The 144179-nt window shown below is 40.6% G+C and overlaps 1 long non-coding RNA gene across 15 annotated transcripts; it reads right to left on the bottom strand.

Annotated features, from left to right (window-relative positions):
* Window positions 1-82113: 82113 nt before the first annotated feature.
* LOC131255445 (uncharacterized) lies at window positions 82114-119470 on the bottom strand. Of its 15 annotated transcripts, none has more exons than XR_009176037.1 (5): window positions 119456-119470; window positions 118322-118433; window positions 118002-118253; window positions 82643-82891; window positions 82114-82368 (listed from the first exon to the last, which is right to left on the bottom strand). It is a non-coding gene; the product is annotated as an uncharacterized LOC131255445 (long non-coding RNA). The 15 variants fall into 15 exon arrangements; XR_009176034.1 differs by lacking the exon at window positions 119456-119470 and adding an exon at window positions 118816-118945; XR_009176038.1 differs by lacking the exon at window positions 119456-119470 and adding an exon at window positions 118816-118944 and having other exon boundaries at window positions 118002-118236.
* Window positions 119471-144179: the final 24709 nt, after the last annotated feature.

The raw sequence follows: 144179 nt of genomic DNA, 5'->3' as shown, positions 1-144179 counted from the left end.
GTTTGGCCCTATGAGTGCCACTCCTTGGGAGTAATGTTGGTTGAATGTCCACATTGATAGCAATGATGGTTAAATATCCACATTATGACCTTCCCTTAGGCCTTGCTAGGCCCATCCTTGATATGAGGAGAGTACATCATTAGCATATAACATGCTTAGTATGACTCCATGATCCATGTCATGCACATTATTTGATATGTATGCTTGATATGAGGAGTGATTGATCATAGCACATGCCATTGGGCAGATTATTATGAGACTCCCTGATAGGAGGAGTTGCCCACATGAGCGCACAGTATGCGCAGGATTGCTGCATAACTAGATGGTATGACTCATGCATCTCACATTTTGTGATATGACCACTGTACGCCCTAGAGACATCAGGGTCATGGCCTCCACAGACATGTCGTGGATGGCCAGTTAGGACATAAAAAATGTTTGGTTCTAGCATACGGGTGCCATAGATGTCCCTTGGTGAAAATTCCTACACCTCCATGGCCAGGAGATGCCCCAACATCTAGACTGAGTGGATATATATGAGCGCATGAGGGCTGTATACCAGTAGGCCGCATCTCCTACTGTGTCGTGGTTAGTTGGGAGGGGGTGTGACCTTACCCGCCTAAGTGAGGGGGTAATAACTAGGTTGAATTTGACCAACTTAAGGAATGAGTCCACTATCGATGAGCCAGGCCTGATATTGGCAGGCGGATAGTGAGGTCTTTTCCACTTACCCAATTGTGCGCTCGGATAGGGGCGGCAAGCCGACGTAGAGTGTACTAAACCTCGATGATATCCCAGAGATATATGGTATTGATATGTGGACTTATTGAGCAGGAGTTGCATACTCAACATTTTACTCATTCATTGGTGCATTCACTATCCACTAGAGCTAGTGGTGCACAACTAATTTGATGTGTGTACCTTCGCAATGGCTAGGATTTTGGTTGGGGCGCGCGACCAACCTAAGATCAGGAGTTTACCACATTGAGTCTATCTATCCAAATTTACTTATGGGACTGGTTTGGATAGAAGTCCCATGTGATGGACCCCATAGCCTGCGATACTACGTACTATCATCCCGACTCACACTCCAGCCTGGTCATTTCATTAGCACCACATATTGCATTACATCCTCAGCATATAACATTTAGTTTACTATGCTTCTATATTTTATATGGCTTAAATGAGGTTAACAGTATTCGTGGACTCGTCAGGATTTGTATATTGCATTTGTATCCTTAGTATATGATACTTGGCCTACATGTCTCCGCATTGCATAGCTAATCTACATTGCTTCCTCAGTATATGATATTGGCTCATTATATTTTTGCATCTCATAGCCTAGATAGGCTGATGGTATTTATGGACTTACCAGCATGTTTCCGCATTGCTCTGATATTGCATACTTGACACTTATCTTGCGCACACACTTACACCACCCTCTAAGCTTTCTATAAGCTTATGCACGATAGATGTGTGCAAGTGGTGTTAGGTCGTAGCAGCGTTGAGCTTGGAGCGTGCAACTGTCTTCTAGAGCTTTGATTTTCGATATATGTATTTTCCCTTTCAGCATTGTATTCAACTGTTTATATTAGTGGATATGTGAGATGATGTTGCCTTTCTGATTTGGGTAAACTTGTGGTTATGATTCTTATGAGATAAATGTAAGTTGGAAAATCCTCCTTGTAGGATCCCAGGATCAGAATTTGGTGCATGGGCTCTGAGAGCCGAGAATGGGGTACTATGGAGGCTGTCGGCACTGGATTTGACGATTGGGAATCCTATGAGCCCAGTTTTCGAGTTTGGGGCGTAAGACTAACTGTGGATAATGTCTTCAAATGGGTCGAGGCAATTCCATGCCAAAATAATGACCATCACATGGTTATTAGGTTCTTTAAAGAAAACATCTTATCCCGGTTTGGAACCCCTTGAGTCATCATAAGTGATGGATGATCTCACTTTTACAATAGGTCATTCGAAACTTTGATGAAGAAATATGGCATTTCACATAAAGTGAGTACCCCCTATCATCCTTATAATAGTGGTCAAGCTAAAATTTCAAATAGGGAAATCAAACAAATTTAGGAGAAAACGGTTAACCCGGATCGTAAGGATTGGTCATTTCGATTGACCAATGCTTTATGGGCTTACCATATTACATATTGTTCGCTTGTCACCCCAAGTACAGGGTTGTGATGTAGTAATAACTCGGTGAGACCGAGGTCATACCCACATGTACTTGTTTTTTGTATGATTTCTAAAATATGTTAGAACTAGAACTAGAATCTAAACTAAATACTGAATTTGTTGTAGAGAGTAATCATGAAGTAAAACTATCTAGAATAAAATACTAAAGCACTAAGGATACACTTATAGCCATATTAATGTTATCTTACTTGATTTAATCAATATAATTTCAATTGGAATCGAAGTCCTAATCTATCCAGTCGGATGATAAAGCGGTTGAAACATCATGCATATATGAAAACAAATTCTGAACTTTCATCGGATTGGTTCCCTCATTAAGCATCAATTTAATGATCATAGGGAATTCAAAGAATTTACCATACTCGGAGTCAATGATAGATCAATGGATTTTATAGATAAGATAATTGCAAAAAAAGGTAAGAACATATCAAAAGTCTTCCTAAGGATCGAAAGTTCTCGAAGTCGACAATGGATTAAAGTAAAACTGAAAATACTTCTTCATTCAAACCAAAATCCATGAATTGTTCAACATATAAACCAAATAACTTAAATTAAAGTAAAATAAATATCAAAATAAACTACAAGCTTCACCTCTTAGCTCTAGCTAAGAGATTAGCCAACCATAGACATTAATGAACTAGAACTCTTAAAGAAAAACATAAAAATTAACTAGAACTAAAGGATTGAAGAGGAGGGAGGACTCATTGAAGCACCATGACTCCTTACTCTACTATTACCTTAAGTCGTGCCTAGAAGAACTCCAAACACCCCTTTATATAGGTTTTAATCGGACCGACTTTAGAACCGCCTCAAACTTATGCTGTTATCGTAGCTTTAATGCCACCTTTAATGGCATAGAGCTCCCATCGAAGAGTTCGAGTCGAATTAGGAAACTGTCTAGCAACCATCTTTTGAATCTGTGTATCATCTTGATGTTATCACACATCCTTTGATGGCATTGAACTTGGCTTTGATGTCATCGAACACCTCATCGGTGGCATCGAAGAATGCTATAAAGTGTCTAGTAACCAACTCTAGAAATTCATGATTTTATGATGAAATCGAACTGGCTTCAATGTCATCAAACACTCGTTCGATGTCATCAATCATGGCTTCATTGGAATTGAAGTGGTCCCAAATATTTCCAGTAAAGAATTAGATTTTTCTTGATTTTTTGTGATGGGATCGAAGTGGCTTCGATGACATCGAATTGTCGATTTCAGCTCATCCGATTTTCTACACTTTACAACTTTGATTTTCTTTCTTTTTCACTTGGTTTTCTTGGATCTTAGACTCCTAAAATCTTTAATCTTGACCTCCACAGATCTAATCTTTACTTTGGTAATCTTTTGAGCATCAAATCCATGCTTTAAGCATCATTTTCTCCTTTGCTCTTAAAATCACCTCGCAAGAGAAAACATGTGTAATTAGATCACTCAACACACCCCTAGCTAGCATTTTGCTAGTCCTAAGTGAAACATGCGAAGAATCAAAGTTTCAAGCATTCAATTTCAAACCTTTTCCTAAAAATAACATTCTGTGCAATCCCATATATGTGAGTAGAATTCAAAGATATGAGGATAGAATTCATTAATCTAGAACCCAATGTCACTAGTAAATACTTGAACTAAGTTTTCCATCATCAATTTAATCAATAGAATGCATTCAAACATCAAGTTTTTAGTGTACTTAGTGTTTCCCAACTCATAATTCAAAAAAATGAACTTTCATTTCATAATGTTAGCTATGCTCATTACTTCCAAGTGAACAGATAAACACAAATAACTGATTTCGAACCTATCTCCTTTTTCATTTATTTTCCAGCATTCAATTTTATATTGACGACTTTCACACTATTTCCATTCTTTTCTTTCATTGAATTTTTCATTGAAACACATATAATAGATAGTTATTTTTTATCTTACTATTTTTATAGTTGATTCTTTTCTTCTTATTTTTAAACTTAAGGTAGATAAGGATCTCCAGACTTGGTTCTTATGCATTTTTAAGTAATGATCAAGCTAAAGTTAGAATTTCAAGTACACTTCATAGAATATGACTTAGATGTGAATTGTGAACAAGACTCAATTGATGTTTAAACTTTCTATTAATCAAGTTATTCAAAGCACTTATTCAAAAATCTACTGGTTTAATTAAACTCTGGATTTTCAAAATGTATTCTCTCTTCTCCTAATACTCACCATATATTCAGATTCACAACATAACTATCTTCAAAAAAGAATTTTGAAACTGATTTTTTATTTTTTTTCTCAACACTAAACAATAACCTAAAATATACATTGTCCTCAATGTAAGAAATATACAATAAACACAACATGAGACAATGGAAATAAAAGAAGAATGAGTTAGAGAGAGTACCTAAGGAAGAAAAATTGAATGGTATAAAGTCTTCAATGTCTAAACGGATTAGTATTAAATAAAAAAAGTAAACTAAACTAAAGCAATCGTAATCCTAAGAAAGTAGTAAATCTACATGGACGTCCATCAGATTAGAAGGTCAATCCTGATAGACACGATCAATCAGAGGGATGGACATATCCTCTAAATCAAAATTCTTAACAAATGGTTTAAGACAATGATCGTTCACTTTGAAGATGTTACCATTTATTGGATTCTCAATCTTGACAGCCTCATGGGAATAGATCATTTTAACTATGAAGGGGCTAGTCCAACGAGATCTCAATTTTCTGGAGAAAAAGGTGAAGTCTAGAATTGTATAGAAAGACTTTTTAATTTGGTATGAATGATTTTCGAAGAATGCTCCAATCATAAAACACCTTCATCCTGTCCTCGTAAATCCTAGAATTCTCGTATGCATCGTTCCAGATTTCTTCGAGTTCATTTAATTATAATTTATATAGTATGCTCACATTGTTAAGATTAAAATTAAAATTCTTAATTGCCCAGTAGGCCTTATGCTTCATCTCCACAGGTAAGTGGCAAGCTTTCCCGTATACAAGTCTAAAGGGAGAAATTCGAATAAGGGTCTTATAAGTTGTACGATAAGCCCATAATCCATCGGTCAATCGAATTGACCAATCCTTATGATCGGGGTTAACCGTTTTCTCTTTGAATGACCTATTGTAAAGATGAGATCCTCCATCACTTATGATGACTCGAGGAGTTTTGAACCATAATAGGATGTTTTCTTTTAAGAATTTAATTACCTTGCGATGGTCATTATTCCATCACAGAGTAGCCTCAACCCATTTTGTGACATAATCTACCGCAAACAATATATAAATGTTTCCAAACGATTGGGGGAATGGTCCCATGAAATCGATGCCCCAGTAATCAAATACTTCAATAATGAGAATTGGGTTTAGTGGAATCATGTTTCTACGAAATAATCCTCCCAACGTTTAATAATGCTCACACACTTTGTAAAATTCTTGTGAGTCTTTAAACATAGTGGGCCCCAATAAAAGCCACACTGCTAAATTTTCGATGTCTTCTTCTTAGCCAAGAAGTGGCCACCACGGGCATGAGAGTGACAAAAGGAGATGACACTATGTTGTTCATTATCATGAACACATCTCCTAATTATTTGATCTGGGCATTATTTAAACAAATATAGATCATCCCAGATAAACTTCGAACCTTAGTGTAATATTTCTTTTTATCTTGCGTAGTCCAATGAATTGGCGTGATACTTGTAGCAAGATAATTCGCGATGTCAACATACTAAGGTAATTAGGTGACCTTAAAGAGTTGTTCGTCATGGAACATGTCATTTATCGATGTTGGCTCAATGGAATCTGATAAGACAACCCTATAGAGATGGTCAGCCCCTGTGTTCTTTACTCCTTTCTTGTCCCTTATCTTAATGTCAAATTCGTGGAGTAGAAGGATATATCTTAACAGGCGAGGCTTGGCATCCTTCTTATAAAGAAGGTGTTTATACCCTATTTGACCGGATCTTGTTTCGGTCAGACTCATGTGGATCACACATGTATGAGGTTGATGGTTGAAGGATTATTTCAAGAATATGAGATTGAATCTCAGAAGAATGCAATCACGTGTCATGTGCATTGGAAGTAGTCATTGTGGCACGACCGAGTTCAAATGACCAAAAAATCAGTTAGCCAGTGGTCAAGTCCATGTGGATGTTGAACATATGTCAAGAATCCAGGGAATGAAATATTGTGGGAAGGATCTGGAAGCTAAGTGAGGGTAGAAGCGGTTATGATAACCATCAAATTATGGGAAGGATCCAGAATGGCTAGATCAAAGCTATAAATAAAAGAGGATTTCAACAGGAAAAGTCATCTCACACCAACATAAACACATTAACAAATCAATTATCTTCAATTATCTTTCAATCATCCTGTCAGATTTACATTCTATAGTGTAATCACAGCTTTTATTATAATGCCCCAGTTTTCAGAACCCGAGTACACAACTCGTTCCCTGAAAACTTGAGAGTTAATAATTCAATAAGTGGCAATCAAAATAGAATCAAAGTGTAATAGCGAAATCAAGCGTAGCATAAGCCACAAACCAAATAATAACATCCTGGTCCACTCAGCTGGGGACCCAAATACAAATTTCTCAATTTCAAATGTACTAAATAAATAACAGCATCTATTTCTACTGATTCAATCCAAAGTATTCCACCGCTTCCTGTTGCGGCTCCTCATCATAAAACTCCTCATCGCTCTAGCTGCATCAGCCTTGAGATCCATGCCATAGTCACTCATGCCTGCATTTGCGCTCTTTGTATGGTTGAACATTGGATGAATGAGTGGCCAGCTTAGTGTGAATTACCCTCAAGATTACACACTGTCGCCTTAGACAATTATAGCGTAAAAACAACAAGGCATACAAAACATAACAGGATACAATCTTATTACATGCATGGATGTATGAGTGCACATCAACTGGGGATGCTCATCTAGTTAGCTTTTGGGTAAAACCCATGCATGTGGCTAGTCACCAACGAAAGTACATAGTACATGTGTAGTGTTAAACTCATCGAAGGTGGGTCAATAGTCAATGGTCTGGGAGCTAGCGAAATGATACCACAACTAAGGGTAGGTGCTACAGCATCCAGAATTATCCATCCGTCATCGCCCAAATGCTATGTATACATGATTAGCCCAACCGTTATTAATCTATTTACAATCAGAAAGTTTAATGAAGCTCAAGTCACCACGGGAAGCTCATCGCCCAGCGTAGGCCGACGGCTCGGGCATAGTGTCCCATTCCACCATCCCTGGCCCATGAGTCTTTCGACTTAGGGTGTTGATAGAACCCGTCAACAGGTAGCCAATCAATTCTCAATGTATGGGACATCTACCAACATATGGCTGAGTGAGGATGTAATATCGAGATCACAAGAGTAAATCAACCGATTAAAAATGAGTTGACATGTATGCATCAAATACAATAAAACACAAGTAATTTAAAATGTTTAATGGTTCATCTCGACGTCAACGCGTAAGTGGTAAGTCCCATGAATCTTCTACCACTAGCATAACCTCCGTGTTGAGGGTCTATCTTGAACACAACCGTCTTGTTACACCCCAAGCACGGACTCTCTTTCATAGGTAATGATTCTCCTATTTATTTAGAGATATTTCAATTCTATGTGTGTCTTGCAAACATTCCAATAACATATTCAAATGGCATGGAGATCAAGTATTTAACTAGGATACCATTCTAATAAGGTAAAACTCAATGCAAGCACAATTTAAGAAGTATTAAATGATTAAAGGTCTAGCATATGCATTTGATATTCATGATCAATTCTCAAACATATATCCAACTAAGCAAATCATGTGACTAATCAAGTTCTGAGGTACTTATAATCACTATAAAAGCTATTCTAAATCTAATTTAGAGATGGAAAGCCTAAGGGGAAAATCATCACCTGTAGGGCCATACTCCTGTCCTCGATTTTGAAAGTACCCTGGTTTGTCAATTAATGTGAGTGTTGAGTTAGACAGACTGCAGAGCCTCATAGGAAGATCAATTCAAGCGTTTGCCTCAACTAAGATGTGTGTAAACTCGCCTCAGTTAAATCTAAGCCTCACATTCCATGTCCCAAAACACCAGGTATATAAACCCTTAAAACAAACTAGAACATCATAGGGTTTTAAAGTTGAGAAAACTTTTTTAAAACTCAAAAAATTCTCTAAGTTTTCTTACTTTGTCAATTTTATCGATACACATCTCGATATGATCGACCTGTGCTATCGATGTCCTCGATACTTAAATGATATCATCAAAATGAAGACAAAATAAGTCCAGCAATCGCATATATCTCTGGACGGATTTATCGATGTATTGTTATACCTATCGATATAATCGATATTTAAATCTCGAGCCCATCGATGGTGACTCGATAATATCGATAGACAGATCTCCGACACCCCTATTTTTACTTAAGAAAATCACATGTGATCGATATATCGAAGTCGTTATCGATATCATCGAAGTTCAAATCACGATGACATCGGAGGGCTCTCGATATTATCGGTCATGGGCGCCTAATCTTCCAGCAAATATTTCAGGATGTTTTATCTTTGATCGAGGGTCCCTCGATAGAATCGATATTCAAATATCGATGATATCGATGCTGAATTGATTGCGTCGATCATGGACATAAATTGTCCAGCAAGATTAATTAAAAATCCTTTGGATTTTTGATGCCTCGACATAGCTATCAATATCATCGACATTCAAATTCCGATGATCTCGAAGGTCACTCGATCATTCTTATAAACCTGAAATATTTCATAGCAAGTCTCTCTCATTTTAAGTGTCAATGAATCGAACCTCTCATCGATGATATTGGAGTTCGAAATCCGATGACATCAACACGTGCTTCGATTCCCTCGACTAGCTGGCATTAGGTTTCAAAAGCATATGACATTTGAGTTTGTATCATTGAGCGGACAGTCAATACAATCGAGAGTATAAGCTCGATGATATAGACCCCGCTCGATGATATCGAACTCTGTCATAATGTGACCGTTTTATATCCGTTGGAACCTTTTGCCTATATAAAGAGGACTTGTCTATTATTGCTAGCAGAGAAAGAAGAGAGTGCTTTTGAGTGTTTTACCTTAGATCATATACCCAAAGCCCTTTCTCTCAAGGTAGTTCATCCTCCAATCCACCCTCATCATTGATATTCAATAAAGTGGATTAGGGAATGAACTTCTGCATTCAAGAATCCTCCAGCTACTACCTTAATGGCAAATCATTAAGCTGGGATGCCTTGAATGCATAGATGATTGGAATCGCTCTATCTTCTTAATAGGAAAACATTTAGAGAGTAGGATTCCATCATAACCTTGACCCAACCCATCGCCATATATTGGTACATCATTTGAGTTGCGGATCAAGGAAGTAAAAGACTCTTCATCAACAAAGGAGGAGATCTTCATCAATGAGCTAAATGGGACTCATCCACTTATCTGTAAGTAACTAGAGTCCAGAGGACCCTTTGATCATTCCTCTGTAGGATTGGGTCTAAGGTGTTTCTCACCCTTACAAGCCCTTGTAGGAGGCCTCCGGCGGGAGTGTACGTGGTGGGTGCATTGCGTGGACCCTTACTTTGTGAAGAGCATAAACATCCAGTTGAAGGTTAACCTGTCTAAAACCTTATGTTAGAGGTGAACCGTATGAAACCTCAATTAGGGTCTTATGGAAGATCCTTGGCCAGTGTGCCTAAAAGTGGGTGCGTTATGTTGACCCTTGCTCGTGAGAGCATAAACAGTCAGCCTCAGTGTAGGTTGTAAAGGTTGAAGGTGAACCTAATTTAAAACCTTAGGTTTGAGGTGAACCATTGTGAAACCTCCTTAGTGAAATCCGGTACACTCAAGGGTTGAGTGCGGTTACTAGGAGTGGAGTAGACAAGTAGTCGAACTACTATAAAAATGACTATGTTTGAGATTTCTATTCTTTTCTTTGTGTGATTTGCTTTAATATTTTTATATCTGAATATCTGAGATCACACCTCACACACATAAGTAGTCATATTCATCATAAACTAGTTTGCATATTGTTCACTTATTAAATAGTTTGTGATTAGATCTCTACCGGGCTTGGAAGCTAGTAGAGTTACTTTTGAGTAATCCTAATATGCGCTTGTTGTTAGGATTAGTGCAATAGGATTTTAAATAAACCATAAAAACTTTAAAAGTCTTATTCACCCCCCTCTAGGACATATTGACATATTCCTACTTCAACTAAAGCAGTCTTTACCGTAATTTCAATTGGTATCAGAGAGCGTCTCTCTTTAAGGGCTTCACCGCCTAGAGAGTGATCTTAACCGAAGTTGGGAATTTGTCCAAAGGAGAGGGCTCATCGGTCACTAGACCTCCAGTGTTTGATGGATCAAATTATGTATACTGGAAGGCTAGGATGCACTACTTTCTGTGATCTTTAGATCATGATGTTTGGGATATAGTTGAAAGTGGATATGTGCCACCATCTGAACAAGTTGTAATTGAAGTGGCACTACCATCACAAAACCCAAACCGAAAGAAAAGTGGACAACGTTCGATAAAGAAAAACAGACTGCTGAAGTTAAAGCTATGAACGCCATCTACTGTGCCATGTCCCAAGATATTTTCAATCAAATAAGTATGTGTTGGACATCCAAAGAAGCATGGGATCTATTGAAAACAACCCATGAAGGTACAAGCACTGTGAAGAGATCTAAACTTCAACTCCTAACTTCACAGTTCGAAAGTCTCAGAATGGAAGAGCATAAGACCTTTATGGAGTTTTTCACAAAGTTAAATATCATTTGCAACTCCATGGGTGGATTAGGAGAGAAAGTTCCAGTACCAAAATCTGTAGGAGAATTCTAAGATCCCTACCGGAACAATTCAATCCTAAAGTAACAACCATTGAAGAGTATAGGAACATAGACGAAATGAAAGTAGAAGAACTGGTAGGTTCCCTACAAACTTTTGAAATACACTTCAAACAGATCCCAAAATCTAAAACAACTGTCCTAAAAACTTCAAAGAAAATAAAAAATGAGGACAGTGGAAATGAAAAAGATGATGAAGATAAGGAAGTGGCTTTGCTGGCACAACGATTCAGGAAATTCTTTCTGAATAATCGTGGCCGTCCCTCCAAAGGTAGAAAGGTGGACAACAAACCCTCTGTAGGCAAATTTGGTAGAAAGACCAAAGAACCACGATGTTATGCTTATCAGAAGTATGGACACCTATCTACTGAATGCCCAAATAGAAAAACTAAGGGCAAGGCGATGGCTGCCACATGGGATGATACAGAAGAGTCAAACTCAGAATCTAGTGACTCAGAGAGTGATGAAGATCGAAAATCCTTGAAAATTCTTATGGTCTCCACTACTCCAATCATTCCCAGTGAATCTGAAAATGAGAAAGAACAACAAACCACTGAATCATTTCCATCAGATAATGAGGAAACTGAAAAGGAAGAAGAAGAAGAATAAAACAAGTTATAAGATGCTTACAATCAACTATACATTCAGAGCATCAAAGTTATTAAAAGACTTGGAATATCTGAGAAAAAGAAGGAATTGCTGCAAAAAGATTTAGATAAAACTCTGAAAATAAATACACACCTAATCAATGACTTACAACAATATCACTTAGATAATGACAGAGTTAAGAGAATTAACACTTTCCTTAAATTAGAATCTGAAAAACTAAACAGACAGGTTGAGCAATTAAAAGATAAAAATATGCTCCTTCAAAATGAAAATCATACACTTCTGTTTGATCTAGAAGAGTCCAGAAAAATTGCCAAGCTAAACTGTAAGTTTTTCCAGAGTGGTGGAAAGATAGAAAAACTTTTAGGTATGGAAAAATCTAGAAATAACAAAAATGGCTTATGATATGAACAAGTTAAAGCAAAAACTGGATATGAAGCACAAATAGAAAAACCTGGTGCTTCCAATAGTAATACAAGAACTAACAGGATGAAGGAACCATTAAATCAAGGGGGTGAATCAAATAAAAAAGCTAAAACTACCACAACAAAAAATTCTATTACAAAATTGGTAATTAAAGAAAAGAAAAATTGCTTTGCTACTCACACAAAACTTTCTATAGGCAAAAATACTAAGTGGTATTTAGACAGTAGTTGCTCAAGACATGTCACAGGTGACAAATCCCTTCTTTCAAACTATACAGATCTTTATAATGGGATAGTCACCTACGGAGACGGAACCATCGCCAAAGTAATTGGACAAAGAATCATAAGAGGAATTAATTCACTCAAAAATGAGAATGCTTTCTACATAAAAGGATTGGCACATAATTTACTAAGCATATCTCAAATCTGTGATAATAAGCATGTGGTTACATTCAACAAAGACAAATGCGAAATCTTAGACCTATCAGGAAAAACAGTTATGAAGGGTTGTCGCACAAATAACCATTGCTATGTCATCAAAGGCAAAGGTAGGGCTGATTCCTATGCCTAGCAATATCAAGCATGAAAAGACAAGTCCAGGTCACGCATCTAGATCTAGATATTTACTGAAATGATGCAATTTTTTTGCTGAGCTCTAAATGATATATATAAGGTTCCTCACCTCAATTTTTTGTATATAAACATTCAACTGTTTATAATTTTGATGTGTGCATTGATTGTACAAATTTTTGCTATGTATACTGTTGATACGTAGATATACTAATAGTATACATGGAAGATTGTCTAAATGCTAAAAACTGAAAACATTCACCTTCAAGACACCTATCGATAACTCGAGTGAACAGTTCGATTGCATCGACCTAGAATTGATACCATCGATGATCTCTCGAGAAGCTCAATCGTCGGGACGGTTGAACTTCCTTCTGATCTTCATTAAAAATATCAATAAAGTACCTCGATGTCATCGAAACAATGCTCGATGATATCGATGGCTACTGAAAAATTAAAGACGAAAGAACAAAAAAAGAGACTCACTGGTTGATCTTGGAATGGGATTACATTTCTCAGACCAGGTTGCTTTTCAAACAAAAATGTCTAAAAATCTGGTTCTTCCACAACAACCCTCAATGAAGATCAAGAATGGAAAGAATAAAGCAACTGGCTCATCCCCACTTTTCAACTTGAATCTTGTGGCAGAACGGTCAGTTCAGAGGAAGAGCATTATACCTTTTGGGATCATCAATCTCTTAGAACTGATTGGATGGGGGAATATCATGAATCTTGGTGGTGGATTTCAGTATAATATGGTGCATCAGTTTTTAAGTCTAATCTACAATGTTGAAAATAATCCTTCAATTGTTTCAGTAGCTGTCACAAATCTGATCGAGCACATCACTCCTAGACTGATAAGCCGATTGATTGGGGTAGAGGTCACTAGAATACCTGTATCAGAATGAAATATGAATGGTCTTGGTGTATGGGGTGAAGTTACTCGATCGTTGTGTAATGATGCTACTATACCGAGAAATGCAAAGAATATCCTTCATGTTAAATATCTCAATCTTGTATACAAAATTCTTCACAGCATTTTCAGCACAAATGTCTATCCCTGTGAAGTTTCTGACAACATGCTTTCTCTATACATGCTAAATGTCTTGTATGATGTTCATCTCAGTATTCACATCTACCTACCCACTCTTATTCTACAACAATTAATTCGGGTGTCTTCAGATGAATCCATCACTGTACTTTCATTCTCATGTCTTATATCCAAGCTATCTTGACAATTTGGGCTGTCTACTACTAACGATCTCCCATGCCTGTGTGCCTGGTTTAATCATGAAGACATTTGCAATATCATTGTCAATGTGTCTCATAAGGGAAAAATCAATTTAAGCTCAGACAAAGGGTATCCTATGCACAGCCCCATCTCTGTTGAGAACATTCAGGCTGTCCCCGAACAAGATACTATCCAGGATCTGCTTGAGAGACAGTCCTACATCATAAAGTGGCTGGATGACTGTGAAGCCTGTCTATTGGAGATTAAAACCATGCTGGTAGCTCAGCAACATGCTACTCAACAAATTCTTGATGCCTTACTAGCACAGTAAAGGTTTTTTATTGTCTAACGTATGACCAATGTATCACATACCTGGAGTCTCCCTGAAATGGTAAGGGCATAAAATGTCTTTTTGAATGCTCTTCGCTCATATATATGTGTGTTATGCATTACTAATCCACCAAGTATGAATAGTTTTTGATGATATCCTCTAAGTAAAGAATATACTTCAGTGTTGGGGGCCTGTAAAATTTACTGCTGTCCGTGGCAATATGTGTTTTGGATATTTGGATATGGATGTTATAATTCACTATTTTTATTGCCATGCTTATGTCTCATAGGTCCCCTGGTTTATTTAGTTTCTGACATATAGCATGCATGTGATGTTTTTTATCATGAGTTTATCTGCTTCTATCATTGCTCTATGTGATCTGCTATGCATACATAGTTACTACAAATGATGTTTGATTAATTAACTGTTTGACCATTATACATCTATCTGATATTTGCATATTCCATGAATATTGGTTCTCCCACATGTGTTTAAACTTCAGTCAATATCAACTGCTATACCTTTGCCAATGACTAACAAAAAGGGGGAGAGTAGTTAAACACCCCGAACGGGAAATTATATATCTGCTTGAATGGTGTTGCAAGTGTTAGGGGGAACAACTGCACCAAGATAGGGGGAGTTTGCAGTTAGGGGGAGTAGATACCGGGTTATGTACATTGTTTCACTAGAAATTGTAAAATTGTGTAAAATGCATGTACACACAATTTAGGATGTGGTTGTCAAGATACTGGTCTAGGATGTTTTGGTATTTTGTCACGTAATTGACAAAGGGGGAGATTGAAAGTGCCCTGGTTTGTCAATTAATGTGAGTGTTGAGTCAGATAGACTGCAAAGCCTCATAGGAAGATCAATTCAAGCATCTGCCCCAACCGGGATGTGTGCAAGCTCGCCTCAGGTAAATCTAAGCTTCACATTCCATGTCCCAAAACACCAGGTATATAAACCCTTAAAATAAATTAGAACATCATAAGGTTTTAAAGTTCAGAAAACTTTTTCAAAAGTCAAAAAATTCTCTATGTTTTCTTGCTTTGTCGATTTTATCGATACACATCTCGATATGATCGACCTGTGCTGTCAATGTCCTCGATACTTAAATGATATCATCGAAATGAGGACAAAATACATCCAGAAATCATATATATCTCTGGAAAGATTTATTGATGTATCGATATACCTATCGATATCATCGATATTTGAATCTCGAGTCAATCGATGGTGACTCGATAATATCGATAGACAGATCTCCGGCGCCCCTGTTTTTACTTAAGAAAATCACATGTGCATTGACATATCGAAGCTGTTATCGATACTATTGAAGTTTAAATCTCAATGACATCGGAGGGCTCTCGATATTATCGGTCAAGGACACCTAGTCTTCTAGTAAATATTTCAGGATGTTTTATCTTTGATCGAGGGTCCCTCGATAGAATCGATATTCAAATATCGATGATATCGATGCTGAATTGATTGCATGATTATGGACATAAACTGTCCAGCAAGCTTAATGAAAAATCCTTTGAATTTTTCGATGCCTTCACATAGCTATTGATATCATCAATGTTCAAATTCCGATGATCTCGAAGGTCCCTCGATCATTCTTGTAAACCTGAAATATTTCATAGCAAGTCTCTCTCATTTTCAAGTGTCGATGAATCAAACCTCTCATCGATGATATCGGAGTCCGAAATCTGATGACATCGACACGTGCTTCGATTCCCTCAACCAGCTGGCATTAGGTTTCAAAAGCATATGACATTTGAGTTTGTGTCATCGAGCAGACAGTCGATGCAATCGAGAGTATACACTCGATGATATCAACCCCGTTCAATGATATCAAATTCTGTCATAAATGTGACCGTTTTATATCTGTTGGAAGCTTTTGCCTATATAAAGAGAACTTGTCTATTGTTGCTGGTAGAGAAAGAAGAGAGTGCTTCTGAGTATTTTACCTTAGATCATATACCCAAATCCCTTTCTCTCAAGGGAGTTCATCCTCCAATCCACCCTCATCATTGATATTCAATAGAGTGGATTGGGGAATGAACTTTCGCATTCAAGAATCCTCTAGCTACTACCTTAATGGCAAATCATTAAGCTGGGATTCCTTGAATGCATAGATGATTGGAATCACTCTATCTTCCTAATAGGAAAACATTTAAAGAGTAGGATTCCATCATAACTTTGACCCAACCCGTCGCCATATATTGGTGCATCATTTGAGTTACGAATTAAGGAAGCAAAAAACTCTTCATCAACAAAGGAGGAGATCTTCATCAACGAGCTGAATGGGACTCATCCACTTATCTGTAAGTAACTAGAGTCCAGATGGCCCTTTGATCATTCCTCTGTAGGATTAGGTCTAAGGTGTTTCTCACCCTTGCAAGCCCTCGTAGGAGGCCTTCTGTGGGAATGTACATGGTGGGTGTGTTGTGTGGACCCTTGCTCTATGGAGAGCATAAACATCTGGTTGAAGGTGAACCTGTCTAAAACCTTAGGTTAGAGGTGAACCGTGTGAAACCTCAGTTAGGGTCTTATGGAAGATCCTTGGCCAGTGTGCCTAAAAGTGGGTGCGTTGTGTTGACCCTTGCTCATGAGAGCATAAACAGTCAGCCTCAGTGTAGGTTGTAAAGGTTGAAGGTGAACCTGATTTAAAACCTTAAGTTTGAGGTGAACTGCTGTGAAACCTCCTTAGTGAAATCCGGTACACTCAAGGGTTGCGTGCAGTTACCGGGAGTGGAGTAGACAAGTAGTCGAACCACTATAAAAATGACTGTGTTTGAGATCGCTATTCTTTTATTTGTGTGATTTGCTTTAATATTTTCATATCTGAATATCTAAGATCACACCTCACACACATACATAGTCATATCCATCATAAACTAGTTTGCGTATTGTTCACTTATTAAATAGTTTGTGATTGGATCCTCTACCATGCTTGGAAGCTAGTAGAGTTACTTTTGAGTAATCCTAATATGAGCTTGTTGTTAGGATTAGTGCAATTGGATTTTAAATAAAGCATAAAAACTTTAAAAGTCCTATTCATCCCCATTTAGGACATATTGGCATATTCCTACTTCAACTAAAGCGGTCTTTACCGTAGTTTTAGATTTAAGTTCCTATAAGTATCTTGCGGCCCAAAATCACGCAAGTAATTTCCTAAAGTCACAGTTTGTATTAATCAAGTGTTCCCAAGGTTTTTATCTAACTAACAAATTAAAATTGTGTGGGGGTTTGAAAGGACCCATTAACAAGGGCATTTGGGCCTGCATTAGAGTGACCAGGCCCACCAACCATAAACTAATCAATGTGGCCTAGACTGGGCCTGAAACTGTCCATAACTAAGGCTCGAACTGGGCCTAGTTTGGCCTAGCTCATGTCGTCCGAACAAAGCTCAAAAACCAGGTGGGCTAATAGGTTTTCGGCCCACCAGTGCTACCATTACAAAGCCCAACGGGTAGCTGGGTTGGGCTCGTCCTGGCCCACCGCCCATGCATCCTCACAGCCCTATGTACTACTGGCCGCTGGTCAGCCAAGCTGGCTGGGCCATTGCTGGCCCAGCAATTTATTCACAGGAGGACTGGGTTGGGCACATCCTAGCCCAGCACCTGATACATCCTACAACCTGAATAGCGACTGTTGGGCTAGGCTCGTCCTAGCCCAACAACTGTATATAACGCCCCATGGGCTGGGCAGCCCATTGCTGGCCCAACCATAGGCCATACATATGACCCTAACATGAGCTGCTAAGCTGACTACGGCCAGCAGCAACATCGACTATCAACCATGACTAGCTGGACCCACACTGCCCAAGGATGGCTAGCTGGGCAGACTCATTTCGGGCCAGCAATTAGCCTACTACGGTAGGACAACTAGGCTGAATTTATTTTCGGCCCAACTACAATACGAGCCATGGGAAGGATTGGCTGGGCTGTTTCTAGCCCAGCAGTAGTCATCTTATGCCAGCCCAAGGACTGGGTTGGATTCATTGACCCAACAAGGTGTACATAGTCTAGGGCCTGGCCAATTTGTTTGGCCCATTTTTAGCTTAATCTTAGCCTAGATGCATGGTTTCAAAGGGGCTAGGCCCACAACACCCATCGGCTGGTTCTTTCCATCTGCCCATTTCAGGTTTTAAGTGTAGCCCACCTGCATCATGTAGGGTTTGGTCCACTGAGCCTCCTTTATGTACATGATGCAGCCCACTGAGCTGTTTGGCTCAGGTGTGGCCCATCTAGCACATGATGTGGGAGAGCAACAAGGGTCGCACTGGGCTTGAAATCGGCCCATTACTAGGTCTAAGTCTACCCTGGGCTCAACCCCACTCATCCAACTCGGCCCAGCTTCATCAGTCGAGTCTGGTCCTACCCAACTCAGTGTCTTCTTCCCTGGTTTGGGTTTGCACTAGGCGAACTAGCCACTCAATGTTGAGTGGAGCCGGGCTTGTAACCATTTTGATTTTCAGTCCTTGTTGGTGATATCTCTAACAGTTGTGTGCTATTGGATGAAAAATGGAAGGAGATTGAGTGTTACCTGGTCTGTTCTACGTTTGTTGAGTCGAAGCAAGCCTAGCATAGCTACAAAAATTTGGATAACACCGCACCTGCAACATTCATTCCTGGTTAGTAGGATTTCATAATAGTTAGGAAGCTAACCGAGTCAACTAGAGTCCATACCTGATAGCAGCAATCACGTCTTCCTTGAACCCTCGTGAGAGATCCTAATCCCAGGACTCAGTGGAGCAGCGACTCATCCTACCTGAGTGGTTGGGAACAGATCGAGTCGAGCTGACTCATAACTTGGTGTAGCACCCACAGCTGCCTCTCTTTCTCTCTCTCCTATTTTCTCTCCCTCTCTCCAATTTTCTCTCCTTTCCTTTCTCTAGCATGGATCCCAAGGCGAGCTAACAACTCTTATAGCCAAGGGAACTTACGTGCACGATTCAGCCAATGACTGAGATAAAAACGGCCTTTACCATGGCCACTCTCGAGAAACTAACGTGCATGGGGTCCATCTGACCCTAGGGATGGATTCTCGCTGTAATGGCCCACCAGAAAAGTAAACTTTCATCCATGGTGGGGCCCATCTCGTAATCATTATTTAGACATTCTAACGGAGAAGGTGAGAGTGTCATTAATGGCTAATCATCATTCATGGTGTTTTAACAAGATCTGGTCCGTTTGAACTGACTAGATGGAACTTTTGATCACCGCGGGGCCCACTTTTTGGACCATTCATGCGGGTTTTAGATTTTCTCACGAGATAATCCATATCTCCTACTATCTTGTGAGATGAGATGTCTCCTGCTTCTAACTCGTGCCGCCCTAGAAAGGATGGTCGGAATTCGTCCACGTGGCTCAGTGAGGGCTTGGATCGAGCCAGTTGCCCCTGCTATAAGTGGTAATGTCCCCTCTCTATTTTCTTGGTGCAGGTGGCTGCTTGTTCATTTTTGGCAATGGGAGATAGAACACGATTTGAAAGGGTAAACGGACGGTTGGGATGGACGATCCGGACGATCGTGGATCGGCCACGTGGCAACGGGTTGGCCTACCATCTTCGGACTTAGCCAAGCATGTGGCTTTGATCAGTGTCATCCTGAATTCGTAAGTCGTTGCATGGGTCCAGATAGACCACTATGGTTTGGTCGTCCGGGGCCCACACGGCCGATGAATGGTTTAGATTGGCCGGATAGTGGCCGAGGTGGGCCACCATGGGATCGAACGATCATCAGTTTAAAAGAGAATTTTGGCGGGAGGTTTTCCACTTTTTTGAAGATATTTGGGTCAGTGCTGGTCAAACCAACATGCGATTGTGGTGCACTCGCATCCTGTGTGGGGTCCACCATGATGCTTGTGATAAATCCACTCCGTCCATTCTTCTTGGAGGCTTTAGTCAGGGTCCCAGACCAAGTATGGGGTGGATGTGAGGCCCAAGTGGGCTGTTTGCACATCCCAAGCCCTATTCAGTCACTGCACATTGATCCAGTGGCTGGATTGGTTTGATAATTCATTTTGACAATTAAATGGGGTTTTAGGAGGTAGTGATTGCTTGGTTGGCTCTCACTAGTCCTCGAAGGTCGATCATAAGTGCATTGCCCTGTTACTCTTCGACCAAATGATTTGGAAACTATCCTAACTTGAGGTGGTCAGTTAGGCTTACCCTCATGGCTAGTGTAGGGTCCTTCTTAGCTCCTAGAGTCTTTGATAGACGGCTTCAATGATGATTGAAAGCCCTTTCCTGTAGGAGTTGAATTAGAATCGTTTGTTAATTAAGTTTGAAATTCCATTGATACGGGTTTAAATGGTAACACCTGCGTACCAGAGGTGTGGGGGGTTACATTTATCAAGTAATTCATTTCCTTTAGAGTAATCATTTATTTACCAAATTTACTTACTTTCTTTAGCATAATTCATAGTATAAACACAGTAATCGATAACTATAGTTGTAATCTAAGCACTCTCTAATGGTCTATTTCAATTTCTCTTTTTACATTCCACTCTTCATGCATTAAGGAAGTCCTTTCGTATGGAAGGTAATGAGAAACCCATCATCAGAGGATGAACCCCACCCTCTAATTATTGCCTGATCCATTTATACTTTGAGCGAGTGGCTGAATTGGTGACCTATCTCCTAAAATCTCGGTCATACTCAGCACCTGCCTACTTTGGCTCTTGGAGTCATTGTAGTTCAGTTTGAATTGGAACTGCAATCCCAATTCTGACAAGCCCACGCACCGGTCACCCATGCTGGAGAAATGATCATCAAAACAACGATGAACAATTTTCTAGCACGTCCGGTGGGACCCTATTATAAGTCACCGATTTAGTTATTGCCAGAATGCAATGGAGAAGTGGCAGAACTGCCGGGAACGAACCCACAACGCTGACCGCACCACCCCTGGTGGATGACGTGCAGGTTCAGGCACCTCCAAATGAAATTAATTTGAATGTTAACCTGACCAGAAACCAAGCAGGGCTGTTGATGACTCACCTTATTCTTTCGGACGAGGTATCAATGGTACTAAGGGGTGTACATAAAAGCATCCAGATGGTGCAGGAAAATTTGAGAATTCAAGCGGATCAACTCCGTCAGTAGGCAGAAAGCACTAACCGTTATATAGCCAGTCAGACCGAGGCCATGCAATGACTATTATCCATTATGACAGAACGAATGCAACCTATGTAGTAAAATAATGGTAGTTCAGTTGGTAATGCTATTCCTTTTCCACCGCCATTACAGCGTAATATGCCACACACTCCTCAAGTGGTTAGAAACATGCCACCTCATGCAGAGGTCAAATGAGCGAAGCAGGAAGTTAGAAATTATGATAATATAAATCAAGGACCACCAATGGGATTCGACCCCCTACAAGGTCCTAGGTTTCAAGAGAATTTTAATAGATTTGGTCAAGATTATCCGCCAGTCATAGAACCTCCACGGATTGATCGTGACCAGATATTGAAACTCGTGCAAGAGGTTGTGGGCCAGGTGTTGGGCTGCAATTCCATTCCTACTTATCATAAATCATACCTAAAATGGGTGGATCGGCAACACCCGTCGCTGAGAAATTATCGACCAGATTTCGTCCTGTTCTCAGGAGAACATGGTCAATTGACTATAAACATGGCGGCCGATTCACCATGAGATGTGGTGAACTAGCCAATAATGATTATTGTAAATTGCATTTATTCGGTCACTCGCTATCCGCCAAGGCCCTTATATGGTATTCCAATTTGTTACCGAATTCAATACATACCTGGCAAGAATTGGAAGAGAGGTTTCATGCTCAATTCTTTTCTAGAAATAGAGACATCACTATGGCCGATCTCGCATGATTCCAGTAGTTGCCCGGCGAATCATGTGAAAGCTATATCATGCGATTTAAGCGAGCAAAGAGCCACTATAAGGTGGTCATGACCGAAGATGAATTTGTTCAACTTGCACAAGATGGTTTGTAATAAAAACTCTACAAAAAGTTTGAAGTACGGAGTTTGCCGATTTATACGACCTCACTAAGGTCTCTCAATATAAAGAATTGCTTCAAGAAGGGGCTAAGTAAGAAAATTCATCAATTGGAACGTATTACAATAATCCTAACTACGAAATTGCAATCACTGAAGAAGTGGATAAGAAACCACTAGCCTGCTCGGCGTTGGTCAAGGCATAGTTAACCACCCCAATGACCTAAAAGATTCAGAAAGTATACACATTTGATATTACTTAAGTTGAGGAGATTTTTGACTTTATGTTAGAAACAAAGTTCATGAAAAATCTTATTAATCACAAGATACCTTTAGCCGAAGAACTCAAAAAAGTTGATTATTGTAAATGGCATGGATCTCGTTTCCATTCCACTAACAAATGCGTTATTTTCAGGAATCTAATCAAGGAATAGATAGACTGTGGATTAATAAAGATTTCAAAAAAGGATAAGGAAGCCATGCCGATTGATACCGAGCCGTTTCCGGCTAGCATGGAGATGATCGCAACCGACTTGAGGGATTGACCTCAACTGAAAATAGAATTCGGTTTAGGAAGTCTATTTAGGAGGAGCAGCTAATACGTCCCCAAACAGCAGTGGACACCTCAGTATTGGGATGCATACGGGCATAAGAACCATTGGTTATGTGACCATTATGCCCAAAAGATTCCTTAGCGTCTTATAGACCATCCCGAAAATCACAACCGTGGCAATAGTCAAGATCACCAGCGGCCAGAGTAGTTTACGTCTAATCACTTGTCGCATTGGAGATTGCCCTCGACTAGGATGGTCAAACCACATGGTACCAAAAAAGCTGACCAGAACTTAAAAACGCCGTTGATAGAGAAATAGGGCTACAATGAGAATGGAGAGAAAGGAGAATGAAGATTTACTTTGACTAGAACCCAAGTTACCATATTCATTGTGAAAAATTCCTCAGCCAAAGGAACAAATAACAGTAAACACGGTCAACGTGATTCCTCTGCCTGTTGATCAGGACAATGTTCATAACCCCAAGTGTGGGGTCGCGATGTAGTAATAATCTCGGTGAGTTTGAGGTCATATCCACAAGGACTAATCTTGTGTTTATTCTAAAAGTAACTAGAACTAGAACTAGAAGAAGATGTGAATCTAATTCTGAAGTAATGGAGAGAGTAATTGTGATTAAAGTAATTAAAACTTAAGAATTCAAAGGTAGGAACTAGGGTTTCTAAGGATCCACTTATAGCAATCAGGGTGATACTATGCTTGATTCAAGGACACAACTAGAATCGGTGTCCTATCTTATCCAGTTATAAGATATAACAATTAAGATCAAAACTGAACTTCCATTAACCTAATTCTCAACGAATTAGAGTCGTGAGAACTGGATGTTATTCCATCACCTAGATGTGCCCAGGAGACAATAGCAAACAACAAGATATACCAATTCCACAACCAATTATAAAAGAATTATGAAGATTAGAAGGGTTTCCATCATCCACCCATGCCCAAGGGACGATGGAGAACAACAGGATTCCCTAATTTCACAATCTCAAAGCATTAAAAGAAAATACTCAAAGCTATTGCAGATCTATTGTAATTTATCACAACAAACCATTAAAAACTAAAAATATTCGTTATAATCAAACTAGAATCAAAGAGAGTTCAACATAAACATGAATCAAAGCAATAAAAACATCCCATCACGCTACAAGCTTCACCTCTTAGCCCTAGCTAAGAGGTTTAGCCAACCATAGACATGATTGAACTAAAGACTCTTAAATAAAACATGATAACAACTAAGGAAGAAGAAGAAAAACTCTTGGTGATGGCTTCTCCACCCTTTTTCTCCACTCCTCAAACCATAGAAGATGCTTAGGAACATCCTAAGGACTCCTATTTATAGTTATACAATTCTAACTTTCGCACCGAGTTGGAAAAATTCAGAAACCACATCAAATTTACGCAGTCCGCGCAAAATTTGTGTAACCTTAGACTGGTCGAGGGTCACCTTTGACTGGTCCAGGATGATAAAAATTTAGAGGATTTTGATCGTTGGAATTCGAGTCGAAGTTCCTTCGACTGGTTGATGGTTACCTTTGACTGGTCGAGGATGACGAGAATTTAAAGGATTTTGATTGCTGGAATTCAAGTCGAAGTTCCTTCAGCTAGTTGAGGATGATGGGAATTTAGAGGATTTTGATCACTAGAATTTAAGTCGAAGTTCCTTCAACTAGTCGAGGAAGAGCTTAAACTAGTTGAAGCAGGGCTTAGACTAGTCGAAGCAGGGCATAAACTAGTCGAAGCATGTGGATTTTTAGGGTTCTTTTTCTTCACTTCAAGTCTTTAATTCTCTTCATTCCTCACTTGGTTTTCTTGTAACTTTGACATGTGATTTCTTCATTCTTGGTCTCATAAAATCCATCCTTGGCTTTGGTGATTCTTGAGCATTAAATCCATGCTTTTAACATCCTTTTCAATCCAAGCTCTTAAATTCACCTTGCAACACAAACATGATTAAAACAAAACATTAAGCATTATCATGTTCATAAAACAAAGTAATAAATGAGGGATAATATGCAATATTTTACCCTCAACACAATCCCCAACCAGCATTTTGTTAGTTCTGAGCAAAGTATGCGTGAAATAGATCTCAATGCTTTAATGTTCAATCTTCTTTAGGAAAACAATCTTTTGTTCACTCAAGTATGAATGGGTAGAAATGAGATACGAAAATGAGATTTTGAAAACCTAGAGCCGAATCACATAAGCAACCAATCAAGTAAATTCATTATCCATTAAATCAAAGCATATCTTGCATATCAAGTTTTTCAATGTGGTAAGTGAAAATCAACTTACTTCTTGTACAAATACTATCAATTCATCATGTTAGCCATGCTCATCACTTCAAGACTAGTTTAAAATTCAAGTACTGATTCTGAACTTATCCCATTCTCCTTCTTTTTCCAATTTTTGATTTTATATCGACAGTCAATTTTTATTCATCCTTTTTATTTATACATTTCTTTCCAGATTTTTCATTCTTTTCATTCTTTTCATGACCTCTTTGTCGATCTCTAATTTTTTTTAATTGGTTCTTTTATTCTTTTAAGGTGAATAAAATTCTTCAGACTTGATTTTCACCATCTATCAATGATTCATATACTAAAAATTGGAAATTCTAACATGTCTTACAGAAGACAAATTAAATGTGTCTTGTGATTTAGATTAACATGATATTCAAGCTACCTCTTAATAATTGAGCGTAAGAACTTAGGTGATAGATTACTTTAGATGATCAAACTCCAACAATCTAAATTTCGATCTCTATCTTATCATACTCAAAGCATTCTTAGGTACACAATTCATCGCTTCCCAAACAGATTTAAACTTGAAACATTAAAATTTTTCAAAAATTTTGCTTACAACTGAGAAAACACTGATTAGTTTGCCTAATCCCTCAATGGAAAAGAAATAAGCATGCAATGCAAAAGAGGCAATAAAAAGAAAAAGGGAAGTGATGGAAAGGTGATACCTGAAGAAGGAATTTTGAGGCTTTTCCAATGATCTTAGTGTGAAGATGGGTTAGCATAAGAATTAAACCAACAGAAAGTAAACTATCCTAAACAGTGAAAAATAAACTACCCTAAACAATAGGAAGCAAACTATCCTAAACACCAAAAAGCAAATTATCTTAAACACAACATATATGAAAGCCATAAACCTAGCTATAACTCTGTCAGACTAGGAGGTCAATCCTGGTAAACAGGATCGATCTGAGGTATGGACATGTCCTCTGAATCAAATTTCTCAACAAATGGCTTTAATTGATGTCCATTTACTTTGAAGTCATTGCCATTATTTAGATTCTAAATCTCGACGGCCCCATGAGGATAGACATTTGTAATAGTGAAAGGGTTGGTCTAATGATATTGGAGTTTACCCGAAAAAAGATATAACTGAGAATTATACAAAAGGACATTTTGACCTCATGTGAATGATTTTCGAAGAATGTGTTGATCATGAAATACCTGTATCCTGTCCTTGTAAAATTTTGAGTTCTCATATGCATCATTCCGGATCTCTTCAAGTTCATTCAACTGAAGTTTACATAGCGAGCCAGCGTTGTCTAAATTAAAATTCAAAATTTTAATAGCCCAGAAGGCCTTATGTTCCAACTTCATAGGAAAGTGGCAAGCCTTCTCATAAACAAGTCTAAAGGGAGACATTCCAATAGGAGTCTTAAATGCAGTACGGTAAGCCCATAAAGCATTGACCAATCCTTACAGTCAGGGTTAACCATTTTTTTTTTCAAAATATATTTAATTTCTCTATTGGAAATATCAGCTTGCCCACTTGTTTGTGAGTGGTATAGAGTGCTCACATTATGGGAAATGCTATATTTCTTCATTAAGTTTGCATATGACTTATTATAAAAATGTGAACCTCCATCGCTAATGATAGCTCGAGACGTTTCAAATTGAGAAAGGATGTTCTCTTTTAAGAATTTAATCACTGTTTGATGATCATTGTTCCGGCACGGGATTGCTTCGACCCACTTAGTGACATAATCTACTGCTAGAAAAATATACAAATTTTTAAAAGATTGGGGGAATGGTCCTATGAAATCAATTCCCTAACAATAAAATGCTTTAATGATCAGAATGGGGTTCAAAGGCATCATATTTCGATAGGACAATGCTCCCAATTTCTGACAATGCTCATAAGCTTTGTAAAACTTATGAGTGTCCTTAAACATAGTGGGCCAGTAAAAGCCGCACTGTAGAATTTTGACTATGGTCTTTTTGGTAGAAAAGTGACCACCACAGGCATTAGAATGATAGGAGGAGATGACATTTTGGTATTCATTGTCTGGCACACATCTCCTTAAGATTTGGTCTAGGTAATATTTAAACAAATATGGATCATCCCAGAAGAATTTGTGTACCATAGTAAAGAATTTTTTCTTATCTTGCGTAATCCAATGTGTTGGTGTGAAACCTTTAGTAAGATAATTAGCAATATCAGTAAACCAAGGTGAATGGGAGATTTTGAACAATTGTTCATTAGAGAACATGTCATTTATATATGTTGTCTCATGAGAATCAGAGAGATCAAGGCAGGAAAGATGGTCAGCCACTACGTTCTCTACTCCTTTTTTATCTTTTATTTTCAAATCAAATTCTTAGAGTAGGAGGATCCATCTTATAAGGCGGGGCTTAGCATCATTCTTAGAAGAAGATACTTGAGTATTGCATGATCTATGTAGATGATGATCTTGGATCGGATCAAGTAGGACCTAAATTTGTCCAAAGTGAATATTACAGCTAAGAGTTCCTTCTCCGTAGTTAAGTAATTTATTTGGGCTGAATTTAGAGTTCTACTTGCATAATATATAACATAGGGCTTCTTCACTTTTCTCTAGCCTAAAACTGCCCCAAGAGCATAATCAGACACATCACACATAATTTCAAAATGAAAGTTCCAGTCAGGTGGTTGCATGATAAGTGCAGTGGTTAACATGCCCTTAAGCTTAAAAAAAGCTTCCTGGCATTACGCAGTCCACTCGTATGCTCAATCCTTTTAAAGTACATTGCATAAAGGATGAGAGAGGTGACTAAAGTCCTTTGTGAATCTTCTGTAAAATCCAGTGTGTCTTAAGAAGGATCGCACGTCTTTTATGTTCTTAGGTAGAGGTAAGTTAAAGATAAGATCAATCTTAGCCTTATCTACCTCAATTCCCTTGGACAAGATGATATGTCCAAGGATAATTCCCTTATAAACCATGAAATGACACTTCTCCCAATTCAGTATCAAGTTCTTTTTCTCACATCGCTTCAGCACACATTTAAGATTCTCCAAACAATCACTGAAGGATGTACTAAAGACAGAGAAGTCATCCATGAAGACCTTTAAATATTGCCCCACCATATAAAAAAGTACTCATTATGCATCGCTGAAAAGTGGCGGGGGCATTACACAGTCCGAATGACATCCTTCGATAAGTAAAGGTGTCAAAGGGACATGTGAATGTTGTCTTTTTCTAATCTTCAGGGGCTATCTCTATATAGTTGTAGCCCGAATACCCATCAATGAAGCAATAGTATGAATGACCAGCTAGCCTTTTCAAAATTTAATCAATGAAGGGCAAATGAAAATGGTCCTTCCTCATGATGGTATTCAATTTCCTATAGTCAATGCACTTCTCCAAGTAGTAGTAACTCTAGTTGGCACGAGTTCATTATTGGCATTGGCTATGATGGTGATTCCGGGCTTCTTAGGAACCACCTAAATTGGACTCACCCATTGGCTATCGGATATAAGGTATATGATACCCACATCTAATAGCTTAAGAACATCGGCCATAACCACTTCCTTCATGTTTGTATTTAATCTACGTTGTGGTTGTCCGGAGGTGTTCATATTATCCTCTAGATAAATGCAATGAGTATAAATCAAATGATCAATTCCCTTGAGATCCCCAATCGACCATCCAAGGGCTCCTTAGTGCTCAATGAGAGTAGAGATAAGCATACTCTCCTATTCTTGCTCAAGGTAGGAAGAAATCACCACAAGGTATGTCTCATCTTGACCTAAATAGACATATTTCAATTCACAGGGCAAAGGTTTCAAGTTAAGCTTCAGTGTCTTGAGGTTAGACAATAGAGGCACCACATTAGTTTAGGGTAATTTTTCAAATTGTGGCCTCCACCGGTTAATTTCAAGTACCGGCACAGTATCAAACATGGCAACTGTCTTCCTAATTATATCATATCTAAATCATGGGAGTGGGCCAAGCACGTCTCTAGAGGGTCAGAGGATAAGGTCATCAGAGTTCTATCATCCATGAAAGAATCAATCAAGTTAATATCGTGGGCATTGTCATCATCCTCTACTTGTTGCTCATATTATAAAAAATATTGAGTTCCAATGTCATATTCCCAAAAGACAAATTTATGACTCCATTCCTACAATTCATGATTGCATTTGATGTAGCAAGGAATGGGCAAACAAGAATGATGGGAATTTGAGTGCTCATGTGTCACGCCCCGAAATCCAGCACCTGGGTATATCCGACCCCGATTCCGTACCTGCAGGCATGACTTATGTTTTGTATGTTTACATTTCATATTTCACACATATATTGACATAATAACCTCATTCATAAAATATAACAATCCAAAAATTGAATAATTAAACATTTATTTAAAGAAAAATGTCTATGTTCTGACTATTCAAGATTATCATCAAACACATATCATCATAATGTTGTCATACTAAATGTTCATTACACCTATTTAGAAAATGGTAAAGAAATAAAAATAAATAAAAGAAAATCTCTTTAAGCTCCTTCATGTGATCCCAATCCTGAAATTTTAAAAACCCAACAGGGTAAGCTGCGAAGCCTAGTGAGTAATCTCAACACAGGTTTCAAAATAATCTCATGTAATATGAATAAAAATGTATAAAAAATACAATACATATTTAAGCAAAACAACAAATGAGGAGATTTAATAAACAAAAAGTTTCAATGTAAATTTCAAAGAAAAATGGATGAATGAAATCAACATATGTTATACTCCATAATAATATGTGCGGTTTATTCTTTTTAACACCAGGGCTAGTTTACATCGGTTGGCCAACACCTAGCCTGGCAATGAGAATCGCTTGCATGATATGCTCACCCATCCAAAGGGCACTTGGTGAGGGACCCATTTGTGCATTAGCTGGTCAGACTACTACTCTATCGAACCTGGCAGTGGGAACCTTTTCCAATCTTGACATGCTCACCCACTTAAAGGGTACGGTAGAGGTTCCAAGAGGTACCAATTGGGTTTCTAGGACTTTCAACCTAAGGGTCTTGATCGCCCCACCTATTTACGCTTTGGGGATTTTCAACCCAGAGGACTTGATCGCCTCACCTATTTTCTGGTGTTTCATAACTACTTTAATGATGCATGATTTTAATATTACATAAATCAAATATTTCTAAAAACATTTAACGACTCCTATTGATTAATTCATAATACGTGATGTGCACAATTTATTAAATTTAAAATAAAATTATTAATCAATGTAAATTGTAAATACATGATTAAAGTTCTACAAAAAAAAATAATAATAAAAATAAATAAACATGCAATATAATTTATTTGATTTAAGAATCCAAAATTTATAAACTCAAGATTTTTACAATAATATCATGTCAATTAAAATAAAGACAGCTAAACGACAAAAATTTAAATGACATGTTTAAAACTATAGTAAGCAATTAAAACAAATAATAAAAATTAAACAAACAACGATATATACAAGATGGGCAAGTAAGATCTAATTATTTGAATGAATGAATAATTAAATAATATAAAAAAACATTTTTTTAAAGATATCAAGTGAGAGAAAACTCACTTTTCTTAAAAAATTATTTTCTTTTCTTTTCTTCCTCTCTCTACCTTTTTCTCTCTCCTCCTTTTTTCTTCCTTTTTCTCTCTTCTTTCTCTCTCTTTCAAACGTAAATAACCAACCAACAACTCTCTTCTTCTTCTTTTCTCTCTCTCTCTCTCTCTCTCTCTCTCTCTCTCTCTTCCCTCTCTCTCTTCTCTCTCTCCTCACTCTTCTCACGTCACACCACATCCCACTTCTCTTCCATTGCTCCTTATTTATAAGGATAACATCTCACATGTGCTATTAATGTCTTTTAAAATTTCAGTTTTCTTTCATTTTTTTAAAAAATCTTTGTACATCACTTTTTTTCTTTCTTTCTTTCTTTTGGTTTACACCACATGCACAAATCTAAACACTTCACATGCATTTATGTTTCCGTTTTGCAATTCTTTTCATCACATTTTTTTTTTGTTTTTCTTTTCTTTTCTTTGCAACGTGGGCTGGTTAAATGCACACATTCACCATGCATCTTATGTGCACCACATGCATGTGCCACATGTATGTGTAAGCTATGATGCATGCATGGCTACTTGTGTGTGCGTGAGAGGTATGTATGTGATGTGTTTGGTGTATGTGTGTGGTTGTGATGTATTCAATGGTGCATAAGTGTATGATGTGGATGGATGAACAGATTAATGTATGCATAGATGGATGGATAGATATATGCAGATGAGTTATTATACGATCGAGCTAGACTCCAAGGTATAGTTGTGGATGGACGGGTAGGATTGTGGGTGGCGATATGACCGATATGATGGATGGTCAGTTCAGATGCAAAGGCTAGTGTTCCAATGATTTTCAACATATGGATGGTTAGATGGTTGTATCGTTGGGTGGATGGTTAAATATATGGTTGAATTTATTAGTTAATGAATAGTTGGATTAGATATGTCCAAATCAATGGTTGAGATTGAACTAATTGATCTTGTAGATCGACGGTCATATCGGACTAATTGGGTATGTCGATCATTGGTTAAAATTTGACAGTTAAGATTTATTTGGGTTGTTACATTCTACCCTCCTTAAAAGAAATTTCATCCTCAAAATTTACATACCTATTATGCGAATAGGTGAGGGTATTTTTCTTGGATCTCGGCCTCTCGTTCCCATGAAGCCTCTTCCTCAGTATGGTGACTCCATTGAACCTTGACTAACGGTATAACCCTGGATCGAATCACTTGGTCCTTCCGGTCAAGAATACGTACTGGGTGTTTGATGTATGAAGCGTCTTCTCGGATCTCTAATGGTCGCCAGTCTATAACATGAGAAATGTCTTGCTCATATTTCCTTAACATCGACACATGGAAAACATCATGAATACCAGACAAATGAGGTGGTAAAGTAAGCCTATATGCGACAACACCAACCCTCTCTAGAATCTCAAATGGACCTATATACCTTGGAGCCAACTTTCCCTTTTTACTGAACCTCATGATGCCCTTCATAGGAGAAATTTTTAAGAAGACGTGATCATAATCTCTGGTCCAAGCAAACTACCTTCTCCAACTTCTGTCCAACAATTTGGAGATCTATAAGGCCTCCCGTACAAAGCTTCATATGGCGCCATACCGATACTCGTCTGGTAGCTATTATTATAAGCGAACTCGATTAATGGTAAATGATCATCCCAACTCCCTTTGAAATTAAGCATGCAAGCTCGGAGCATGTCTTCAAGGATCTGATTCACTCGTTCAGTCTGTCCATCAGTCTGAGGGTGAAAAGCGGTGCTAAAATCAAGAGTGGTTCCCAATGCCTTTTATAAACTTCTCAAAAAACGAGACGTAAACCTAGAATCCCGATCGAATACGATAGATACAGGCACTCCGTGTAGTCTAACTATTTCTTTAATATAGAGTTTACATAATTCCTCTAGGGGATAGGTAGCACATATAGGAAGAAAATGTGCAGACTTAGTTAACTAGTCGACGATGACCCAAACTGCATCATGATTATTACGTGTCCGTGGTAATGAAATCCATGGATATGTGCACCCACTTCCACTTGGCAATTGGCAGTGGCTGTAACATCCCTGACGAATTCTGATGCTCTGCTTTCACCTGTTGACACGTGGGGCATTTGGCCACAAAATTAGCGATCTCCCTCTTCATATTATTCCACAAATATTACCTACACATATCGCGATACATCTTCATACCTCCAGGGTGGATTGTGAACTTAGTGTGGTGTGCCTCCTCCATAAGTTCCTTCTTTAATTCAGCTACATTTGGTACACATAATCTTCCTTGGAACCTTAATCCACCATTGGTACCAACTTTTCATTCTGACTTACCACCTTTTTCAGCTTCTATTACCTTAGTTTGCAGCCATGTGTCTTTTTGTTGAGCTTCTATAACCTTACTAATTAAGGAGGTTTGAATTACTAGATTAAAGAGACGAGCTACAGACATTCACAGATTTAATTGGACATCAAAAATCCTTTGTCGTATCTAACATCTTCTACCACTGGATTATGAGGTGAGCAATTACTCTGTGTGGCTTACAAATTAAGGAATCTACTGGGGTGCCTGATAATGTGGCTACTAAGGCGGTCGTCTACAAAAATGAGCAGAGTGACCCTCCATTCTGCACTTATAACATTTGCCTATAAATTTGTTCGTTGGTTGCGTAGGAGCTAAGGTATTTGTTACCATCATCTTCAACTTTGTGGAAGCATCGCTCTGTGCTTGAGATGTATTCGGTGCAGCCCTAACATTGCTCTTCACTTCTCTCTTCTGGTTACGACTTTTTCAGAATTCTTCGTTGTCTCGCTCTATCATTAGAGCCCGTTCTACTATATTGGCATATAATCTAAGCTTAAGTGGAGTCAACTTTTTACGAATTGACCCTCTCAGACCTCGCTCAAACTTCTTAGCTTTGCGAGCTTCATTCTGAGTCATAAATGGGGCAAAACGGGATAATTCAGTAAATTTAGACTCATACTAGCCTACAGTCATCTCCCCCTATTCTAAGCTTATGAATTCCTTTGCTTTCTACTCCCGTACACACTCAAGAAAGTATTTCTCATTGACCTTCTCATAGAACATATCCCATGTCTCTTCAATTGTTCTAGCAATTGTCTCCCACTAGTGGTCGACCTCTCCCTCTAACATGAAAACCGCAAGTGTAACCTTCTGCTCCTCATCACATCCTAAAATAGTGAATATCTTCTCTATTTGCTTTTTCCACTTTTCTGCCTCCATAGGGTCCGACAAACCCTCAAAAGTAGGTAGCTTCAATCTCTTAAATTTCTCTATTAAGCCCCCAATGCCATCCTGCACAACTTGGGCGGCTCCTCTATTATCACGATGAATGTGTTATCTAAGAATGGCTGCCATGTCGCCTAAAGCACAAAAAACCCCATCCAGTGATTAGCCACTTTCGGTGGTCCCTGTTGTGGCTGCCACAGGACTGGCTCTACCTCTACCTCTATTTTCACGCTAGCTCCCAGACATGTTCTAAATCAAACAATAAGCTTTAGATATCGCATAAGGATGGATCACTAAAAGACAATACTATAAGTCAAGTTTTGATCACAACAACACTCGAAGGGGATATATCCTAATTTTCAAAGTGACTAAGTTTTCAAGTAAAACCCTAGGACCACAATGATTCTAAACTTAACTCTGATATCAATCTGTCACGCCCCAAAATCCGGCACCTGGGTATGTAAGACCCGTGTCCTAATCCGTACTGTTCCGTTAGCTTCCGCGGTCCTTCCGGTCAAATTTCGGCAACCTTCGCACCGTATTCGGTATTTGCGCACGATCCTAAGCCAGGTCCCGCGCACCGACGTCGGCTTGATCTGAAAGTTGAATCATAGCGACCGCGTCGTCGCCGCGGTTCCAACGCCGTGCGCACCGAACCGATACCCAGGTAAGAAGATGCCGATCAGCGTTTATTCCGAAGAAACACCGCGCGTTGCGGATTTTGAGGGAATCTCTACACAATTAGTCCCACTAATTAACCATAAATGCAACCATACCTCAAAGTACTTCACCCATTCCCTCTTTTTCCAAAAGTCCACCATCTTTCCACCTCACCATTCCTCTTTTTCTCATTTTCAACCTCAACCATCCCTCTTCTCCACCAATTTCAAACTAAACCATACCCCTCATCACTCCTTTCTTACAACCATCATTCCACCCATCCCTCCATCCATTATTTCTACCTCTCCCTCTCATTCTCTAGTAATTTTTCCAAATTCCATGAGAAATTTCACACATCCAACACTCCCTCTCAACTTCAAGTGTGGCCCACCCTCTCATTTCTAATCTCAACCATTCATCTTTCATCAATCTCCATTAAAAGTGAAGGTAAGGAGCTAAGGAGTCCAAGGGAGCAAGGAGAAGGAAGATAAGGTGGGTGATTTTCCATTAATTTAAATTTTAGGGCCCACTTATTGGTGGGACCCATTTGGATGTATGTGATTTAATCAAGAGGGCCCATAGTGGCGGGGTTCCTCTATCTCACCATGTATCTCTCTCTTTATCTCTCTCTCATTCTTTCCTTGTAATGTTGTGGATCCCACCGATATGTGTTACATCTCCCCCGTCCATCTACATCAGACGGTGTGGCCCACTCTATTATAGGTGATGATCCACACCCCCCTACTGTTGGGATGGGTCCAATGCATCTTTTTATATGTATATATATATATATATATATGTATGTTATATATTATATAATATATGTATATAATATATAATATAATATGTACTTATATATATATACAATATAAGATAAATATTAAATGTATATGTATATATATATATTTGTGGGCCACATTCACGTGGGACCCACTACATTTCTGTGAATATATACAAATCGTCCAGCGTCCCTGGACGCTGGACGTTGCAACAATGGACTTTATAAAAAAAAAAAAAAGGAAAGGGAGTGGTGGGCCACTCATGCAGGCCCCACCTTGATGTATATGTAAGATCCAAACCGTCCATATTGTTCCTCAACTCATTTTAGGCGTTGAGCCGAAAAATGAAGTTGATCCCATTTTCTGGCGGGCCGTACCATAGGAAACAGTGTTCCTACCTTCGGTTTACTCCCTAAGGCTCCTGCATATCAAAAATAGCCCGATATTGGACTCTATGGGCTTGTATCAAGCCATAGGGACCCATGGCTGGAGTGGATCTTGCGGATGTGGGCCCCGTCTATGAAAATCCGCAAAAAAATCAAATTTTCAAAAAAAAAAAAAACAAAAGAGAGACAAGGGAGGCAGCAGCGCCATCACGCCAGCCGCGGGCGGACGGACGGACGGTCGGGCTGGGCTCACGGCCCAGCTGTGGGCCCCATCTTGATGTGTTTCGACGATCAACACCGTGAGTTTGATGAGTACCCTCAGTCCACGCGTCCACGTCAAAAATCAGCCTTATACGGGACACAGGTGGGCCACACCATCTGAAATCATATGAAGACATGTCTAAACATATAAAAGCACTTGGTGGGGCCTACCTGAGTTTTGGATGCAAGTGAAACTTGATTTGGACCCTTAAAATTGTGGGACACACACAATGAATGGGCTGGATTGGGAATCACATCTCGGTGGGCCCTAAAACAAAAAAAAAAAAACATATAATAAAAAAAAAAAAAAAAAATTTTAAAAAAAAGCAGCAGCGCTGCTGCTGCTGAGTGACGAGCGGACGGATTGGCTGGGGGTCACGGCCCCAGCTGTGGGCCCCACCTTGATGCATATCTCCCATCCAAACCGTACATTTGATGGGTCCCCACATTTCCTCTGTCCATGCCAAAATTCAGCTGTATATGGAACTCCGGTGGGCCACATCATTTAAAATCATGTGAAGTCATGCCTAAAATATATAAAATCGTTGGTGGGGCCTACCTGAAATTGGGATACGACTAAAACTTGGTCTGTACCCTCAGCCAAGTGGGACACACACAATGAACGGGCTGGATTTGTGGACCACATCACAGTGGGCCCCCAATCATGACCCTATGAACGGTTTAAAAAAAAAATAATAATAATAATAATAAATAAAATAATCATAATAATAATAATAAAAAAAAAAGAAGGGGTTCCGCGTGACCCTGTGGCAGGTTGGATGGCAGCAGACATCAATGTGGGCCCTACCCTCCTATGGTCCACGTGGACTGTTTGGATGGCAAACAAACATTTCAGTGGGCCTTACCCAAGGTCCAAGTGACCTTATGAATAGGATGGATTTCAAATAAATATTATGGTGGGCCCTAGGCCCACATGATGAAGCCATATTGATGTATTTCTGGCCGTTGGGGAGGCCCACCTTGATATATATATATGAGGCCCATGAGATTAGGCCCATTCGACGTATTGGTGGCCCGTTGTCGAGGCCCACTCTGATATGTATAAGGCCCATGTTACGAGACCCATTGTGATGTTTTCAAAGGCCCATGGAGTATGACCCATTGCAATGTACATGAGGCCATTGATGCGGCCCACTTGACTTATATAAGGCCCATATGAGGCAGCCCACTTAATGAACCTAAGGCCGTTGGGACGAGGCCCAATAAGATTTATGTGATTCATGGAAGGCTATTCCTTGGGAGCGGTGTTGGTTTGACGTCCACATTGATAATGTTGGTTAAATGTCCGCATTATAGCTCTCCCTAAGGCCCACTGATAGGCCCAAAATTATGGTAAGAAGGCCGCCCAGGGCCATCTCCATTATATCCAGAGCCCATCTCTTTATTCATGTTTAGTATAGATCCATGATTCATGATCATTCGCACCATATGTATGCCTGATGTGAGGAGTGACCGATCATAGCATATACCTTTGGATAGACTGTTTATGGGCTCCCTGATAGGCGGAGTCGCCTCATATAAGTGCATGGTATATACAGGACTGTTGCATGACTGATAGTGTGACTCATGCACTTGCATTTGTGTGATTGTAGTTACTGTATGCCCTAGTGACATCAGGGCCATAGCCTCCATAGACACATCGTGGATGGCTGGGTTGGATACCGGAAATATTTGGTTCTAGCATAGGGGCGCCATAGACGTCCCTGGGTGAAAATCCCTAAACCCGATGGTACCAGAGGATGACTCCAATGTCGAGACCAAGTGGATATATGAGCGCACGAGGGCCGAATACCAGGAGGCCGCGTCTCCCACTGTGTCGTGGTCGGTTGGAAAGGAGTGTGGCCTTACTCGCCCAAGGGTAGGGGGCAATACTAGGCTGAGTTTGACCAGCTCGTGAATGGGTCCGCTATCGACGTGCCGGATAGGTATTGGCAGACTATTGATCAGGCGGATAGTGAGGTTTCTTACGCTTACTTGGACTGTGCGGCTAGGAGAGCGACAGTGCCATTTGGAGTGTATTGGACCCCGGTGATTATCCAGAATGAGAACTGTACTGTTACATGATGAGGATTGGCATGCTTGAGTTGCATCTCGCATCGCATGGCTGTGTTATGGCCGACAGCATTCATATCTTGCACCGCATAGCCTTGGTACGGCTAATTGCATTCATGTGCTCATCACCATGATTCCGCATCACTCTGACCTTGCATTTTGAGCACGTTTATATTGCGCACACACTCACACCACCCTCTAAGCTTTCTATAAGCTTATGCACGATTGATGCGTGCAGGTGACGCCAGGACGCAGTCGCAGCCTTAGTCTCGCCATAGTTGGACCGTGCAGGCGAGCTTTGGAGTTTTGTTTCTTTGGTTACATTGTATTTTTCCCTTTCTATCGCATTGTACTCAAAAGTTTTTGATCATAGTGGATTTTGTGGTGGTGTTCTTGTGGTTATTGTTTGTGGGTTATGCTTTTGTTATGCTCATTATGAATCAGACTAATGATTTGAAACCCTCCTTGTGGTATCCCAGGATCGGAACCTGGTAAATGGGTGCCGGGATCCGAGAATGGGGTTCTACGGAGGCTGTCGGCGCCGGATTCGGCGATCGGGAATTTTGTGATCCCGGTTTCCGAGTTCGGGGCGTGACAGAAGTTGGTATCAGAGCATAACTCGGGAATAACCAATAACAACATTACATGTCTGCTATGAATGATTAAGTCTTAAGTTCGGATAGCCTAGCGATCTTTTATTACAGACCCTTAACGAGCGTACCTTCGAGAGTTTTCAAAGTTGATAGGCACCTTCGCTCTTTCCTGTAGGACATGGCGCGTAGGAGAGTGACCCGATCGACTCCCGCACCACCTGAGACTTCAGCTCCACCACCTGCGGCTCCCGCATTACCACCTACGACCCCTGCTCCACCACCAGAGATTCCTACTGCCCAGCCTGAGGATGTCGCTCCTTTACCAGAGATTCATACCGCCCATCCTGAGGATGCTACACCTCCACCAGAGACCGGTGCGGATCCGACCGTATCCGTGAGTGCTTCTCAGTTGCAGCAGATGCTGCAGGCTGTGACGGCCGCACTTCAGGGGCAGAGTAGACATCCGGTTGTTTCACCGGCCCAGGCAGAGCAGGAGCGCGCGAGTGCCCTACTTCGAGAGTTCCGACAGTTTGATCCTCCACGATTCCAGGGCGAGCCAGATCCGACAGCAGCTGAGAGGTGGCGCTCCGATGTGGAGAAGATTTTTGATACCATGTCATGTACGACCGAGCAGCGAGTTCGGTTGGCGGTGTTTCTTTTTCAGGGCGAGGCCGAGCACTGGTGGACCTCGGTTACCCTTATCGCAGGACCTGACTACGTCTGGACATGGGATGATTTTGTAGACCGATTCGAGGAGCAGTACTTCCCTGACCACATTCGACGCCAGAGGGCACTAGAGTTCGAGACTTTGGTGCAGGGAGATATGACCGTTTCGTGGCGCTATCGAGGTTTGCGCCATATATGGTTGATGATGAGGGGCGGAAGGCCCGCCGTTTCGAGAGCGGCTTACGTTACGGTCTTCGAGGCCGTGTGATTGGGCACGAGCTTCCGACCTTCCAGGCAGTAGTGCGGAGGGCTCAGATCTACGAGACAGAGTGGGCCGGCGCGCAGGCCGATAGAGATCAGAGGAAGGGTCAGAAGAGGCAGACCCCTTCCAGCAGCTCCCAGCAGCAGCGACGACCACAGAGGTATAAGAGCCACCCACCTGCTAGAGCACCAGCAGCCCCAGCAGCACGTCCAGCGCCACCCCAGCAGCCGTTTGCAGGGACTTGTTTTGGATGTGGTGGGACAGGGCATCGCTTGTCTGAGTGCCCTCGCCCTCATCTGCAGCAGTCGAGAGGATCACAGCAGCCTCACCTACATCCGCCGAGAGCACCACAGCAGCGACCTCAGCAGCAGCCTCCAGCGCAGCAGCGACCCCATCAGCAGCGACCGCAGCCACCTCAGCCGCCGAGACCTCAGCAGCAGCAGAGGCAGCAGTATAGGCCGCCGCAGAGGCAGCAGCAGCACCAGGGACCTCAGAGAGGACAGGCACCTCCCCAGCCAGCTCAGGCTAGGTTCTACGCGGCTCAGCAGGACCCGCAGTCATCCGGAGGAGTCGTCGAGGGTATACTTCCCGTCTCTTCATCCATCGCACGAGTATTATTTGATTCTGGCGCTTCTCACTCATTCATGTCCGAGGGTTTCTGCCGATCGACTGGATGGCAGACAGAGTCTACTAGTGAGGGATTGACCGTATCGACGCCCTTGGGGAGGACCGCAGTATTGGGCCGTTTCTGTCCATCTTGCCCGGTTCTTGTCGGTGATATCTTTTTGCCTGCTGACTTGTTTGTGCTGCCGATGACAGATTTCGACGTTATCTTGGGCATGGATTGGCTTGCTGAGTATCACGCTATCTTGGACTGTTCTGCGAGGACAGTCACATTCTGCATACCAGGCTTGCCGCAGTTCCAGTTCATCGCTGAGCCCCGAGGAGAGCCGTTATCTTGCCTGATGTCCTGCGCCGTCGAGGAGCCTATTGCCTTGTGTATTGATCAGTGGCCGGTTGTCTGCGACTTCCCCGACGTGTTCCAGGAGATTCCCGGATTGCCTCCTCGCCGTCATATTGAGTTCCAGATCGATCTTGTGCCCGGTACCGCGCCTATCTCGAAGGCCCCGTACCGTATGGCACCGATGGAGTTGCGTGAGCTGCAGCGTCAGTTGGACGAGTTGCGTGAGTTGGGATTTATTCGTCCGAGCAGTTCGCCTTGGGGAGCGCCGGTACTCTTCGTTAGGAAGAAGGATGGCTCGTTGAGGCTCTGCGTAGATTACCGCGAGCTCAACCGGGTCACGATTAAGAACAGATACCCGCTCCCGAGGATAGACGATTTATTTGATCAGCTGCAGGGTGCACAGTTCTTTTCGAAGATTGACCTGCGTTCTGGATATCATCAGATTCGTGTCCGAGAGGAGGATATCCCGAAGACAGCCTTCAGGACGCGCTACGGTCATTTTGAGTTTCAGGTTATGTCCTTTGGACTGACCAATGCACCCGCGGTCTTCATGCAGTTGATGAACGAGGTCTTTCGTCCATATCTCGATCAGTTTATTGTGGTCTTCATCGACTATATTCTGATATATTCGAGGACCCGTGAGGACCATATGCAGCATTTGGAGATCGCCTTGCAAACCCTCCGTGCCCACTAGCTATATGCGAAGCTGGAGAAGTGTGAGTTCTGGCAGGAGGAGGTGAGATTCCTCGGTCACGTGGTGACGAGGGAGGGTGTCGCAGTGGACCCCTCGAAGGTTGAGGCAGTGCGTCAGTGGGGTCAGCCCACGACTGCGTCCGAGATCCGTAGTTTCCTTGGTTTAGCGGGATATTATCGGCGTTTCATTGAGGGCTTCTCCCGTATTGCAGCCCCGTTGACTAGGTTGACTCGGAAGGGCGCAGAGTTTATTTGGAGTGATGCCTGTGAGCGAGCATTTATGGAGCTGAAGGACCGTCTGACGTCCGCTCCTGTCCTCACTCTTCCCTCTGGGAGTGATGGATTCGTGGTATTTACCGATGCTTCGCGTATTGGATTGGGTGCTGTCCTGATGCAGCACGGTAGACCTGTAGCATTTGCGTCTCGTCAGCTCAAGGTTCATGAGCTGAACTACCCCACGCACGATTTGGAGCTGGCAGCAGTTGTCTTCGCACTGAAGGTGTGGAGACACTATCTCTATGGGGTTAGGTTCGAGCTCTTCTCCGACCACAAGAGCTTGAAGTATCTATTTTCTCAGTCTGAGCTGAATATGAGACAGAGACGCTGGATGGAGCTTCAAGGATTATGATTTTGACCTCCGGTACCACCCGTGCAAGGCGAATGTGGTGGCGGATGCCCTTAGCCGTCAGCCACGAGGCCCAGTGGCACATATGATGATTCAGGAGTGGAAGATGCTCGAGGATATAGCGAGTACGACTTTGATTTTGGTCTCCATTTTTCTATCGTGCAGTTATCGAGCCTGCCGATTCAACCCTCTCTTGTCGCAAGGGTGATCGAGGCTCGCAGACAGATGAGTCGTTACAGGATTACCGAGCGGATGCGGCATCTGAGATTAGACAGATTGGCAGATTGGTGCCGATGGTGGACTTCGCTTTAGAGGCCGATTGTGTGTCCGGATATTCCCGAGTTGCGCAGAGATCTTATGACCGAGGCACATCGATCGCGATTTTCTAAAACCACCGGCTCGACGAAGATGTACCGTGATATGAGGCGACAGATATTGGGCGAGGATGAAGCGCCAGATTGCCGGTTTGTGGCCGAGTGTGACACATGCCGGCGTGTCAAGGCCGATCATCGAGAGCCCCTGGTCTATTGCAGTAGTTGAGCGTCCGACGTGGAAGTGGGAGCACGTATCCACAGATTTTATTATGGGTTTGCCGAGGACTCGGCGGTCATGATGCCATCTGGGTTGTCGTCGACCGTCGCGAAGTCGGCACATTTTCTTGCGATTCGTGCGACTTGGCCCTTGGACCGGCTTGCGAGGTTATTCCTTGAGGAGATTGTGAGGCGCACGGCGTACCGGTCTCGATCGTTCGACCGAGACCCGAGGTTCACGTCTCGATTCGGAGGAGCTTTGAGAGCTATGGGCACGATTTGCGGCTCGATCGCGTATCATCCGCAGATCGATGGCCCAGGCCGAGAGGGTCAACCAGATCCTTGAGGATATGCTTCGAACTGCGTGATTGACTTCGGTGGTAGCGGGAGAGCATCTGCGATTGGCGAGTTCGCATACAACAACAGTTCAGGCGACCATTGGCATGGCTCCTTTTGAGGCACTATATAGCAGACCGTGCAGATCTCCGAGTTGTTAGACCGAGGTTGGAGAGCGGCGTCTCCTAGGTCCCGAGCTTGTGCAGGAGACATCAGAGGTTATTGATACCATCAGGTAGAGGATGCGCACAGCTCAGAGCCGGCAGAAGAGTGTTGCTGATCGCCGGCGTCGTCCCTTAGAGTTTGATGTAGGGGACCATGTGTATCTCAAGGTCTCGCCCATGAAGGGCGTAGTTAGATTTGGAGAGAAGGGCAAGCTTGCCCCGAGATTCATAGGACCTTTCGAGATCACTGAGCGCATTGGCGCTGTGGCCTATCGGCTTGCCTTACCATCTCAATTGTCTGGCGTCCACAACGTTTTCCACGTCTCTATGTTGAGGAAATGTGGGTCAGACGTAGTTCCTGTTATTGACTGGCAGCCGTTGGAGGTTCGTGAGGACGCTTCTTACATCGAGCAGCCAGTTCGTATCCTTGATCGGAAGGAGCAGGTCCTCCGAACCAAGGTCATCCCCTTGGTGAAGGTTCAGTGGGGTCACCATTCTGTGGATGAGGCATCTTGGGAGCGCGAGGCTGAGATTCGAGAGCGCTATCCTCATCTCTTTGATGATTGATTGTATGTTGTATGTCATAGGTTGTCTCTGGTATTTATATGGCGATGCCTTGCTTCCTCTTCTATTATGATTTATGTTTTCTTGTGTTATTTGTTTAAATTTCGAGGATGAAATTTTTATTTGGAGGGGAGAGCTGTAAGACCCGTGTCCTAATCCGTACTGTTCCGTTAGCTTCCGCGGTCCTTCCGGTCAAATTTCGGCAACCTTCGCACCGTATTCGGTATTTGCGCACGATCCTAAGCCAGGTCCCGCGCACCGACGTCGGCTTGATCCGAAAGTTGAATCATAGCGACCGCGTCGTCGCCGCGGTTCCAACGCCGTGACTTGCGCACCGAACCGATACCCAGGTAAGAAGATGCCGATCAGCGTTTATTCCGAAGAAACACCGCGCGTTGCGGATTTTGAGGGAATCTCTACACAATTAGTCCCACTAATTAACCATAAATGCAACCATACCTCAAAGTACTTCACCCATTCCCTCTTTTTCCAAAAGTCCACCATCTTTCCACCTCACCATTCCTCTTTTTCTCATTTTCAACCTCAACCATCCCTCTTCTCCACCAATTTCAAACTAAACCATACCCCTCATCACTCCTTTCTTACAACCATCATTCCACCCATCCCTCCATCCATTATTTCTACCTCTCCCTCTCATTCTCTAGTAATTTTTCCAAATTCCATGAGAAATTTCACACATCCAACACTCCCTCTCAACTTCAAGTGTGGCCCACCCTCTCATTTCTAATCTCAACCATTCATCTTTCATCAATCTCCATTAAAAGTGAAGGTAAGGAGCTAAGGAGTCCAAGGGAGCAAGGAGAAGGAAGATAAGGTGGGTGATTTTCCATTAATTTAAATTTTAGGGCCCACTTGTTGGTGGGACCCATTTGGATGTATGTGATTTAATCAAGAGGGCCCATAGTGGCGGGGTTCCTCTATCTCACCGTGTATCTCTCTCTTTATCTCTCTCTCATTCTTTCCTTGTAATGTTGTGGATCCCACCGATATGTGTTACATCTCCCCCGTCCATCTACATCAGACGGTGTGGCCCACTCTATTATAGGTGATGATCCACACCCCCTACTGTTGGGATGGGTCCAATGCATCTTTTTATATGTATATATATATATATATATATATATATATATGTATGTTATATATTATATAATATATGTATATAATATATAATATAATATGTACTTATATATATATATATACAATATAAGATAAATATTAAATGTATATGTATATATATATATTGGTGGGCCACATTCACGTGGGACCCACTACATTTCTGTGAATATATACAAATCGTCCAGACGTTGCAACAATGGACTTTATAAAAAAAAAAAAAAGAAAGGGAGTGGTGGGCCACTCATGCAGGCCCCACCTTGATGTATATGTAAGATCCAAACCGTCCATATTGTTCCTCAACTCATTTTAGGCGTTGAGCCGAAAAATGAAGTTGATCCCATTTTCTGGCGGGCCGTACCATAGGAAACAGTGTTCCTACCTTCGGTTTACTCCCTAAGGCTCCTGCATATCAAAAATAGCCCGATATTGGACTCTATGGGCTTGTATCAAGCCATAGGGACCCATGGCTGGAGTGGATCTTGCGGATGTGGGCCCCGTCTATGAAAATCCGTAAAAAAAATCAAATTTTCAAAAAAAAAAACAAAAGAGAGACAAGGGAGGCAGCAGCGCTGACGCTGCTACTGCCATCACGCCAGCCGCGAGCGGACGGACGGACGGTCGGGCTGGGCTCACGGCCCAGCTGTGGGCCCCATCTTGATGTGTTTCGACGATCAACACCGTGAGTTTGATGAGTACCCTCAGTCCACGCGTCCACGTCAAAAATCAGCCTTATACGGGACACAGGTGGGCCACACCATCTGAAATCATATGAAGACATGTCTAAACATATAAAAGCACTTGGTGGGGCCTACCTGAGTTTTGGATGCAAGTGAAACTTGATTTGGACCCTTAAAATTGTGGGACACACACAATGAATGGGCTGGATTGGGAATCACATCTCGGTGGGCCCTAAAACAAAAAAAAAACATATAATAATAAAAAAAAATTTAAAAAAAAAGCAGCAGCGCTGCTGCTGCTGAGTGACGAGCGGACGGATTGGCTGGGGGTCACCTTGATGCATATCTCCCATCCAAACCGTACATTTGATGGGTCCCCACATTTCCTCTGTCCATGCCAAAATTCAGCTGTATATGGAACTCCGGTGGGCCACATCATTTAAAATCATGTGAAGTCATGCCTAAAATATATAAAATCGTTGGTGGGGCCTACCTGAAATTGGGATACGACTAAAACTTGGTCCCCTCAGCCAAGTGGGACACACATAATGAACGGGCTGGATTTGTGGACCACATCACAGTGGGCCCCCAATCATGACCCTATGAACGGTTTAAAAAAATAATAATAATAATAAATAAAATAATCATAATAATAAATAAAAAAAAAAAAGAAGGGGTTCCGCGTGACCCTGTGGCAGGTTGGATGGCAGCAGACATCAATGTGGGCCCTACCCTCCTATGGTCCACGTGGACTGTTTGGATGGCAAACAAACATTTCAGTGGGCCTTACCCAAGGTCCAAGTGACCTTATGAATAGGATGGATTTCAAATAAATATTATGGTGGGCCCTAGGCCCACATGATGAAGCCATATTGATATATTTTTGGCCGTTGGGGAGGCCCACCTTGATATATATATATGAGGCCCATGAGATTAGGCCCATTCGACGTATTGGTGGCCCGTTGTCGAGGCCCACTCTGATATGTATAAGGCCCATGTTACGAGACCCATTGTGATGTTTTCAAAGGCCCATGGAGTATGACCCATTGCAATGTACATGAGGCCATTGATGCGGCCCACTTGACTTATATAAGGCCCATATGAGGCAGCCCACTTAATGAACCTAAGGCCGTTGGGACGAGGCCCAATAAGATTTATGTGATTCATGGAAGGCTATTCCTTGGGAGCGGTGTTGGTTTGACGTCCACATTGATAATGTTGGTTAAATGTCCGCATTATAGCTCTCCCTAAGGCCCACCGATAGGCCCAAAATTATGGTAAGAAGGCCGCCTAGGGCCATCTCCATTATATCCAGAGCCCATCTCTTTATTCATGTTTAGTATAGATCCATGATTCATGATCATTCGCACCATATGTATGCCGATGTGAGGAGTGACCGATCATAGCATATACCTTTGGATAGGCTGTTTATGGGCTCCCTGATAGGCCGAGTCGCCTCATATAAGTGCATGGTATATACGGACTGCATGAATGATAGTGTGACTCATGCACTTGCATTTGTGTGATTGTAGTTCTGTATGCCCTAGTGACATCAGGGCCATAGCCTCCACAAAAACATTGTGGGTGGCTGGGTTGGATACCAAAAATATTTGGTTCTAACATATGGGCGCCATAGATGTCCCTGGGTGAAAATCCCTAAACCCGATGGTACCAGAGGATGACTCCAATGTCGAGACCAAGTGGATATATGAGCGTACGAGGGCCGAATACCAGGAGGCCGCGTCTCCCACTGTGTCGTGGTCGGTTGGAAAGGAGTGTGGCCTTACTCGCCCGAGGGTAGGGGGCAATACTAGGCTGAGTTTGACCAGCTCGTGAATGGGTCCGCTATCGACGTCTCGGGTAGATTGGCAGACTATTGATCAGGCGGATAGTGAGGTTTCTTACGCTTACTTGGACTGTGCGGCTAGGAGAGCGACAGTGCCATTTGGAGTGTATTGGACCCCGGTGATTATCCAGAATGAGAACTGTACTGTTACATGATGAGGATTGGCATGCTTGAGTTGCATCTCGCATCGCATGGCTGTGTTATGGCCGACAGCATTCATATCTTGCACCGCATAGCCTTGGTACGGCTAATTGCATTCATGTGCTCATCACCATGATTCCGCATCACTCTGACCTTACATTTTGAGCACGTTTATATTGCGCACACACTCACACCACCCTCTAAGCTTTCTATAAGCTTATGCACGATTGATGCGTGCAGGTGACGCCAGGACGCAGTCACAGCCTTAGTCTCGCCATAGTTGGACCGTGCAGGCGAGCTTTGGAGTTTTGTTTCTTTGGTTACATTGTATTTTTCCCTTTCTATCGCATTGTACTCAAAAGTTTTTGATCATAGTGAATTTTGTGGTGGTGTTCTTGTGGTTATTGTTTGTGGGTTATGCTTTTATTATGCTCATTATGAATCAGACTAATGATTTGAAACCCTCCTTGTGGTATCCCAGGATCGGAACCTGGTAAATGGGTGCCGGGATCCGAGAATGGGGTTCTACGGAGGCTGTCGGCGCCGGATTCGGCGATCGGGAATTTTGTGAGCCCGGTTTCTGAGTTCGGGGCGTGACAGGGTATATCCGACCCCGATTCCGTACCTGCAAGCATGACTTATGTTTTGTATGTTTACATTTCATATTTCACACATATATTGACAAAATAACCTCATTCATAAAATATAACAATCTAAAAATTGAATAATTAAACATTTATTTAAAGAAAAATGTCTATGTTCCAACTATTCAAGAGTATCATCAAACACATGTCATCGAAATGTTGTCATACAAAATGTTCATTACACTTATTTAGAAAATGGTAAAGAAACAAAAATAAATAAAAGAAAATCTCTTTAAGTTCCTTCATGTGATCCCGATCCTGAAATTGTAAAAACCCAACAAGGTAAGCTGCGAAGCCTAGTGAGTAATCTCAACACATGTTTCAAAATAATCTCATGTAATATGAATAAAAATGTATAAAAAAATATAATACATATTTAGGCAAAACAACAAATGAGGAGATTTAATAAACAAAATGTTTCAATGTAAATTTCAAAGAAAAATGGATGAATGAAATCAACATATGTTATACTCCATAATAACATGTGCGGTTTATTCTTTTTAATACTAGGGCCAGTTTACATCGGTTGGCCAACACCCGCACCAACATAACACCTAGCCTGGCAATGGGAACCTCTTGCATGATATGCTCACCCATCTAAAAGGCACTTGGTGAGGGACCCATTTGTACGTTAGCTGGTCAGACTACTACTCTACCGAACCTGGCAGTGGGAACCTTTTGCAATGTTGACATGCTCACCCACTCAAAGGGTATGGTAGAGGTTCCAAAAGGTACCAATTGGGTTTCTGGGACTTTCAACCCAAGGGTCTTGATCGCCCCACCTATTTATGCTTTAGGGATTTTCAACCCAGAGGACTTGATCACCTTACCTATTTTCTGCTGTTTCATAACTATTTTAATGATGCATGATTTTAATATTACATAAATCAAATATTTATAAAAACATTTAACGACTCCTATTGATCAATTCATAATACGTGATGTGCACAATTTATTAAATTTAAAACAAAATTGTTAATCAATGTAAATTGCATATACATGATTAAAGTTCTAAAAAAAATAAAATAAATTAATAATAATAAAAAGTAACATGCAATATAATTTATTTGATTTAAGAATCCAAAATTTATAAACTCAAGATTTTTGCAATAATATCATGTCAATTAAAATAAAGACAACTGAACAACAAAAAATAAAATGACATGTTTAAAACTATAGTAAGCAATTAAAACAAATAATAAAAATTAAACAAACAACAATATATATAAGATGGGCAAGTAAGATCTAATTATTTGAATGAATGAAAAATTAAATAATAAAAAAAATAATTTTTTTAAAATATCAAGTGAGAGAAAACTCACTTTTCTTAAAAAATTATTTTCTTTTCTTTTCTTCCTCTCTCTACCTTTTTCTCTCTCCTCCTTTTTTCTTCCTTTTTCTCTCTTCTTTCTCTCTCTTTCAAACATAAATAACCAACCAGCAACTCTCTTCTTCTTCTTTTTTTTTCTCTCTCTCTTCCCTCTCTCTCTTCTCTCTCTCCTCACTCTTCTCACGTCACACCACATCCCACTTCTCTTCCATTGATCCTTATTTATAAGGATAACATCTCACGTGTGCTATTAATGTCTTTTAAAATTTCAGTTTTCTCTTGTTTTTTTTTTTAAATCTTTGTACATCACATTTTTTTTCTTTCTTTCTTTTGGTTTACACCACGTGCACAAATCTAAACACTTCACTTACATTTGTTTCCGTTTTGTAATTCTTTTCATCCCATTTTTTTCCTTTTCTTTTCTTTGCAACGTGGGCTAGTTAAATGCACACATTCACCATGCATCTTATGTGCACCACATGCATGTGCCACATGTATGTGTAAGCTATGATGCATGCATGGCTACTTGTGTATGTATGTGTGTAGTTGTGATGTATTCAATGGTGCATAAGTGTATGATGTAGATGGATGGACGGATTAATGTATGCATAGATGGACAGATAGATATATGCAGATGAGTTATTGTACGATCAATGGCTAGACTCCAAGGTATATTTGTGGATGAACAAGTAGGATTGTGGGTGGCCATATGACCGATATGATGGATGGTCAGTTCAAATGCAAAGGCAAGTGTTCCATTGATTTTCAACATATGGACGGTTAGATGGTTGTATCGTTGGGTGGATGGTTAAATATATGGTTGAATTTATTAGTTAATGAATAGTTGGATTAGATATGTCCAAATCAATGGTTGAGATTGAACTAATTGATCTTGTAGATCGACGGTCATATCGGACTAATTGGGTACGTCGATCAATGGTTAAAATTTGACGGTTAAGATTTATTTGTCCACGATGGGTTGAGTATCTAGGATGATAAAATCTATTGGGTAGTAGAAATTATCAACCTGGACCAACACATCCTCAATTATCCCTCTCGGTACACAAACAGAGCGATCGACAAGTTGTAATGTGGTCTGGGTAGATTTTAATTCTCCCAGACCCAATTGTTCATAAACCAAGTATGGGATTAGATTTATGCTCACTCCTAAGTCAAGAAGTGCGTGCTCAATCTGGTAATTCCCAATTATACAAGCTATGGTTGGGCTATCAGGATCTTTGTATTTTTGTGGCATATCTTGCTTTAGGATGACACTTATTTTTTCTGTCAGAAAGATTTTCTTTTGAATATTTTGCCGTCTTTTGGTCGTATATAAGTCTTTCAAAATTTTGGCATATGAGGGTATTTGTTTAACGGCATCTAGTAGAGGAATGTTGACCTTCACTTATTTCAACACTTATAGAATGTCCTGAGAGTTAGAAAGAAGTTTTAGTGCAATCAATCGTTGGGGAAATGGGGCAATCGGCTTACTTTGAAGTCTTAGTTCTACCTTATGTGGAGCATCACTAGGTCTATCAGTCTCATCTACATTCTGGTCCTTAGGCTTCTCAGCCCTTATCGGAATAAATTTATTAATTATCTTCCCACTATTAAGAGTGGTGATAGACTTAGCTTGCTTCATTGGATTTGAAGAGCTTGGTTCACTAACTCCATATTATGGTTTAGGATTTGGGAGAGGTTGGGCTGGAAGCACCCTTCCCCAACTGTTAAGTGTGACTCTATCCTTTGAATAGAAGACGCAAGCGTTCCCAATGCTGATCTAATATCCTGAAATGCTTGTGCATTATTCTGATTGAGTAGCTCTTGGTCTTGAATGTTTTTTAGAACCAGGTCCTCTTGAGGTTTCCTTTAATCTAAAAATTGGTTAAGGATCCCTTGAGGTGTCACAGATTGTCCATTCCTTCAACTGAAATTTGGATGATTTCTTCAGCTGGAGTTGTAGGTATTTAAGGAGGTTCCTTTGAAAGACCTCTATTAGTTGTTTACGACATTCGACTGATCATTCAGTATTTCTTGAAAAGCAGGTATTATTTGACAATTTTCAGTTGTATAAATGTTGCAAGCACAAATACCGCAGGCAACTTCCTTATCCTTATCCTTCTTAAGTTCTATGGCTTCGAATTTCCTTGTGAGATTGGCCACTTTAGCTTTTATATCATCATCCTCTTTCAAAAAGTATATGCCACCCTTCTCCTCTGATTGCGTAAACTTATATGTGGTGCTAGGTTTTGGGGAGATGTCCAATGATTGTGCGAATTTAGCAAGTTTATCAAAGTAGTCCCGCACATCATCGACATTTCTGTTCATAAATTCCCTATTGCACATTGTCTCAACGAATTGGCACATGATATATGTCAGTCCTTCATGGAAGAAATTTGTTATACACCACGTTTCAAAACTATGTTGTGGGCATGAACTGACGAGATCCTTGAATCACTCTAAACATTGGAGGAATGTTTCATCTTCCTTTTGGGCGAAGTTCATGATCGACTTCCTGATAGTGTTCGTCTTATGATATGGAAAAAAAAATTCTTTATGAACTCCCTTATCATGTCATTCCATCTGCCAATAGATCGCGGACATAGTGAGTGCAACCATGTCTTAACTTTTTCTTTCAAGGAGAAAGGAAAGAGTTTTAGCTTGACCATGTCCTCAGATACATTACGAAAATATGAAGTAGCTATAATCTCATCAAACTCTTTCAAGTGTAGATATGGACTTTCAGATTCAAGTCCAAGAAACTTTGGAAGGAGTTGGATCACTTCTGGCTTGATATCCATGTTTCCTGTATTTTCTAGAAAAACCATGGATGAAGGTGTGCTCACCCCCACCGGTCGTAAATAGTCTCGTAAAGTTTGAGGTGGGGATGCTCGATGCACCTCATTCTCATCCTGGATTTTCTCAACCCTAGTTGAGGTGAATTTGGAGGTTGATTAGTCGGTTGATTGGCAGCCATAACTTTAGTTAACTCTATGGATCTCGAGTGGGGTCTAATCTTAGGATGGATAGATAACCCCCCAACCATTCCTCCTTCACTCAAGAGACGTCGAGTGTTATCACGAACCCACTTGAGCATGAAACACTCTCAGCCCTCAATTTCAAAATCTAACATAAATCTAAAAGGAAAGAGAGAAATAGAAAGAGAGATAATTAGAAAGAAGTTACCAAATTAGAAGTTTCTATATTAGGATCCTGCAGATGAAAAAGGAAAATAAATTAGTTTTTTTATAAAAAAAAGCAGCATAGTTTTTTTTTAAAAAAATTAAGAAAGTAAATTAGTTTCTAAAAACAAATTAGGAAAGTTTTTAATCCTAAATAGAAAGTAAATTAGTTTCTAAAAATAAATCAGAAAAACCCTAACCTAAAAATAGAAAGTAAACAAACCCTAATCGTAACTTAATTTCAAAACTAGTTAATCTAAGAAAATCGCAACCGTTAGTCCCCGGCAACGGCGTCAAAAACTTGTTCACAACCCCAAGTGTAGGGTTGCGATGTAGTAATAATCATGGTGAGACCAAGGTCGAATCCACAGGGACTAATCTTGGGTGTATTCTGAAAGTAACTAGAACTAGAACTGGAAGAAGATGTGAATCTAATTCTAACGTAATTAAGAGAGTAATTGTGATTAAAGTAATTAAAACTTAAGAATTCAAAGGTAGGAACTAAGGTTTTTAATAGGGTGATACTATTCTTGATTTAAGGACACAACTAGAATCAGAGTCCTATCTTATCCAGTTGGAAGATATAACAATTAAGATCAAAACTGAACTTCTAGGAGACAATGACAAATAACAGGGTATACCAATTCCACAACTAATCATAAGATAATTATGAAGATTAGAAGGGATTCCATCATCCAACCATCCCTAAGGGATGATGGAGAATAATAAGATTTCCTAATTGCACAATCTCAAAGCATGAAAAGAAAATACTCAAAGCTATTGTAGATCTATTGTAATTTATCACAATAAACCATTAAAAACTAAAAATATTCATTATAATCAAACTAGAATCAAAGAGAGTTCAACATAAACATGAATCAAAGCAATAGAAATATCCCATCACGCTACAAGCTTCACCTCTTAGCCCTAGTTAAGAGGTTTAGCCAACTATAGACATGATTGAATTAAAGACTCTTACATTAAATACGAAAACAACTAAGGAAGAAAAAGAAAAACTCTGGGCGACGGCTTCTCCACCCTTTTGCTCCACTCCTCAAACCCTAGAAGATACCTAGGAACATCCTAGGGACTCCTATTTATAGTTGTACAACTCCAACTTTCACACCAAGTTGGAAAAATTCGGAAACTGTCTCAAATTTACGCAGTCCGCGCAGAATTTACGTAACCTTAGACTAGTCGAGAATAGCCTTCGATTGATCAAGGATGACGGGAATTTAGAGGATTTTGATCGTTGGAGTTCGAGTTTCGACTAGTCGAGGAAGGTCTTAGACTGGTCGAAGCAGGACTTAGACTAGTCGAAGCAGGCAGATTTTTAGGGTTCTTTTTCTTCACTTTAAGTCTTCAATTCTCTTCATTCCTCACTTGGTTTTCTTGGATCTTTGGCATATGATTTCTTCATTCTTTGTCTCATAAGACTCATTTTTGACTTTGGTGATTCTTGAGCGTTAAATCCATGCTTTTAACATCATTTTCAATCCAAGCTCTAAATTTACCTTGCAACACAAACATGATTAAAATAGAACATTAAACATTATCATGTTCATAAAACCAAGTAATAAAATGGGGGATACTGTGCAATGTTTGACCCTCAACAGAGAGCAAAGCTATTCTAAAAAATGCCGAAGCATTGAGCAAATTTAAAGAAGAAGACAATATTGACAACTCATCGGATTATTTTAGCAAAGATTGCTTCCCTACAAAAGAGTGTTTGTCTAGTGAATTCATGACTACTGCGAACAAGCCAGGGGACGTGGTGACTGATTCATCAATTGGCCCCACGAAGAACAGAACCCTAGTTAGACTAATGAGATCGAGTCTGATACACTAAGGGACAAGGTTTCGGTAGTAGTATTATATTTGGTTCATTGCCACCAACAATATTTTATTATAACATTGTGCTTACTTTACAGTCTGAATTTTAGGCAAGATCTACTCAACCAAACACAACACCAATTGATGTGGAAGAATATGTTTCCCCATTTATTATTTAGCACGCTTCTTTCCCTTATGGTGCAGGGAAATAAGGCAATGTATCACATGCTGACACGATCACCGTAGCGACTGATGTGGCTACTGATAGATTAATTATTGAAGGACCCACCACTGACATGATGCAACACCTTAAGCCGTTATATATTTCAGATCATTTAGACAGATGTCCTGTAACCAGAATTTTAGTAGATAACGGAGCCGCATGAACTTGTTTCCAAAGAGAATGATGGTTAAATTGGGGAAGACCACAAATGATTTGATCCCTTTGAAAGTAATTGTCAACAATTTCGTCGGCAATGTTACTGACACACATGGTGTTCTGCTGGTCGATTTTACAGTAGGTACCAAGTCTTTTTTGGCACCGTTCTTTCTAGTTGACACTTCATCAAGTTACAATGCCCTATTAGGGAAAGATTGGATTCATTCTTTTGCATGCATTCCCTCTTCTCTTCACTAGTTTGTCATCTTTTAGAATCATAACAGGGTCGATCTTGTGTTAGCCGATAATAAGCCCTTTGTGGCCACATCAAATGCCAATGAAGCTTATTACTATGGTGAAGAAATAGGGTCCATCAGGTTCACTAGAAGGAATAAGTATGGACGGCCGACGAGTATTTCAATAAAGAAGAACCTAGGCAGTATAATTTAGGCTATAACTGTCCAGGAAGATGAAACCTAGACAAAGGGTTTAACCCTCTATCGGCCGACTATAAGTTGTATCATCAAAGAGTTACCATGATCGTGACAGCTAAAGGTGTATGTGCCTTGCTGATTTCATGGCCAGGATAAAGAGGCTTGAAGAGAGCCTATAAGGAAGTGATGAGGCATTTTTTATGAACTTGGTTGAATTGGGTAGATCAACCAAGAAAGATAGTTTTGATATAAAAGATTTACTAGAGGAAGTAGAAGAACGCTGACAGCAAGTCCAAGACTTGCTGGATGAAGTAAATCTAGGGACAAATCAGGATCCGAGGCTCGTATTTATAAGCAACCTGTTACGACCACCAAACGGGGTAAAATAATAAATTTGTTACAAGAATTTACAAACTGCTTCGCATGAGACTATCACGTCATGCCAAGATTGGACAGATCTTTACTTGAGCATAGGTTACTGACCAAATAAGGATATCGACTACATAAATAGCCTCCAAGGAGGATGATAACCAGAGTCACTCTCAAAGTCAAAGAAGAAATCAAATGGTTTTTAAAAGCTGAGTTTATTCAACTGATCAAATATGCAAAATGAATGTCAAATATGGTCCTAGTAATGAAGAAGATCGTTAAGATAAGAGTGTGTGTAGATCTCAGAAATTTAAATCTAGATACTCCTGTTCACAACCCCAACTGTAGGGTCATGACATAGTAATAATCTCAGTGAGACCGAGGTCGAATCCACAGGGACTGATCTTGTACGCTTCTGAAATTAACTAGAACTAGAACTAGATGAAGAACTAAAACTAAATCCGAATAATTGAAAGAGTAATCGTGATTAAAGTGATTAAAACTAACAAATTCAAATGTGGTAACTAGGGTTTCCAAGGATCCACTTGTATAGATCAGGGAGCCCTCTTACTTGATTAAAGTCACATGATTGGAATTGGAGTCCTATCCTATCCAATTGGAAGATATACAATTAAGATCAATTTAAACTTTCCTTGACCTAATTCTCAATGGAGGAGAACTGTGATAATTGGAAGAGATTCCATCACCAAACCATGCCCATGGGACGATGGCTAACAACAGGATTTACCAATCCCACAACCTCAAAATTAGAAAAAGAATATACTCAAAGCTATTGCAGATCTACTGTAAATTGAGTCACAATAAACCATTAAGAACTAAAAGTATTTCTTTAAAATCAAACTAGAATCAAAGAAGGTTCAACATAAACATAAATCAAAGTAAAACAAACATCCCATTATGCTACAAGCTTCACCTCTTAGCCCTAACTAAGAGGTTTAGCCAACCATAGACATAATCGAACTAAAATCTCTTAAGAAAAGCATAAAAATAACTAAGGAAAAGGAAGAAAAACTCTTGGCGACGGCTTCTTCACCCTTTTGTTTCATTCCTCAAACCCTAGAAGATGCCTAGGAACGTCCTAAGGACTCTTATTTATAGTTTTCCAACTCCAACTTTTGCACCGAGTTGGAAAAATTCGGAAACCACCTCAAATTTACGTAATCTGTGTGCTATCTACGTAACCTTAGACGAGTCGAGGAAAACCTTCAATTAGTCGAGGGCACCTTCGACTGGTTGAGAAAAGTCTTCGACTAGTCGAGGATCGCATGAAATTAAAAGTTCATGTTGCTGGAGTTCGAGTCGAGGAACCTTCGATTAGTCGAGTAGGAGCCTTAGACTGGTCGAAGGAGAGCTTAGACTGGTTGAAGCAGCCGGATTTTTAGGGTTCCTTTTCTTCGCTTCAAGTCTTCAATTTTCTTCATTCCTCACTTGGTTTTCTTAGATCTTTGGCATGTGAATTCTTCATTTTTAGTCTCATATGATCTATCCTTGCTTTGGTGATTCTTGAGCGTTAAATCCATGCTTTTAATATCCTTTTCAATCGAAGCTCTTAAATTCACCTTGCAACACAAATATAATTAAAATAGAATATTAAGCATTATCATGTTCATAAAATAAAGTAATAAATGGGGGATAATATGCAATATTTGACCCTCAACACAATCCCTAACCAACATTTTGCTAGTCCCGAGCAAAGTATGCAAAAAATATTTCGAAAACCATTGTATAATTTTCATAAGCTCGAGAGGTTTCAAAAACAATCCAAATAATAGAGTTTCAAAATACATCAATGTTGAGCATTATTCTCTCCTAAATTCTAGCATTTGGTAAACTTCATAATCAAGTTTAAAGCATTAAGCCTCTAATTAGAACTATTCCAAACACTGAGTTTCATGGGTGTATAATAAAGTGTAGACTTATCACAATGAAAGGTTCAATTCTTCATTTTCATGATAACATTGATGATCAAAAGAGCATTCAATACAATCAAAACCTAAAAGGAAACTTACCTTATGTTCATCTTTTAATCCCCCTTTTTTTTCTCCAGCTTTTGATTTTTTCATCGATAGCTTTCATGCTATGTTCAATCTTTTTAATGATCTTTAATAGGTGGCCTTTTTTTACGACAACTGGTTTTTTATCTAGGCATTATATTTTTTTCTTTCTTTTCAACTCTTCTCATTGAACATGATGGATAAATTCCCCAGGTTGGTTTCTTTCATGCTTAATAATTGCCAAGTTAACAATTCAATGTTAAATGAAGCTTTAATGTGACGGCTAGATGTGACATGTGAAATCATGACTCGATCAATGTTTAAAACTTTTACTCATGGATTAATAATTTGAACTTAACTTTGAAATCTCCAAGTAACCGAATCCAAGAGACATAAATCATTAACATTAAGCATCTTATAATTCTAATTTTTAAAAAGTTTACACTTTTCCTCAATTTTTGCTCAAGGACTAAGAAAACAACTGATTAGTTTACATAATCTCCCATCCTTAACCTAAAATCTACATTGTCCTCAATGTAAAAGGAATAAGCATGTAATGCAAAAGAGGCAATGAAATGAAAAAGGTAAGTGATGGGAAGATAATACCTGAAGAAGAAATTTTGAGGGTTTTCCAATGATCTCAGTGTAAAGATGAGTTAGCACAAAAGACTCAAACAGACGAAAATAAAACTATCATAAAACAGCGGAAAGCAAACTATCCTAAAACAGCAAAAAGCAAACTATCCTAAACAGGGGAAACCAGTAAACATCACTACACCTTAGTCAAACTAAGAGGTCACTCCTGGTAAACAGGATCATTCAGAGGTATGGACATGTCCTCTGAATCAAATTTCTCAACAAATGGCTTTAATCGATGTCCGTTCACTTTGAATTCATTGCCATTGTTTGGATTCTGAATCTCAAAAGCCCTATGAGGATATACATTAGTTATAGTGAAAGGGTCAGTCTAACAAGATCGTAGTTTTCCCAGAAAGAGGTGTAACCGAGAATTATACAAAAGGACCTTCTGACCTGGTGTAAATGATTTTTGAAGAATTTGTTGGTCATGTAACACCTTCATCCTATCCTTGTAAATTCTCAATTTCTCATATGCATCATTCCGGATTTCTTCAAGTTCAATCAACTGAAGTTTGCATAGCGAGCCAGCATTGTCCATATTGAAATTCAAATTTTTAATAGCCCAGTAGGCCCTATGTTCCAACTCCACAGGCAAGTGGCAAGCCTTCCCATAAACAGGTCTAAAGGGAGACTTTCTAATTGGAGTTTTGAATGCGATACGGTAAGCCCATAAAGCATTGGTCAATCATATTGACCAATCCTTACGGTCAGGGTTAACCATCTTTTCCAGAATGTGTTTAATCTCCCTATTGGAAATCTCAACTTGCCCACTTGTTTGTAGGTGGTATGGAGTGCTCACCTTGTGAAAGATGCCATATTTTTTCATTAAATTCGCAAATGGCCTATTATAGAAATGTGAACCTGGATCACTAATGATGGCTCGAGGCATTCTAAACCAGGAAAGGATGCTCTCTTTCAAAAACTTAATGACCAGTTGATGATCATTATTCCAGCATGGGATCACTTCGACCCATTTAATGACATAGTCTACCACTAGCAAAATATATAAATTCCCAAAGGATTGGGGGAATGGTCCTATGAAATCGATGCCCCAACAATCAAATGCTTCAATGATCATAATGGGGTTTTAGGGCATCATGTTTCGATGGGACAACGCTCCCAATTTCTGACTACGCTCACAAGCCTTGCAAAACTCATGAGTGTCCTTGAACATAGTAGGCTAGTAAAATGCACACTACAGAATTTTGGGCATGGGCTATTTAGTAGAAAATTGACCACCACAGGCCTGAGAATGATAGAAGGAGATGACACTTTAATGTTCATTGTCTGGCACACATCTCCTTAAGATTTGGTCTAGGCAATATTTAAATAAATATGGATCATCCTAGAAGAACTTAAGAATCTCAGTGAAGAATTTTTTTCTTATCTTGCTTAGTTTAATGTATTGGCGTAAAACTTGTGGCAAGATAATTAGTAATATCAGCAAACCAAGGTGAGTGGGAGACTTTGAATAACTGTTCATCAGGGAACATGTCATTTATATGCCTCCTCTTAAGGGAATTAGAGGGATCAAGGCAGGAAAGATGGTTAGCCACTACGTTCTCTACTACTTTTTTATCTTTTATTTTCAAATCGAATTCTTGGAGTAGGAGAATCCATCTTATCAAGTGGGGATTAGTTTCATTCTTAGAAAGAAGATACTTGAGCACCACATGATCTGTGTAGATGATGATCTCGGATCCAATTAAGTAGGACCTAAACTTGTCCAAAGCGAATACTACTGCTAAGAGTTCCTTCCCGTAGTTGAGTAATTCACTTGGATGAGATTTAGGGTTTTACTTGCGTAATGTATAACATAAGGCTTTTTGCTTTTTCTCTGGCCTAGGACCGCCCCAAGAGCATAGTCAGACGCATCACACATAATTTTAAAAGAAGATTCCAATCGGGTGGCTGCATGATAGGTGCGGTGATTAACATGCCCTTGAGCTTGGAGAAAGCCTCTTGGCATTGCTCAGTCCACTCGTATGGTATATCCTTTTGAAGTAGATTACATAAAGGATGAGAGAGATAACTAAAGTCCTTTATGAATCTCCTGTAAAATTTGGCGTGTCTTAAGAAGGATCGCACGTCTCATATGTTCTTGGGTGGAGGTAGGTTAAAGATAAGATCAATCTTAGCCTTATCTACCTCGATTCCTTTGGATGAGATGATGTGTCCAAGGATTATTCCCTTACGAACCATGAAGTGGCACTTCTCTCAATTTAGTAGCAAGTTCTTTTCCTCACATTGCTTTAGCACAATTTTTAAATTTCTAAGCATTTGCTAAAGGATGGACCAAAAATTGAGAAATTGTCTATGAAGACCTTTAAATATTTCCCTACCATATTAGAAAAAATAATCGACATAGATCACTAAAAGGTAGCGGGGGCATTACACAGTCCAAATGGCATCCTTCGGTAAGTAAAAGTATTAAAAGGATATGTAAATGTGGTCTTTCTTGGTCTTCAAGGGCTATCTTGATCTGATTATAGCCTGAACATCCGTCAAGGAAATAGTAATAGGAATGACCAGCTAGCCTTTCCAAAATTTAATCGATGAAGGGCAAAGGGAAATGGTCTTTCCTCATCATAATATTTAACTTCCTATAGTCAATGCACATTCTCCAACCAGTGGTGACTGTAGTTGGTACGAGTTCATTGTTGGCATTGGGTACGATGGTGATTTTGGACTTCTTAGGAATCACCTGAGTTGGGCTCACCCATTGGCTATCGGATATAAGATATATGATACCTACATCCAATAGCTTGAGAACCTCGGCCTTAACCACTTCCTTCTTGTTTGGATTTAATCTACGGTGTGGTTGCCAGGAGGTCTTCGCATTATCCTCAAGATGAATGTGGTGAGTACAAATCAAAGGGTCAATTCCTTTGAGTTCCGTAATCGACCATCCAAGGGCTCCTTTATACTCAATGAGAGTAGAGATAAGCGTACTCTCTTGTTCTTGGTCAAGGTAGGAAGAGATCACCACCGGGTATGTCTCATCTTGACTTAAATAAACATATTTCAAATCAAAGGGTAAGGGTTTTAGGTTAAGCTTCAGCACTTTGAGGTTAGACAGTAGAGGCACTACATCAGTTTAGGGTAATTCTTCAAATTGTGGCCTCCATCGGTTAACTTCAAGTACCAGCATAGCATCCAGTATGGCACCTATCTCCCTAATTGTATCATCATCCAAATCATGGGAGTGTGCCAAGCACGTCTCTAGAGGGTTAGAGGATAAAGTCATCAGAGTTCTATCTTCCATACAGGAATCAATCAAGTTAACATCGTGGTCATCATCATCATCCTCTGCCTGTTTGTTTATATTGAAAAAGATGTTGAGCTCCGATATTATATTCCCAAAAGATAAATTCATGACTCCATTCCTGCAATTAATGATCACATTTGATGTAGTAAGGAATGGGCGACTAAGGATGACGGGAATTTAAGTGCTCATGTCTACGATGGGTTGAGCATCCAGGACGATAAAATCTACTGGGTAGTAAAATTTGTCAACGTGGACCAACACATCCTCAATTATCCCTCTCGGCACACAAACTGAGCGATCAACAAGTTGTAATGTAGTCCGGGTGGGTTTTAATTCACCTAAACCCAGTTGTTCGTAGACTGAGTATGAGATTAGATTTACGCTCACACCTAAGTCAAGAAGTGCGTGCTCAATCCGATAGTTCCCAATTACACAAGGGATAGTTGGGCTACCGGGATCTTTATATTTCTGTGGCACATCTTACTTGAGGATGGCACTCACTTCTTTCGTTAGAAAAGTTTTCTTTTTGATACTTTGCCGCCTCTTGGTCGTGCATAGGTCTTTAAGAAATTTGGCACATGAAGGAATTTGTTTCACGGCATTCAGGAGAGGGATGTTGACCTTCACTTGTTTAAGCACCTCTAGAATGTCCTGAGAGTTAGAGAGACGTTTTGGTGCAACCAACCGTTGGGGGAATGGTGCAATCGGTTGGCCTTAAAGTTCCAGTTCTAATTCTTGTGGAGCAGTGCTAGGTCTATCCGCTTCATCAATTTCTAGGTCCTTAGATTTTTCAGCCCTTACCGGAATAGACTTGTCAATTGTTTTCCCACTCCTAAGGGTGGTGATAGACTTAGCTTGCTCTATTTGATTTGAAGAGCTCGGGTCGCTGACTTCATATTGTGGTTTTGGATTAGGAAGAGGTTGAGCTGGAAGGCCTCCCTTGTTCCCAATTGCATTTTTTGTCTCAAGCCCTTGAATGGCCTTTATAAGATCTTGAAAGACTTGTAGCATACCTTGATTGAAAAGCTATTGATTTTGAAGATGCTTTAGAACCAGGTCCTCTTGAGGTTTCCCTTGATTTGGAATTTGATTAGGGAATCCTTGAGGAATAGCAGTTTGCCCATTCCTCCAACTAAAATTTGGATGATTTCTCCAACTAGGATTGTATGTATTGGAGGTGGTCCACTGAAAGGTCTTTGGTAATTTTTTATGACATTAGATTGCTCATTCAGTACCTCTTGAAAAGCAAGTGTTGTTGGACAATTTTCAATTGTGTGAATGTTGCAAGCACAAATACCATAAACAGTTTCCTTAGCCTTATCCTTCTTTAATTTCATGGCCTCAAGTTTTCTTGTGAGATTAGCCACTTTAACATTGATATCATCATCCTCTTTCAAAAGGTATATTCCGTCCCTCTCTTTCGATTGAGTAGGCTTAGAAGTGGTGCTCGATTTCGGGGAGATGTCCCATGATTGTGTGTTTTCAGCAAGCTTATCAAAATAGTCCCACAGATCATCGACATTTTTATTCATGAATTCCCCGTTGTACATTGTCTCAACCAATTGGCGCATGAGAGATGTCAGTCCATCATAGAAGAAGTTCGTGATACACCACATTTCGAAGCCATGTTATGAGCATGAATTGACAAGATCCTTGAACCGCTCCTAACATTGGAAGAATGTTTCATCTTCCTTTTAGGCGAAGTACATGATTGACTTTCTAAGGGTGTTCGTTTTATGGTATGGGAAAATTTTCTTTACGAACTCCCTTGTCATGTCATTCCATCTGCTAATGGATCGAGGATATAGTGAATGCAACCACGCCTTAGCTTTCTTTTTCAAAGAAAATGGAAAGAGTTTCAGCCTGACCGTGTCATCAGACACATTAGGAAAATATAAAGTGGCTATGATCTCATCAAACTCTTTCAAGTGTAAATATGGATTTTTAAATTCAATCCCTTGGAATTTTAGAAGGAGTTGGATCACCCCTGGCTTGAAATCCATATATCCCGTATTTTCTGAAAAAACCATGCATGAGGGCATGCTCACCTCCGCCAGTTGTAAATAATCTCATAAAGTACGAAGTAGAGGTGCTTGATGCACCTCAATCTCATCCTTGACTTCCTCAACCCTAGGTCGAGGTGGATTTGGAAGTTGATTGGCCAGTTGATTGGCAGCCATAATTTTTATTAACTCTGTGGATCTCGAGTGGTGTCTAATCCTATGATGGATAGATAACCCCTCAACCAATCCTCCTTTACTCAAAAGATGTCGAATGTTATCATGGACCCACTTGGGCATAAAAGACTCTCAGCCCTCAATTTCAAAATCTAACCTAAACCTAAAAGAAAGAAGGGAAGTAGAAATCTAGAAATAGAAAGAGAGAAGGAATTAAAAAGAAGTCACTAAATTAGAAGTTTCTATGTTAGGCTTTTGTAAAAGAAAAAGGAAAGTGAATTAGTTTATAAAAAAATAAGAAAATAAAAAAATAAGCAAGTTTCTAAAAATAGAAATAGAAAGATGAGTTAGTTTCTAAAAAGGAAAGTTTCTAAAAACAAATTAGAAAAGTTCTAAACCTAGAATTAGAAAGTTAGTTTCTAAAAATAATTCAGAAAAACCCTAATCTTAACCTAATCCTAAAACTAGTTAATCTCAGAAAAACACAACCGTCAATCCCTGACAACGACGCCAAAAACTTGTTCACAACCCCAAGTGTAGGGTCATGATGTGGTAATAATCTCAGTGAGACGTAGGTTGAACCCACAGGGACTGATCTTATACGTTTCTGAAATTAACTAGAACTAGAACTAAATGAAGAATTAAAACTAAATCCGAATAATTGAAAAAGTAATCATGATTAAAGTGATTAAAACTAACAAATTCAAAGGTGGTAAGTAGGGTTTCCAAGGATCCACTTGTAGAGATCAGGGAGCCATCGTACTTGATTCAAGTCACACGATTGGAATTGCAGTCATATCCTATCCAATCGGAAGATATACAATTAAGATCAATCTGAACTTTCCTTGACATAATTCTCGATGGAGGAGAATTGTAATAATTTAAATAGATTCCATCACCAAACCATGCCCATTAGACGATGGCTAACAATAAGATTTACCAATCCCACAATCTCAAAATCTAAAAAAGAAGATACTCAAAGCTATTGCGGATCTACTGTAATTTAAGTCACAATAAACCATTAAGAACTGAATGTATTCCTTTATAATCAAACTAGAATCAAAGAAGGTTCAACATAAACATGAATCAAAGTAAAAGAAACATCCCATTACTCTACAAGCTTCACCTCTTAGCCCTAGCCAAGAGGTTTAGCCAACCATAGACATGAATGAACTAAAATCTCTTAAGAAAAGCATAAAACAACTAAGGAAAATGAAGAAAAACTCTTAGTGCCAAGGAACATCCTATGGACTCCTATTTATAGTTTTGCAACTCTAACTTTCTAAAAAAACCCAGAAATCGCCTCAAATTTACGCAGTCCATGTGTTGTCTGCGTAACCTTAGACGAGTCGAGGAAAACCTTCGACTGGTCGAGGAAGGTCTTCGACTAGTCAAGGATCGCATGAAATTAAAAGTTCATGTTACTGGAGTTCGAGTCGAGGAACCTTCAACTAGTCAAGTAGGAGCCTTAGACTGGTCGAAGGAGAGCTTAAACTGGTCGAAGCAGGCGAATTTTTAAGGTTCCTTTTCTTCACTTCAAGTCTTCAATTCTCTTTATTCCTCACTTGATTTTCTTGGATATTTGGCATGTGAATTCTTAATTTTTGGTCTCATAAGTTCGATCCTTGCTTTGGTGATTTTTTAGCATTAAATCCATACTTTTAGCATCCTTTTCAATCTAAGCTCTTAAATTCACCTTGCAACACAAACATTATTAAAATAGAACATTAAGCATTATCATGTTCATAAAACCAAGTAATAAATGGGGATAATATGCAATATTTGACCCTCAACAACTCACAACGATGAGTATCCTATGCCTATGGTCAACTAGTTAATTGATTGAACTGCTGGGCATGGGATTGTGTCGTTCTTGGATGAGCATTCAGGGTATAATCATATATATATATATATATATATATATATATATATATATATATATATATATATATATATATATATATATATATATATAATTTAGCTCTCTAAAGGTTAACACTCGGGTTTTTGGGAAATGAGTCAGATACTCGGGTCCTGAAAAGTTGGTTTGAAAAACGCTGGATCAACATTTCAAAGGGCGATGAACGCCATCTTTCGTGATATGATTGGCCAATTTATAGAGGTCTACATTAACAACGTGGTAGTCAAGTCGGTCGATGCAGAAGATCATTTGGCCCATTTGCATAAATCCTTTGAGTGAATGCGAGCTCATAAATTGAAAATGAATCTAATGAAATGTGCTTTTGAAGTGTCGACCAGTAATTTTCTAGGATTCCTCGTACATTGGAGAGGAATTGAAATCGATCAAAACAAAGCTCAGACCATGATCGATGCAAGGCCACTAAGGAATAAGGCCGAGTTACAAAAGTTTTTAGGCCATCTTAATTTCTTGCGATGATTCATATCTAATTGTACTAGTAAGACTAACGTCTTCTGTCCATTGTTATAATTAAAGCAGGGGACTGAATTTTTATGGGAAGAAGAACATCAGCAGGCTTTCAACTTGATTAAGGAGTATTTGGCAAAGCTGCCCGCGTTGATGCCTCCTATCAAAGGTCAGACACTTAGGCTATATATAGTTGCATCTGCAGGGTTGATCGGAGCCCTCCTAGCATAGGAAGATGATTCACAAGAGAGTAATCTATTATCTAAGTCGAGTGTTACTCGATGCATAGACTCGATATTTGGCCATAGAAAATCTATGTTTATCTTTATACTTCGCAGCTACTAAGTTAAGACATTATTTGTTGGCCAAAAGGGTTAATGTAATTTCAATCACTGATCTAAATAAATACATGTTAAATCGGCCCATTCTAAGTGGCCAAATTGGTAAATGGGTGCTAGACTGTCCAAAATTGATCTGCATTATATACCACAGAAAGCAATGAAGGGTAGGGCCATAATAGAATTTTTGGGCAGCCATCTGTTAGACTTAGAGGAGCATATTCCTCTAGGTATTATGGATGTATGTGTTGTGCAAATTGAGCCTTGAAAATTAATCTTTGATGGATCCAGAACCCACGTGACATCTGGGGACAGTATAATGTTAGTTACTCCTAATGGAAATCAGTAAGAATCCATGTTTTAGTTACAATTTGAGTGCACTAACAATCAGGCCGAAAACGAGGCTATGATAATCAGCCTAGAGATACTGTTGGAATTGCGGGTAAAGGAAGCGATGATCATCAGGGATTCTCAACTGGTGATAAACTAGATGACTAGTTCATTCAAGTGCACTATTCCATCATTATTACCATATTATGCGGTGGCTATTCAACTACTAGAGTAATTCGATGATGTTTAGTTAAGGCACGTTACTCGAAACTACAATATAGATGCCAATGAAATTGCACAATTTGGCAGTAGGGTTGCAAATTTGAAAGGGATCGGCCAGTTGGTCAATCACAGTTTAAAAAAGATCATTACCTTCAGTTTTTCGAAGGAGATGCATAGAAGAGGTATGTCTAATTGATGTAGAAGAAAATGATTGGAGAGCCCCCTTTGATGGGTTATTTGCAGAGTCCTCGAACTAGGACCGACTAAAACATAATAAGACTGTCCATAAATTATGTCATGATCGACAATGAACGTATCGTAAAGGGGCCGATGGAGTTATGCTCCGATGCTTGTTAAAGAATGAAGCAATGATTGTGGGATCTTAGTCATTTATAATACCGCTTGTGCGTACGCCTGTCCAAACTCACAATGTTCATAGATTATACACTACACCCTAGCGCACTTAGAAAACCCACCAGAGTGAATTTTTTCGGATGATCTTAAAACCTCTGTCATGTGGACCGCGTCGTCGTTACGGTCGCCATGGCGAAAACCGTACATCAATTCGATGCTCCATTAGTGATATACGACAAATCAAATTCATGGCCTAATTTGTGGATCTTGTAATATTAGCAACCTTTATTATACTAGGCCCATTGTACTTGAGCTCATGTGGGCCTAAAGCCCACTTTCTAGAATAAGAATATCACAAGATAAGATAATCATTACATGACAAATAAGGAGCTAGCACATATAAGACAATGCGTTATAAGAAAAAAATGAGTTCTACCCTGAAACCCATCATTATCCCTCTTTTCATGCCTTAAAAACCAATTATGGCGCATGTCAACCTCATCCTACACATGCATCAAATGCATATCTATTTTGTGCATATCACTTCAAACAACCAATTGCAACACTCCACTTCATCATCCCCATGCATCACCTACAATCCACAATCCTTATCCATCCATTAGCCAATGTATGCCTAGATTTCTTCCACCTTTGCCAATACATGCTTAGCACCATCCACCTCATCCATCCACTATCAATAGCATACTCCACATTCCACCTCACTTTTAATACCAATAAGACCCCATAAACTTACCACATCATCTTGCCACCTCAACCCCCAATTCTCTATATAAGAATAGGAGCTCTCTTATAATTTTAGTTTATTATACTTAGAAATTTCTGAGATTTTAAGAGAAAGTGGGGCCAAGGTATTGCCCACCATCAAACCTAGAGGGAATGGAACACACATCATCATCCAGTTGTCCATTCATTTGAGGTGAGTCTACACCCCTCCTTCCATCCTCCTCATCTCTCTTCATTTTATATTTCCTTTATGTAAGTGGGGCCAACTAGTTTGGAGCCCCATGGGTGCATATATTACTGGCCATGGTAGTCAGCAAGGTGGCCCACGTCAGTCTGGTCCACCATGATGAACATTATATCCACACCCTTCACATGTAATCCCATTTTTGTATCTGGATAGCAACTTATAAAAATCATATAAAATCAACTATACTAAGATCTGAGTTGAAACTTAGTAATAATATGAATCATAATATGAGCTAACTTTGGAAAAAATTTCGTAGCCATCTAATGGTCCAATGATTCGTGGTATTAACTTTATGTGGCTTCTATCTAGCAGCACACAGAGGGTTCCGATTTGCCAAAAAAGGACCCATTGTTTGACCCTTTATTAAACCCAATAGAAAGATATATTCCATTGCATTGGTATAAATTTAAGGTAGCTTTCCAATGAAATATAATATGCCTCGATCAGAGTTCGGATGGATGAGATCTTTGTCTTGTACAAAAATGAATCTGAGAGCTCGTAGTGACAACATATTGTGTGGACCAAATCCGTGATTCCGACGGTCAGATGTATTTTATATTTTTTCTTAACATACTTAAGATAGTTAATAATCATATGTATGGTCCCTATGTTATATTCATTTATGATAAAATTTAGGAAATTCTGGACCGATGGATACTTCCGTAAGGATAAACCTTAAATTGTTATGTGTGGACTAGATGGATCCAAGGCTCTGTATGGTTGGAAACCTATATACATCCTAAATTATGTATTCTCAAACCATCCATTGGTTCAGATTTCCCAATAGAGAATATGATAATAGAGATTTGCTCAACACATTTCATGTGCTACTTGTATGTTGTATGTATGTTGTCCACAACATTCATCATCTTATTGTGGACCCACTTGGGAGTGGGACCACTTTTGATTTATGTACTATATTAATTCATTCAATCTAGACAGCCATGTGTATTGATGTGTATTTCTTATCTATGCTTTGCCAGCATGTGGACTCCACTTGCCATTCTAGCTATTTCCTTTTCTTTGCACTTTTCTGTTTATTGAAATCTTTCCAAGTACTTAACTGTATTGCATGTAGGACTCTTTGACACATTGTAGTGGGCCCTACGCTCTGTATTTAAGGGTCCCACTTTAGGCGATGTTTAATTCATATAGCATTTAGCTAGGATCTTCCACTGCTTTCATCAAGAATGGACCCCAAGTATTTGAAAGTGGGCCTAAAGGTTGGACAAATCCATTTCTGAAACTACATTTGACTTTCCAAGTTTTTGACCAACTTTAGGCCCTAAAAGCGGACCCCACACATAAGATATGTGTGAGATATCACTTGGAACCTTTAGCCTATACCAATGAATAGAGAAATAATATTTTACTTCGGCTGAATCAGACCCCACGTGATCAGGGAGTGGAACCCAAAATGGGACCAGGCATGGTTATGCAGAAAATTCTGTGAAGAAAATTAAAATACCTATTTTGGCCCTACACCAAATATTATGTGTACATAAACAGTTGGTTCCATCTTATATTTTTTGAAGTTCATATATAGGACTACCAAGTGCACCTGACGGTATACTGGAAGGTGATCCCTCGTGATCATGGGACGTACTCAAACTTGGGCCAAAACTAATTTTGCACCGTGTTTCCTGCACATTTTCTCCAAGTACCCATGTTTAGGCCATCATTGCAAATTGTATATACTCAACCAATGAGGCCCGCATTATAATTTGTAAAGAACATATATAGATCTACTAGGTGGCTATTTTCTTTCACTATATGTGGGCCCCATGTGATCATGAATCTAACTCGAAAATGGCCCAAAACTAACCTTGTACTAAAAGTCCGTTCGATATGGAAATTCATGTGGGCCCTATCTTTGGGTCCACCTCCTCTCCAAGGCATTTGACAGACTATCTAGTCTAGGCCCTAAGAATAAATTCACAGGTGGTGGTGGGTCTAAAATCCTAGTGAGCCTTTTGTGCATGGGTCATATCTCCATCTGGTAAGGCCTACCTTGTGATGTTGGTAAATAAGTGTTATTTAATCCTATGATTTGGACGGTAGACAGCCCTTGTTGCCCACATATCATCTCTTGGGTTATAAGTGTCCTTGGGCTAACCCAAATGAAATAACATTAAGGCCCAAATGGGCTATCTTGTATGAGCTGCACCCTTGCTAAATAAGGCCCACTTAGTATATTGTGTAAATTTGTTCTTTAATTACCTTACGGAGCATATGGTGGATAGCCTTATTGCCCAATTGTTTCTCCTAGGTCATATGCAGCCTTGGGCTAATCCAAATGAAGCAAAACTAAGGTCCGGTGGGCCCAATCCCAAAGAAACACATGGGAGTAGAAATCCTGTCACGGTAAATCTTCTTAGGCCCTTTAGGTAGGCCAATTACCTAGTGGGCAGTGTGCCTTGAACACTACCGCTAGTTAGCTAAGCCACATTTAAAGGGTCCCATTTGGATTATATAAGTTATAATAGACAAGCCTTCATATTTTACTTGTGAATGAGGTTCGTGGGCCCAACACAATGTAGAATCTATGCAATATTGGCATGTGGGTCTTATGTTTAGGATTGTAATTTTCTCCTAGTTGATGTTGGAATTGTGGGGCCTAGTTATGTCATGGGATCCACCTTAGAGGTATGTATCCACGTATACTTCCCTTGGTGTGGGAACGTTGCCCACTACTAAACCAAACCTAAACCTAAGTGAGATATACCACAAGAATGTTAAATTAATGAAAAAGCCCATTAACTATACTTGTTGTAAAACATGGGGCACAATCGTATCTTGAACTTACACCTTTAGCTAGTGGGGTCCACTTAGTTGTGGAGTTAGATCTATTCCATTAAAGGCTTTGTGGTTGAAAGTTTATCCCTTGGAGTTGGCCTAGTGGTCCCCCAACTGAGACTCACCTAGCGGTCCACCAAGTGAGACTCACGCTTGACCTATGGGACCGCTTGCCTTACACGTAGTCCAAGGTCAATGAGGGTATCACACTTAGGTGGGATACGCCAATTGTTGGTTGAAATGATAGATATGATCTAATTGATGCTGATTATGGTAGGGTTAATATTGATTATGGTGATGATTTAATGGATTATGAATTTATGGCATATACATTGATGATGAATGAGTAGTTGTTTGTGGTAGTTGTGACATTGCCTATGTTAACATGAAGTGGAAGTGATCTTCATGCTAATGATGATGATAGTATGTACATGTATATGATGACAAAATATGTTGGTTGATCACCATACTTTACTTGATGATCATTACATTGGATGGTGAGGTTGATATCCTAGTTGAAAATCATGCACATGTTGATGCCCATGATGATATGTGTATAATGAAATGGTGGTGAAGACCGCTTTTAGTTGAAGTGGGAATATGCTAATATGTCCTAGAGGGGGGTGAATAGGACTTTTTAATAATTTTATGTCAATTTAAAATCCTATCACACTAATCCTAATTAACACACATAGATTAGGATTACTCAAAAGTAACTCTACTGGCTTCCAAGCCCGGTAGAGGATCCAATCACAAACTATTTTAGAGATAAATAATATGTAAACTAGTTTATGATGGATATAACTGTGTGTGTTTATGAGGTGTGATCTTAGATAATCAGATAAGAAGATATAGAAGGAAATCACATAAACAAATAAACATCAATCTCAAACACAGTCATTTTTATAGTGGTTTGACTACTTGTCTACTCCACTCCCAGTAACCGCACTCAACCCTTGAGTGTACCAGATTTCACTAAGGAGGTTTCACAACGGTTCACCTCAAACCTAAGGTTTTAAATCAGGTTCACTTTTAACGTTTACAACCTCCACTTAGGCTGACTCTTTATGCTCCCTGAGCAAGGGTCAACACATAGCACCCGGTTTTAGGCACACTGGCCAAGGATCCACACAAGGAACCTCACTGTTTATGCTCTCACGAGCAAGGGTAAACACAACGCACCCACTTTTAAGCACACTGGCCAAGGATCTTCCTCAAGACCCTAACTGTTTATGCTCTCCATAGAGCAAGGGTTAACACAACGCACTCACCACGTACACTCTCACCGGAGGCCTCCTACGGGGGCTTGAAGGGGTTAGAAACACCTTAGACTCAATCTTAAAAAGGAATGATCACAAGTGTCCTCTAGACTCTGATAACTTACAGATAAGCAGATGAGTCCCTTTTTGCTCGTTGTAGAAGATCTCCTCCTTTGTTGATGAAGAGTCTTTCGCTTCCTTGATCCACAACACAGAAGATATACCAATACATGGCGACGGGTTCAGTCAAGGTAATGATGGAATTCTACTCTCAAGATATTTTCCTATAAAGGAGATAGAGTGATTCCAATTATCTATGCATTCAAGGCATCCCAGCTTAATGATTTGCCATTAAGATAGCAGCTAGAGGATCCTTGAATGTGGAAGTTCATTCCCTAATCCACTCTATTGAATATCAATGATGAGGGTGGATTGGAGGATGAACTCCTATGAGAGAAAGGGCTTTGGGTATATGATCTAAGGTTAAACACTCAAAAGCACTCTCTTCTTTCTCCACCAGCAATAATGGATAAGTCCCCTTTATATAGGAAAAAGGTTCTAACATATATAAAACTGTCACATTTATGACAGAGTTCGATATCATCAAGCAGGGTCGATATCATCGAGCATATACTCTCGATAGCATCGACGGTCTGCTCGATGACACAAACTCAAATGTCATACGCTTTTGAAACTTATTACCAGCTGGTTGAGGGAATCGAAACATGTATCGATGTCATCAAATTTCGAACTCCGATTCCATCGATGCGAAGTTCGATTCCTCAACATTTGAAAATGAGAGGGACTTGCTATGAAATATTTCAAGTTTTTAAGAATGATCGAGGGACCTTCAAGATCATCAGAATTTGAATGTCGATGATATTGATAGCTATGTCGAAGCATCGATAAATCCAAGGGATTTTCGTTTAAGCTTGTTGGACAGTTTCTGTCCATGTTCGATGCCATCAAAACCGTACTGATATCATCGATGTTTGAATATCGATTCTATCGAGTGACCCTCAATCATAAATAAATTATCCTGAAATATTTTGCTGAAAAACTTTGTGCCCATGATCGATATCATCGAGAGCCTATTGATATCATCAAGATTTGAACTTTGACGATATCGAGGGGCTTCGATATATCGATGCACATATGATATTCTTAAGAGAAAACAGGGGCACCAGAGATCTGTCTGTCGATATTATCGAGTCACCTTCGATGAACTTGAGATTTAAATATCGATGATATTAATAGGAATATCGATAAATCGATAAATCCATCCAGAGATATATGTGGTTGTTGGACACTTGTGTCCTCATTCCGATGGAATCGTTTTGTCATCGAGGACATCGACAGTGCATGTCGATCATATCGAGCTGTGTATCGATAAAATCGATAGAGCAAGAAAACTTAGAGATTTTCTGATTTTTGAAAAAGTTTTCTTGACATAAAAACCCTATGATGTTCTAAGTTGTTTTAAGGGCTTTAAATACCTGGTGTTTTGGGACATGGGATATGAGGCTTAGATTTACCTGTGGCAAGCTTGCACACATTTGGTTGAGGCAGACGTTATGAATTGATCTTCCTATGAGGCTCTACAGTCTAGCTGACTCAACACCATGCTTTGCTATGATTACTTTCATATAATCACTATGCTTTGCTTGATATTGGTTACATTAGAGATGATATTGATATCCAAGTGACAATAATGCATACGTCGATGATCACGATGATCTCATGCATAAGATAAACATGTTTTACTTTATGTATGAATGATGATAAATAAATGATGTTAGTGAACATAATGATAACCTCATGCATGGTAGACGCATAATGCCTGGGGCATGTATAAGCTAGTGTTGGATGATGGCTATGATATTAATGATGCATGTGAATCCTTATATGTTATGTATATTATTCACAAGCTTTCATGACTTGGATAATTCAGTGTTAAATGTTGGTATGACACATGATGATTTTGTGGCATTACATTAGTGATTGGTGCGAGGGTTGCAATGATATTTGCTAATAGCATTTCTTTATGTTGACATGATACTTTATTTATATTGACATGACACTTTCCTTATATTAATGCGACACTTATTTTATATTTGAGGCAGCAATGCTCTTACATTTAAGTTAGCATTGCTTTATATTGATTTAACCCTACTTTATGCTTAATGCGGTATTACACATCTCATGCATAGTGTTTATGAATGTACATAATCAAATTTCATATGCATCATTTGTATGCCTATTGTAGATGATGATTGTTCATAGCATATGACCTTCGTCTTGAGACACTTTGGAGACTCTAGATAAGATAAGGTCGCTCCAAATGATCCCGCGATATGCGTAGGTTTGGTAGATGACTTGGATGGTATGACTCATGTATTTCATATCTTATATGTCATGATTACATACACCCTAGCGACATCAAGGTTGTGGCCTCCACATGTGTCATGCCCCAAATTCGGGGACAGACAGCTTCCGTGATGCCCTGAATCTGGCACTTAACTTCCATACACCATGTCCCGAGTTCGGCATACCACAAGGAAGATTTTTTTACTAAAATTATATATATATATATAATACCTGAGCATGAAGATCCATGATCAAAATACCAAGCAACACTCTCTATTATAAATCCTGATGGTTACAAGTACAATGCTTTCCAAAAGGTACACGAAAACAACATTGCCAAATTGAAAAATAGATACAACGTATCAAGAAAGCTAAGTCTTCCAAGCTACTCCTTCCCTAAAAAAATGAAAAATAGGAAGCTTAGGAAAAAAGCCCAGTGAGTACAAACGTGTGTGTAGTGTGTCCTATATGCAACCAACATAAATATGCCACGAAGAAATCATGTATGGTGAAAGGTGCATAGTATGTAAGGTATGATGTCGATGCCAATGCAATGCATATGCATCATAGTAATATTCCGAGTCAATGCTACTAGCATCACTAAGTTATATTCTCATTTCTCCTATACCACATCCATAACTGTATTACATGCATCCGTAATCACATCATTATCATCATATTGTCATGCCATATCATAATTGTATATCTCGGAAAAACACCGTAGTCGACACCCATGCACCAGACACCAGCAATCAACCTCGCTACCCACTAATGGGGTTACAATCACCATTTTGTATACTAGTAGCGGACCTCGTTTGCTCTTCTCCTCGTCGGCGGGTCAAACAGGTCCCTGTTTGCACCTCAGCCCTTAAGCAGGTTGGACCCACCTCTTCTCAACCTGACCTCGTCAGTGGGAGTCAAATCCATGACCCATGTATCCACTTGGCCCGACAGTGAGGTATCCCTATCTAGCATCGAGGTTTAGGGACTTTCAACCCAAGGGGCACATCATCCCCTACTATTTCCACACTTTCAGTGTCCCGTTCATTTTCAGGGATAACCCAAGCTATCATCATAGATGTACATTTCATCGTCAAGATCCAACTCATGTTGTACAACACAACTATGGTATTTCGATCATCATGTATGTCATGATTATGCATGAATTTAAGCAATTATGATAAGGCATATGTTCAAGGGCATATAATGCCATGAGTTTAGGACCTGCCTAACCTTTAAGCCAAAAATGACATATAATCATCATGTGCCACTATCAACTATATCAATCCATGGTCATGTGACTAAACTGAAGAGGACATATCTTACACATGAACAAATGTATTGAAGTACACTTGCACATACCATCATTCCATGGTGCATGAGTATGATTAATATCAACATGATTAAGTAGATGAATTTAGTATGCTAGGAAGTAGAACAACATTAATCAAGATATTAAATCACATACTTCGATTAACCATAATCATTAACATCACTAATATCATCCATAGCTATCATAATCATGAGCATTAATTGTATTCAAAATTACACCTTATCCTTCGTAAGATAGATATTCCATTAGAGGCTTTGGCCCAACATGATTCTCTTCTATTGGGACCACATGGTTATACCCCAACTGGGCCTTATGGTTAATGAGTGGTGGTGACGTAAAGTACATGCACCAAGTGGTTATGAGATGAAAGGCATAGATATAACCTATAGTAAATGAGCCACAGGATGGATGGTGCTGGTGAAATTCTTATAATGTAGAGGGCTTCACCTTCAATTGAGTTGTTAGTAGGTTGGATTTGTAAATAATTATCATAGTAGTTTTATAATGGTTTAGAAGGCATAGGTAAACCTCATATGATACAGTGAGCCCTAAGTTGAACGACTTGGGTATATAATATACACATAAGAGTTAGTCACGGTTGGATGATGTGGGTTTGTCTTATACAACGTAGTGGGTCCTACTTCCAAGTGATCCTGCAAGCAGATGGCACCACACACAAACATTACGGTGGGTCCCAACAAGTAGATAGTATAGGTAACTCACATACATTAAGGTAATACAAGGAAGAACAATTCAGATGCACAAGGCAAATGTCAGTGGGCTCCATGATCGAACTGTTTGGTTGGCAAAACAATTGAATAGTGCGGATAAAATACGTACATTGAGTGGGTTCACAAGTGTTCGAAAGTTATACATTTAATTAACATTATTTCATATCATTTGGCTTATTTAGGAATTAGATCTAGGTCATTTTAGAATCATGTTCTAGAATTACCTAGCCTAATGGATAAATGGTAAAATATGTAATACTTACATCAAGGTAGGATCCATAATCAATCTGACACACATCTTAAGTTAATATACCGAAGAGGTTACACCATCAACATAGTCCACGAGTCTGAGTAATTACACAATTCTCATATGCCCATATGGTCTTATGGCCACTCCATTATCAAAAGTCCATATGGTTGAGTGGCTACACAAATGTCACTCTACTTGTCATAATAAAGGATTTAAGGTCACATGGTTATTTATTTTTACTACACCATAACTCATACATCTATGGGCAACCACTTTATTAAGCTCCCACATGGTCAGGTTGTCGATGCCATAATTTCACTTGGTTGAGTGGACATACAATTAGTATCATGGTCTAGTGACCACATCTCAAAGCATCCAAGGAACAATCACAAGCATACCCATCATACCCGGTTACACAATGTTACATTAACTCTTAAACTATGACCGCCCAATACTTCATAGAGAGAATGACTCAAATTCGGTGTCACGTGAATAAGAGGCCAAGAACTAGCTTCCATTACATCAAATATAGTTTAATGGTCCCACATTTGCCTCACCTATGAGCATAATGTAAGGGTTGTATTTATGTTGCATAACACCAAATTGAGGGTCACTCCATTATCAAGTTGTATAATCTAACCTACATCATAATTCTCATGACTAAAAAAAAATAATCTACACATACAACCCAATTGTTCATGATTTAGGTGACTACGGCTATGCCATAAGCACATGGTCATGTCATTGGGTGGTCACCAATGCCACCTGATTTTATGTAGTTGGTTGGCCTTGTGTAGATTTCGCAATCATACGGTTAGATGACCACATATACTCCACAATTGCATTTGATTAGGTGGCCATACATATGTCACATACCTACATGATTAAGGGGCCAAATACATATATCTCACCCTTACATTGGATTAAGCGGTGATTCACACATCTACGAACATAAGATTAAAAGCCAAAAATCACCACTTTTGTATAAGCGAGTGGGCCATACAAGATCACAAAGTCACATAGGTAAGTGGGCCGCACAAAATCACTAGTTCATTGATTTAAGTGGGCCAAGGAATTCAGCTCAAGTGATATCTTCATGTTTTCAGTTTATCTAATAGGGATGACTTTTGTATGGATTGGATGGTAATTAAACATAACAGTGGGGCACACAACAGCCCCCAACAACCTTTGATGGCAAATAAACTTTATAGTGGGTCCCACACGCTGGTGGACTATAACGTCTCAGAAAAATCTGTACAAGGACCCGACTACCACCTCAGGCAGGACTACCCAAGTATCGCATCCTGTCGAATAATATAGGCAGAAATTAGTTAAGTACTAAACTAAATAATTGGTGGATTAAGCTCGGGCCACCATTTCCACAAATGAGAAGGCCTAAAACCATTAATACCACTGACTCAATGTCACTTAAAGACCTACGAGAAAACCCGAGAGCCCGTCGCTCTCGGGAGTACATTAGAACTCCATATAGGACCTAAACCGCGCGTCGAGGGTCCGATGACTGTGAAACTATAGGACTATGTCCATCCTACTGGGCTTGACAACCTTCGTGGGAATCAAGCCCAGATAGTGTCCAAAAACGTACAACATGAGCCATGAGTAAAGTGTGTGAGAAACGTGAATACCTTTAAAAATTGAACCAAAATTTAAGTGAATTGGGCCATTCACTCTTACGTGAAATTGAGGATTTTAGACCGTTAGTTTCTGAACAAACTTCACCCATGGGGAAAGGAAATTTCCCTGCACACATCCGCATAACTGTGGCCCCGATTAAGTAAGTATGACCGTTGATCTGACACAGGTTCTCCACAGTTGATCGTCTTATCCGATCGCATAGAAATCATGTCCTGGCATGGATCCATTATAAGAGAGTATACCCTAAGATGTAGGTGGGTAATGGGCCTCCCTAGGAACCCTGTTTGTTAGAAATAGTCACCCAAAGGGTATAAACTATGTATATAGTGGCCCTGGGGCCATTTGCATCACTTCTGGGCTTATAAATAGCCCTTATTTCACCCCACCTCTCCCATATACGAATTTCTCTAAAACCCTAAGGGAGAGAGAGGAGAAAAGAAGAAAAAGAGGGAAGAGAGGAGTTTGGGAGATTACTATAGGAATCCTCTCCCATGATTCCACGCACCAAATCTCTGGCCCGTTGCACTACCAAACCTTTTCGGTTACGATTTTGGGTAAGAAACCCTAACCCTAATCTCGTAGTAGAAATTTAGGATAGTCGTTCGTCAATCTAGCTAACAAGATTTGTCATTTAGGTACCCGTTGTTCCATTTTCAGAAAGTAGAGTTTGGACCGAGTCCAAGTCAAGCATCCCGACGAAAGGTGCAGACTATAAATGCTTAGGTTGCGATTATCAATGCTTTCATGTCAGTTAATGATTGATGTATGACTTGATGGCTATCGTATTGTCTTAGATACGCCAATTTCTGTAAAATATACGCGTATGAACTGTGTTGAGTAAAAGATACATCCCATGTATTTATTGAAATGTTTGAATGAACATTTAAACATGATTTGTGCTTGCCATGATTACTGATCTAGGATTCATCATTGTCATATGCATGCTGATCTCTCTGTGTAAGGAATTGCTAAAATATATGTTGTAACTAACCTAGTCTATATATATTTGGTGAAGTGTAGTCTAGGTGTTTGATGAATTGTCTGAACAAGAAATTATTGATGATTTGTATTTATTATGAGTATTAAGATGGGATTCTTAATTGTCTTATGCATATGTATAGTCTCTTTCATGTAATCATAATTGCCTCTATGTAAATTATTGATAAAATGTAATTGTTTGGTAACATGATCAATGTGTTTGATGAAATGCTCAAATAAGGAATTCACTTGGATTGTTTGTTAAATGTTGAAATGATTATCACATGTTTATTTACTGAAACTAAGTAAGATTGTGGCTACAACGTAGCCCCGGGCAATCGGTAATAGTCCCTATTCGGGTGGCTGAATTAGTCTCGCTATATTGGGTATACTCGATGAATCTGGGTCGCTCGACGATTGTCGACAGTGGTTAGGCCACGAGGAGCGCTTATGCGCTCCATGTCGATTGAGTCAACGTGTGCCCGTACCAATTGAACTTGCCTAATAAATCGATTGGCCTATTGTATGTTTACCATGTATGGACACTACTGCTTGAATCTAAGGTACCCCTCACCAATGTAAAGGCCCACTTTAACCATGGTACCACAATCCGCTAAGACTCATGAGCCGGGCATGGTGGTATGGGACACCATGTTTGAGCTGTCAGCCTACAGTAGGGTGACGAGCCTCCCTGTAGTGACCAGTGAGTAACTAAGACTCGTGAGCTGGGCATGGTGGTATGGGACACCGTGTTCGTGTTGTCGGCCTACACTGAGGTGACGAGCTTCCCCGTAGTGACTGCAAGTATAAACTCTTGAACTTGCCTATCGACTGCTTTCATAAGGAGTGATGACCCTACAACTTACCCATTGTATGTGCTTAACTAGGAGTGATGAAGTTAGATGGATCCGTCGATTCAGGTCAATGATATAAAGGGAGATACCCTAGCTTCCCAAACCTGCTGTATGAATAAGCTTAATTAAGTACTTGGTTAACACAACCATGTATCACATTGCATTAGTTAGAATGTGCTTTAAAGGCGATGAAGTTGCACCATTTTGAGGAAGTGTTGTCATATGCGAAATAGGTTGTCGCAGTCGCTTGTGAGGGAACTTCGATGTGAGGGTATACATCATTACTTGTACTCCATTACTACATTAAAAGGAGTAGTTAGGAAGTGATTGTTATGATTGCCTTATCATTACTACTTGATTGACTTGATAACATGTTAACTTTTGCCTTATAGTACCACTGAGTTGGCCACTCACTCCCACTCTGGGACGGTGTTTTAAAATGCCAACGAGACTCTAATTTAGATGTAGGTGCTTATGACGTCTATGCTATGGAGCAGGACTTTGTGGATGAGGAGGAGGAATTCTCTTACTTTTAGCTCTTGGGCGGGTCGATGTAGACCTCGTGCCGATGCGTAGGGACCACTGGGATATCTGGCTTAGTTGGACACTTTACATTTCCATATTTTGTTTATTTTGAAACAATTCATGTAAATATTAAACCCGGTTATGTACTCATACTCTGGAGGTTTGTGAAACACCCACATGTTTAAATATATATGTTTCAGACTTCCGCTTGCCTAATTTAATTATATCCGGAATATGCTGTGTTGTTTTAGTATATAATCTTACTCATGCTTAACTCATTAATATGGATGAAATTTGAACATCATCATCCATACTGCATAAGTGATGTTCTGAATCTCGGGAGTAGAGCTTTCCTCAACCCTTGAAATTCAGGGCGTTACATGGACCCACTTAGTTTTGGGTGACAAATAAACATTAAAGTGACTATAAGAAGGTTGGCAATGGTAGAGGGTCACCATTCGTGCAACACAAATGGACACGTTGGATATCTCCTAAACATCATCGAGGATCATTGAAGGTTTCAACCATGGGCATTTTGGGCTTGTCCAAGTAGGTGGGTCCCACTAATGTGGTAGGGCCACACTTATTAGGTCTGCAAAAGTTGATAGATGGTGTGGATCTAACATACATATTATGGTGAAATTTTCTAGGAGGTTTTAAGGGCGGACATTACAACAACATTGTTTCTTTAGCGCCAAAATATACAGATCGTTTGAATGTACACTACCAGAAAACAGGGCAATGCTGATGGCTAAAAACTGTTGGCAATGACCTTCCCCAACGGCTAAAAGTCGTTGAACGGTCCATCGGGAAAGGGGGCGTGGGCGTTGCTCGCTGACGGATTTAAACCGTCGTTGTCTTTGACGGCTAAAACCATCGGCATTTCCGACGGCTGAGGGCGATGGTTTTAGCGGTCGGTGTTTTTAATGGCCAAAACTGTCGGCATTTTCGACGGCCTAACCATCGGTGTTTTCGATGGTTTTAGTCGGCCCGACGGCCATTCGCCGATGGCTAAAACCGTCAGCGTTTGTCATTAATTTTAAAAAATAATAATAAAATTTAATTGCATAATTAACACACATCCAAAACTAAATATACCCATTTCTCCAAAGCCCTAAACCAACCAACCAACCAACCTTTTTAAGAAGGTAAGTCTACACAAAAGGAAAGGAAGAGATCAAAATCAAATATATCATTCAAATTCCAAAATTTGTATTTCCATAAAACATCATTAGTTTCAAGGTAAAGATGAAGGCATTACAAGGAAACCACATTTTCGCATAAGAATACCAAAGTTTCTTTCTCCATTTTACATACCTCACTTATCTATTCACATACAATATTGCCCAATATATGAATAGATAGACATCACTTAAATGGGTTTTGATGCTTCCATTCCTTTTCCCTTTAGTATCTTCCACATTTCCTTCAGCCTGTCCAACTCCACTGGTATCTTCCACATTTTCTTCAGACTACGCTCCTTTACGGTTGGTATCTTCCACATTTCCTTCAACCTGCAACAGACAGTATTCAGGACTCTCAATTAAGACACCCAAGACCACCAGGATGTGCTAGTAGAAAGCACAGTTAAAATAAAAATGTTCGCATCTCAACCATGTTTTCTAGTGGAATATGCTAGATCGCTTAACACGAGTAGTATTTCCCATGCTACTTCAAAATCCCAAGGTCATTATGCTGGCTTGGGAAGAAGTCAACCATGATCTGAAGGTACATACAAACACTACCTTTAATTCTCCTTTTAATGAGTCAATCAGGACAATATCTCACCTTAGATATTACCATTTCAACCTCATGGCAATTTGTCCCTATTCAACTCACTATCCTTGCTAGTAGTACAAGCCATTTGTGGATCATAGCATTCTCTGTCCTTGCTCAACTCACTGCCCTTGTTGGTAGTATGAGAAATTTGTAGACGAATCCTCCTTAGAACAAAGCCCTGCATCACCACAAGTGTTTGAGAACTTTGTTGCGGCTGGAGATTGTGTTTAATGTATTACAGTGATCCATTTGATGTTTCTAGGTGACATGAACAACAAGCGATAAACTCAAGTGAAAATGCTGACTACAGATGAAAATAACCAAGTAAAAACAACAAGAATTAGTAGAAGTGAATATGTGATGATAATACCTTTTGCAATCACATATATGCTGATAAATGTATAAACAAGCACAACATCTACTACAAATACATCTTCTATTCTTAAACAAAGTAAAAGAAAGGAATATACCATTAGCATGCATGAAATTTCATTACAATAAGAAAAAATGGCACTTATATGAGTCATAGAACTAGTAATGAGCCAATGACTACAGGCTCATTGTGCTTGCTGCATTAGAATTCCTTGAACAGACCATCTCCACTTGAGATGGAACTATATTCCAACAGTTCAAGCTCCTTATTTTCAATGCCTCTAATTCCCTACAATAGCCCAACTTACAAGGGATCTTATGATTTGACCAAACACTCGATTGATGGGAAGACTGACTTTGTCTTGGAAATGGGGATGACTCCTCCTTTATGAATGCTGGAAAGAATAGCAAAAAGACGCAAGATAACAAATCTGCCTTCTCCGACCTTCAAAAAGCTACCCCATAAGTAAACATATTTGTAAGTGTTATGTTTTCTAGCTCCTATGATTATCAAATTTTGTAGTGCCAAAACCTCTTGGAATCTGTGTCTTGTGTAGCTCATCTACATATTTAAGACTGTGCATCTCATGTACAAGATCAAAGGTCTTTACCTCAAGAACTTCAAATGCAAGATCAAGAAATATACAAGTTCAAGTACAACACCATGTGATAGTTTACTCTTTCAAGCTTCAAAGTTCAAGGTTTCAAAGCTTTATCTAAGTTTCAAAAAGTCTCAAGCTCAAGCTTCAAAATGTCTCAAGTTTAAGCTTCATCATATGTCAAGATCTTAAGCTTCCTGAACTTCAAAGAACAACTATCAATTGAAGCAAAAAAGAAGATTCAATGTTCATTTATCTCTTATAAGGTATGAATGACCCTAGATTGACCATAGGAAAAATCATTTTGAATACATAATTTAATTGGGTCATTTTATAAGTGCATAGACTGTTTTTCCACTAGTCTTACACTATGTTCGACTAGTCCTAACACGAGCTCGACCAGTCCAAGAAATCCTCGACTAGTCCTAAGTTTTTTACTTATTTTTAGAATTTTTTGTTATTGTCTCGACTATTCCTGAAGACTGCTCGACCGGTCGTATGAATAGTGCTCGACCAGTCCTACAGGCTTGACTCAAAGTCTAGCAACTAAAATGAGTCACACATGACCAGTCATGGATAGGACTCAACTGGTCGTGAAGGCCACTCGACCGATCGAGCAGGTCCTTCAACCAGTCGTGGAACGGCCTGATCTTATCGCGCCTAAATTTTTAAAAGTTTGTTGGTCCTTCAACCAATCGAGCCGACTTCAGGACCATTTGAAGGTACGATTTCTATAATTAATAAATAGAACACGATTTTCAGAGTTTGATATCCAATTTCAAGCAAGATCAAGACACCACTCTAAGAGATAAGTTAGTGATATTCTTAAGCTATTTAGTGCTCATTTTATATTCTTTTTAATTATCTTTTTGCATTTGATTTTGTATTCTGCATTCTAATCTTATTTGAAAGAGGGATTGAAGTTTTCTCATTTCTTGGAATCAAAATCAAATTAAGCTAGCCCTAGGTGATTTAATTTAAAATCAATTTAGAACTTAGAACCATTTCATAAGTGAGTGTGAACATTGAACATCTACGTTGAACTTCTACTCCGAATTGGTTCTTCTGGAATGCAACAAAAGGAGAATATCTAGATTAGTATTTTACAGTTTTTGTAAATTCATTCTTTTGGTTTCTTTGAGATTGTTTCAAAAAAATCTCTTTCTTTTGATTTGTCTGAGGTGATCCAGAAAACTCAGAGAGAGGGGTTTTTAAATTGTGTAAGCCCACTTAAAAGACACAATTGTGAGGGTTTTAGGTGAACCTTGAAAAATCTATTTCATAGTGAACGCTAATATCCACTGTGTGAGGATATTAGGAGTGGAGTAGTTGTGTGGCTATTTTTCTAAACAGTTAGTGTACACACAAACGAACCACTATAATTTCTAGTCTTGTGGTGATTGATTGATTATTTTATTTTGTGAGTGTTGTAATTTTCCTTTATGCATTTGTGGAGAATGTTGTAATAGCTTAGTTTCTTTCTTTGCTATTTATTTCTTTATTCCTCTGTATCGGTTTGAGATTTTGATACACAGACCATTCTAGGAATCAGGTTGTCCTATCATAAACCATTAGTTTTTGGTGTAAAGTTGTCCTTAGAACAACATCTGTATCCACCTCTCAAGACTTGTACACTTGAGATTGTTTTACATTTCTACATTGTGAGATTGTTTAATTGCTATCTTTATTTATATTTATTTAAATTCCGCATTTACTTTTTTAATTTGGCATAGTCCTATACACCCGACCCCCTCTAGGACTTTTAGCTCGGCCTTTTCAAGTGGTATCAAAGCTGTCCTTCTAGCTTTTTAAGATGTCAAATTTTGATAGTCTTTCAGTCACTAAGCCTCTACCATTTGATGTGTAAGACCCCTATCATAGTCTGTACCATTCCGTAGATTCCCGCGATCCTCCTTGTCAAATTCCGGCAACCCGCGACCTGTAATCGGCATTTACGCATGACCCTGAGTTACACGCCATCAACACGAGACTTGTACCTTAGCAACCACGTCATCGTCGCAGTTCTGATGCTGCGTCTCGCACGCCGAGGCAATACCCAAGCCAGGAGATGTGAGCCCGCATTTAGTTCAAGGAAAACATTGCGCATTGTAAAACCACAGAGAATCTCTACCCAATATCACATCCATCAATCAATCAATCCCATCAAGGGACAAGTACACCATCACCTCATACCCAACCCCAGGCAACCCCATAAGTCAACAAGTTCTTACACACCCCATACCTTTCTTACATCATCTACCCCTAAAGTCAACAAAGTTCTAACATACCCATCACTCACCACATCCATCACTCCATCACCCATCTCTCTCTCTCTCTTTACAACCCTCTCTCTCTCATTTCTCAAACTCACTTTCCCAAACAAAAAAAATCCCACGTCCAAGCATTTCTTGCCTCCAAGAGAGCTTTGTGTGTGGTCCACTTCCTACGCTCTCATCTCCCATCTCAACCATCAAAACTCCATCTCTTCTGTTGGGATCGAAGCTAAGGAGCAAAGGAAGCCAGGGGAGCAAGAAGAAGTGGAGGCCTAGCTATATGTCCTAGAGGGGGGGTGAATAGGACAATGCCAAATAAAACTTATAACAGCGGAATTAAAAAGAATATGATAGCCAAAATAAATCACAATGCAAGAAAGTAAAATAACCTCAAAATTCAGATCTTGAGAGGTTAATACAAATGTTGTTCTAAGGACAACCTTACACCAAAAATAAGAGTTTATGGTAGGACAACCTTATTTCTAGAAAGATCTTTGTATCAAATCTCAAACCAAAGAGGAATACAGAAATAAATACAAACTGAATTGAAATAAATTGTAATCACAAATGTATTGTTCTAGGGACAGCCATACACCATAAAAATGGCAGGGCAACCTTGCTGGAACAACTTTTAAAGGAAATTGAATATCAAGCTGATAAAGGAATAGCAGAAAATAAATTCTAAACTATTACAAAATTCTCACAATGCTTGAATTAAATGATTACAACATTCACCACCATACATACATCCCACAAAAGAATAATTAAAGATCAGAAGTATAAATCATTCAACCACAACACAAGGGATTATAGTGGTTTTGCTGTGTGTTCACCAACTGTTAAACAACAACCACACAGATTGTTACTCCACTCCTAATATCCTCACACAGGGGATATTAGCGTTCACTAACAAAATAGGTTTTCCCAGGTTCACCCAAAACCTTTACAATTGTGTCTTTGTCGTGGGCTTACACAATTAAAAACCCCACTTGAGTTTTCTGGCTCTCCTCGGATAACCAATACAACAAGATTTTTCGGCAAATCTTGAAAGAAACCAAAACAGAAAGGAATTTACAATTAAATGTAAAATACCGATTATCTCCTTCGTTGTAGCAGCGCAGAAGAAAATCGAGTAGATGATTGAATGTCCAAGTTCAATGCCCAGTACTCAATTACAATGGTTCTAATTCTAATAGATTTTAAATTAAACCAAATAGGGCTTGCCTTAATTGATTTTGATTCCAAAGAAAGGGAATAACAATTCCTCTTATCAAATTAGATTGGAATAGCAGAAACAAAATCAATTAAATAAAGCTAAGGAAAGAGAATATTAAATAAGCACACTTAGCTTAGATGGAGCACAGAATTATCTTTCAGAAGATCGACGAAGATTGGCCTGAATGTATTAATTAATTCGATGATATCTTCTAAGATTCGTGCACTATTTATAGGTGAGTAGATCGCGTCTTCGACTGGTCTAGGGAGCTCTTCGACTAGTCGAAGCAATAACAGATATTTGAAAAATCAGGCGCGATAAGCTTTGACCGTTCTACGACTGGTCGAAGGTCTCCTTCGACTGGTCGTAAGTCACCTTCGATTGGTCGAAGAACCTGAAAAACATCGCTGGATTTTGAGTCTAAGATTTTCGACTGGTTGAAGATGCAGTCGACACTGTTCCTTCGACTGGTCGAACAGATTCCTGGACTAGTCGAAGCCTAACAGATTTTATCCGAAATTTGTAACAAACTCATGACTGATCGAGGAATTTCTTAGACTAGTCGAAGCAACTCTAGGACTAGTCGAAGAAGGCCTAGGACTAGTCGAAGAACAGACCAAACTTACGTAAAATAAACATTCAATTTATGTATCCAAAGTGACCTACTTCTAAGGTCAACCTAAGGTCAGTCAAACCTCAATCATGAAGTAAGGACATTGAAACATTAGGAACTAGTGACCTTGAAGTATGAGCCTTGAAGTCTTGATGTAGTTCAATCTTGAAATCTTGATGTAGCTCAATCTTGAAAGTGTCTTGAGTTCTTTACAAACTGCCTTGTACTCTTCTTGAAGTCTTGCAGCTTGAGTCTTGTCTTGTGAGCAGTTCTTGCATTCAAGATTGATCCTTGTACTTGTGAGCTTTGCTTGTTGTGAGCTTAGCTTGTTCATGAATGTTGATCCTTGAGAGAGCTTCACTTATGCAAGTTATATATAACAGTGATTTTGGCACCACAAATTTGACAACAGACAGGGATATAAACTATAGCACTTACAATCTACCCATTTGTCAAATTAGTAACAAAACACATAACCAAGATAAACATAAAGTAAAACAACTGGTTAAAGAGTTATGAACCAGGTCATATAAACTGGCTTACCTGCAAATAAATATTCAATATTCAACATTCAACATTCAACCAGTTTCATTCAACTAGTTCAAACATACTCCCCCTGAGTAACATAACCAATGCTACTCCTCTCACAATCACATTGTTAAGAACAAACCATTCTCCCCCTTTTTGTCACAATATGACAAAGGAAACAACAATAAAGGAGAACTAAATAAAGGGATATATGAGAGTAAACATGAGGAGTTATGAGAGTATAATAAAACAGTGATAGAGATACTCAGCATAGCTTCACATAGAATAAATATCCAGCATAAAACATAGATAGTATCCAACTCAAAATCAGTCAACCAAGTGCTAAGTTATAAAGATATTACAGACCAGAAGTCTCATATAAACTAGTCAGAACCAGAACCAGATGACGGAGCAGGAATAGAGGGATCAAGTTGGTGCATGCCTTTGTTCAATTGCCTAAGATATTTGCGTATGAACTTGAATTGTAAATCATGAGCAACAGACATGTTTTCCATCTTTACATTTATATTCTCAACTTTATCCTCTAATGCACTTAGACGAGCATCAACATCAGATGGTTTAAAATCTGGATCATTTGTTGAGTCAGAATCCAGTTCCTCAAAAATGTCATCCATATTAATGTCATCACCAGCTTCTTCATGACCACCACCACCACCACCACCTTGCTCAGGAAGTAGATCCAACTTCATCTTATTAATATTAGTATTGTTGAAGATCAGATGATGAATTGGTGCCTCATCAACCGGCATATCGATTAACATATGTGTAGCCAATACAGTCATTAAATAGGCAAAAGGAATGTCACTATGACCAGGATGGAGTCTAAACTAAAGAATGAAATGACAGATTAAGGATGGTAAACAAATCTGAGTACCATTGAAAATAGCATGGATAACACGAACCATAAACGAAGTCAGGTCAGTTTTATTACCCGAACGAGGATACAGATTAGACACAAAGATTTTGTAGAGAATTCTGTATTTGGGTAATAAATACCTTGCGGGAAGCGCATTCCCTTTTTGTGTCCATTGAACAACCATGTTGCACAAGTCTCTAGTGAGCATACATTTTTCAGACATTGAGGGTTTATCAGTTAAGTTATGGATAGGAATACCCTCATCATTCACAAGAATGTCCATAAGGGCTGAAATTAAATGACGATCAATGTCAAAAGGCCCTTCTCTAGTAGATATTTTAAAAGTTAAATTATCCTATGAGAAAGCACTAATACATGTAAACATGGATTGGGCAATGGACCGGTATGCAAGCCCACCCCAATGTAATAAGTTAACCCAACCTACAGCTTCAAGCATAAGAAGGATGTCAAAAGGTGCAATATGATTAACATCAACAGGATGTTCAACAATAACATTACGTAATCTAATGTCCCTAACATATGATGGATCATCATTGGGAACAAGAAGATGACGCTTAGAGATAATTGACGATCTGGAGGAAGAAGAAGGACCAGGGGAAGTAGTTTTTCTACCTCTAGAAGCCATTTGCAACAAGGATATCAAGGAAATAAGAAGTTGCAAAGGATTGAGAAGTGGGTTTACTCAAAACAGATTTTTCAAAATCCAAACCCCAAATCTCAATGAAATCCAAAATACAAAGCTTAAAGCTTGAAAAGTAAACAATCTAGACACAAATCTGTAAGAAAAACGTAATTGGAACACTAACCTTGAAGAACATGAACAGTGGGTTTCACAAGTCGAAGCTCAGCTCCTTAGAGAGAAAAAAAACGGAATGAGGAAGAAAGTAAAAATCTCCAAATTTTAAGTGATTCCCGAGATCTACGACCGGTCGAAGGTCGACTGGTCGAGTATACTCACGACTGGTCGAAGAATGTCCAAAAATTCATATTTTTTGCAAATTATACAAAAATTAGAATTCAATCTAGCAAATATATACACTATAATACAAGTAGGCATAAATAATCATTTTAAAATGCACATGCCAAGATCAAATTTTATCTTTTTGAACCTGCTTTTATCGAGAGGTTTTGTGAAAATGTCAGCTTGTTGATCTTCGGTATGAATATATTCTAGAGATATAACTTTTTCTTCTACTAATTCCCTTATATAATGAAATCTAATGTCAATGTGCTTAGTACGAGAATGCTGAATATGATTTTTTGAAATATTTATCGCACTGGAATTATCACAATGTAATAACATAGAATCCTGTTTAATTCCATAATCACTTAGCATTCGTTGCATCCAAACAAGCTGTGTACATGCATTACCAGCTGCGATATACCGCTTCAGTTGTTGAAAGTGATATAGAATTTTGTTTCTTACTAAACCAGAAACTAGACAATTTCCAATGTAAAAAGAACCACCACGGTTGATTTTCTATCATCTAGATTACCAGCCCGAGTACCCAGCTAACCCAGCTAATTGGACACTGGTCTCATGAGGATACCAGAGACCGAGATTTACAGTACTTGCGACATATCTAATAATTCGCTTAACAGCAATCAAGTGAGATTCTTTTGGATCAGATTGATATCTTGCGCAAATACCAACACTTAGAGAAATATCAAGTCTACTAGCAGTTAAATATAACAAACTACCAATTATACTCCGATAAAGTTTTGAGTCAACATTTTTACCATTAGAGTCTTTTGAGAGTTTCAGGGTAGTACTCATAGGAGTATCGAAATTCTTACGATTCTCAAGTCCAAATCTCTTGATTAGATTCAAAGCATACTTAGATTGAGAAATGAATATTCCTTCAGGTTGTTGTTTTACTTGCAATCTAAGGAAATAAGTCAATTCCCCAACCATGCTCATTTCGAACTGTGATTTCATCAAATCTGCAAACTTAGTAGTCAAGTCAGTACAAGTTGATCCATAAATGATATCATCAACATAAATCTGCACCATTAAGATATGATCATTATGTTTTTTAACAAACAGAGTTTTATCAACAGATCCCATTTAAAAATTATGACTTAAAAGAAATTTCGTTAGTTTCTCATACCATGCCCTAGGTGCTTATTTTAATCCATAAAGTGCCTTTTTAAGCCGATATACATAATCAGTATTTTTGAAATCTTCAAAACCCATTGGCTGTTCAACATAGACTTCTTCATGTAAATCACCATTTAGAAAAGCACTTTTCACATCCATCTGATAGATCTTTATCTTTCTAAAACATGCAATGGATATAAATAGTCTGATAGATTCAAGACGTGCTACTGGTGCTAAAGTTTCATCAAAATCAATCCCTTCAATTTGAGTATAACCTTGTACCACTAGTCTAGCCTTGTTTCTAATTATATTTCCACACTCGTCAGACTTATTTTTGAAAATCCATTTTGTTCCAATGATGTGTTTATCTTTAGGTCTTGGTACGAGATACCAAACATCATTTCTTACGAATTGGTTGAGTTCTTCTTGCATCGCAACAATCCAATTTTCAACAAGAGCTTCTTTTACATTAGATGGTTCTATTTGGGATGTAAAACATACATAATTACATATATCCTCAAGTTGTCTACGGGTGCGAACACCAGTGAGAGGGTTTCCAAGAATTTGTGTGGTTGGATGATCTTTAACAGTCCTCAACTCAGAATCAGTCTGATTCGATGAAGTATCGGGTTTATCAATGATTAGTACTTCATCATTATCTGAATTAGAAATTGGCGTGTTTAAGTGATCATCAATGACAACATTAATGGATTCTTGAATCACACCAGTCCTTTTGTTCAGAACCCAATAAGCTCGACTGTTTAAGGAATATCCTAGAAAAATACATTCATCACTCTTCGTATCAAATTTTCCCAAATTTTCACGATGACGTAAAATATAGCACTTGCTGCCAAAAACTCGAAAGTATTTAACAATAGGCTTTTTATTGAACCACAATTCGTAAGCCGTTTTATTATTATCTTTGCTAGTGTAGACTCGGTTAATAATATAGCAAGCTGTGTTGACTGCTTCAGCCCAAAGATTTTTAAAGAGCTTCATGCTATTCAACATGACATTAGCCATTTCTTGAAGCACCCTATTCTTTCTTTCTACAATTCCATTTTGTTGTGGAGTTTTGGGAGTAGAGAATTCGTGTAATATTCCTTGGTCGGTACAGAACTTCTCAAAATTGCTATTCTCAAATTCAGATCCATGATCACTACGAATTTTACTGATTTGAGAAGATTTTTCAGTTTGAATCCTTTTGAAAACTTTTCTTACTTCTTCAAGGGTTTCAGATTTATCCCTTAAGAAGACTACCCAAGTGAATCTGGTAAAGTCATCAACTATTACCAGGATATACTTTTTCCCACCACGACTTTCTGTTCTGGTAGGTCCTATCAGATCCATGTGGAGAAGTTCGAGTGGTCTTGATGTGGTATTTGAATTCACCTTTTTGTGTGAGTTCTTTATTTGTTTGCCTATCTGGCACTCACCACATATTTTATCTAATTTCTGAAGTTTGGGTAAACCTCTTATAAGTTCTCGTTTGCTCAATCTATATAAATTTCGATAATGTACATGTCCAAGACGTTTGTGCCATAAATCAGTCTCGTCTGTATGGACCATGTAACATGTTTGATTAGATGAGCTGGATTCGCTAATAATATAGTAATTTTCAGACGTTTTACATCTAGTTAATATTACAGAACCCTTATTGTTTAGTATCTCACAGCTTTGATTAGAAAACCGAACACTATGGTTATTATCACATATTTGAGATATACTAAGCAAGTTATGTTTTAAGCCTTCAACATATAAAACATTTTTAAACACAGGAAGATTAAAAAGTTGAACCATACCTTGGCCTATAATCTTGCAGTTGCTACCATCACTAAATGTGACTGAACCATCAGTCATATCTTTCAGATCCGTGAATAAAGCTTTGTCACCTGTCATATGCCTGGAGCATCCACTGTCTAGGTACCACTTTGAATGACTTGTTGCTTTGAAAGCAGTGTGAGCAACCAAGCAGGTAACTTTAGAAACCCATTTCATAACTATTTTGGGTTTAGGAACATAGTTGGTCTTCTTTTGTGTATATTTGTAGGAATGACCTATAGAGTTAGATTTTAAGAGCTCCTTGAGTAAATCAACTATCTTTTCAGCTAGTGGATTTCATTTCTGATTAAAGTTGACATGGATGCTTCTAGGTTTTTGAAAAGTTTTTGAATTTCTAGAAAAATCTTGATAAGTACTTTTCCCTTTTGAGTTTGAGGACTCTCCTTTAACAAACATAGGAGGAGTATACTTTTGTTTAGGAGGTAGATTTTTATCATAGCCAAAACCGGATAGATCGCCACATTTTCTTGATCCGGATAAAAGTTTCTCTAACTTTGGATCACCTTGGGCATATTTCCATGTGTCCTTTAGACTCAGAAGAGAAGATACTTCAGTTTTAAGTTTCTCAATTTCAGATTTTAAATCAATAATTAGGGAGTTTTTGAATTCCAAATCACATTTTGATTTTTCAAAACAATCTGAAATTTGTGATTTTTCTAAGACAAGTGATTCAAAACATTTTTTGAGTTTAGAAAACTTTTCTTTTTGAAGTTTAAGTTTGACAGCAATTTTACAACTTTCCTTATATAGGGCATTATAAGCGTCTTGAAGATCATCTTCATTTTCACATTCACTACTCAGATTTTCTTCACTTGTTGAGTCATTATCTGAAAATGTGAATTTGGCTAGAGTCATAAGAGCTTTAACCTCATTGCCCGACTTAGTTTCAGAATCTACTGATTCAGAAGAACCTTCAGAATCAGATGATTCATCCCATGTAGCCAACATACCCTTCTTCTTGGGTTTGTCCCTTTTAGGACATCTATTTGCTAAGTGCCCATATTCTTGACAGTTGTAACATTGAATATCTTTCAAAGATTTTCGAGATTTGGGTCTAAACTTGTTTTTATTATTTGATTTTTGAAAATCAACCCTTTTCTTGCTTTTGAAAATCTTGTAAAATTTCTTAGCTAGAAGAGCCATATCATCTTCTAAATCAAAATTTTCTTCTGAATTACATTTAGAAGATTTTAGTGCGATAGATTTACCTTTAGGAGCTTTAAAGTTTAACTCGTAGGTTGTAGAGAACCAACTAGTTCTTCTACCCTCATATTATCCGTATCACGAAGTTCCTGGATCGCGGTTACTTTAGAATTGAACCGTTCAGGAAGTGAGCGTAATATTTTTGCACACACTTTACTTTCTGGGATTTTATCGCCAAGACCCCACATTGAGTTTATAATGTCATTCAATATAGTGTAAAAGTCCATAAACATTTCATTTTCCTCCATATGAATTTCTTCAAATTTGGTTGTGAGGAGTTGGACTTTAGATTTTTTGACAATTGTAGTACCCTCGTGTGTCATTTCTAATATATCCCAAGCTTGCTTTGCAGTATCACAGGAAATGATTCTTTTAAACTCATCCGGTGATAGTGCGCAAGTAATTGCATTTAGTGCTTTAGCATTTGCACTACTCTTACTTTTCTGAAGAGTGGTCCATTGGTAATATGGTATGACTTTCATAGATTTTGAACCATCAACCCCACTAACTTCCATGATAGGAGGTTTCCATTTAGTTGTTGTGGCTTGCCACACACTCTCATCTATTGATTTGAGGAAGATCTTCATTCTGGCTTTCCAATAGGCATAGTTGGAGCCATTAAAGGGTGGAGGCCTAGTGACTGAAAGGCTATCAAAATTTGACATCTTAAATAACTTAAATCGTTAGCTCAGGAATTAAATCTAAGAATAAAAAAGAGCTATTAGGCTCTGATAACACTTGAAAAGGCCTAGCTATATGTCCTAGAGGGGGGGTGAATAGGACAATGCCAAATAAAACTTATAACAGCGAAATTAAAAAGAATATGATAGCCAAAATAAATCACAATGCAAGAAAGTAAAATAACCTCAAAATTCAGATCTTGAGAGGTTGATACAAATGTTGTTCTAAGGACAACCTTACACCAAAAACCAGAGTTTATGGTAGGACAACCTTATTTTTAGAAAGATCTTTGTATCAAATCTCAAACCAAAGAGGAATACAGAAATAAATACAAACTGAATTGAAATAAATTGTAATCACAAATGTATTGTTCTAGGGACAGCCATACACCATAAAAATGGTAGGGCAACCTTGCGGGACAACTTTTAAAGGAAATTGAATATCAAGCTGATAAAGGAATAGCAGAAAATAAATTCTAAACTATTACAAAATTCTCACAATGCTTGAATTAAATGATTACAACATTCACCACCATACATACATCCTACAAAAGAATAATTAAAGATCAGAAGTATAAATCATTCAACCACAACACAAGGGATTATAGTGGTTCGCCTGTGTGTTCACCAACTGTTAAACAACAGCCACACAGAATGTTACTCCACTCCTAATATCCTCACACAGGGGATATTAGCGTTCACTAACAAAATAGGTTTTCCCAGGTTCACCCAAAACCTTTACAATTGTGTCTTTATCTGTGGGCTTACACAATTAAAAAACCCCACTTCTGAGTTTTCCTGGCTCTCCTCAGATAACCAATACAACAAGATTTTTCCGCAAATCTTGAAAGAAACCAAAAGCAGAAAGAATTTACAATTAAATGTAAAATACGATTATCTCCTTCGTTGTAGCAGCCGGTAGAACCAAATCGAGTAGATGATTGAATGTCCAAGTTCAATGTCCAGTACTCAATTACAATGGTTCTAATTCTAATAGATTTTAAATTAAACCAAATAGGGCTTGCCTTAATTGATTTTGATTCCAAAGAAAGGGAATAACAATTCCTCTTATCAAATTAGATTGGAATAGCAGAAACAAAATCAATTAAATAAAGCTAAGGAAAGAGAATATTAAATAAGCACACTTAGCTTAGATGGAGCACAGAATTATCTCTCAGAAGATCGACGAAGATTGGCTTGAATGGATTAATTAATTCGATGATATCTTCTGAGATTCGTGCACTATTTATAGGTGAGCAGATCGCGTCTTCGAATGGTCTAGGGAGCTCTTCGACCAGTCGAAGCAATAACAGATATTTGAAAAATCAGGCGCGATAAGCTTTGACCGTTCTACGACTGGTCGAAGGTCTCCTTCGGCTGGTCGTAGGTCACCTTCGACTGGTCGAAGAACCTGAAAAACATCGCTGGATTTTGAGTCGAAGATTTTTGACTGGTCGAAGATGCAGTCGACACTGTTCCTTCGACTGGTCGAACAGATTCCTGGACTAGTCGAAGCTTAATAAATTTTATCCAAAATTTGTAACAAACTCACGACTGATCGAGGAATTTCTTAGACTGGTCGAAGCAATTCTAGGACTAGTCGAAGAAGGCCTAGGACTAGTCGAAGAACAGACAAAACTTATGTAAAATAAACATTCAATTTATGTATCCAAAGTGACCTACTTCTAAGGTCAACCTAAGGTCAGTCAAACCTCAACCATGAAGTAAGGACATTGAAACATTAGGAACTAGTGACCTTGAAGTATGAGCCTTGAAGTCTTGATGTAGTTCAATCTTGAAATCTTGATGTAGCTCAATCTTGAAAGTGTCTTGAGTTCTTTACAAACTGCCTTGTACTCTTCTTGAAGTCTTGCAGCTTGAGTCTTGTCTTGTGAGCAATTCTTGCATTCAAGATTGATCCTTGTACTTGTGAGCTTTGCTTGTTGTGAGCTTAGCTTGTTCATGAATGTTGATCCTTGAGAGAGCTTCACTTATGCAAGTTATATATAACAGTGATTTTGGCACCACAAATTTGACAACAGACAGGGATATAAACTATAGCACTTACAATCTTGGACCCACGTTTATATTCTTTTTGTATTTATCTTTTGTGATCTAAGGGTCCACATATGGTGAGATCCACTTTGATGTAAGCTTGTATCCAAGAGGGGCCCATAGTGGCGGGGCCCCTCCGTTATCTCCGATCTCTCTTCCTCTCTCTCTATCTCTCTCTCTCTCTATGATCATGGCCCACCTATGATGTGTGTATTTTATCCATGCTGACCAACTAGTGGGCCACCTTGATCCCGATTCCGGGTCCGCATGACTGGATGGTCACACCAACCCGGATGAATGGGAAATACAAATATCAGTTTGATCCAAATCTAATGGCCCACTATGTGGGACCATCATGATGAATGTGCTTCGTCCAAGCTGGACAGTGGCTGGACACTGGGTGGGTCATGTCCTTATGGGAACCACCATGATGCCTATGTGGTATCCATACCGGGTGGAATGTGGCTGCCAGTGAAGTGTGATCTGACGGTGGGACCTAGATCCAGTAGACAGGGTGAAAGATCCCTCATTTCAACGCTGAGGTCTTGGCATTGATTCCCTAGTACGGGTGACTAACAGTGAAGTGTGAACGGCCAGTGGGGTCCGTGGGACCCATCCACGACATCCATCCATTTAGATGGGCCACACCATAGTGTATGTATTTTATCCAAGCCGTCCACCGTCTTTGGATGGTGAGACCCACCCCACGTGTGGAGCTACCCATGGTGTATGTGTATGTCCAGGCCGTCCAGGGCCTAGACATTGTATTATAATAAGTATAATATTAATATATTATATTATATTAATATATAGCATGATATATTATATATTATATTATAATATAATATTATATATATAATATATACATATATAAGGGTGGGCCCTACGTGAGACCCACCTCTGCATGTTTTAAGGCAACAGGCTACATGTGCAACAGCTACATAGCTGCTCTAATTGACGTCAGCATGGTCTGTAGGACCTGCTGCACGTGTGGGTGAAATCCACACCGTCCAGCTATGGGGACCCCACCACCAGTTGCTGTACAGACGGCAGCAAGTTCCGTGGTTCCCACCTATTTCATCCCCGCCATCTATAGGACCCACCATGATGCACGTGTTGTATCCAACCGTCCAATCATTTGTGAGATCATTTTATGACATGGGGTAAATGGGTGAGATCCAAAGTTCAAGTGAACCCCACCATTTGCTATAATAATGGGGTACAGTGACATCCACTGTTTAAAACTTCTTAGGAGCCACAGTGGTTCCCACTCAAGCTAATATTTGGCTTTCACTTCATCTATCTCTATGTTAACTTATGAATAGGTTGGATCTCAAATACATAAGGGTGGGCCTGATTTGATATACATTTGGCCCATTGGTGTGTCCCGATTTGATATACATGAAGCCCATCGATTCGGCCCATTTGAATCAGCCCATTTGATTCAGCCCATTTAATTCGGCCCATTGATTCGGCCCATTTGACTCGTCCCAATTGATTCAACCCATTTGATTCGGCCCATTTGAATCGACCCATTTGATCGGCCCATTCGATCGACCCATTGAGATGTATCTAAGGCCCATGGGCAAGACCCAATAAGATGTATATGAGGCCCATGATTGAAGCCCAATGAGATGTATGTGTGACCGTTACATTGTATATGAACCCCTTATGTGGGCCACTCCTTGGGAGCGATGTTGGTTAGATGTCCACATTGATGGGCAATGATGGTTAAATGTCCTCATTGTGACCTTCCTTTAGGCCTTGTTAGGCCTATTCTCATCATTCTCTTGGTGGGTTAACCCAGATAAGTGGGCCCCATTCACCATAAATGGATGGTTTCGTGCTATCAGAATTTATATAGCCATGGCCGAGGGCCGATCTTTATATTATGGTTTGATAGGCTGTTCACATATGGACCCCTCCTTGCTTTAGGCCGATTATCGATTCTAATTTTTAATTTTTGATTGTCGACTCTGATTTTCGATTTCGATTATGAGTATGTGACAACATAGCATCATGATACATGTCCATACGCATCATTTGCATGCTTGTGATGAGATGAGTGATTGATCATAGCACATGCCATTGGGCAGATTGTTATGGACTCCCTGGTAAGGGGAGTTGCCCACATGAGAGCGCGATACGCGCAGGATTGTTGCATGACTGGATAGTGTGATTCATACATTTCGCATTGTGTGACATGATTACTGTACGCCCTAGCAACATCAGGGCCATAGCCTCCACAGGCATATCGTGGTTGGTAGGATTGGATACCAAAATCTTTTTCAACATGGGGTGTTATAGATATCACTGGGTGAAAGTCCCTAAACCCTTATAGTACCAAGAGATTACTCCAACGTCTAGACTGAGTGGGTGCATGAGCGCCGAGTGCTGATTATTAGAAGGTCACGCTTTTCACTATATCGTGGTCGGTTGGAAGGGGGTGGAGCCTTACCCGCCCGAGTGGAGGGGGCAAAGCTAGGCTGAGTTTGACTAGCTAAAGGAATGGGTCCGCAATCGATGAGTCAGGCCAGATATTGGCAGGCGGATAGTGAGGTCTCTTTCACTCACCTTGTTGCACACGATGGGGCAACAATCTGGTTTGGAGTGTACTAGACCCCGGTGATATTCAAGAGTTAAGTTGTATTGACATGTGGACTTAGATGAGGATTAGTGTGCTTGAATTACATTTCGCATCACATGGCCTTGGTATGGCTGACATCATTCATGCCTTGCATCACATGGCCTTGGTACGGCTAATAGTATTCATAGATTCATCAGCATATTTCACATTACTCTGATACTGCATAATTACTACATTATGCACACACTTTCACCACCCTCTAAGCTTTCCATAAGCTTATGCATGACCGTTGCGTGTAGGTGACATTGGATCGTAGCAGCGCTGAGGTAGGAATGTGTAGCAGATCATCTTGGAGTTTTTGTCCATCATCATTGTATTTCCCTTTATACACACTATACTTATAAATTTTTTTATTATAGTGGAAATGTGATGGAGTTTTTGTTTATTGTTTGTGGGTTATGCTGTGGTTATGCTTATTATGAATCAAACTGATGTTGAAAATTCTCCTCATAGCATCTCAAGATCGGAACTTGGCGGATGGACGTCGGGAGCAGAGAATGGGGTACTAAGGAGGCTGTCGGCGCCGGAATCAGGGATCGAGAATTTTGTGATCTCTGTTTCTGAGTTTGGGGTGTAATAGAAGTTAGTATCAGAGCATAACTTAGAAATAACTAATAACAACATTATATGTCTGCTATGAATGATTAAGTCTTGAGTTTGGATAACTTAGCGATCTTTCATTACAGACCCTTAACATGCATGCCTTCAAGAGTTTTCAAAGTTGAAAGGCACCTCGCTCTTTCCTGTAGGACATGCCGCCTAGGAGAGTGACCCGATCGACTCCCGCTCCACCACCTGACACTCCCATTCCACCACCTGCAACTCCCGCCCTACCACCTACAATCCCCACTCCACCACCAGAGATTCCAACTCCCCAGCCTGAGGATGTCGTTCCTCTACCAAAGACCAATGTAGATCCGACCACACCCTTGAGTGCCTCCCAGTTACAGGAGAGGTTGCAGGCTATGACGGCTGCTCTTCAGGGACAGGGCAGGCGCCCCGTTATTTCACTAGCCCAGGTAGCGCAGGAGCGCATGAGCGCCCTTCTTCGAGAGTTTCGACGGCTCGATCCCTCACGTTTCTAGGGCGAGCCAGACTCGACAGTAGCTGAGAGATGGTGCTCTAATATGGAGAAGATATTTGATATGATGGGATGTACGACCCAGCGGCGGGTCCGATTAGCAGTATTTCTTTTCTATGGTGAGGCTGAGCACTAGTGGACTTCAGTCTCCTGAGCAACAGGTGCCGATTTTATGTGGACCTGTGAAGATTTTATGGTTTGGTTTGACTAACAGTATTTTCCTGATCACATCTGACGACAGTGAGCTTTGGAGTTCGAGGCCTAGTGCAGGGTGATATGATGGTGGCTCAGTATGCAGCTCGTTTTGTAGCAGTGTCCAGATTTATGCCATATCTGGTAGATGATGAGGGGCGGAGAGCCCGCCATTTCGAGGACAGTTTGCGTTACTGTCTTCGAGGCCGTGTTATTGGGCATAAGCTCCCGACTTTCAAGGGGGTAGTAAGGAAGGCCTAGATTTTTGAGGCTAAGTGGGCCGGTTCTCAGTTTGATCACGCTCCTTCCGATGACTCGCTGCAACGTCGACCACAGCAGTAGAGGCACACAGGTCGCCCAGCCTTCCGAGCACTAGCAGTACCTCCAGCACCACCTCCGAGGTAGTTCACCAGCACTTGTTTTGGGTGTGGTGCGACGGGGCACCATATGTGAGTGTCCCCGCCCCCAGCAGCAGCTGCAGCCAAGAGGTCCACAATAGTCTCCACCACAATAGCAGCAGAGACCCCCACAGCAGTAGCGACAGCAGCCCCCACACCGAGGTCACCTCAACAGCAGCATCAGCACTAGCCTCCGATGATGCAGCAAAAGAGGCAGCAGTTTCAATCGCCTCAGTGACCCCAACAGCATTAGCACGCTCAGAGGGGATAGGCACCTCCCCATCCAACTCAGGATAGGTTCTACACAGCTCAACAGGATTCTCGGTCATCCGGAGGGGTCATCGAGGGTATACTTTTAGTCTCTGCATGCATTGCACGTGTGTTGTTTGATTCTGATCTATCGCATTCTTTTATAGCCGAGAGTTTCTACCGATCGATGGGTTCACCGTTGAAGTCTGCTCGTGAGGGCCTGTCAATATCGACACCTTTCGGGAAGACTGCAGTATTGGGCCGATTTTGCTCGTCTCGCCCCGTTCTAGTTGGGGATATCTTTTTGCACGCCTATCTGTTTGCATTGCCGATGTCTGAGTTCGATGTCATCCTGGGCATGGATTGGCTTGCTGAGTACTATGCTATATTGGACTGCTCCGCGAGGACAGTCACATTCTATATACCCGGCTTGCCACAATTCCAGTTCATTGCTGAGCCTAGAGGAGAGCCATTTTCTTGTATGATGTCATGTGTCATAGAGGAGCCCATAATAGTGAGTATCGACCAGTTGCCTGTGGTTTACAATTTTCCCGATGTGTTCCAAGAGATTTCGGGATTACCGCCTCACCGACACACCAAGTTTTAAATTGATCTTGTGTCCAGTACTGTGCTTATTTTAAAGGCCTCATATTGTATGGCACAGTTGAAGTTGCAGGAACTGCAGAAGCAGTTGGATGAGTTGCACGAGTTAGGCTTTATCCGTCTGAGGAGTTCACCATGGGGAGCACCAGTACTCTTCGTGAAGAAGAAGGATGGCTCGTTAAGGCTCTGCGTGGACTACCGTGAGCTTAACAAGGTTACGATCAAGAACAAGTATCCCCTCCTGAGGATTGATGATTTGTTTAATCCGCTGCAGGGTACACAGTTCTTTTCGAAGATTGACCTGTGTTCCGGTTATCATTAGATTCAGGTCCGAGAGGAGGACATTCCGAAGACAGCTTTCAGGATGCATTATGGTCATTTTGAGTTTCAGATCATGTCCTTCGGACTGACCAATGCACCTGCAGTCTTCATGCAGTTGATGAACGAGGTCTTCCGTCTGTATCTCGATCAGTTTATTGTAGCCTTCATCAACGACATTCTGATCTATTCGAGGACCCATGAGGAGCACGAGTAGCATTTGGAGATTGCATTACAGACCCTCTGCGCACACTAGCTTTATGCGAAGCTGGAGAAATGCGAGTTCTGACAGGAGGAGGTGAAGTTCCCCGATCACATGGTGACGAGGGAGGCCATCACAGTAGACCCCTTGAAGGTTGAGGTAGTGCGTTAGTGGGGCCAGCCCACGAACGCGTCCGAGATCCACAGTTTCCTTGGTTTGACGGGCTACTATAGACGTTTCAATGAGGGCTTCTCTCGTTTTGTAGCCCCACTGACCAGGTTGACTCGGAAGGGCGCAGAGTTTATTTGGAGTGACGCCTGCTAACGAGCATTTATAGAGTTGAAGGACCACCTCACGTCCGCTCCTATCCTCACTCTTCCCTCTGGGAGTGATGGATTTATTGTACTTACCGATGCCTCGCATATTGGTTTGGGTGCTATCTTGATGCAGCACGGGAGACCAGTGGCCTTCGCGGCTCGTCAGCTTAAGGTCCTTAGATGAACTACCCCATGCATGATTTGGAGCTGGCTGCAGTTGTCTTCGCACTGAAGGTGTGGAGGCATTATCTCTGTGGGGTTAAGTTCGAGCTCTTCTCCGACCACAAGAGTTTGAAGTACCTCTTCTCGTAGTCTGAGTTGAACATGAGACAGAGGCACTGGATGGAGCTCCTGAAGAACTATGATTTCGATCTTCAGTACCACCCAAGCAAAGTGAATGTAGTGGCGGATGCCCTCAGCCATCAGCCACGAGGCCTGGTGGCGAATATGATGGTCCAGGAGTGGAAGATGCTCGAGGATATAGCAGAGTATGACTTTAAGTTCGGTCTGCAGTCTTCTATTGTGCAGTTATCGAGCCTGTCAATTCAACCCTCTCTTGTCGTAAGGGTGATCGAGGCTCAACAGATTGATGAGTTGTTGTAGATTTATTAGGCTAAGGTGGCATCTGAGAGTCAGGCAGATTGACAGATTGGTACAGATGGTGGACTTCACTTCAGAGGCCGATTATGTGTCCAGGATATTCCTGAGTTACGCAGAGATCTTATGACCGAGGCACATCGATTAGGTTTTTTATCCACCCTGCCTCGATGAAGATATACCGTGACATAAGTCGATAGTATTTTTGGGTGAGGATGAAGTGCCAGATCGCCAATTTTGTGGCCGAGTGTGACACGTGCTAGCGTGTCAAGGCCGATCATCAGAGACCCCTAGTCTATTGTAGCCGTTGAGCGTCCCGACGTGGAAGTGGGAGCACGTGTCGATATATTTAATTATAGGCATACCGAGGACTCAGCGTGGTCATGACGCTATATGGGTTGTTGTGGATCGTCTGATGAAGTCAGCACATTTCTTTGGGATGCATACGATTTGATCTATGGACCAGTTTGTGAGGTTATTTATCGAGGATATTGTGAGACTGCATGACGTTCTAATCTCAATCGTTTCTGACCGAGACCCGAGGTTCATGTCTCAGTTTTGGCAAAGCTTTCAGAGAGTGATGGGGACTGATTTGTAGCTCAGCACTGCAGACCGATGGCCAGACCGAGAGGGTCAACCAGATCCTTAAGGATATGCTTCAGGCTTACGTGATTGATTTCGGGGGTAACTGGGATAAACATCTGCGATTAGCTGAGTTTGCATACAACAACAGTTATCAGGCGACCATCGGCATAGCTCCTTTTGAGGCACTATATGGCAGACCATGCAGATCACTGAGTTGTTGGACCGAGGTTAGAGAGCGCCGTCTCTTAGGTCCCAGGCTTGTGCAGTAGACGTCAGAGGCTATCGATATCATCAAGCAGAGGATGTGCACAGCTCAGAGCCGGCAGAAGAGTTTTGCTAATCGCCGGAGTCATCCCTTGGAGTTTGCAGTAGGGGACCATGTGTATCTCAAGGTCTCGCCCATGAAAGGCGTAGTTTGATTTAGAGCAAAGGGCAAGCTTGCCCCGAGATTCATAGGACCTTTTGAGATCACTGGGCGCGTTGCTGCCTTGGCCTATCGGCTTGCCTTGTTATCTCAATTGTCTGGCGTCCACAATGTTTTTCATATCTCCATGTTGAGGAAGTATGGGTCAGACATAGTTCCTATTATTGATTGACAACCGTTAGAGGTTCGTGAGGATGCCTCCTACATTGAGCAGCCAGTTCGTATCCTTGATTGGAAGGAGCAGGTCCTCCGGACCAAGGTCATTCCGTTGGTGAAGGTTCAGTGGGGTCACCATTCTGTTGAGGAGGCTTCTTGGGAGCACGAGGCCGAGATTCGAGAGTGTAATCCCCATCTATTTGATGATTGATTATGTGTACTATTTTTATACTATCTCTAATTTTATATGATGATGTTATGTTTCTTCTTCCTCTTGAGTTATGTCTAGTTGCGATGATTGTTTAAATTTCGAGGATAAAATTTTTATTAGGAAGGGAGAGCTATAAGACCCGTATCATAGTTTGTTCCATTCCATAGATTCCTACGATCCTCCCTGTCGAATTTCGGTAACCCACGACCTGTAATCGGCGTTTGCGCACGACCCTGAGTTATATGTCGTCGAATTGAGTCCACTCAACCCAAGATTTGTACCCTAGTGACTGCATCATCGCCGTGGTTCTAATGCTGCATCTTGCATGCTGAGACGATACCCATGCCAAGAGATGTGGGCCTGTATTCAGTTCGAGAAAAATGCCGCACGTTGCAAAACCCAAGAGAATTAATACCCAATGTCACATCCATCAATCAATTAATCCTATCAAGGGTCAAGTACACCATCACCTCACACCCATCCCTAAGCAACCTCATAAGTCAACAATTTCTTACACACCCCATACCTTTCTTACACCATCTATCCCTAAAGTCAACAAAGTTCTTACAGACCCATCACTCACCACATCTATCACCCCATCACCCATCTCCCTCTCTCTCTTTACAACCCTCTCTCTCTCATTTCTCAAACTCACTTTCCCAAGCAAAAAAAAAAATCTCACGTCCAAGCATTTTTAGCCTCCAAGAGAGCTTTGTGTGTGGCCCACTTCTTACCCTCTCAGCTCCCATCTCAACCATCAAAACTCCATCTCTTCCATTGGAATCGAAGCTAAGGAGTAAAGGAAGCCAAGGGAGAAAGAAGAAGTGGACGGTGGGTGATCTTGGACCCACGTTTGTATTCTTTTCGTATTTATCTTTTGTGATCTAAGGTTCCACATATGGTGGGACCCACTTTGATGTATGCTTGTATCCAAGAGGGCCCATGGTGGTGGGGCCCCTCCGTTATCTCCGATCTCTCTTCCTCTCTCTCTCTCTATCTCTCTCTCTCTCTCTCTTTCTATGATCATGGCCCACCTATGATGTGTGTATTTTATCGATGCCGACTAACTAGTGGGCCACCTTGATCCCGATTCAGGGTCCGCATGACCGGATGGTCACACTGGCCCAGATGAATAGGAAATATAAATATCAGTTTGATCCAAATCTAGTGGCCCACTACGTGGGACCATCATGATGAATGTGCTTCGCTGGACGGTGGCTAGACAATAGGTAGACCATGTCCTTGTGGGAACCACCATGATGCCTGTGTTGTATCCATACCTGATGGGGGTGTGGCTACTAGTGAAGTGTGATCTGACGGTGGGACCCAGATCCATAGCCCCAGAGGTAGACTGGGTGAAAGATACCTCGTTTCAACGTTAAGGTCTTGGCATTGATTCCCTAGTATGGGTGGTTAACAGTAAAGTGTGAACGGCTAGTGAGGTCCGTGGGACCTATCCATGACATCCATCCATTTAGATGGGCCACACCATAGTGTATGTATTTTATCCAAACCGTCCATCCTCTTTGGACGGTGGGACCCACCCCACGTGTGGGGCTACCCATGGTGTATGTGTATGTCCAGGCCGTCCAGGGCCTGGACGTTGTATTATATTAAGTATAATATTATTATATTATATTATATTATACTAATATATAACATGATATATTATATATTATATTATATTATAATATTTTATATATATAATATATACATATATAATGGTGGGCCCTACATGGGACCCACCTCTGCCCACTTTAAGGCAGCAGGCTACATGTGCAACAGCTACATAGCTGCTCTAATTGACGTCAGCATGGTCTGTAGGACCTGCTGCACGTGAGGGTGAAATCCACACCGTCCATCTATGTGAACCCCACCGCCAGCTGCTGCACAAATGGCAGTAAGTTCTGTGGGTCCCACCTGTTTCATCCACGCCGTCTATCTATGGGACCCACCATGATGCATGTGTTATATCCAACCGTCCAATCATTTGTGAGATCATTTTATGACATGGGGTAAATGGGTGAGATCCAAAGTTCAAGTGAACCCCACCATTTACAATAATAATGGGGTACAGTGACATCCATTGTTTAAAACTTCTTAGGAGCCACAGTGGTTCCCACTCAAGCTGATATTTGGCTTTCACTGCATCTATCTCTATGTTAACTTATGAATAGGTCGGATCTCAAATACATAAGGGTGAGCCCGATTTGATATACATTTGGCCCATTGGTGCGGCCCGATTTGATATACATGAAGCCCATTCGATTCGGCCCATTTGAATCAGCCCAATTGATCGGCCCATTTGAATTGGCCCATTTGATTCGGTCCATTTAAATCATCCCATTGATTCGGCCCAATTGATTCGGCCCATTTGATCGGCCTATTCGATCGGGCCATTGGATGTATCTGAGGCCCATGGGTGAGACCCAATGCGATGTATATGAGGCCTGTGATTGAAGCCCAATGAGATGTATGTGTGACCGTTACATTATTTATGGACCCCTTATGTGGGCCACTCCTTGGGAGCGATGTTGGTTAGATGTCCACATTGATGGCCAATGATGGTTAGATGTCCTTATTGTGACCTTTCCTTAGGCCTTGTTAGGCCCATTCTCATCATTCTCTTAGTGGGTTAACCCAGATAAGTGGGCTCCATTCGTCATAGACGGATGGTTTCGTGCTATCGGAATTGATATAACCATGGCCGAGGGCCGATCTTTATATTATGGTTTGATCAGTTATTCATATATGGACCCCACCTTGCTTATAGGCCGATTATCGATTTCGATTATCGATTACTGATTATCAATTTCGATTTTTGATTTCCGATTATCGACTTTGATTTTTTATTTTGAGTATGAGTTTGTGACAACATAGCATCATAATACATGTCCATACACATCATCTGCATGCTTGTAATGAGATGAGTGATTGATCGTAGCACATGTCATTGGGCAGATTGTTATGGACTCCTTGGTAAGGGGAGTTGCCCACATAAGAGTGCGGTACGCACATGCCATTGGACAGATTGTTATGGCCGACATCATTCATGCCTTGCATTGCATGGCCTTGGTATGGCCAATAGTATTCATGGATTCATCAGCATATTTCGCATTACTCTGATACTGCATAATTACTACATTGGGCACACACTTTCACCACCCTCCAAGCTTTCCGTAAGCTTATGCACGACCGTTACGTGCAGGTGACGTTGGATCACAGCAGCGCTGAGGCAAGAGCGCGTAGCAGATCATCTTGTAGTTTTTGTCTATCATCATTGTATTTCCCTTTATGCGTATTATACTTAAAAAATTTTGATCATAGTGAAAATGTGATAGAGTTTTTGGTTGTTGTTTGTAGGTTATGCCTTTGGTTATGCTTATTATGAATCAAACTGATGTTGAAAATCCTCCCCGTAGCATCCCAGGATCGGAACATGGCAGATGGACGTTGGGAGCCGAGAATGGGATTTTACGGAGGCTGTCGGCACCGGATTCAGCAATCGAGAATTTTGTGAGCCCGATTTCTGAGTTTGGGGGGTGACATGATGGCTCCAACTATGCCTATTGGAATGCCAAAATGAGGATTTTCTTAAAATCCATGGATGAGAGCGTGTGGCAAGCCACAGTGACTAATTGGACCCATCCTACCATTGAAGTAACTGGTACTGACGAATCCAAAACTATGAATGTCACACCTTATTTTTCTTAGACCACTCTTCAGAAAAGTGAGAGTAGTGCCAATGCAAAGGCTCTAAATGCAATCACTTACGCTCTATCACCAGATGAATTCAATAAAATTATATCATGTGATACTGCAAAGCAAGCCTAGGATATTTTAGAAATGACATACGAGGGAACAACAATTGTTGAGAAATCTATGGTCCAAATCCTCAGAACTAAATTTGAGGAAATGCGTATGGAAGAAAGTGAAACTTTCATGGACTTCTATACAAGATTGAATGACATTGTTAACTCTATGTGGGGTCTCGGTGATAGAATCCTAGAAAGTAAAGTCTGTGCAAAGATACTACTCTCACTACCTGAACGGCTCAATTCAAAGGTGACTGCGATCCAGGAGCTTCGTGATACGAATAATATGAGGGTAGAAGAATTAGTTGGCTCATTATAGACCTATGAGTTAAATTTTAAATCTCCTAAAGGTAAATCCATTGCCCTTAAATCTTTTAAAAGTATTTCTTAAGAAAATAGTAATTCTGATTTAGAAAATTCTGAAGATGATATGGCCCTTTTACCTAAAAAGTTTTATAAGATTTTCAAAAGTAAAAAGAGAGTTGATTTGTAAAAACCTAATGAAAAGAAAAGATTTAGATCTAAAACATGGAAATCTTTAAAAGACAGTCAATGTTACAACTGCCATGAATGTGGGCATCTAGTAAACAAATGTCCTAAAAAGGACAAACTTAAAAGGAAAGGAGTGTTGGTTGCTTGGGATAAATCTTCCTGCTCTGAAGCCTATTCTGAGTTAGAAGATTCTGAAACCGAGTCAGGTAATGAAGTTAAAGCCGTTATGACTCTAGCCAAGTTCACTTTTTCAGATAATGATGATTCAACTAGTGAAGAAAATCTGAATAGTGATCATGAAATTGAAGAAGATCTTCAAGATGCTTATAATGCCCTATACAAGGAAAGTTACAAAATTGCTGTAAAATTAAAAATTCAGAAAGAAAAGTTTTCAAAACTCAAAGAAAATTTTGATAATCTTATTTTAGAAAAATCTCACATTTCAGATTGTTTCGAAAAAACTAAGTGCGACTTAGATTTCAAAACCTCCCTTGTTGAAAACTTAAAATCTGAAAATGAAAAGTTAAAACTAGAAGTCTCTTCACTTTTGAGTTTAAAAGACACTTGGAGGTATGCCCAAGGTGATCCTAAGTTAGAAAAACTCTTATCCGGATCCAGAAAATGTGGCGATCGATCTGGATTGGGCTACGATAAAAGTATTCCTCCTAAACATAAGAATACTCCTTCTAAATTTGTGAAAGGAGAGTCTTCAAACTCAAAAGGGAAAATTCTGAATTAAAACTATTCTAAAAATGCTAAGACTTTTCAAACCTTAAAACCTAAAAGCAATCATATCAACTATAAAAATCATATTCATAATCCTTTAGCTGAGAAAATTGTTGGCTTACTTAAGGAGCTCTTAAAATCTAACTCAGTGGGTCGATCTTATAACAACTACAAATATATGAAGACCAACTATACTCCTAAACCCAAGACTGTAATGAAATGGGTTCCTAAGGTTTCTTGCTTAGTTGCCCACACAGCTTTCAAAGCTACGAGTCATTCAAAGTGGTACCTAGACAGTGGTTGCTCCAGACATATGACAGGCGACAAGGGTCTATTCACCAATCTTAAAGATATGACTGATGGTTTATTCACTTTCGGTGATGGTAGCAACTGCAGGATTGTTGGCCAAGGTATGGTTCAACTCTTTAACCTCACTTTATTTAAGAATGTTTTATATGTAGAAGGGTTAAAACACAACTTATTAAGCATCTCTCAAATATGTGATAATAATCATAATGTAAAATTTACTAACCAAGGATGCGAAATTTTAAATAAAAATGGTTCTGTAATATTAACTGGTCGCAGAACTTCTGAAAACTGCTACATTGTAAGTGATTCAAGCTCATCTAATCTATCGTGCTACATGGTCCATACCGATTAGAAAAAATTATGGCATAAGCACCTCGGACATTTACACTACCGCAACTTGTATAGATTGAGCAAAAGAGAGTTAGTAAGAGGTTTACCCAAAATATAGAAAGTACATAAAATATGTGGCGAATGCCAGATTGGCAAACAAACTAGGAGTACTTACAAAAAGTGAACTCCAATGCCGCATCTAAATCGCTCGAACTTCTTCACATGGATCTTATTAGACAAACCAGAATGGAGAGTCGAGGTGGCAAGAAGTACATTCTAGTAATTGTTGATTACTTTACCAGGTTTACTTGGGTAGTCTTCTTAAGAGACAAATCAGAAACTCTCGATGAAGTAAAAAAGGGTACTTAGACATATCCAAACTGAAAAAGAATCTCAAGTCTGTAAGATCCGTAGTGATCATGGATCAGAATTTGAGAATAGCAATTTTGAAAAGTTTTGTAATGATTAGGAAATATCACATGAATTCTCTGCGCCCAAAACACCACAACAAAATGGTATAATAGAAGGAAAAAATAGAGTGCTTCAAGAAATGACAAATGTAATGTTAAATAGTATGAAACTCCCTAAAAAAATTTAGGTCGAAGCCATAAATACTGCTTGTTATATAATTAACCATATTTATACTAGAAAATCAAATGGTAAAACAGTTTATGAAATGTTGTTTGATAAGAAACTTACTGTCAAATACTTTTGGGTTTTTGGTAACAATTGCTACATTTTACATGACCGAGAAAATCTGGGTAAGTTTGACATAAAAAGTGATGAAGGGATATTTTTATGATATGCTCTGAATAGTTGAGCGTATCGAGTTCTTAATAAAAGGACCGATGTAATTCAAGAGTTCATTAATGTGGTTATTGACGATCACTTGAATACACCTATCTCAAGTTCAGAAAATGATGAAGTTCTTCTATTTGATAAACCAGATACTTTATCAAGTCAAAATAACTCTGAACTGAGGACTATTAAAGACCATCCAACTAATCAGATTCTTGGAAACCCTCTCACTGGTGTGCGCACTCATAAACAACTAGAAGATATGTGTAATTACATGTGCTTTACAACTCAGATAGAACCGGCTAACGTAAAAGAAGTTCTTACTGACAAAAACTGGATTGTAGCGATGCAAGAAGAGCTCAATCAATTTGTCCAAAATGATGTTTGGTACTTAGTTCCTAGATCGAAAGATAAACACATTATCGAAACAAAATGGATTTTTAAAAATAAGTCTGATGAACTTGGTAATATTATTAGAAACAAGGCTAGGCTTGTTGTACAAGGGTACATTCAAATTGAAGGCATCGATTATGATGAGACCTTTGCCCCAGTAGCTCGTCTTAAATCAATCAGACTATTTATATCCATTGCATGCTTTATAAAGTTTAGAATATACCAAATGGATGTAAAGAGTGCATTCTTAAATGGCGATTTGCATGAAGAAGTGTATGTTGAACAACCAACGGGTTTTGAAGACCCTAAGAATGCTGATCATGTCATCGCCTAAAAAGGGCACTCTACGGTTTGAAACAAGCTCCCAGGGCATGGTACGAAAAATTGACTAAGTTTCTACTAAGTCATAACTTTATAATGGGAAGTGTTAATAAGACATTATTTGTAAAGAAACATAATGATCACATTTTAATAGTGCAAATTTATGTTGATGATATTATTTATGGATCTACCTGTGCTAACATGACTGTTGACTTTGCAGATCTTATGAAGTCTAAGTTCGAAATGAGCATGGTTAGAGAATTGAATTATTTTCTAGGGTTGCAAGTTAAACAACACCCTGATGGTTTCTTTATCTCTCAAACCAAATATGCTCTGAACTTAGTTAAAAAGTTTAAATTTAGGAATGGAAAAAATTTTGATACTCTAATGAGTACTACTTTAAAAATCTCAAAAAACTCTATAGGTAAGAGTGTAGATCCTAAATTGTATCGCAGTATGATAGGTAGCTTGCTTTATTTAACTGCGAGCCGACCTGATATTGCATTTAGCGTAGGAATTTGTGTTAGATATCAATCTGACCCTAAAGAGTCACATCTAACTGTTGTTAAGCGCATTTTTTGATATGTCGCTAGTTCAGCTAATCTTGGTCTCTGGTATATACATGATACTAGTGTGCAATTAGCTGGTTACACTGATGCTGATTGGGCTGGTAACATTGATGATAGAAAATCAATCAGTGGTGGTTGTTTCTATTTAGGGAACTATTTAGTTTCTTGGCTAAGTAAGAAAAAAAAGTTTCATATCACTCTCAACAGCTGAGGCTGAATACATTGTTGCAGGTAATGCATGCACTCAGCTTATATGGATGAAAAGAATGTTAAGCGATTACGGAATTGTGTAAGATACTATGGTTTTATATTGTGATAATTCAAGCATAATTAATTCTTCAAAAATCCAATCTAGCATTCACGAACCAAGTATATTGACATTAGATATCACTACATTCATGAATTACTATAAGACAAGATAATTTCTTTGGATTATATTCCTACCGAGACTCCACTTGCTGACATATTCACAAAAATCGCTCGACAAAAGCAGGTTTGTAAAAATGAAATTTGATATTGGTATGTGTAATATGAATTGATTATTCATGTATTTCTGTATTATAATGTATATATTTGTTATTTTAAATGTTAAAAATTTTAAATTTTATGAAAATTGCATTTTTTGGGCTATGCACGACCAGTCGAGTGGATACTCGACCAGTCGTGGCACGACCAGTCGAGCATGTACTCGACCAGCAGTGAACCACATGTTTGGTGCTTTATTTGGGGGAAAAATCATTTTTTTCTCATTTTGGTTGTTTTCTCCAACGGCTCCTAGGCCGACCGATCGAACCCATCTTTTATTTCTTCAACGTTAGTGCATTTTTTTCATTTTTCTTGTAGATTCAAGACCTTTGCACTCCCTTTTTCATATTTGTGTGGTTTATTTCTTGATTTATAGTAGTTTTTGGGGTTTTCTTCTCAAAAATCTGATCTATTGGAAACTCACTCTACCTCTTTTGCAATCTCTTTGTTCCTTTCTTTCTTTATTGCAAATGGAAGGTAGAACTAGAAAGAAAGGATCTCGTGGTTCCTCTACTTCTAGGTCAACGCCTATCACAATGTGCCACCTTCGGTCGCCTGAAGATGATCCCACTTCTGTGCGGGATATTCGATTGCGTAATATTATAGTAAAACGACCCATTAATGTTGATCATTTGGCTCTGTTTGATATCCTTCCTCTCCTTCAGTCTGTAGGATGGGATAACATACTATATTAGGGTGGGCCGGCATACCACTCCATTGCGCAGGCTATGTATGCTTGCATTACTAATTTTTCTACTAAAAATCTGACATTCACTATCTCAACCAGAGAAGGTCCAATTGATGTGGAACGTCACCTTATCTCTGGATTAATGGATTTACCTATCAATTATGATGGTATTCCCATTAGCACTCTAGTGGCAAAACCATCTGAAACTGAGAAGCAAATGCTTACTAGAGATTTAAGTAATATAGATGCGGAATAGAATACCACTGGAAATGCGCTTGCCTCAAAGTTTTTGTTACCCAGATATAGAGTCCTTCACTGGATATTCATTTCAAATGTTTATCCTCGTTCTGGTAACAAGACCGAACTCACTATGTTCATGGTTCATATTCTTCATTCCATCATCTCTAGTACCTCTATATTCTTCCTTCCTTGATTTGTCATTGCATCATTCAGTTCCATCTCCATCCAGGGCACAGTGACATTCCTTTCGCTTATCTTATGACTGTGTTGGCCACCCATAGTTTAGTGGTTATGCCTGTAGGAGAAGCTCCCATTCATCATTTACCCTTTAACAACTCCAATATTAACAAGATGAATTTGAAGTTGGCCGCTGCCTAAGTTAATGTGGGTGCTGGTGGAGTTGATGCTGCAAATGAAGAGGCTGGTAATTTGCCTCCAGATGACATCAATATGGTTGATATTTTTGATGAGATCGAATCCAATTCAGCAGATGAGCCTGATTATCAGCCATCTGACTTTGATGTGCGCTTGAGCTCACTTGAGAAGGTAGAAAACATGAATGTATCCCATGATTTGCAATTCAAATATATGTGCAAATATCTTAAGCGTCTTAACAAGGGACTTCATCAAATTGATCCTACCATACCTGCTCCTTCATCGGGTTCTGATTGGTATTTGATTATGTGGTTTGTAATAACTTTTAAACTTCTTGAATTTCTTTTGTTTTATGGGGTTGAACATGCTTGAACTTGCTTGCTTCTGAATTTAGTTAACTTGGTAATCTATATGATATATTTTCTTCTTCCTCATTACTCTTCTTATTCTTCCTTATTTATCTACTTTCTTTATCATATATTGGTTCCTTCCTTTGTCATATTGTGACAAAAAGAGGGAGAATTTTATCATGCTTATGATATGTGGATTGTGGATATGTGGCCAATATGTAGCCACTATTATTTTTGTAAGGGGGAGTATTGTTGGGGGAGTAGATGCAATTTGTTGTGACCTATTTATAACTGGTGCATGACTGGTTTATATTGATAACTGGTGCATGATTCTTTATTGTGCGTGTAATGCTTATGTTATTTTAATGAAGTGTGTTTTGTCACAAATTTGACAAAGGGAGAGATTGTAAGTGCTATGTTTTCTAGCTCCTATGATTGTCAAATTATGTAGTGCCAAAACCTCTTGGAATCTGTATCTTGTATAGCTCATCTACATATTCAAGACTGTGCATCTCATGCACAAGATTAAAGGTCTTTACCTCAAGAACTTCAAATGCAAGATCAAGAAATATACAAGTTCAAGTACACCACCATGTGATAGTTCACTCCTTCAAGCTTCAAAGTTCAAGGTTTCAAGCTTTATCAAAGTTTTAAAAAGTCTCAAGCTCAAGCTTCAAAAAGTCTCAAGCTTAAGCTTCGAAATGTCTCAAGTTCAAGCTTCATCATATGTCAAGATCTCAAGCTTCATGAACTTCAAAGAACAACTATCAACTACAGCAAAAAAGAAGATTCAATGTTCACATATCTCTTATAAGGTATGAATGACCCTAGATTAACCATAGGATGGGTCATTTTGAATACATAATTTAATTGGGTCATTTTATAAGTGCATAGACTATTTTTCGACTAGTCTTAAACTATGTTTGACTAGTCCTAACACTGGCTCGACCAATCCAAGAAATCCTCGACCAGTCTTAAGTTTGTTACTTATTTTCAAAATTTTTTATTATTGCCTTGACCAGTCTTGGACACTGCTCGACCGGTCGAATGAACAGTGCTCGACCAGTCCTGCAGCCTCAACTCAAAGTCCAACAACTAAAATGAGTCCCACACGACCAGTCGTGGACAGGACTCGACCGGTCGTGAAGGCCACTCGACCGGTCGAGCAGGTCCTTCGACCAATCGTGGAGCGGCCTAATCTTATTGTGCCCAAATTTTCAAAAGTTTGTTAGTCCTTAGACCAGTCGAGCTGACCTCAAGACCAGTCGAAGGTGCGATTTCTACACTTATAAATAGAGCATGATTTTCAAAGTTTAATATTCAATTTCAAGAAAAATCAAGACACCACTCTGAGAGATATATTGGTGATATTCTTAAGCTATTTAGTGCTCATTTTATATTCTTTTTAATTATCTTTTTACATTTAATTTTTTATTTTGCATTCCAATCTTATTTGAAAGAGGGATTGAAGTTTTCCCATTTCTTGGAATCAAAATCAAATCAAGCTAGCCCCAGGTGATTTAATTTAAAATCAATTTAGAACTTAAAACCATTTCATAGGTGAGTGTGAACATTGAACATCTACGTTGAACTTCTACTCTGAATTGGTTCTTCCGGGCTGCAACAAAAGGAGAATATCCAGATAAGTATTTTACAGTTTTTGTAAATTTATTCTTTTGGGTTCTTTGAGATTGTGCCAGAAAAATCTCTTTCTTTTGGTTTGTCTGAGGTGATCCAAAAAAGTCAGAGAGTGGGGTTTTTGAATTGTGTAAGCCCACTTGAAAGATACAATTGTGAGGGTTTTAGGTGAACCTTGAAAAACCTATTTCATAGTGAATGCTAATATCCACTATGTGAGGATATTATGTGTGAAGTAGTTGTGTGGCTGTTTTTCTAAACAGTTGGTGTACGCACAAATGAACCACTATAATTTCTGGTCTTGTGGTGATTGATTGATTATTTTATTTTGTGGATGTTGTAATTTCCCTTTGTGCATTTAGGGAGAATGTTGTAATCTTTTTATGCAAGTGTGTGAATGTTGTAATAGCTTAGTTTCTATCTTTGCTATTTATTTCTTTATTCCTCTATATCGGTTTGAGATTTTGATACACAGACCGTTCTAGGAATCAGGTTGTCCTACCATAAACCATTTGTTTTTGGTGTAAGGTTGTCCTTAAAACAACATCTATATCAACCTCTCAATACTTGTACACTTGAGGTTATTTTACATTTCTACATTGTGGGATTGTTTAATTGCTATCTTTGTTTATATTTATTTAAATTCCGCATTTATTTTTTTAATTTGGCATAGTCCTATTCACCCCCCCTCTAGGACTTTTAGCTCGGCCTTTTCAATATTAGCTATCGAATCTTGCATCACCCATATGCCCCATAGTAACCTGAATCGCAATTTTTTTTGGAAGATAACAACAAACATATTACTTGCCACCCAACCCTTAGCAAGACCTGCCACTCTCAAAACCACCCATCTCTAACTGCGGCATATCGTTGGTCCATTTGAGCATGGAAAATTGGGCCACATCCTCTTTTTTAAACACAGCTACACACACACACACACAGAGAGAGAGAGAGAGAGAGAGAGAGAGAGAGAGAGAGAGAACTTCAATAGCACAATAGTTAATACAAAACCAATATGACATTGCACATGTACCAAAGAACTAAAATTAAACCATTCAAATTTTTAGCCATAATTTAGGTGAAGCATATACCAAAATTATATTGATTTGATTATATAAATAGTTGATTGGTGCATTTAATCCACAACTAGAAACCTACCTAGTACCTGTTTCTAAAAACTTCCATCAGGTTATTACCAAAAGTAAATCAATAACAAATAAAAACCCCAATCAGACTGAACCAATATTTTGGACCACACATTTCATAAGAGCCTTTAAAATCTCCCATGACAAAAGAGGATCATCACATTGGCTGAATTGAATTAGACTCCTCTCAAAAGGGAAGGCATGAAGCTTATATTAAATTACACAGATTTTTTTCCTTTTTGAAACTAATAAATTACACAGATTAGATGAATGCTGATACTAGTGGGCACCTACATGCTGTCTCTGAACCTGGGATTCCCTCAACTTGTTGTTGGATAATGCATTATTCTTAGTAGCAGGAGTTGCACTTTGTGGCACCTATAGAAATTGCCCTTCCTAAGGCCTCGAACATAAAAAGGTAAAATTGGACACAAATAAACAATTAGACAATAATATAAAATAATTTAATCTTTGAACCGACAGTTTTGCCTTCGGACTCTTCATTCTCATGGTGACCATTCTCCAAATTCTAGAAGAAAAGAAATCCTAAGATAGAACCATCGTGAGGAGAACCATGAAATAAAGATTTGAACTAATCCAGAACTAATACACACCTTCATTTTTGGAATTGACAAACGCCCTGACATGTGTTTTACAGATGTTTTTAATAAGGCCTGCTGCCCTAGAATATCCATGGTCACCATGTCCAAGAGCATTTCTTCTAGTCTGTGACAAAAGGTAAATAATGATTTTTCAATTAAAAAAGGACAATCATGAGAGAGAAACAAGAGAACACTAAAATAGTTAGTCTTCTTATTATTTAGAAATGGCAGTCCATACTTGTATGACTATCATATGGAGAACCGCCTGAACCAAACAGTCCATACTTGTATGGACTCATATGCATCGACCAATATATATTTTCCTACATAGGTACCCAAATATTCCACAAATTACAAACGATCCTAAGATGGCAAGCTATGATCCAACACAAGTTCTTCAAACCTTGTTACCATTTGAATTCCTATGTGGGCCCAACTGTACCCACCTATGATCACAGGAAAGGCATGGGATGATTCAAAAGAGGTGCAAGCAAGGAGATGTTCACCCCATCCTTTTCATCCCAAAGGGAGTATGCCTGAAGAAGAGAATAGGAACAGTCCACCATGGACTGTGCAAGGCCCCAATGTCACCCTGATTAGGTGATCCATTCAGATAAGGGCCTACAAAATGCATCATAAAACCATTTTTACTCAAATATTGTTTGGTTGTGATTACCCATTCATGGATACTTTTGGCACATGTTCAAAATCTACCAAGCATTCCTCCTATCAAATTGTCATTGTTGATCATAGGTAGGCCCTATTAGAGCCCAAACAGGAATAATTCAAACCATAATAAGGTATAAAGAATTTTTACTAGTAATAGCTTTTAAAGACATGGGCTAACTTTAGAATAATAAGACTAGGATGACAATTTAATGAGAAAATAAAATGCAGTTACTTAGAAAACTAATGAAATATAGATTAAAGTAGTCAAATTTCCCAACCATTTTCTATGCATCAAAGAAAAAGAAAAATTTCAACATTATCATCAAAACATAAATAACTCACACATGTTTCCACATTTTTAATATAAATTTTCAACAATTTAAAACAAAAATGCTTTCACATGTTTAACATCTCTGAAGAGCAAAGAACAGAAGTTTATAATCATAGGACAAAATCTTGTAATATTTCAAAAGGAACCTGATCTTGCGAGGCTCCTGTAAGAGCAAAATCCGAAAGAATATACGTAAGGCCTTCAAACAATTCCAGGAAACTCTCAGTGATGGTGTCACGCCCTAGACTCGGTAACCGTACTCATAAGGAACCCGATAGCCGGTTCTTGCGACAACAACCTCTGTAGTACCCCATTCTCGGCTCCTGAGGCAGGTTCCGATCTTGGGATCCTTCAAAGAGGATTTCCATAACAGTATAATCATTTCCAATACGAGCATACCCAAGATCACAACTAGTAAATCTCGAAAATAACAAAGGGGCACATCGTAAAATCCACTATAAATTTGAACTTTTATAAAGACATAGCAGAATGGAAATACATCTGATAGCAAAAGGAGGAAGACGATTTGCAACACTAGGGGAGGGGGTCATTGGCTCAACTCTAGTCCAAGCTCTGCCGCTACGATGTTGACCTAGGATCTCCTGCACACATTAATTGTGCATAAGCTTATAGAAGCTTAAAGGGTGGTGGAAGTGTGTGGTAACGGTGTGCAGAAGAATAATATGAGGTACAGGAAAGGAAACATGATCAATGATAACATCGCTAGCCTTACCGAGGCTTGCCATGAATATAATGTAATGAGAACTGGGTGCCGTACCAAGGCGATGCATAAAGGGGCTTAAGTAGCCGATGCGAATGCAATGCGAAGTGATGCCAGTGCTCATATCCAATCCACATATCAAGTATATTTCCAATAATAAGGAAATCACCGGTGTCCAATACACTACTGGATGACTGCTGCTCTCTAGACCCGCACAGTTAAACAAGAGTAAGAGACCTCACTACGAGGTCAAACTCAGCGGACCCATTTATGAGCTGGTCAGACTTAGCCTAGCAATGCCTTCTCACACCAGGCAGGTAAGACCACACCCTAACTCAACTGACTACACGACAATGGGAGTCACGGCCTAACGATATAAGGCCCTCATACGCTCATGGTTTCCACTCGATCACAGCATTAGGGCAGATCCTTGGTACAATGGAAGTTTTGGAAATTTCATCCATGCGCATCCTATGCACCCAATATGCTTAAGTAACATTTTTGGTGTCCACACATATAGCCATCCATGAATGTCCCTATGGAGGTAAGGCATTGATGAAGCAAGGGCAGTATCATCATGAACTACGATGCCAATGCATGAGTCACACATACAAATCATGCACTAGCTTCAAGCACTCGATGTGCACAAGGGGAGAAACTCCATCCCTCAATCATGTCAACCCAATGACCACACACAATGCAATCCATTCACACAGATGATGCATATGGGTCATAATGGTGTAAGTACGCTAATCGACTATATTCCTCCTTCCTAAGGAGTGAGGAGATCTGTATACATAGTGAGGAGATCTGTATACATAAACATGTACTCTAAGGAGAAGTTTTCTAGTGGGGGCCCAATACTTTGGGGTAGCCCACAAGCTAAGATAATCATAAAAGCCCAAGGAAGAAGCGGCCCTAATCAAGGGCCAAGGTGGGCCTTTAACCACCTATAGGAACCCTATGGGCCTACCTTAGGGCTACCAAGGAGGACATCCAACCTCAATTGGGTCCCAAAAGGTAGCCCGATACCTACACACATATAAAGCAAAGCCCAAGGTCTAAACAATCCATGGCCTAGTGGGCTATACACTAAGCCCAACGCTTAGGCAATATGGTGGGCCCTCAGGCAAGGTCTGGGCCCAACCATAAAGATCATGAGTCCACTCATTGTGGTGGGCCTAAAAGGCAGCCCATTATCCCAACCATAACGGCAATTCTAATGTTTGAAACAAGTGAGTTGAGCCTCACATCTTGGCCCAAATATGGGATTAATTTAATGGGCAAGCAAGGGCCCAACTACTTGAGTATTTTGGCCCATAAAGCCCATACAATAGTGTATTAAATATAGGCCCAAAGATCAGGGGCATATCAAGAAAGTTTCAAGACATTGGGCCTAGGAAACCCAACAATTAACTATGAATATTGTTCTAATAAAAACCCATTTAAAGTGGGCCTTAAGAGTGCACTAATTAAGCCCAAAAATCTAATCAAAATAGGGCAAGATATGTGTAATAATGTCCCCAAATATGGTGGGTCATGCTGCCCCAAAACGTACATTTGTGGGTAGCAACCTTGGGCCTAATGCTGAAATTCCAGCCGACCCACTATCTAGGCTTACTGGAAATTCAATAAAAATTTATTTATACAATTATTTTAAATCTCTAGTGGCCCATACAAGTCACAAAGGGTCCCACCAGATGAAGGAGTGAATAAAACACATAAATCAGGTGGGCCATGCTGATGGACTGGACGTCTAGCAGCAGCCCAATGGGCTGGATGTCCCATGGTGGGCGGTCCAAGGGATGGGACGTCCCTCCCTTAAAGCACATCAAAGTGGGTCCCGCATGTGGACATTCCACAAGGGAGATGGGCCACACACATGTGGTCCACAACATGGAGAATGGCATAGACAAAACACACATTATACTTGGCCTTAGAAGGGTGGATGGTCAGCCCATGGCTGGACGCCAGCCCTACTGGAACGTCCAGCTATGGGCTGCCATTCCAACAGCCATACTTCTATCTTCTAAGGTGAAATTGGTGGCCCACATCCCCACGGTAGGTCCCAACATGATGGGCCACAAGATGGGTCATTTGGAGAGCCATAAGCCCAAGCAAATCATGGAGAAATCTCATGGACAACAAGTTAGAAATTTAAAATTCTGCTGTAAAAACATTGTTGTCCATACAATGTACACACCAAAAGGTGGACCCAAACTTCACCTAGGAGGGGAGGGATGAGTGTTTAACATTTTCCCCATAGAATACAACAAGGTGGGGTCCACAAAAGTGGCCCACCCCTTAGCAAATCATTCTGAAATTTGTGTTTTCTCCTCCATATATAAGGCTGGACGATCCAGCAAGGTGGACCGCCCACCCCCCTTTGGGCCTCCTTTTGGGTGCCATTGCATGGGCCATCTGAGGTGTGATCCATCACACTTCAAGGTGGGGTCCACTCCTTCATATTACTCCCCACAACATTAAGAAAAATAGTGGAAAACCTAGTCCAAATCCATGTCCAACATTATCTACAACAGTCTATGCAACATTCTAGATTTTTGGACAGGTATATATGGCTGGACATATCACCCTATATATATATATATATATATATATATATATATAGCAAATAAAAGGATGTGTGGCCTTCCTTAGTGGGCCCCACACATGTCCAGATCAAGAACTTAGGTTAGGGCACTTGCATGCAACAAAATATGGTGCCCAAAAACCATGAAATGGGTGGTAGGGGCGTCCCACTCTTATTAGATTTTTGGGACGTCCCAGGCCCACCAAGTGGGCCACACACATCACTATCCATAAATAAAGGAAAAGAGAGGAAGAAAGACAATCCGACCATGGGGATAAGGCCCCGCTACTAATGGGCCCTCCTAAGAGCAATCAAACACATAGATCTACTTTGATTTACACTAACAATCATAAAACTATCACATGTATGGTCTATATCTATAATTTATGGTTGGGATGTCATCCCAATATGATCTTTAAGGTCTAGATGACCATAAGATGGAGTGGATCATGAAATACATCACGATGGGGTCCATGGAGAATGGCCCCATCATGGAACATGACATGCATGTAGGATGGGCCAAAGGACCACATCCATGGGATCAAATAGGATCCCCACCATGGATTGGTGGGTCCAATATGATCCATCCATGAAGAAATAATAAGATTAAAGGATAGAAAGGAAATCAGCAAAAACATAGTCAACCACTTGCAATCCAACTCTCAAACTTTCACACTATGAAGATCTTGAAGCAAGGAAGAGATTTTGATGGTTGAGATGTGTTTTTAGTGGTAGGATTGGAGGGGTTTTAGGGCTTAGAGGGCTGGAGAAAAGGGGAAGAAAGGGATGTTAGGAGAGGGAGGTTTTGCTAGCTTGGAGGGAAAATGAGGAGCGAGAGATGTTGTAGGAATGTAATAATGAGTTGTAAGAAAAAGTAATGATTACCTATGGGAGGAGAAAATAATGTTGTAGGCTAGGATAGGTTTTATGTAGTGTGTGGGGTTGGGTGGTGTTTGTTATGGAACTTTTGTGTAGTATGTATTGTGTGCCTTAGAACGTGTGCTAGGGTGGCGGTCCACATGCATCATATCTAAGTGGGCCACATGATTAATAGTCATTCAATGAAATATTCATAACTTTTTATCTATATATTGGATGGATGCACAAGACACATCGTTGGAACCGTAACGATGATGCAAACAAGATTGCATAGGTCTCGGACCGATCCAAGTCGGGTCAGCATGACCAGACTCAAGGATGACCACAAACACTATCAGAGGATCGTGGGTCACCAAGATTCGACCGGTAAGACCACGGGATCAGGAGAAATGAAATACATACCTACACACACATGCACACATAAGAACTCGAGTTAAGTCTTACAATCCTCCCCACCAATAAAGAAATTTTATCCTTAAAATTGACAAAACTGGAATAACAAAAATGCATAATCATCATCATCATATATCTCAATCATCAATCATAAGAGAAGGCAATACAAGCAATTTAAGCAATTAATCAATAAACAAATAGGGATAACGCTCTCTAATCTCGACCTGGCGCTCCCAAGATGCCTCGGCCTCCTAATGATGACCTCATTGTACCTTCACCAAGGGAATGACCTTGGTCCTAAGGACCTGCTCCTTCCGATCAAGAATACGAGTCGGCTGCTCAATGTAGGAAGCATCCTCACGGACCTCAAGTGGCTGTCAATCAATCATAGGAATAGTGTCTGACCCACATTTTTGTAACATAGAAACATGGAATACATCATAGATCATGAACAACTCAAGTGGCAAGGCAAGCATATTGGCCACAGTGCCCACGCACTCGGTAATCTCAAAAGGTCCAATAAATCTCAGGGCAAGTTTGCCCTTCACACCAAAACGAACCATGCCTTTCGTAGGCGAGACCTTAAGATATACCATGTCCCCGACTGTAAACTCAAGGAGTCAGCGCCGACGATCAGAAAAACTCTTCTGCCAGCTCTGAGCTGTGCGCATCCTCTGCCTGATAACATCAATAGCCTCCGACGTCTGATGCACAAGCTCAGGACTTAAGAGATGACACTCTCCAACCTCGATCCAGCAGCTAGGAGATCTGCATGGTCTGTCATAAAGTACCTTAAAAGGAACCATACTGATAGTCGCCTATAGCTATTGTTGTAAGCGAATTCGGCGAGGATAAAATGCTTATCCCAAATGCCTGGAAAGTCGATCACACAAGCTCTGAGCATATCCTCAAGGATCTACTTGACTCTTTCAGTCTGCCCATCTATCTGTGGATGATAAGTGGTGCTGAGATGCAAAGTGGCCCCCATCACTTGCTGGAAACTCCTCCAAAATTGAGACGTAAATCTGGAGTCTCGGTCTGAAACAATCGAAACTAGGATGTCGTGCAGTGTCACTATCTCCTCAATGAACATCTTTGTAAGCCGATCCATAAACCAGGAAGCACGCACCAGAATGAAATGAGCCGACTTTGTCAGACGATCGATGATGACCCAGATGGTATCGTGACTGTACTGAGTCCTTGGCAAACCTATGATGCAGTCCATCGAACATGCTCCCACTTCTACATTGGGACGCTCAACGGCTGCAAGGGACCAAGGGGTCTCTGGTGATCGGCCTTAACATGCTGGCATATGTCACACTCGGCCACAAAACTAGCAATCTGACGTTTCATCTCTTGTAAAAAGTACCGCCTCCTCATATCACGATACATCTTCGTGGAGCCAGGGTGAATAGTAAGTCTCGACTTGTGTGCCTTGGTCATCAGATCACGACACAATTCTGGCACGTTCGGGACACACAATCAGCCTCTAAAGCATATTCCACCATCAGAACTAATCTACCAGTCTGACTTCTCCACGGATGTGGCCTCTGCTCAGTACTCCTGAAGTGACTCGTTTATTTGCTGAGCCTCGATCACCCTAGCCATCAAAGAGGGTTGAATCGATAAGCTCAAAAGCTGAACAATAGAAGAATGCAGACCAAACTCAAAGTCAAACTCTAAAACATCCTCGAGCATCTACCATTATCGAACCATCATCTATGCCACCAGGCCTCGTGGTTGATGGCTGAGCGCATCCGTCACCACGTTCACCTTACCCGGGTGTTACTTAAGCTCAAAATTATAGTCCTTCAACAGCTTCATCCATAGCCTCTGACACAGGTTCAACTCGGACTGCGAAAATAGATACTTCAAGCTCTTATGATCCGAGAAGAGCTCGAACCTGACCCCATATAGATAATGCCTCCACACCTTCAGTGCGAAGACAACCACTGCAAGCTCTAAATCGTGGGTTGGGTAGTTCAGCTCATGGACCTTAAGCTACGCAAGGCATACGCCACTGGCTTCCCATGCTGCATCAGAACAGCATGCAAGCCAACTCTAGAGGCATCAATGAAAATAACAAAACCCTCACTCCCATTAGGAAGAGTGAGAATATGTAACGCCCTGAAATTCGGGGGTCAAGCATAACTCAGCTCTCGAGTTTCAAAACATCACTAATGCAACATATTTAATGATGGATATATGTTGTCTGTATGAGTACATAAACCATGGAATAGATTAAGCCAAACTGCAAACATAATTCAGGGATAAGTGAAAGGCGCAAGCGGAAGACTTAAAGAAACATAAGTGTACATGTGTAAGTCCCTGAAATACGTATACATACCAGGTCATATTACAAGTGTTGTTAACAAAATACAAGCATTAAATGACAATATCCATTCCTAAAAGAAAAATCCAGAATTCCCGCGCATTAGGACATGGCTCACAAGAACCCGCCTGAAAACTGCATGAAAGAAAATGCAGCCTCATCATCCTCAAACTCCTGCTCTGCCTCAGGGGTCGCATCAATATCTGCATCTAAGACAGAGTCTGGTGGGTGTTTAAACACCATCCCAGAACGTGGGAGTGAGTGATCAACTCAGTGGAACAATAAAATAAAGGTTAACATGTTATCAATTCAATCAAGTAGTAATGATAAAGCAGAACAATCAAACATGTCCTAAGTACACTTGTTAGTGCAAGGATGTATGTAGAATGATGTGTGCCCTCGCCGGTACACCCTCAGCGTCTTCATCTTACGTTATGCATGACATCACCTCAAGTGCTCCACCTCTTCAAGGCACATGCAATGCGGTGCATGAACATGATTACCAAGTTGTTATTAGTCCTTTTCATACAGCAGGATTAGGAAGCTAAGGTACCTTCCTCATATCAATTTCCAAACAGTGATCCATTCTAGGGTCGTCAGTCCTAGACAATCTCATACGATCATATGGTTTTAGGTCGCTGCAAAGGGCTCATCACCAATCAATGCACGCCTATCATACCTTCGTTACTACAATAAGGCTCATCACCTCAATGCGGTATCCAGGTATGCTCGAGGTCACTACAAAGGGCTCGTCACCAATTAAAGTAGGCCGACAGCATGAATATAGTGTCCTATACCACCATAATCGGCTCAGGTGTTTGGTTGTGCACTGGTCACTACGGGGAGGCTCGTCACCCCAACGTAGGCCGACAGCTCGACCACGGTGTCCCATACCACCATGTCCGGCCCATGAGCCTTAGCGGATCAAGGTACAACAGTTAACGAAATTTCATCGGTAACTTTGGTACCCTAGATTCACATAATATCGTCCATACATGGTGAACATACATCGGACAATCGGGTTACTTGATGAACTTGACTAGCACGAGCGCATATTGGGTTGAACGACATAGAGTGCACAAACACTCCGTGTGGCCAAACCACTGCCGACAACAATAATACGTCTCGGGTTCGTCAAATCACGTCCTTCGTGGTGAAAATAACCTCAGCCACGAACTTAAGGCCGATTACCGATTTCCTGGACTATTCATAGTCCCAAACATATTCCACTACAACAGATATTCATATTAACAATTTAGATTAGTAATGGAACAAAAACTCAAATCATGTGGTATGTGAGCATTTAAAGAATATCAACTTAACATGGATTTTCACATAAGTATTACTTGAAATTAAACAACAAGGAATGTGACTTACATGTAGGAAATCATACACACCATTAGGAGAGTTAAGAATCTCTTCTCAACGCCCGCAAATAGGATAATATATTACACTTTAGATCATTCAGACATTTCTACAAACACTTAGAATACATAGGTCAACATACATGATGTATGTTGGAATACACACATTTGGACAATTCCTTTTGCCAAGGAGTTGACACACATACATCTTGCATAAATACACGACAAATAATCATGGCAAACACATGTTCATATTTTATATGTATACGGTACTTCCTACATATACATAGAATACACAAATCTCAATATAACACATGCATATCAGGAACGCAAAATAAACATAGCATTTAGCATGTGAAATCTCATCCATAACAAGAATAAACCATTCACTGGCATTGAAAGCCTTGAAAACCATAACCTATACGATTAAAGTCCGCACCTTAAACCAGAAATAGCACACCGAACTGATTTAGACAATATGTCTTCGTTAACGGCGACAAGATAACCTAAGGCAAGAATAGAAATGAGCTACAACAACACATAAACTATTCTAAGCTCTAAAACAGATTAGGGTTAGGTTAACTTACCCAAGAAGGAACTTAGAATCGCCGGAATAACGATTCAAAAGTGATGGTTTAAGGATGTAGAGTAATATGAAAGAATCCGAAGATGATTCACCAACTTCTCTCTCACTTTCTCTCTTTTCCGCTCTCTTTCTTAGCTAGGGTTAGGAAATTCGTATGAAAAAGAGAGTGAGGGTTTTAAGGTCTACATATAGGCCTAATATTGATGAAAATAACCTCAGGGCCAAGGTATACTTAGGTTATAACCAAAACAGGCCTCTCTCGATCCAACGGAACACTTCCGGTGGGCCTTCACGTGCGGTCGGACTTAAGCTCACTAACCATGGATCTAGGTCAGATTGAGTTTTCGTACCGATCAGATCTTCAAATCAGCCGTGGCGGACCACACTCAATTCAACGATCACCGAAACTCGATCAGGTCCACAAGCACTATGACCTGCCTGTGCCACCTTCCCTGATCAGAGGGTGAAATTGGGTCAGAATTCAACGGTCAGATTGCTTAAAATCATCGCGTAAGTGACACGACTCAAATATCATAAAAGCATATTTAATCTCCCACCATTCTCACACTCTTCACTCCGGACTCAATCAAATCGACCCAGGACATCATTTGGACTTGATTTTTGAGGTGATGGTCAAGCCCAACATGGTGACCATAACTGCCTAAGATCATCGCTATCGGACTTTCGACGCACGGTCCAGGTCCGATCCAGAACTTCTAAAAATTTCCAAGAGCAACTGGATTTAGCGATGAATCCTAGATTTCAAAGTAACCTAGTGCTAATGATTCTACAGGTTTTGAGTCATGCAGATCAAATTTAAAGTGATTGATGCTAATTTCACAAGCAATCGAGTTTAACGCTAAGTAACCCACAAATAACTTCTAAGGAAAATAAAGGTAGTACTCGGGTCTTGGCACAAATTTTCCCAGGTCATTACAATCTACCCCCCTTAAAGAAAATTTTGTCCTCGAAATTCGTACCTTCTCATATTCCTCAAGGATCTGAGGGTACCTCTTTTTAACCTCAGCTTCAGACTCCCAAGTAGCCTCTTCTTCACTATGATGCGTCCATAGTACTTTCACAAGAGGGATGACCTTACTACGCAATACCTGCTCCTTCCTGTCTAGAATACGCGTCGGTCGCAGTACATATGTGGCATCCTTGCTCAACTGCACCTGCTCCCAACTGATAATATGCGAAGGATCAAGAACGTACTTCTTCAGCATAGAAACATGAAATACGTTATGCACGCCCACAAGTGGTGTGGATAAAGCAAGGTGGTATGCTACCGCTCCCACTCGATCCAGAATTTGAAATGGACCAATAAATCTCAGCGTAAGCTTTCCCTTCTTACCGAACCTTAGAACTCCCTTCATAGGGGAAACCTTAAGAAATACATGGTCTCCAACCTCAAACTCAAGCGGTCGCCACCTCGTATCAGCGTAACTCTTCTGCCTACTCCGGGCTGTCAGAAGTCGACGTAAAAAAATGTCAACTTTCTCTGAAGTCGCCTACACCAACTCCGGGCCAATCAAACTACGCTCGCCAACTTCTGCCCAGCAATGCGGTGCTCTGCACGGGCGACCATATAATGCCTCGTAGGGAGCCATGCCGATACTCTCCTGGAAACTGTTATTGTAGCAAACTCTGCATAAGGGAGACAATCATCCCAACTGTCCTTGAAATCCAAAACACAAGCTCGCAACATGTCTTCCAGAATCTGATTCACACGTTCCGTCTGCCCGTCTGTCTGCGGATGAAACGCGGTGCTAAACTTCAATTTCACACCCATCGCTTCCTGGATACGAGTCTAGAAGATAAATGTGAAATGCGTGTCTCTGTCAGACACAATCTCCAAGGGAACTCCATGCAGACGTACAATCTCCTTGATGTACAATCTAGCCAACTCGTCTGCAGAGTTTGTCACTCTGATCGGTAAGAAATGAGCCGACTTCGTCAATCGGTCGACGATCACTAAAATAGAGTCATGTCCCTTCCTCGTTCTCGACAACCCAGAAATAAAATTCATAGAGATGAAGTCCCACTTCCATTCTGCTATGGGCATGGGCTGAAGCAGCCCAGGAGGTCGGTGATGCTCTGCCTTGACCTGCTGGCATGTGAGACAATGAGATACAAATTCAGCAATATGAACCTTCATGTTGTCCCACCAATAAGATCTTCTCATATCTTGATACATCTTCGTGCTACCTGGATGCATCGCAAGCTTAGAACTATGAGCTAACTCGAGAACCTCCTATCTCAAGTCAGGAATGTCTGGGACACATAACCGGCCACGAAATCGCAGGCCCCCATCAGAACCAACACTCCACTCGGAGTTCTCATCTGTACCAACCCGCTTTCTCATCTTCACCAAAAGCTCATCATCTGCCTGAGTTGCAACGATCTTCTTGTCAATGAGGGGTTGTACACGAATGTGTGCGATAACCTCATACGGCTCTTCCACCGTAAGTTTCTGCTCAAAGTCCGGCACAAATCCAACATGTCCCATTCTACTATCATTAACGGAGCTGTAAACTCTATAGCCTTCTTGCGACTCAACGCGTCTGCCATAAGGTTCGCCTTGCCCGGATGGTAAGAAACATCGAACTTAAAGTCTTTCAATGTTTCCATCCATCGGCGCTGCCTCATATTCAAATCATGCGGCGTGAAAATATACTTAAGGCTCTTGTGGTCGCAAAAGAGCTCGAACTCATCTCCGTAGAGGTAATGTCTCAAGAGCTTTAATGCGAAAATAATACCTACCAACTCCAGGTCGTGTGTAGGGTAATTCTCTTCGTGATTCCTCAACTGTCTCGAAGCATAAGCAATCACCCTGTCCTTTTGCATAAGGACACAACCCAGGCCAACCCAAGAGGCATCAGTATATATCGTATACTTAACCCCTTGCTCTGGCAATACTAGCACAGGGGCGGACGTCAACTTGTCCTTCAGCTCTTGAAAAGCTACCTCCGCCCTCTCATTCCAAGCAAACTTCAAATCTTTCCGTGTCAACTGAGACAACAGTCTGGCTATCTTCGAGAAGTCTCGTATGAAGCATCGATAATAGCCTGCTAGACCTAGAAAGCTTCTTACCTTAATAACTGAACCAAGCTACTTCCAATCCTGAACTGCAGCTACCTTAGCAAGATCAACAGCTATCCCTTCCTTAGACACCACATGTCCCAAGAACTTGACTTCCTCTTTCCAGAAATCACATTTCTTGAACTGCGCAAAAAGCTGATTCTTCTTAAGGGTATCCAAGATCGTTCTTAAGTGCTCCTCGTGCTCTTCCCGACTTGCAAAATATATCAAGATGTCATCGATAAAGACTGACGAATTGGAACAAGAAGGGCCGAAACACTATATTCATCAGATCCATGAACACGGCTAGTGCGTTCGTAAGACCGAACGACATCACAAGAAACTCATAGTGACCGAAGCTAGTCCTGAAAACGGTCTTCTGCACGTCCTCATTCTTGACGCGTAACTGGCGATACCCTGACCGCAGATCAACCTTCAAAAAGTACCGTGCCCCCTTCAACTGATCAAATAAATCATCGATCCTAGGCAAAGGGTACTTATTCTTCACAGTCACCAGATTCAACATGCGATAATCAATACATAATCGCAAGGAACCATCTTTCTTCTTCACAAATAAGACAAGTGCTCCCCAAGGAGACACACTAGGTCGAATAAAGCCCAAATTCAACAAACCATCTATCTGCTTCCTCAATTCCTCTATTTCACTCGGAGGTATACGATAGGTGGGCAAAGAAATGGGTGCCGCACTAGGCATGAGATCGATGGTAAAATCAATCTCGCGTTGAGGAGGTAATCCAGGAATCGATTCAAACACATCTTCAAACTCCCGAACTACAGGCGTGCCTTCAAGCGCCGATTCAGCCCTACTCTCCAACAGAGAAGTATAATAACCAAGACGAGAAGGGTAACTGACCTGAACTGGGAAAGTAACTGTCTCACCCTCAGGTTCATGAATTGTCACCGACCTTGCTTCACAATCAATCTCTGCTCGCATCCTCGTGAGCCAATCCATACCCATAATAACATCGTAATGGAAAAGAGGTGCGATAAAAAAGTCAACAAGAATCGATCCACCTCCTAGATCAATCAAACAATCCAAACAATGCTTGTTCATAGCAGAGGAGATCCCCGTAGTGGTAGTGAGCGTCACTCTTTGCATAGAAACAGTGCTCAAACTCAGACGCCTAACTGCCGCATACGATATAAGAGAGGTAGTGGACCCTGTATCCACTAACATAGAAACAGGATTACCTTCAATGTGCATTGTAACCTCGAAGGATCTCGGCACCAAGTCAGACATAGATGCTTCAGCTGAGAGCGCATGAACTCGAGCCTGCTGCTGACGATTCGGCGGAGGAACCATGGGCCGCTGAGGTGGCCTGAACCTAGGTACAAAATGTCTGAAGGATGGATGAGCTGGCGCTGAACGAAGAGGTGGAGGTGAAATAACCTGAGGTATCGGACGGCTGATCCTCTGTGATGGAGTAAATCCACTATCCCGCATACGCGAAAAGCAAGAACGATCCAAATGCCCCATCTTCCCACAGTATGAACAGCGAAGATCAGCTCACACCTACTGAGCGGGCGGCTCTGAACGCCTCGGAGGAGAATCTACCCGCGGCCTCTTGCCAAGAAAAGGTGCACTCTGAGAGTTAGGTCACGGCCTAGGAACCATAGGTGCTCACATACGGGATGACCTGTCCACTTCCTGCTCTGCTCGCAAGGACATACTCACCAACTCCACATAGGAAGATATGCTAGCACAACACATCTTCGATCGGATCTCAGGCCTCAATCCCTTAGAAAAATGTCGCATTCTCATCGGCTGATCGCTCAGAATCAAGGGAGCATATCGACCTAGCTCAGTGAACCGGTTCTCATATTCCGTCACCGACATCCCTCCCTAGCGGAGGCGAAGGAACTCACTCTCCTTCTCATGTCGGTACGTAACTGAAAAATACTTCTCGTGGAAGCATGCCTCAAACGCCTACCACGACCACTCATATCCTTCCTCAACAGTGCGAAGAACACTGTCCCACCATAAACTGGCCTCCTTCTCAAACATGAAGGAGGCACGCTCGACCTGCTCAACCTCTGAACAGTGCAACGGTCTCAGCATCTTAGAGATGCAATCAATCCAGTACTCGGCCTCCTCGGGTCTATGAGAACCCGTAAATGTGGGAGGTCGTAAGCACTGGAATCCCTCAAATGTGTCGCTCGCACTAATGCTCCCAGATGGGGGCATAGGTGAAGCAGGTGGAGTGACCCCCACTGACTGAGCAAAGATGTCAGCCATGGAAGACAGAAACTGCTGCTGCTGCTGCTGCTACTGCTGAATCTGCTGCTGCTGCATCAACAGCATCATCTGCTCAAACCTATCAGAAGGCGGAGTAGACGAGTCATAGGTGGAATCCTAGGAGTCGGCCCAGCAGCGGGGCCAGTAGCTGGCTGAGAGTCTGGCCTAGCACTAAAATGAGACGGGCCCGACTGTGGATCCGTCTGGCTATCACTCAGGGGAGGAACCCCGATAAGCGACTCATCCAAGGAGATACAGGCCGAAGTCTTCGAACCCTTAGGAGGTATACCCTACATTCAACAGAGGATGCAACCTGTAAGATTCAACATCCACATAATCTACCCACACAGCATTCACAACACAACTTCAATGATAAATAACATGCATTCCATTTAACAAAATTTATCGCAATACAAGTAGTGCAGCATTACATGAATCACGACAGGGAAAGCATGTGAACCAAAACATCTAAAACTTCAACCAACAAACAACTTCCAACTACTAATATCAACAACGGCTACACATAAAAGCAAACAACAAAACAAAGCAAAAGACAACTATAACTGCAACTATTCATTAGAATCTGGAGATGGAGGCGGGGCACCCTTATCCTGCAAGCAACACAGGATAGACTTTAGAGTTTGAGTCACCTTCTTAAACTCATGCTTCATAAGGCCTCGAAGATCAATGATATCCTGGCGTAGAACAGCCTGCCCTTCCTCAAGCCGAGCGATACGGGCATCCCTGGCAACCTAATCTACGCTCTGCTCTGGCGTCACAGGAGGAGAATTCTCACTCATATCCTGTGCCTCAACCTCTTCCTCGTCCTGCTTTGTTTCTTCTTCAATCTCAGCTCCACCCTCGGCATAACTCTCATCCTTATCACTCTCTGACTCATCCTCACTCTCTGAGGCCTGTCGACGAGGACCAATTTCCATCTGCTGAAGTGTCGTCAGATTAATATGGCGAACAGGTACCGACTTTTCTGCCCCAAGCCTATAGCCAAACTCATGTGCAAGCTTACAGATAAGTTGGCCAAATGGGAGCGATTCGGTCCTCCTAGTCGAACGAGCGATAAGGATAATCTGATGCAAGATGTACGTCGGCACACATAACTTCGCTCCTTGCCCCACCTGATATAGAAAATCTACCATCAGGCGCATACACTCGCTGCGGTTGCTTCACCTTGGATATACATTGAATGTACACATGTAGTGAAGCAAGCGAAAATCGTCCGTTATGTTGGTAGCTAGAAGGCTTCTATTAGGCTGCCATTAGACCAAACGACCACACAAGAGCCGGGTGCGACGATCCCTCTTGCGCATACTGTTCAAATTCTTCTCACTAGAATGCACCTCACTAAGCGGGACATTCAGGAGTCGGGATATCAAAGCGACGTTAACCGTGGCCTCCCGACCGCTTCCACAAGGAATCTTGAACTGCAGAGGCTCCAGCGAAGGATCATGAATGCTAGCATAAAAAGCTCGAACAGTGCTTGCATTGGCGCGATATTCACCCTCAAACAAGGGACACCAACCAGCCCCTTCCAGGTGCTCCAACAATAGAAGCTCACCAAATAGCCGTGGATCTACATGAGCCTCAAAAAGGACCCTACGGCCTTCATAGACTCTATGAGATAGCTCCGCCAACAAAGTTCTTCGAATGGGAACTTGAGGATCAAGGTCCCGCTTGGTCTGAAACTCACGGGCGGCTGTCGTGCTCGCGGCGGCACCCTCGACCTCCGTACACGAGTTGGGCGGCTAGGCCCAGCTTCATTCACGGGCGCTCTCTTCTTCCCCATCAAAGAAAGAAGGGTGGATATGGAAAATATGGCCGTGATAAACTCAAAGAGGGCCATGGGAAATGAGAGAAAGGGAGGAATAGGAAGAATGGTGAAGCTTCCACACACTTGAGATCCCAAAGGAGGATTTGAGAGCTCAAATGAGAAGAAAAGGGAGTGAAATCAGCAATGGGGATGGGTTTTTGAGATGGGTTGGTTGGGTGTGCATGAAAATGGAAGAAGAAGGAGATTTGAGAAGGATTTTGGTAGAGTTTTGAGAGAAACTTAAAGAAAAGGAGAGCTTAGGAGGTGTTTTGTGAAGGAGATAGGGTTTAGGAAGGTTTAAAATTGAGCAACCATGGAGGGGTGGGCCACACTAGGCCCCAAAGTCGTCGGCCCGAGCCGACCCGCCCGGCTTGGCCCACTAGTCGACGAGGGCTCACCGAACCGGCGAGGTCATCGCCGGTCTCTGGACCGTCTGGCGATGACTCGTCGTTTGGGCGAGGTCCTCCTGGCCCCTTAGCTCTAAAATGATGCAGGTCCCTCCTGGGTCCCCCTGGAAATGCCCCGATCGGCCCCTTTATTCGATTCGATGCCTATCGAGCCATTCGGGTTGAAATCTGATACAAATAGAGGTTTAATAACATTTGAAGGGTTGAGATGGGAAGATAAACCATTTAAACTCATTAATAGATGGTCTAGAAGGGATTTTGAGTCGCTGTGTGTGATCAGGAGTGCGGACAGACTCGATCTCAGTGATCATTTTCAGTAAACTTTCGCAGATAGAAGCAATGGGACACAAACACAAATTCTACGATAAACTCACACCCAAATACACTAAGGTTGAGAACTGCGGCCAGGGGCACCATGGCCAGGGGTGCCCCACTTGGGTGGCATCGTCTTGTAACGCCCTGAAATTCGGGGGTCGAGCATAACTCAGCTCCCGAGTTTCAAAACATCACTAATGCAACATATTTAATGATGGATGTATGTTGTCTGTATGAGTACATAAACCATGGAATAGATTAAGCCAAACTGCAAACATAATTCAGGGATAAGTGAAAGGCGCAAGCGGAAGACTTAAAGAAACATAAGTGTACATGTGTAAGTCCCTGACATACGTATACATACCAAGTCATATTACAAGTGTTGCTAACAAAATACAAGCATTAAATAACAATATCTATTCCCAAAAGAAAAATTCAGAATTCCAGCGCATCAGGACATGGCTCATAAGAACCCGCCTGAAAACTGCATGAAAGAAAATGCAGCCTCATCATCCTCGAACTCCTGCTCTGCTCAGGGGTCGCATCAATATCTGCATCTAAGACAGAGTCTGATGGGTGTTTAAGCACCGTCCCAGAACGTGGGAGTGAGTGATCAACTCAGTGGAATAACAAAGCAAAGGTTAACATGTTATCAATTCAATCAAGTAGTAATGATAAAGCAGAACAATCAAACATGTCCTAAGTACTCTTATTAGTGCAAGGATGTATGTAGAATGATATGTGCCCTCGCCGGTACACCCTCAGCGTCTTCATCTTACGTTACGCATGACATCACCTCAAGTGCTCCACCTCTTCCAGGCACATGCAATGCGGTGCATGAACATGATTACCAAGTTGTTATTAGTCTTTTTCATACAGCAGGATTGGGAAGCTAAGGTACCTTCCTCATATCAATTTCCAAACAGTGATCCATTCTAGGGTCGTCAGTCCTAGACAATCTCATACGATCATATGGTTTTAGGTCGCTGCAAAGGGCTCGTCACCAATCAGTGCAAGCCTATCATACCTTTGTTATTATAATAAGGCTCTTCACCTCAATGCGATATCCAGGTATGCTCGAGGTCACTACAAAGGGCTCGTCACCAATCAATGTAGGCCGACAGCACGAATATAGTGTCCCATACCACCATAATCGGCTCACAAGTTTGGTTGCTCACTGGTCACTACGGGGAGGCTCGCACCCCAGCATAGGCCGACAGCTCGACCACAGTGTCCCATAACACCATGTCCGGCTCATGAGTCTTAGCGGATCAAGGTACAACGGTTAACGGGATTTCATCGGTAAGTTTGGTACCCTAGATTCATACAATAGCGTCCATACATGGTGAACATACATCGGACAATCGGATTACTTGACGAACTCGACTAGCATGAGCGCACGTTGGGTTGAACGACATAGAGTACACAAACACTCCGTGTGGCTAAACCACTGCCGACAACAATAATACATCTCGGGTTCGTCAAATCACGTCCTTCGTGGCGAAAACAACCTCAGCCACGAACTTAAGGCCGATTACCGATTTCCTGGACTATTCATAGTCCCAAACATATTCCACTACAACAGATATTCATATTAACAATTTAGATTAGTAATGGAACAACAACTCAAATCATGTGGTATGTGAGCATTTGAAGAATATCAACTTAACGTGGATTTTCACATAAGTAATACTTGAAATTAAACAATAAGGAATGTGACTTACATGTAGGAAATCATACACACCATTAGGAGAGTTGAGAATCGCTTCTCAACGCCCGCAAATAGGATAATATATTACACTTTAGATCATTCAGACATTTCTACAAATACTTAGAATACATAGGTCAACATACATGATGTATGTTGGAATACACACATTTGGACAATTCCTTTTGCCAAGGAGTTGACACACATACATCTTGCATAAATACACGACAAATAATCATGGCAAACACATGTTCATATTTTATACGTATACAGTACTTCCTACATATACATAGAATACACAAATCTCAATATAACACATGCATATCAGGAACGCATAATAAACATAGCATTTAGCACGTGAAATCTCATCCATAACAAGAATAAACCATTCACTGGCATTGAAAGCCTTGAAAACCATAACCTATACGATTAAAGTCCGCACCTTAAACCAGAAATAGCACACCGAACTGATTCAGACGATATGTCTTCGTCAACGGCGACAAGATAACCTAAGGCAAGAATAGAAATGAGCTACAACAACACATAAACTATTCTAAGCTCTAAAACAGATTAGGGTTAGGTTAACTTACCCAAGAAGGAACTTAGAATCGCCGGAATAACGATTCAAAAGTGATGGTTTAAGGATGTAGAGTAACAGCAAAGAATCCGAAGATGATTCACCAACTTCTCTCTCACTTTCTCTCTCTTTTCCTCTCTCTTTCTTAGCTAGGGTTAGGAAATTCGTATGGAAAAGAGAGTGAGGGTTTTAAGGTCTATATATAGGCCTAATATTGATGAAAATTACCCCAGGGCCAAGGTATACTTAGGTTATAACCAAAACGGGCCTCTCTCAATCCAACGAAACACTTCCGGTGGGCCTTTTCCACGTGCGATCGGACTTAAGCTCACTGACCATGGATCTAGGTCAAACTGAGTTTTCGTACCGATCGAATCTTCAGATCAGCCGTGGCGGACCACACTAAATTCAACAGTCACCGAAACTCGATCAGGTCCACAAGCACTATGACCTGCCTGGGCCACCTTCCCTGATCAGAGGGTGAAATTGGGTCAGAATCCAATGGTTAGATTGCTTAAAATCATCGCGCAAGCGACACGACTCAGATTTCATAAAAGCATATTTAATCTCCCACCATTCTCACACTCTTCACTCCGGACTCAATCAATTCGACCCAAGACATCATCTGGACTTGATTTTTGAGGTGTTGGTCAAGCCCAACATGGTGACCATAACTGCCTAAGATCATCGCTATCGGACTTTCGACGCGCGGTCCAGGTCCGATCCAGAATTTCTAAAAATTTCCAAGAGCAACTGAATTTAGCGATGAATCCCAGATTTCAGAGTAACCTAGCGCTACTGATTCTACAGGTTTTGAGTCATGCAGATCAAATTTAAAGTGATTGATGCTAATTTCACAAGCAATCGAGTTTAGCGCTAAGTAACCCACAAATAACTTCTAAGGAAAATAGAGGTAGTACTCGGGTCTTGGCACAAATTTTCCCGGGTCATTACAAAATAGGAGCGGACGTGAGGTGGTCCTTCAACTCCATAAATGCCTCCTCACGGGCGTCACTCCAGATGAACTCCACACCCTTCCACGTCAACTGAGTTAGTGGTGTAGAAATATGGGAGAAAACCTCAATAAACCGTCAATAGTATCCCGCTAGACCAAGGAAGCTACAGATCTCAGACGTGTTCGTGGGCTGGCCCCATAGACGCACTGCATCAACCTTCGAGGGGTTCACAGCGACACCCTCCCTCGTCACCACGTAACTGAGGAACTTCACCTCCTCCTACCAAAACTCGCACTTCTCCAGCTTCGCATATAGCTGGTGGGCATGGAGGGTCTCCAGCACAATCTACAAGTGCTTAACATCATCCTCCCGGGTCCTCAAATATACAAGAATGTCATCAATGAATACCACCACGAACTGATCGAGGAACGGCCGGAAGACCTCATTCGTTAGCTGCATGAATACGGTAGGGGCATTGGTCAGTCTGAACGACATGACCAGAAAATCGAAGTGACCATAGCATTCCGAAAAGCTGTCTTTGGAAGTCCTCTCAGACCCGAATCTGAAGGTAACCGGAGCACAAGTCTATCTTGAAAAAATATTGTGCACCCTGCAACTGGTCAAACAGATCATCAATATGGGGAAGTGGGTATCGGTTCTTAATGGTGACTCTGTTGAGCTCATGATAGTTTACACAGAGCCACAACGAGCCATTCTTCTTCTTCACAAACAATACCGGGGCTCCCCAAGGTGAACTATTGGGGAAAATGAAACCTAACTTCCAAAACTCATCCAACTGCTCCTGTAATTCCCTCAACTTCAACGGTGCCATCCGGTAGGGGACCTTTGAGATGGGAGCAGTATCGGGTGCCAAATCAATCTAAAACTCCACCTGCCGATGCATCAGAAAACTTGGGATCTCCTAGAACACATCCAGGTACTCACAGATAATTGGCAACTGCTCAATACACCCTACCACGAAATCCTCAACACAGAAGCCAAGTAACTAGATAATGGCTCTCCTCTGGGCTCGGCGACGAACTGAAACACTAGCAAGCTGAGAATGTGAAATGTAACTGTCCTCACGGCACAGTCCAAGATGGCACAATACTCTGCAAGCCAGTCCATAGCCAGAATAACATCAAAGCCTATCATTAGCATCATGAACAGATTAGTGGGAAGAAACATCTCGCACACTAACACCGGGCTAGAAGGGCAACGACGACTCAACATGACAAACTTTCCCATGGGAGTCGAAACTGCCAAGGCCTCAGACACGGACTCCGAAGGAATACCGATTAATCGGCAAAATTGCTCGGCCACGACAGAATGGGAGGCACCAGAATTAAACAAAACGTGGGCAATGCAAGCAGAAGAAAGAAGAATACCCTCAACAACTCCGCCAGTCGATGACTACGGGTCCTGGCCTAGTGCCTGCTGTGCGAGATAAAATCTGCCCCGAGCTAGTAAAGGGAGCAAACCGGAAGACTGTGAATCTTAAGTCTACGCCTGCTGAGCTACAATACATGCTCGACCCAGGGACTGGACATACGGATATCCCATCTACTGCTGCTCCTGCTGCTGCTGCTGCTGTCTCTGCTAGGGAGGTCTATCTGGCTACCTCTGTTGCTAAGGAGGAGCCCTAGTGGCGGGTGGAAGCTGCGCTCTCTACTGCTGCTGATACTAAGGAGGATGAGGAGGCAACTGCGGTGGCCTCTGCTGCTATATGGGGAGAGGGCAATCACGCCTCCGATGCTCGGGCTGTCCACAACCAAAGTAAACACCGAAAAAGGGGCCAGAAGATGAAGCGGTTGCGGTGCTGATGATGACAATGAAACTGTTGACTGAGCCGCAGGCTATCTAAACTCTTATCTGCCCCTCCTTCTCTGCTGACGATGCTACCTAGAACTGCCAGCCGGTGCTCTCCTCTTCCGGTCTCCACCGGAACGCTACTCTCGTGATCTCTGGGTCATAGCCCAACCCTCCTCATAAACCAACACCCGATGAATAACCTGATTGAACGTTTCAAAGCAATGTCCCACCACACGGCTACGAAGAGCAGGACGCAAACCAGTCACAAAATGGCAAGCTCTCATCTTCTCATCACTGGTGAGATGAGGAGCAAATCTAGACAAGGCCAAGAAACGAGCCTCATACTGTGACACTGACAAGTCACCCTAAACTTGAGTCTTAAACTCTACCGCCCTCTGTATCTGAACATGCTCGGGGAAAATTTTCTGGTCGAAACGAACCACAAATTCCTCCCAAGTCCAAACAAAATCTATCCTGGCCATCCTGGACACGGATGACCACCAATGACGGGCCTCACCCTGAATAAGATAAGTCGCAAAGAAAACCCTCTGATCGGCTGGACACTGCATAGTGTCAAAAATCCTCGCGATCTCGGTGCGCCATGCCTCAGCGGCAGATGGGTCGAGTTCACCCCTGAATCTCGAATGGTCATGCTGTCTAAACTCTCTGAAATTAGCACTAGTGCATGGTAAATCACTCTGATCGAAAACTAGAGCAGCTGCAGGCTGACGAGTCTGTAATGCGGTAGTGATAAGCTGCATCAACTGCTGAAAATGCTTGGCACCTATAGGCACTGTTGGGAGAGCAGGAGTGACACTCACCTCGGGTAGAGGTACAGGTGCGGGTGACGGAGCAGGAGCCTCTACAACCGGAACAGCTAGCTGAGGAGGGGGAACTGGAGCAACTGAAGGAACAAGCGCTACAGGCTCAACTGGAGGAACATGCTGAATCGGGACCTCGGGAATCGAATCCTCTAAGACAGGAGCGGGATGTGCTCGAGTAGAACGGGAATCATGAGTGTCTCTACCATGGGCACCTCAGCCTCGGGCGCCTCGACCACGGGTGCTACGTTTAGGCGGCATTGTCTATAAAATAATGATGATGCAAACAATTAGGACAATTACAAGCTCAATACGGAGCGAAAGGGTCTCGGGACACTACTTGTCCGAAGCTCTTAGCAAACATGCGATGTTATCACAAGTTATTCCAAAATTACTTGCTATGCTCTAATACCAACTCCTGTCACGCCCCAGACTCGGTAACCAGACTCACAAAGAACTCGATAGTAAGTTCTGGCGGCAACAGCCTCTGTAGTACCCCATTCTTAGCTCCTGAGGCAGGTTCCGATCTTAGGATCCTACAATGAGGATTTCCATAATAGTATAACCATTTCTAATACGAGCATACTTAAGATCACAGCAAGTAAATCTCAAAAATAACAAAGGGGCACATCACAAAATCTACTATAAATTTAAACTTTTACAAATACATAGTAAAATAGTAATACATCTGATCGCAAAAGGAGAAAGAAGATCTGCAACACTAAGGGGGTCCTAGGCTCAACTCTAGTCCAAGCTCTGCCGCTACGATGTTAACCTAAGATCTCTTGCATGCATTAATCGTGCATAAGCTTATAGAAGCTTTGAGGGTGGTGGAAGTGTGTGGTAACGGTGCATAGAAGAAAAATAGGAGGTACAGGAAAGGAAACATAATCAATGATAACATCACTAGCCGTACTAAGGCTTGCCATGAATACAATGCAATGAGTACTGGGCGCCGTACCAAGGTGATGCATAAAGGGGCTTAAGTAACTAATGCGAATGCAATGCAAAGTGATGCCAGTGCTCATATCCAATCCACATATCAATTACATTTCCAATCATAAGAAAATCAACGGGGTCTAGTACACTGCTAGATGACTGCCGCTCACCAGACCCGCATAGTCAAAAGAGCGTAAGAGACCTCACTACCCGTTTGTGGACAGCCATTCACCAACAAGGCTCGAAGGCAGCAGACCTACTTACTAGTTAGTCAGACTCAGCCTAGCAATGCCTTCTCACACCAGGCAGGTAAGGCCACACCCTTACCTGACCAACTACACAACAGTGGCAGTGGTGGCCTAACGGTATAAGGCCCTCATACGCTCATGTTTTTCACTCTGTCACGGCATTGGGGCAGATCCTTGGTACCATGAAAGTTTTGAGAATTTCACCCATGCGCATCCTATGCACCCAATATGCTCAAGTAACATTTCCAATGTCCACACATATAGCCATCGACGAATGTCTCTGTGGAGGCAAGGCCTTGATGAAGCAAGGGCAATATCATCATGAAATGCGATGCCAATACATGAGTCACGCATACAGATCATGCAGTAGCTTCCAGCACTCGATGTGCACAAGGGGAGAAACTTCATCCCTCAATCATGTCAACCCAATGACCACACACAATGCAATCCATTCACTCAGATGATGCATATGGGTCATAATGGTGTAAGTACACTACTCGACTATATTCATCCTTCCCAAGGAGTGAGGAGAGCTAGATACATAAACATATACTCTAAGGAGAAGTTTTCTAGTGGGGGCCCAATACTTTGGGGTAGCCCACAAGCTAAGATAGTCATAAAAGCCCAAGGAAGAAGCGGCCCTAATCAAGGGCCAAGGTGGGCCTTCAACCACCTATAGGAACCCTATGGGCCTACCTTAGGGCCACCAAGGAGGACATCTAACCTCAACTAGGTCCTAAAAGGTAGCCCACTACCTACACGTATATAAAGCAAAGCCCAAGGTCTAAACAATCCATGGCCTAGTGGGCTATACACTAAGTCCAACACTTAGGAAATATGGTAGGCCCTCAAGCAAGGTTTGGGCTCAACCATAAAGATCATGAGTCCACCCATTGTGGTGGGCCTAAAGGGCAGCCCATTATCCCAACCATACGGGCAATTCTTATGTTTGAAACAAGTGAGTTGGGCCTCACATCTTGGCCCAAGTATGGGTTTAATTTAATGGGCAAGCAAGGGCCCAAATACTTGAGTATTTTGGCTCATAAAGCCCATCACAAT

The sequence above is a fragment of the Magnolia sinica genome, chromosome 9 (genome assembly GCF_029962835.1).
Source record: "Magnolia sinica isolate HGM2019 chromosome 9, MsV1, whole genome shotgun sequence".
In the NCBI taxonomy this organism is placed as follows: domain Eukaryota; kingdom Viridiplantae; phylum Streptophyta; class Magnoliopsida; order Magnoliales; family Magnoliaceae; genus Magnolia; species Magnolia sinica.
The sequence above is the reverse complement of the archived record's forward strand: the minus strand, read 5'-3'. Positions and strand labels throughout refer to the sequence as shown.